Source organism: Trematomus bernacchii, unplaced genomic scaffold, assembly GCF_902827165.1.
Source record: "Trematomus bernacchii unplaced genomic scaffold, fTreBer1.1, whole genome shotgun sequence".
Lineage (NCBI taxonomy): Eukaryota > Metazoa > Chordata > Actinopteri > Perciformes > Nototheniidae > Trematomus > Trematomus bernacchii.
The window spans coordinates 15,675,476-15,789,195 of NW_022987720.1; the positions used below are offsets into that span (position 1 = coordinate 15,675,476).

Consider the following 113,720-nt stretch of genomic DNA (forward strand, 5'->3'; position numbering starts at 1 on the left):
TGAAAAAAAACATATTTTTAGAATAGTTTTATCAGAATAAAGGTAGAATTTCCATACCAAAGTGGAGAATAAGGCCTGCGTGTTCTCAGTGCTGTGTGGCCCAGTAGGTGTTGTTTGGGAACAGTCTACTCTGTGAGAATGATTAATTCATCGGTTTGCTGTCTTTAAAAATGAAGGTGCCTACCTCTACCGCGACAACATAACTCACAGTAGAAGGACTTTCTCTTCAAATAAAAAAGCTTTCTGTTTTACCATATAACTGACTAGGTTATGTGTATTTGCAGTGGCTTTGCAGAAATCTAGGGAATGCTTCCAATGATACAAAACAACAAGAATCAAGAAAATGCACACCCTGTTCACCATGTTCATTCACTATGGCAGCAGGCCTAAATGCAATGAACATCTTGAGGGGCAAAGGGATGACTTTAACTGATCAAGTTGGCGCTGTCACAGCAGAAAGCAGAGTAGAAAACCTAAGGCAAGGGATAGCTAATGTTTTCAACTCATCAATCTAAAGGATTAAACCCAGACCTTCTGCTCTTTTCACAAATATCCTTGTAAGTAACATTTGTTGTGTTTGTTTTTTGTTTTATTGTGTGTTGTTTTTTGTGCTCACTGCCCTGTAAGCATGGTCCTGAGCTAATTAGATAATAGATTTGAAGAAATGTTTGTTGATTTGATGCATAATTGGACATCTGGATGTCAAAACGACATTACATTCTCAGTTTAATTACAAAATGTATATCTTTTCAATTACAATTTCCAGATTTTTGTTTGGTGACTCCCCTCTGGGAATAAGTCAAGCACCCCAGAGGGCACCCTTTAAAAAACAGCTACTTACCTATTCCAGATCCACCGTGGAGTCCTCATTATCCTGCCAATGATGTTTTCATAAAACACAGAAAGTTTTTTATGTGTCCCTTCTCTGTTTATATGACGCCTGCCGGAATATCATAATCTAATCACGACTCCAATAAGGCTGTATCTCATTCTAACTAGATCATGGCCTCTGCATCGCTCATCTGCTCTTCTCGTTTTTTGCTGAGGTTTCCATGGTGCACACACACACACACACACACACACACACACACACACACACACACACACACACACACACACACACACACACAGTCACACACAGTCACACACAGTCACACACCTGCACATGTACATGTACAAACAGGCTATAGGAGCCATGTCCTTTTTTTGGCTCAGAGCCGAACATTGGCCCTCCCTTCCATCTCTGCTCTCCGCCGCTTCAAATCCCAGCAACACCTCCTCCTCACACTCCTCCACCCCTACCTCCACTCTCTCCTCTTCCATCCCCTCATCTCAGGGATGCTACCATAAAAATAAGTTGCATTTTATGGGCCCCCCGATCCACCCACCCACCCACCACCACCACCACCTCTCCAGGGGCATCTGCAGGGGTATTATCTAATCACAGCTATAATAAGACCAAACAAGATCCTAGGCTTTTTTTTTTACCCAGTAGCCATTACCCTCCAGGACTCCCCCCACCCCCACCCCCACCTCCACTAACACCATCTCTGCCTTTCTGGCTTTCTCTCTACACGCCCCACATACATCAGTATGTCGTTAGCACTGGCCGGGCTGTACAGGCAGTGAGAGGAGAGACAGAGTATTAGTATTCAGAGCACAGGGAGGGAAAAAAGGCGAGGGAGCGAGGAACCGAGTGAGAGAGAGTGAGAGGGAGGGGATAGTGAAACAGAGAGGAGGAAAAAACACAAGGAGGGGGTAAAATATAAGGGTAGAACACAGAAAACGGGAGGTAAGCGCGGGGAGGGAAGATATAACATACTGTTCATTTCTTTCTCTCAGTCTGCCATCCCAGTTGCGGGGCTTATTGCTCGGTGCGTCTTCGAGAGAAGAGAGGGAGTGAGCGAGAGGAGGGGGTGGACAGAGCAAAAGAGGGCGGAATGCCCCTTTACAAGCGTCGCATCTGACTGAAACAGCGGAGAAGCTAGTAAATTGGACAGAGGGATACAGTGGTTTCTGCAACGCCAAGGTAGGACATGTTCCCTTCGTTGATTCTGTTACCAGCTTGCATTCGGGTCTGAGATATTGCGATGTGTGCGTAATTTGCATCACATCTCCTTTGATCCTGCATCCCGCACTGGGCTCTGCTGAATATGCCCTAAATCTAGCAGCATGTGTCTGTTTTCCATAAATATTTAATGTATATTATTTGTGCATCACCCAGGCTCTTTCATATTGCATTCTTGCATTGGTAGGCTAGGTGTGTGTTTCGAGCATATAGTGGGATGCATGTTGTGTGGAGGCAGTCCATACAGGCTATATAGGCTGGAATAGCCTTAAAATAACAGGCTCATATCAAAACTGTATCAATGGCAGCTATCCCCACTGCTGCTGATGATTTAACTTTCTTCCGCGCAAACGCTTTAACATATAAGATGAACAGACAGTGGGATGCGCGCACGAGCACGCAGAAAACACACAGAAGACAGGTTAACGTGCGTAAGACGTGCGTAATTCCCCCTCCACCCCACCCACACCCCATTCCCCAAGCCATCAAAGACACAGTTGCTCTGGCTTCACACCACAGAGAACCATCTTTATGCAAAATAATTAAAAGAAACCTCAACCTGGGAGACACAGACTCTGACATACATAGCATTAGGATAAATAATGAAGTAAGGGCAGCCTTCTGTTCTGTGTGTGTCAGTGTGTGTCAGTGTGTGGGTGTGAGTGTGTATGAGTGTGTATGTGATTACACTCCCTGTCTGTAAATAGGTCCTGCTCTGCAGCTACACTGGCTGAGCAAGAGACAGGAAAGGTAGCACCATTTTCCGAAGGCTCCTGGCCGGCCACTTGCTCTCTATTAGCTCTCTCATGTTATAGACTATACAAACACTTGCAGCCCCAAGTTGTGGAAAAGCTTGGAGAGCCTGAACAGCAACCCCTTTGATATGTGTAAATATGGTATGGAAATAGGTAGAGATAAAAAGGAAAATGTGTATGCTTGGTTGTGAATGCGTGTTTCATTGCATGTTTATAGAGATGTATGGTCTTAAGCACACATTCATGACACTTTCCCCCACCTCATGTTATTTGTTTGCTGAAAGGGTGTTCAGGAACTACTGAAAGGGTGGGAGCTATTATAGGAACAACCTCGAGGCAGAGACTTGGCAAAGCTATTACCTCTAGTCAATAGACATTAATATCCCCACGCTCAATCTTGGCCTTATACGCCGCTGTCTCTGTCCCGACGCAAAACAGTAGCGCTCCACTGGAGTAACCAAAAAGATGTGTTGTAGTATCCCTATCTGTTTACCCCTGTGCATCAATCTATCACGGCCGAATGAGCAGAGAGGAGCGTTGAAAGCATTGTCTCGAGCAGTCATCGCTTTGGCCTCGAAAAGAAGTGATGCAAAACAAAAAAGAGGATATGCCAGTGTCGGTGGAGAGAGGTCATGACCTCTATGAATCAGTGATAGACCTGACGAATGGCGGATGATCTAAGGGTACATGAGTACATCGATTTGAGATGGTACACAACATGATACGGCCCAGCAGGCTGCAGCAGAGCAGACAGCATCAAAGTCTGGAACAGTGAGGGTCACAGGCCATGTCTGTAAAGTAAAACCGAATGTAAATGACAAATTATTAAAGGAAATATACTGTTAATGCAAAAAATGCTGCCAAGCTCAGACATTGGAAGTGTGAAATTAGCTTAAACACTTAAGCAATGTTACAGACTTTAAAATAAACAAAAGAATCTGCAAGAATGAGCATTCCAATAAAACATGACTTCCAGGTATACGGTTGAAAACAAAAGAAAGAGCGCAGCAGCAGATTGAAGGACTTGAAAGCAGGTTCGCTGAGATCCAAATAAATATCCTCTTAGGTATATCCAATGGATTAGTCTCCATTGTCTACAGAAGCATTATGTTCTCAAACAAAAAAGAGTCTGACTGTTCTCAGTTACATTTTCCAATTAGGAAGGTATTCAGTTTTTCCCATAACATTTGTAAATTTCAGCATTAAATGGTAATTTCAGTTAGAGAGAAAAGGTGAGACTGAAAAGAGACTTTTATTAAGTGAATAAGGGCAGTATCTTTAAACTGCCTGATTGCTATCTGAACTCTATAATTATATTCAGAACGACCTCAAGGTAATACTACCGCTGCCGCAACAAATGATATTGGTTAGTTGCCTCTGAACTGGAGAAGCTAAAATGGTAGCAGACTCATATTTAATGTATTGTATTCAATTCAAAGACTAACATATAATTTCACTAGAAAATGAATTTCAAACGAGGATATGGGGTTGCAATAGATCACAGGTTTGTGGTAAGCTTCCAAATGTCTGCTACTTCTTATTCAGCAGACAGCAGCGTTTCAAATGCCTTATCACTGTAATTCCCAAACCCTGCTGAGGTGTGTGATTCATCCCTCAGAGACAGATTGCACACGCAGATTTCAGATTTCAGTCGCACTCGCTAACATGATCCTTGTTACTGAAAACCCGCCCCATGGGTTTCATCATATTCACATTTGCCCTGCTTGAGGATTTGTGTTTGTTTGTAGCTTTTTCGGTGGAATTTCTGAGCAAAGGAGAAAACCCCTGAAATTCTTGTTTGACTAGCACGGAGCCAAAAAATAGAAATCCAATATATATAAAAAATGAGTGAGTGCATTCGATATTAAATAAATATGTATTGGTGTATGTCCCAGAAATAATGAATGTGTGCTTTTTTTATTTACATTTTGGATGATAATCCTCACTCCAATTCTTTTTACTCAGCTCTCTGGTCACCTGATGGCGACTTCACTCCTGCCAGTGCAAATACATGCATGATCCCTTCATTAGAAGGGGTTACAAATATAAATGCCTCATCTGCTTCGTTGCCTTTAAGCTATTGAGGATGTAACGGCTGGACTTAGCCATTAAAAAAAAAGAGACATTTAGCTGAGCTCTTATCCTTAGTGATTAACAGGATGGGCCATCAAGGGGCTCAGAGTCTTACTGAAGGACACGTATAGGTTTGAACTTGCAGCTTCTTACTGACTCATATATGAATGTTGGTCTATATCTATTGAGGCTATATGGCTGACTGGTCTTTCTTTCTGTTCTATGTTGCCCTTTTTCCAAGATGTAGCTCTTGATCTGACTGGCAACCCTCTCCCATGATTGGGCAATTACCTCCCCCAGTTCCCATTCTCCTTTCTCCGTAGTGTGATTAGACTGTGACCTTCATGCCGTCCTGCCTCCTCTTCCCATTCGGACGGTGACCTCACTGGTCATCTGGTCTACGTTGTGGTGTATTTGCTCCTTGATAGTATTGATCCCCATCACAACAGCAGTCAATGTAGTGTCTGTGGGAGGTTTAGTATTGGTCTGTACACTAAATAAGAAATGATGTGCATCTCTGGGCATGTTGCTATCTGAGTCGAATTGTTGGTCAACATGTTTCTGAATTGATGTTTATCTGTGAGCCTTTGTAAATATTTAGCTTGTTGTAAATTGCACCCCCTTACCCGTTGATTACGCTGTGTCACCCCTTGCCGCCAGCTTCCTGTTTTTTTTTTCTGACTTTCTCTGCCCCAGTTATTTTCCGACCCTCTTCATCTGTCTCGCCTCCAGTTTAATGACGTATATCCCTCGTTCTCCGTCTACCTCTTCCTCTGTCTTGCTACACAATCATTCTTTCTTTCTGTCTGTCCGTCTCCTCTATTACATCTTTGCCTCTCCCTCCCCCTGAATCTGTCATTGGCATTTGAAGCGGCCAGTTTTGTGCCAGACAGCCATTCTTCAGATTGAGATATCCTGGGTTTTAAAGTCACTCACACAGATTTACTATTTTAATGGGGAAAGTGGTTGGGGGGGGGGGGGGGGGGGGGGGGCACGAGGAGGGCTGATGTAGGATGTAAGGTCTGGATTACGTCTTGATTAGCTAATTTCTTCTCCAACTGCTATAGGCTGAGCTGCGGTGGACAGATAAATAGACTGCATTATCTGAGTCTCTTCTCAACTGACAGTTTACCCTAATGTGACAATCCGCTTCTCAAAAGAGACAGGAACAGAGGGCGAACAAGAAAAGAAAAGTGTGTTTCTGTTTTCAAGAGGAGCGAGAAAAACTCGAAAGAGATTGGAAGCATTCTTTGGATAGGGACTTGTTCAGAGTGAAGTATGTCTTTGCCTAATGCAGTGATTGATTGATGGGTCTGGGACATATGGACATATAAGGAGCGCATTGCTAGGGAGGTGCCACTCAATGTACAAAGACTGACACTGACATTTCACAGAACAACATACATCAACTGATCAATAGTCCTTGCCCTGTCCGACTATAGGCACCTTGCTTGAGAAATAGGGCAACTGCTTTACAAGGACAAAACAGATTGGTGAAAAAGTGAGCACACCATGAACATTGTTTTGCCAGTGATTTATTTTCCAACCAAACTCCAGCTTGTACAACATTTTTTGCAGGATATTTTCAATATCAGGGTTCCTGCAACGGCTATGTATTATTAGACACAACTTTGCATTCGTTCTCCACAGTCAGAGTCCCTTGAGACTCACAAACTGTGAGAAACTGGAGTTTAGGCATTGACCTGCTTTTATTAAGACATGTATTAGACAATATGCTAAAAAACTCTTGTTTTTCTTTGATGAAAAGACAAGGAGCATAACTACAGGGCAGTCAAACTTAATGAATCAGATTTTACCTCCATCTTATATTTAAGGAGATTAAAAAAATTCTCCAAATGTTAGTGTTTTTTGTTGTTATTCTTGTTGTGTCTCTTCACTTATTTGACAGATTGATTTTCATTGTTTTTCAGGTTATGCTGGAGAGCTTCAAAAGAGTCTCCGCAAATCCGACAGTGGGTGCAGATCAATGCTGGAGTGCTGGCAGGACCACTAAAACTGATGTGTTGCACTGACCCAGTTGGATCCAGATGACTAAGAACTACACTCTGTTCCTAATGGGAAGTTAAGAAAAAAGAGCCACTTGTCCGCAGGGCTCCCTTTCTGGTCTTGGAAACGTTAGGAAAATAACAAGATAAAGGTTATGCATGCACTGCGGGCATAATTCCTTATTCCTCTGCCAAATCTATTTGCAAAGACAATTGATGTAGAGTGTCTCTGTCCTGCAAATTCAACATGGCCCAGAACTTCAACCGTCAAGTTCAATAAAGGTAAACAAACCATGGTTTTCTGACATTATTTAAGTTGATAAAAATGCTTTCACTTGAATTGTTTCTTAGTTATTTGTGAAGCCTGAGGAAGGCAATAAATTGAGTATATTGAATGATAATTAAAAAAAAGGGAAACTAGTTCTCTTCTCTCTCACAGTGTTGGTATTTCCTTCAGCATATTTCTGTTTTATGGACTCCACAAAATAATATATAAAATACTCTGGTCACAATGAAGACCATTGGTCAGTTTTGGACACAAACATCATCACAGAATCCCCAGGAGATCATTAAGACTCCTAATGAAATATGAATCATGTTGAGAAAGTATGAAAGCATCTGGCTTTATTTAAAGTTATTAATCCATTTTGAGAATAAAATAGTTTGAATTTAGAACACTATAAGGTACAACATTTGAGCTATTGGAAGTCTCCAGCTCGAGGTAAATGTGAAAAGTACTACCTTTTAATTCAAAACTCCATGGGCTAATTTATTGATAGTATATTTTAACATACATTAGGTGAAACTTCTGATATTAACTTGGAATTAAATTAGATGTAATGAAAAAAGGTTGCTTGCAGTGCCGAACCCACTAAGAACCAACACCAACATCAGCAACAACTGCAATTCCACATAGCTTTCAGAGTATTTTTATTCATTTCAAAATACTTTGTTCACACCTCAAGGGTAGGTTAAGGCTCATTAACTAACTAGTACTTCTGGCCATACATAGACCATATGGTGATTTGTATTTGCCCGGGAGTCTTTTGCTGCCATCCCTTTCCAGTGGAGGATAGAAATAAAAAAATGTGTTTCCCTCAAAACAATTCAAAAGCAATGTGCCCTTGCATAAATGGCACCCTGGTGAGGACACCCTCAGACTTCCTTGTTTACTGTTTTTTACTTGTATTTTTTTTTACCATCAATGAGACATGTGGTTGATGGTAGCGGCATTTTGGCTTATAACCATATAAATGGTAAATGCTTAATTAAATGTGTTTTTGGTCAAATACGGAACCTGACCCTAATGTGATTTTAACGATATCAACACATTTGCTAGCCTTTAGCATTTAGCGGCACCTGAGAAAACACTTCTTTCATGATGCCAGTTATCTATTTTCACTCTTCATAGTGTATGCTAGTGTGATATTTTGTAGCACCAGAACCAATGATCCATCAGACACACACTGATGGTTCTGGCATCAGAGTTCTTGATTAATAGGAAAGGTGACTAATCTGCTAAAAGCTTGATTTGATGTACTTACACTCACATTGCCAATTTCTCTCCCTTTTTTCTCTTCCAGGGAAAGAGAGAGGGGTGGGTGACGCTGAGTCATACATGGGCACTCCGTGACCCAGACCAAGGCCACTGGCAGAACCCCTTGTTCCTTTCTTTATTGCCGGCAGCTTCCTCTGCCTCCTCTCACTCAGTTGACATATATTGCAGAAGGTGGACAGGCCAACATTCAATTTACCATAGCGCCGTCCGACAGGTGAGGGCGGCGAGGGCTGCGCTGTCATTGGCTGACTGCTGGTGAGAGTGCAATGCGGATTGGAGGATGTCGGGGGACTGGGATGAAGACCTGTGTAAGAAGGCGCTGGTGCTGGTGGAAGAACTGTGCTTCAACTCCCCAAGAGGCTACAGCCAAAGTGAACGCTGCCAGGAGTTCAGCTACCTGCTGAGAGGTAGCAACAGACAGGACACAGGTAACTCAACTCACACACCTGGAGACTCTCCTACATTTTTTTTTACAAAGTTTGCTCTCAGAGGATTCAACAGTTTGTAACAATAATACGTTTCTCCCCTGCGAGATCTTAGAGGATTTACTCTGAGGCAAAGCTTTGAGCTAGATGCTAACGTCATGCTAACATGCTCACAATGACAATGCTTCAATGCTAACATTTCGTTACTAGCAGTTCATTCAAACTACAGCTGGGGCTGATGGGGTTGTCATAAGCTCTGCATATATTTAATAATAAGCCATATCATTGCAAACATTTAGATTTTGACCTGCTGATGTTGCTAGATGGAAAGTCAGGGGAACGACCAAAGTGACTACAGTTTGTCCTGAGGAAGGCAATATTGTCTTTAAGAAATTCATGGGAATCCATTTAATAGAGAGACCAACATTGCCATACCTAGAACCATGCCACACAGTGAGATGTTCTTTGCCCAAAAGGTACTCTTGCTGTTTCAAAGGCTCACCCCTGTACATTTGAAAGTTGGCTTGTACAAGTTGGTAGTTTCCTTAACAGAACAGAGAGGCTATAGGCAGCTTGATTCATGTTGATTCAAGATTTTTCAGTGGAAAACATTCTGCCCATCTGCCCAGATCATCAATGTTTTCCACCATTCAAAAGAAGTACATTTAGCTTAGATGTTCAATCTAGTGTAGGTCATGACTTTTGAATAGTTTTTTAATTACAAAATGTAATTATACAAAAAGTTTGTGTGACTTACGTTAATACCACAGGTCGGTATCAGCACAGGTGTGTAGTGATTATTGAATAGTATTAAATATTGCTTGAAATGCCCATCCCTCATCCAAACAGACCACAGCTGCTGTACGCTGTGAAGGAGGAAACACTAATCTAAAAGAAAACTTCCAAACCTACAGGGGCCGAGTCTTTGATACTGAAAATATTTTGTGGATTGCTTTGAGGAACTTATCACCAACTCAAAATGAACTCTCCTAATATGAGCTCGACTGAAGATGATTAGTATCCCATTGTGGTCTGAAAGTGGCTTTTACATCTTGATAAAAATAAAACATAAACTTCTTGATACTTTAAATAATGGTATTGCCTGTTCTGTCATAAAAATGGTATGATTTACATAGTGTATGCAAATATCCTCTTTGACAGTCTTAAGCAGAAACATTCTAGTATTGTCTGAATAGTTGAAGTACAGCATGACATATGTTAAACTTTAAGGTATGATAAGGCAAATGTTAAGACAAGTGTTCATGTTTAGGGATTGTTCGAGGTAGTGCGCACTCAAAACAACAACCCATGAATTATTGATCTGCTAGATTGAAATGGCTTCAGTACAAGTCCATCGCATTTCTTTTATGAGCCCCAAAAGAGTCTCGGTAGAATTCTGTGATTGTTATCTTAAAACTGGATTACAATACATATATATTTATCTCTTCTTCTTCTTCAATGTTTCAATTTGACCGAACTGTGTGTAGAGTATTGTGTGTAGAGTATTGTGTGTAGAGTATTGTGTGTAGAGTATTGTGTGTAGAGTATTGTGTGTAGAGTATTGTGTGTAGAGTATTGTGTGTAGAGTATTGTGTGTAGAGTATTGTGTGAGGGTTCTAATTGAAGCATTTGGAAGTGCAATATGCTGTTATGCAGATTAGCATGGATATCTGTGGCTCAGTGTAGATTAGCCTGGATTGGCTGCATGTTGCCTCTGGAGATTTGGATGGCTCTGTGAAGAAATGTCACAGCATGGTTTAAGGCGTTGGCCCCCTCGCCTACCAGCTGTGATTTTTCGGTGTTTGCTGACGGAAGTCTCCGAACCCTCCGAGGACGGCAGCGCCGAAAGCTGTCAGCGAATGGCTTGTGTAAGCAGCAGAAATGTGTTTGATGTAGAGCAATGTACGACTCCCAGTGGGCTTGCATCAGTCACTGATTGACAGGGAATCTCAGTCCCTCTTCACAGTGCACTTCAGAGGCCTCTTAACCACCCACCTACCCGCCCGCTCACTCTCTTTTTATGCTTTGTGGATAAGCGATGGATCTTTGGCAAGATCAGGGCTTGTGAAGGTACAGCGACCGCCCTAAAGAGAGACAAATGGAGGAGCGCGGTTTGGCCCCCGATAGTCCCCTCGCACGTTTGATCACAGCCGTGTCTTATCAGCGCATCCCTGATCTGCCAACCACACACAACCTACTCCTCTGCCTCCTCTCTTTGTTTTTCCCCCTCCAGATCAATACATTAACCTTTCTTATCCTCAAACCCCTCCCCTTTTTAGGTTTTGCTCTAAATCTTTGTCAGGTTGTTTTCCTCTATCGCTCTTTTCCTGGACTCTCTCTCTTCTCTCTACCATTGCCTCTTTGGTTTCATCCCTTTCACGTGGTAGTTGCATCGACTTTATCAGCCCTCCTCCCTTCTTCACCCCCCTCCTCCTCCTCCTCCTCCTCCTCCTCCTCCTCCTCCTCGGAGGAAACAAAAAGGAGGGAATAAACCCAGTCAGCTTATATGTCCGTTTCAGCATGTGCAACAATCTGTTTTCACCCCCTCTCCCAGCCTCTACTGGCCCTGCCGGCCATTCTGTGGTTGCGATCATTTTTCACCCCATTCCCCTTAATCATTACTATCCTTTTGATATGTTCCTACCTCCTCCTACCTTCCTTTGCCCTCTTTTCCTCTCCTCCGCATCCTCCCTTTACCCGTCTCCTTATATCCATCCTCACATTCTCTCTTGCCCGGCTTTTATTTGTCCCTTTTTACCCCTTCTCTCAATCCCTTGCTCCTCACTTCCCAACCCGTCTTGTTCACCACCGCGACAGATCAATGTCCCCTCGCCCATCCCCCACCTTCGCAGCCCCCCAATCATATCTTTTGAACAAGTGCTGATTAATGACATACACAGACTGATGAATAATTCACCAAAGACTGAGCGAGGAAGGAGAGGCAAAGAGGAGGTATAGGAATGACGAACAAAGAGACAGCCGCTGAGTAGAGGAATAAAGTCGAGGCGTGCAGAAGCAGACGCCATGGGAAAAGGAATGACAGCGAGGAATAAGGGTTTTCTGAGGGGATTATAAAGAGGCGAGAGTGGAAGAGAAAGAGAGGCAGGGTTGGTGGAGACAGAAGGCGAACCAAAATTCCAGAAGATGTACCCCAGGGCTGGAGGATGGGCTGCTGTTGTCTTGTTTCCACTCAGTCTTGTCAGCCTGTTACAGATGTCATTTTCTTTTGTATGATGTAACACTTATTGTCTTTATTATGCCATTTAAGACATTCTGAATTGAATTACATTTAAGAAAAAGGGGTTAAAGAAAAGTATCTGGTCGGTGGTTCAGGAAAGATTTTCCTCTGCGGTCAGACAATATTGTTCAGCATGAGGTTATGATTCATCTGCCGGCAGACAGGAAGGATTGTTAGTGATCTTGATCCTGATCTTGACGGAGCCCAAGATGGCAAGAGGCAAATATTCTAGGTAAACTGCAAGGTGGGGAAGCTTACTGTTAGCGAAATCTGCACACTGTTTCGTAATGAGTCTCTTGGTCGACTTACAACCTATACATATTCATGTTAAGGGCTCTGGGCCTACAGTTCATTGTGGGCTCTGATTGGTCCTTTTATCAAGACAGTCATCAGACGCAAATCATGCTATTTATAAAAAGACTTCAAATGGCTCAGCATAATTATAAATATTCATTGTATATTTAGTCTATGTATTTATAAATATTGAAACCATATTTATAGGGTATTTACAAATGTATGAGTTTATGAATGTACGTATCATAGGCTCCGACATGTACAGTTGTGAACTTCAAAAGCATGAGCAGAACTAAGTTCCCGAGCTCTGGGGCTGATGTGGACTTTCATTTCTGCTCTCTTTAACAGAGGCTGTTGCTGGAACTGTCCGGCTGTCTTGTGCTGAAACTGCGGTTTTCTTTTTATTCTGTACACTTTTTCATTCGGATGAGTCATACTCCACCCTTCGCAACACACACATCTTCTACTGCCCCATATTCATCCTCCCCCCACACCCCCAACCCCGATCCTATTTACCCCTCCAACACAGTCCTTGAGCCGTCACAGATTAAAGAGCTCATCACCATGTGGAAATGCATGATGACATCGCAGAGAGATATCATTGTTGGTGTTGCTACTTTTTTTTGTAATTGTTTGCCCCCGTTCTCCCACATCCGTCTATTCTCCTCTCCTCCCCTAAGAATATCCACTCCGCCAACGTTTGCCCCCATTTAAAGCTCTGGATTCAAACGTTGGATATGAGCTTCAGGGGATGTTTGCATCAATTTACGCCTACAGCGGGTTCCTTCTCTGGCTTCGTGATTTGTGATTTTTGAGACCTTGTCATGATGCTGATGATGTGTGAAGGCAGCGTATGTGTTGTTGATCACGCCGTGGCTTACTGTGTATGTGTCATGCTAGCAGCATGAATCTATGGATGGTAATGTATGATTGTCTGCAAGTCCACCAATTTGGTCCAGAGTGAAACATTTATATAATTGTTGGATTGATTGTGATGAAGGTTTTTACAGACATTTATTAAACCTATTCCATGAATCCTACGGACTTAATTGATCCCCTGATTTTTCCTCAGCAGGACCATTAGGTTCACATTTGTGGTTTACATTTCTCAACAACTATTAAATGGGTTGACATTCATGCCCCTCTCAGGATGTAACTTTAGTGATCCCCTTGCTTTTCATTTAGCACCACTGGCTCCCAATTATCTTTTAAAATTGGGACACATACAGTACTTGGAAAAAGATTATAACTCAAAAAAACATTTCCTGTATTTGAACACCACCGTACCTCTACGCCACCTTTACCAGTGTAGATTAGTTCGATTATTGGTTCTGTTAAAACCAAAAAAATACTATTTATAAATATGCATGTAATAAGAGTTGACTGTTTGATTCAGTTCCTTCGTGAACGTTCCTTCTCCACAGCCAATTCCTGTCCAATCAGCTGGGCTGACTGGCAAAGGTAGCTAACATTGATTAGAAAATCTGTTCCGCAGTACAATCTTACTTTTAGTTCATTTTAAGTTTGGCTGGAGTCAGGGGGCCGAACCGATTGCAGATGCTGTATAATGACAAACACTGGATTAGCAATGCTATGACTATGACTTACAGCACTGCTGTGCCTAAGTAGCCTACAGTCTACAGTCGACTACATTTTTCCCACACTTTTTTGAAATGTTCTTTTTTCTTTTTGTGTAAATACACACTTTAATAATGAAGTTATGGCTTCCTTCTGTATCTCCCTTTGTTCCTCTAATGTCCCCTTATATCTTCCTCTGGTCCTCTGTAGAGATCTCTGTCAGCCTGCTGTCGGTCATCGTGACATTCTGTGGCATCGTCCTCCTCTCCGTCTCGCTCTTCGTCTCCTGGAAGCTCTGCTGGCTGCCATGGAGGGACAAGGAGGGCGGAGGCCTGAGCCTGACGTCGGGGCTGCTGCCCGGAAGTGCAGGTGTCGGGAGCCTTGGAGGCCCCGGGGGCTCCTCACTCTTACCCCCCCCTGCTGCAGAGGAAGGAGGGTCACTCCTCCTCCTCACTCTACCCCTCCCTGGGCCAGCAGGGTCAGCACCACCCCCATTTCTCTGACCTGGTGGGAGTGGAGAGGGGGGAGGTCGGTGGTGTGGTGGGGGGGCCACAGGAGACCCAGGAGCCGTCCTATCTGGACATGGATTCCTACCCCAACAATGCAGGTGAGAGGGAGAGACTCTTAATCCCAGTCAGACTGAGTAATGTAATTCCACGCTCAATAACTTTTTATTTTAATATACTCTCAGGTTACTGAATTTAATAAATGTACCTGCATACAGTGAAACTAATTTAACTGGGTGATGAACGGCCATTTTTGTATAAATAAATGGCTGTTCTCATAGTAGTGCTACATTTAAGGAATATTACTTTTTCATGTTACTTGCCTAGTCTGTTATTACAAATACTTGGTTATAAAAGAAACTCATTAAGAAAGAGGTAGACTGTGGCTTTAAGGAGAAGTTTCACTTATATGAAACACATTTTCATTAAAGGTTTTTTTTGTTTATTAAACAAAGAAATGTGCAGAGCGATCTAATCAGCTTTAAGGCTAACACGCCATTAGATTCGTGATGCTGGTGAACTCATTTATTCACTTTCCTTTAACTCTGTTTTGTTCTATTCAACCGCTGAGAACAAATCCCTCTTTAGCTGCTGTACTGTATGTTCAACTTTCTTTCCTAGCTAGTTTTATCAGAGCTTGTTGCAAAAAAACCGCTGCCTGACACCGCTGAACTCAAAGTTCATGTGTGCAGTGAAACTCGCTGGAGCTTACGAGTTGGCTAATAATGATGTGTTTTTCCTTTACTACCAGCAACCCTTTCACATCTCACATAGATTTTTGATGTGTTCTTCTGTTGAGCTGCAACAAGTAGTCTGTTAATCAATTACTTGATTGACAGATAATTATTTGATTACATTTTTTATAATCAAATTCATTATTTAATTTGCATGAACTGGTGTTGCTCACTTTCTCCTGATGTTTTGTAGACAAACGTTTGAAATTCAAATAAGCATTAGTTGCAGGCTTAACACGATTACACATAAAGATACTGATTAACGTAGCTTTAGGAGATCCTTCCCAAAAACGGTATAATGGCGGGGCAATTTTCACAGACTGATTCATCAGTATCATTAATCAGTAATCGTCAAATGTTTTCTGGATGCCAAAATGGTACTTAGATGTGCCTTCTTTCATATCTGTTTATTATGCCTTTTGATGCTGGATCATGTTCTGCTGTCGTTAACGTCTGTTAATTCTTTCTCTTCTGTCTGCCGTTAAAAAACTCTCAGTTAAATCAATGTAAGACAATCAATGCGATCGATGATGCCGACCCTGCATTCGAAAAAGAGACATTGCTCTAAGCCACTGTAATGACTAAGGCACTAATAAAAGAGACAAGTGAGTCATCGAGTCATGTTTGTCCATTTCTCACTCTGCAGGAACTCTGAAGCTGAGTCAGACGTCTCCAGACGTCCCTAACTCAGAGGTTGGAGCCCAGCCCCATAAAGACCTGCCGAACGCCCATTCCCAGCAGCAGGTCACCTCCCGGTCAGTACCGAGTGTTTGGGTTAAAAGGTGCAATGTGTCATCGTACAATCTCAATGTTTGTGAGGCATATAATGTATAGCATAGTTTGCCCAGTAGTAGCCATAGAGAGACCATACCACATCAAAAACAAACATCAATGTCTTTAGTAATGTTTATTCTGGTACGGTTTGGTTTGTCATTAGTTGCACAAAAGATATATTTATCTATGAGGCAACATTGGATGTTACTTACCAGTCTAAATGAAACACACCTCATCTCTTCACTTGCCAGGAGCTGTCCAACGTAGGAGAGCCATGCTAATGTTTACCCTTGTGTCGCTTCTTTTGATATCACTTATTATCTTGAACATAAATTGTGGTTTCTTGCCAAGAGCAGGTCGTTAGGATTGTGATAAAGGTCATTTGCCAAGAGTATGAGCCATCTTTGCGTAATTTAACCGGGGGCTTTACCTTCAACCTGATTGACTCAGCAGCTCTAATCGTTCTTTTCTCTCTTTTTGGACTGAGGACAGACTAGACTTTACCGTGACTCACTATTACCCCCTTAGGTACAAGTGGTATTCTAAGACAGGACGTCCAGGGCTAGCTGATAAGCATACTAATTGTGTTATCTCTGCAACACCTTACACAGTCTTGCAATTGTGTCAAAACTGTTAGTTCTTCACATTCTGTTAATATAAGCCTATTGTAAACTAAAAACTCTGTCTATCCCTCACACATTGCACCTTAAAAGAGTGTGTGCATATTGTGCATTTGTAACAGTAGTTGTTGCTCAAAGGAAACTCCTAAAATCAATTAAAAAACAAATTATTCAAAATCAAGAAAAGGAAAACAGTACCTGCTTAAAAGCTGATTTGTGAGCATACTGAAAAAGACTATATTGCTTCCTTCTAATGAAGGCTTTTAAAGGGCTTTCTAACATATACAGTTTCATCTTGAACAACATCTGTCTTTTTCTAAAAACTGATGGTGATATTAACAGTTATTTACTAAGCACAGTTACAGGTATAATTTCTACAAAAACAGAAAGGACTCTGGTAGAACATTCCCCATTTCTAACTGATACATGTGTTCTGGTTTGTACTCCAGAAGAACCATCATCACACAACTAGACTTGATTTTATAACACTTCTATGAATGTGTAAAAAAGGTGTGCCTATGCGGATAGTTGTTATACTCACTTTAGTTGGTTCAAATGCATCTCCTATCCAGTTACTGAATCATACTATTTGAAAGCATCGTTTTTAGTGTGTGTGTGTGTGTGTGTGTGTGTGTGTGTGTGTGTGTGTGTGTGTGTGTGTGTGTGTGTGTGTGTGTGTGTGTGTGTGTGTGTGTGTGTGTGTGTGTGTGTGTGTGTGTGTGTGTGTGTGTGTGTGTGTGTGTGTGTGTGTGTGTGTGTGTGTGTGTGTGTGTGTGTGGTGTGTGTGTGTGTGTGTGTGTGTGTGTGTGTGTGTGTGTGTGTGTGTGTGTGTGTGTGTGTGTGTGTGTGTGTGTGTGTGTGTGTGTGTGTGTGTGTGTGTGTGTTCTTCACTTAATATTCATCCTCTTATGTGTCTGTTTAGGCCTAAGCCCATGACTCACCAGCTCTCCAGCCCTGATTTCCATGGCGAGGAGAAGGAGCAGGTAACCAGCATTGGGCAGATCAAACCGGAGCTCTACAGGCCCAAGGGCGACCTGGGGGACGGCAAACCGGGGCGACAACTGCGGCAAAATCAGCTTCCTCCTGCGTTACGCCTTCAAGTAAGTCACCAAGCTTACATCAAAACAGGCTAAATGATCTTTCAATGTCCTCTTGTGTGAAACATGTAGGCTTTTAACATGGACAATTATATTCAAACCTAAACATCGAGGTTACATCACAACCAGGTTAGCCTGAAGATGCTGCACCAGTGTCCGTGGGGAGCCCAATCGACTTGCTGTCTGGAAAACAGGAAAACCTCCTGCTTTGATCGAAGCATTGCAAAACACAATTGTTTTCCATGTCTTATTATCACCTAACAAGGTACAACTTTATTCAAAGATTCCATGGCAAGCCAGTTATGTTTTTCTTTAGTTTAGGTCTGGACCAAAGAGGTAAAATGACTGAACAACATTCCTATGCATGGCGCTAATTCAATAGATAAATAAAGAAATAACAACATCAATTCTGCATTATTTGTATGCTTGTGATAGCCTGGCACAGTCTGGGAAATGTAGTCCTTAAAAATACGAACTGAATAATATTGTTTGATGAATCCAGCACTGTCTGAGTGCCACAGTGCCGGTTTTGCCTGTCTCCTGTCAATGTAGCTGCGTCTGTTTTTGCACCACTTTGATCATAGCAGTGGGTGTTCAGTTCTTCAAACACTAAGAAGGGTGCAAACAGACACTGGTTTGCTGAATTTCCTTCATGGCACAGAACAGAGAGAGGGTGCTTCTTTGGAAGACATATTTTGCTGTGTTTGTTCTCTTCAGTAGACACGTAAACAAAGCCTCCAACTCAAGGGGACATTAAGTTTGAGCAAATTAGTTTTTGTTTGGGAAGTAAGCACCTCCAGATTCATTCTGTGGTCTCCTTTGTTTTCACATTTTATTACATTTCATTTAGCTGAGGTTTTTATCCAAAGTGACTTACAATAAGTGCATTTAACACATGCAGAAAAGCCTCCTACAGGTAGATAAGCTATCAAGAAGCCAAACCAATGAAATGCTACTGCATTGGCTTTAAATATGCCAAACCCTTGTTTACAATAATCATACTAAAATAATAATATACAGTAAGTGACAAAGCAGCCTCAGTGTCTTTATGTGCTGTGCGGCACAGACTTTGCTTCTATTTATTTAGCTCCTTTGAGGATTCTTCCTTGAACCTTCTCTACTGCAGAATTTGGGTCTGAGTATGTAATTGGTGGATGCCATGCTGTGAGGACTGGGTAATGGGAGAGTGTGTACGAATGTGAGGCTGTACTGCAGTTCTAGGTGGCTGTGGGTTGTTGGGAGGAGTGTGTATCTCACTCGCTCGCTCTGTCTGCAGCCCAGCTGGCAGTTCCCCCATGTCTGCCTGCCCTGACATGTAGGAACATTACAACAAGCGAAAATGCTGATGGTCAGAAAAGAAAAGGAGCGTTCATGAATTATATATGGCAAGCCACTTTAAACAGCAGCCCCTGTCAACAAATAATAACACCAGACTGTGTTTTAACTTGAGTTACAGATATAGAGAATTAGCAAGGAAATTGGATGGACAGTGAGGTTAATGATGGAAGTTATTCATGTGTCCCTTTTTCCCCATTTATGTAGTCACAAGATAATGTATGTCTGGCTTTAGTTGCCTGTCATTACATAGCAGGCAAATTGTTATAGTTAGGGAAGCAGAAGAGAGGGAGTAAAGAAGAAAGGTTAGAGATTTAGTGTGTGTGCATGTCTGTATACACACACACTGGAACTGTGATAAGATCGGTCTGTTAATGTGTGAGACCCAGCTGTTTGGAGTGTAACAGTCAGAATAACAATGTCAATCTCTCTCAGATCCTCTGGGAAAGGCATTTCTATTGACAATCCCATTAAAAGCTGACACATTTCCACTGTGGGAATAACAGCTAGCCTTCGGGCATTGTCTGCCAGGAATAAGGTCGTGAATTTACCTCTGTGCTCGAGCAGTAATAGGTATATTCTCGACAGCACGCTTCATGGGTTGTGTAAAAACCTTCATTTGGGTTCCAAGCTCACATCTCGTTCTGTAAAAAGACATTTGAATTTGTGACCGCGTTTCTGTAGCAAACAACCAATGCAGGGGAAATGATGAGGTGTGTTCCTGTCGTTTCCAATTGTTGTTCATATGAGCATCACTGTGAACCGCGCTGGCTAATCACGGTGTGTCTGCCACCAACACGTATCCAAAAATAATACTGGAATAAACATCGTTAGAGGGGAGTATTACAGGTTTTTCCTCGTTAAAATATTTATCTGGCTGAGCTGTAAATGTAATTTCCTCCACTAACATCATCTCCCTGATTTGATGTGATAGCAGAGTGGGCATATTTATCCGATTGCCTTAATTGGATGTGATTCAGAGGTAAACACGTGTCCAGATGGGCCACGGTTGTATTGTCAACAAGCATGTCTTACTTGTGATTGGTACACACGGACATAAGACGTTATAACTGCCGGGGTCACTGCTGGCGTTTGGCCTGCTGATCATTCCTCAGCCTCAAAGTTCACGCTGCTCTCCTTAAGCAGCTAATGAAGTGCTGACACACTGGTTAACAAGGGGAGACACAGCCTAACGAGGTCTGATTAAAGGCCTCCGAGCTGTGCTCATCTTCATCTGGTAATTAAATACATAATAAACGGTGCACGAGACGCAGGATGGAGCAATCGAATGTAAAAACATGTGTATTGTGTGCGCTTACGACTGTGTGCGTTTATTCATATTTGTGTTTGTGACAAAGAAATACAGAAATAGTGAAACGTGTGCATTTGTGTGAGAGTTGTTCTATGAGAGTATCTGATTAGTGTTGATTAGAGAACCAATTATGCAATTGTTGGAGCAATTCTGCTGATTGTCTAAATGTGCTAACTTTCCACATGCAAAATGTCCCAGAAGATTTAGTACAAAGATCATTAAAATGTCATTTTCTCCCTCATTCAGAAAATATCACGTTATTAGTATCTACAAAGACGACATCATTACTGTAGAGCTGACAAAATGAATTGATTATTTGACTATTTAGTTGGCAAACAATAATGCAGCACATCTTGATAATTGATTCATTGTTTGAGTCATACATTAGGCGAAATGCAAAACAATCTGCTAATACCAGTTCCTGTTCTTTAAAAAATTAATATCATTATTATTTAACTAATTAACTAACTAATTGTAAGGGTTGACTATTGTTTACAGCTGGATTAACCGATGATCTTTCAAATAATTAAGGATAAAAACAAATAATTAATATCATTTTGACAGTATGTTCATGAAATCAATTTAAAATATAATATATGGATATATATCATTTAATAAACAGAGCCACTTCTACTTGTATCCTAATATAACAGGTTACATTTTAATTTGTATTTGACAAATATAAAACGTGTATAAAAATGTGTAGCAGTATTTTCTTTCTATCATTTTCCACCACAGTAATCATCTAGTGACCCCTAAGATTGACCCCCCCCCCCCCCCCCCCCCCCCCCCCCCCAGTGTAGGAAGGGCTTCTTTATACAACCACTGCAGTGCTGATTTAAAGTCTAGCAAGTTTATTTCCATGGCACATTTTTTTCCACAGGAGAAATTCAGTGTGCTATACATAAATAAAAGTGAGAAAGGAACACCCATGCATAAAATATGATAACAAAAATTACAAAGAACATAAGTAAAATAGAAAATACAAAGTGCATACAATAGAAAAAAACCTTATGTTTTTTAGTGAACGAAACATTGACTATGTTTTCATCCATTATGCAACCTGATAGAGAACAATAAAGCAAAAAGAATGGTAATACAGACAAATAATACTTTGATAGTGGAAGGCACTAGCATGGACCATAGTGAGGGTAGAGTAAAGGGAACTGTGTTAAGGTTTTTTAATGAGCTTCGCCTTGGCAAGCAGACTCTCTGTCACTCGTTGTACACTTTGCTTACTGTGCTTACTTTAATCGCTGCAACATAATACATCTGCAGGAATGACACACAAACGCACTTACATGCTATTTTATTTATTCCTAACTCCAAAGACACGAAAACCTCCCACACCGTTATGTGTGTATAAAGGTGTGTGTTTGTGTGTGTGTGTGGGTTGATCCTGTCTGGCTCTCATAGATTATTTGTGGAAATGTGAGCGACCCCTGCCTTTTTTTTTATGGGAATGTGAAAGTTTAATGGAGTTTTCTGTTTTTTGTCTCAGTACGGAGCAGTTGGTGGTGAAGATCCTGAAAGCTCTGGACCTGCCAGCAAAGGATGCCAACGGCTTCTCTGACCCATATGTAAAGATCTACCTACTGCCAGACAGGAAGAAGAAATACCAGACCAAGGTGAATCCCACTCCCACCACACTCACTCGTTTTGCTTAGTGTAAACAAACAAAGAGAAAATCTCCTCAACATTTAAACATCATCACGTCAGACTGGCTGTTTTCTCTCCGCCTGTTTCCTGCTGCTCTGATGACCTAGCCTCCTCATGGGGAATCATTACAGCTTCACTAATGTAATATAATCTAATCTGGAGCTAAATGTATTCAAGATAATGTGCCTCAGACTATTACAAGGCACTGCTACTCAACTCCTGTGTGTTATTCTGGGTATTGGGCTCCCTAGAGTCAATATCGAGTACATTTCGGGATGTTCTGTACCAGGGTATGTACCCGTTGCCCTTAAATATCATCCGCTCTTCTAATTTATTCTCTGTAGGGTAGATCAAAAGTCACTGGCTTTGAACCCTCACAAATGAGGAAAGTTTTAGTTCTCGATTTTATATCCATAAATATTATACCAGTGTTTTTGTACAGCGTATGGGTCAAACAGGGAAACGTTCTGAAGATAAAAATTCAAAAACCTTCACAATTGTCAGTAGATCCAGGAAAGAGTGAAAAGTAAGCTTTCAGTCACAATGAAGCTGTACCCGTTTGAAATGTCTCCCTTTTGGTTTCCCCCTTTGTGCGACTGTCTCCTGTATGTTACAAAAGCCGATTCAGCCGTTGAAAAGAGTGAATGCTTCTGTAATTTGCATAACAACGCTCTGCTTTTGTTTAGGGTGTAGATTATTGTTTAATTTCAATCATGTGGAATTTTCAGACCACTCATATTTTCCCTGCTTTTATCCCTCCAGCTCATTTCAAAAGAGAAACAGACCTCTTTTCTGTAGCTGTTAAAGCTTTGTGTTTCTGGTTTCTAAAGGCACTGCTTCTCCATCAGCTGCGTGTTTATTCCAAAGCTAACAAGTAATCATCAAGTGCTAATAAGCCGGAGTGACAGACCCAGTCATGCAGTGACAAAAGTTAGATTTGGAAAATCGAGTGTGTGTCATTTAAATGATCACCAGCTTTATTGCATGACAGCATCTACATCAAAGGCTTTCTTTGCAAATAACTAAATAAGACTAAATCAGCAAATAGTAAAGAAAAACCGTTGATTAAATGATTCAAGACACATTTGAATGTTTCTGCAATGTGTTTAAATATGACGAGCAGGAAATTACAGCAGCTCGCTTTCCATCCGACTTAGTCCTCCGGTTTAAACCATCTGTTTCTTTTTACTTGATATTGATGTGACGGATAGAAAAGAGAAGGAACACATTAAACCTTCAAAATAGAGGTGAACTTGGAATAAATACAGTTACCAATATAACATCTTTCGACACATCCAAGAGGAAGACATCTGGCTATGTTGTACGTGTTGGGAAACAGAATGTTGAGTTTTAAATTTGGTTTCAGGTCTTTTATATCATTTCAGTAGGTTTGATTTGATTCTCCATCCCACAAAAAAGGAACAAATTCACTTTCATCCCACTGGCTGAGCAACGAGGTCAGGCAGTGTGCTAGAGGTTAATTGTGTTGCTGGGGGTCATTTTATTATGGCAAACCAAACCCCTCTGGAATATTCTGTGCCCTGAAATGTCGTGTTTCTGTGGAAAGGCAGATTAATTTAAAATGACATTTGCGTGCCATAATGTCTGTTTTGCTGCTTTCAGCACACTATGATTCATCCTACAGACTGTTAATCAAAGCTTTTACATTCACAACAACTCTCCCATGTGAGGATAAGAACCCCTTTGATTCATAGAAATTGATGCCTTTTATGTTTTCTAAGGAAAAGATTCAGTACAATAAAACACCAATGCCAGTGCCAAAGATGTTATTAAACGAATATGAGGATTTTGTCCATTACTGCTTTCAGAGAAAATGTATTTACCATAAGTTCTGAGCCCCTAAAATAAGATTATTTTTCTAAATATAAGAGTTTTGCATTGATACTTATTCGAGTCACAGATAAAAGCCAGAAGGTGAACTCTGCTAAGTGCTAGACATCAAGTCCCAATGTGAAAGTGTACTTTACCAACCAGGAAATAAGATACTGTGTACTTATACAAGTATGTCCATTTAATCAAAGAAAACAGGAGGTCTGATGTAACAAGGAAATTAGGAAATCTGGGAAATGGTGTTGATATTTTAATACGCTTTGACTCACAAACCTTTAATTGGACAATATTTAGTGCAAGAATACTGAAATTGAATATTAATTATACATTTAACAAATGTATTTTATTTTATCCAAGTTTTTTATACATGACTAATTCAAGCAGAGGTAATGGCTATTCCTGGTAGCACTAAAACAAGCATTGACATTTTGTGTAAGAGCAACCCTTAGTACAGTGCAAGTCCAATGTTAACCGCCTTTCTGCTGTAATTGTAGTGTTGTTACCCCTTAGATGCATAAGTGGGTCTTTTTTGACCTGGTGAGGTGGTTTTCTTGAAGTATCTTTGTAATTACATTTTTTTATCATTTCATATTCCAGCTATTCCTCAAAAAACATGTTTTGGATATCGTGCCATTCGAATTTTTAATTTAGATTTTAAGAAATTGTAGTTTTTGTATTAATACCCCAAGCTTCCATAAGTGGGTCAAAAATGACCCGCATACATTTTCTATGGAATCCTATGGGAAAACGTTTTTTTTCAAAATGTAAAAGAAATATCTAAAATTATAAATAGTGAATAATTAAATATAAAATATTTCTAGTGTGAACCAAAATATAATACTAAATATTATCCAAGTGATTTTTCTAAACCAAAATGACAAAAATGGCATAAAAACACATATTATTCTAATACGGGTCCTTTTTGACCCACTTATGGAAGAGTGTAGGGTCCAGTCACTCGTGCATCTAAGGGTTAAAAAAACATGTTGCCCTATCATTCCTTGTACTCATTCCATGTTACCTACCCATTGGTGCACTATAGGTTCTAAATAATGAATGTTTCTAGTTTTAATGTACAGAGTTTCAATTCCCTCTCTCTGTCCTTGTCTGTCTCGCAGGTCCACAGAAAGACCTTGAACCCGGTGTTCAATGAGACCTTTCAGTTTGGCGTTCCGCTGAGTGAGCTACATTCCAGGAAGCTGCATTTCTCTGTGTACGACTTCGACCGCTTCTCCAGACACGACCTGATTGGCCAGGTAGTGGTGGACAACCTGCTGGACTTCAGCGAGGGCAGCGGGGACAAACCCGTCTGGAGGGACATTGTGGAGGGCACAGCGGTAAGAACAAAGCTCTGCATCAAACGCAAAACAATAACTTTCATTTTGGGAAGATTTTAGATAAGATTAGATTTGAATTCAAATGAGCCTTGTAGCGATATCCAGCCAATGAAAATGATGGGCCTAAACAGTGTTAGATAGAGAAATAATGGAGCATATCAAACGTGACTCTCTAGTTTCAGGACAAATACATGGATTCATGGTTGGAAATAAAATGTGAATACCTAAGAGGAAAGAGAAAGTGACTAATAAATAAGAAATACAATTGTCCAATGTATTTTAGTATAAAGCCAAATGGTTAATGGGAACACAATAAGATTTGTGAACATATGAGTACATTACAAAACGAATATGTGGATGTGCTGATGTTATAGTGTGCCTTACAGTATATTAACAGCTGAATATAGTATGTTATATTGAATGTACAGATATACTATACGGCATGCTTACAAGATGTCTGTTTTGCTATGTCTCATACTGTTTATTCACTTCATGATATCATAGCCATAGTGACTCTATGGAAGAAGAAAGGTCACAGTTTAATTCTGCATCAGCAGTCAATGAATAACTTTGAAATGCAACCACTAAATACTGTACTGTATGTTCAAATGAAAGCAACACATAATTGTAAGTATTGTCAGACTTTAATTTTAAAACCATCCTTCTTAATGTTTTTTTAAAATGGATAACACAGTTTAAAGTATTTGCTGCATTCACGTATTGCTGTATGCAAGCTTCTAAAATACAGCTGGTCTTCTTCAATACAGTCAAGTTTGAATTATCAGGTTGCCTCTGTCCTGAGGTTATGTTTTGTCAGTCACAAGAAACATTTATTCAGACGAGCAATTGAGAAACCTTGAGTGGAATTTTTTATTTTAAATAGCAGAACTTGAAATTACCTTCTGGAAATTCTGATAAAAGTTTTGAGAAATAAAACATTGCAGTGCCCATCAATTCAAGGGTATATAAATATTCAAGGTGTTTTTGGGTGAAAAGGTTTCCAGTATCTTATTGTTTCTATTGTGCATTATTGTCTGTTGTCTGATGTTTATGTACTCTATAGAGAGAATGCACAGGAATGGTGTAGACTGGAAATTGTCTGCAGTATATTCATTCGGAGTCTGGTAATGTAATAACACAGCTCAGGAGAGTCCAGATGGATTACTGGAAAGGCACCGCTGGCCATATCCAAACTTTTTATCACACAGTGCTGCGTCCAAGTAGATTTATATGAAATATTCATAGAAAGCTATTAGCAAATTAGAAGTCGTACAGTTTTTTGGCATGAAGGTTTCATTTATTAAATAAGTTTAAAGCATCAGCCTCTTAGCGCATTTCAGTGTTTCACCCGGGGAAGTATTGATTAGTGAGGCACAAAGCCACTAAGGAGTCATCATGCCACAGTGTGACCTGAATACCATTGGTGTCATTACTGTGGTGCCACTGAGACCACAGGCAGCGAGAACATCAGTAGTGAGGGGGGGGGGTTTATAAAAAGCCTGAGGAATCGCCATTTCTACTTACTTAACACTTTCCTCCACTCGGGGACATAGACAGATTGGCATATGATTCATTTACAGTGACGGCATTTCCCCTCTGCCTAAACACTCTGCCTCTCCGCATTAGGATGCCTGCCGTCAGCGCCATCCGTCACAGATGTAGCTCTTTTCTGGCAACAGACAATCATAGCACACCAAAGGATATCTGTGTGTTGATGTTCTTCCTATCTGACTCTGTCTCTGATGCCAAGTGTGTGTGTGTGTGTGTTTGCTCACTTTGTGCCAGCTCAGTTTCTGATCTCTATATGTGTATGTGTGTGTGGTGACCTACAGGAGAAGGCTGATCTCGGGGAGCTCAATTTCTCGCTGTGTTACCTGCCCACTGCAGGCAGGCTCACTGCTACAGTCATCAAGGCCACCAACCTCAAAGCCATGGACCTCACTGGCTTCTCAGGTAAAGGATTACAAATATATACACACACATACACACACTAACATGCAGTTGGGATACTTTTTTAAGATCACAAGCAAACATGGATCTAGTTTCTTTAAATTCCTTTTGATGCCGTTTTACACCAAATGAAGAAGCTGTGTTTTCCCCATCAGTAGCCTCAATTGACCAGAATGCAATACAGCTGCACAATACAGTTAGCATTTTAACTGATTTTAAACATTATATCAGTTTCCTCTCCCGGCAGATACAAATCAACACATCTGTGCAAAAAGGTTTTAACCAAATACATTTTTATTTACCACTTACTGAAGTACAAGAAGATGCAGAAAAGTACCTTTTTGATTAATTAACCCCTGTAAATAATTTCTGAAGTGCAGTTAAAATAATCTTAGGTTAGATTTTCTAAAGATAGATCTATACATTATCAATGCATTAGCTGAAGCCTTTAGTTTATTATCCACTAACACAATAACACAGTAAAACATTGTTTAAATGTATTTTGTTGCAAGCAGAATTAGCTGCAGGTGTTGCACTAACTATGTGTGGATAAAGAAGAGTTTCACCTGTGAAACTGATGTGATGATATGAGCTAATGCTAATATTGAATTAACAAGAGCAAATCCTTTAATTCTTTCGTTTTTCTTCACTTAAAGACCTTAATATTGCATATGCCCTCTTAGATTAAATAAAATCTGAAATGGTAATGACCGCATGCCGTAATTATTGGCACAGTGATCCCAGGGTAATTGCAGTGCCTTAAAGATACATCAAATGCAGTATAAAGATGGAGTCGTGTGTGTTTTCCCTAGCTGCTGTCTCCGCACATGTTGAATGGATAATGGAAGTGATTCAACCTGTACTGCTTTTCTCCCTTTGTGTTTTTAATCCAGCTTTGCCAAGGTGACTTGATTGTCATGCCTTTTATGTGTTAAAGCAGGATACCTGTGAGCATAATACCAACATTTGGAGGAGTCCCCACTTATTTATTCTATTCCTCACGGTCGTTTCTCATCCCCTTTCCTTCTCTTCATTACTTTTTCCCCCCTCACTACTTGCTTGCTATCTCTCCTTTTACTCCGTCCCTTTCATCTTTCTTGGCTTCCTCCCTCCTCTCTCTCGTTCAGATCCCTATGTGAAGGCCTCTTTGATCTGTGACGGGCGAAGGCTAAAAAAGAGGAAGACTTCCATTAAGAAGAACACACTGAACCCCACATACAACGAGGCGCTGGTGTTTGACATTCCCAATGAAAATATAGAAAGTGTTTCCATCATCATTGCGGTGATGGACTATGACTGGTGAGCAAGTGTTATTGCATTGCAGCGTGTTTGGGGTGCTTTGACATGAAACTGTGAAGTGTGCTGCTTATTGAATGTGTGTTTGCGCTGGCAGTGTGGTGTTTGCTGTTGCTTTTGGGTCGTAACATTTTGATGGTGTTGCGGCTGTGTTGAACATGATGAGAGCCCTCTCATGAATCAGCCTCCTGGTGGACGTTCCCTGTTTTACATAGTCGGGCACCTCATGAATAAGCATGATTTATGCTAATGGTGAAGGAAGAAGTGTAACCCTGCCAGCGTTTGTCTGTCTGACGCTTGCATCAACATTTGGCTGGTTGATGTGTTTGTGAATAGATACTTGCCTCTCTATTATGTATACTGCCCTCCATTTGGCATCTCCATAGGTGTATGCTTTTGTATGTTTGTACTTGTGCCTGCTTCCCCGCTCTCATCAAGCTTTTATGCAAGGCTGTATGTAATTGCGAGCTGCTGTTCAATATCCCTCCACAGCCACTGTATTCTTTTTCTAGTACTCAGGGTTGATAGATTAGACTCTGCCTGCCTGTTTCTTACAAGCCCTTTCTCTCCCTCTCTGCTTTATTATATCCATGCCATCACCCCCCCCCCCCCCCCTCTCTCTGTCTCTCTGTCTCTCTTGTCCTTGCTTCCATCCCTTACTTCATGTTAGTATTGGTCATAACGAGGTTATAGGGATGTGTCGTGTCGGCAGCGAGGCTGAAGGACCAGGAAGGGAGCACTGGACAGCCATGCTGGCCAATCCACGCAAACCAATAGAAAATTGGTATCAGCTTGTGGAGGTAATGACCATATGAGCATGTGTGTTCATGTGTGTGTGTGACAGTGACTATGTGTGTGCATTCATGTGTCATGATCTCATACCACATATGTTCAGTCCTTTGGTTGGTTCTGAAAAGCCACATTGATTTTATTATATGATGATTATTATGTTCATTACAAGTAGTGGTATCTGCAGTATGCTGCCTTTAGAATAGCAAAAGTTGTGATAATAGTATAGAAGTAATGGCACTTTAACATTAAAGCAGCAGTGATAACATAATTATTCAGGTGTTTTTTTCTTAAGAAAGTTCTAAAAGGTAAAATTATTCAGCAAGTAAAAGTCTCGCATACACAATAACATATTTAGCTATGTGACATTTCTAGATAAACTATTTGCAATAAGCAGAATTGCAAAATATTTTAATTACTTTACATCTTGTTGGGTAATTAATCTATATAAATTAATACAATTTTAACATGCTTTGAATGCCAAACATTAATCAAAAGAAAGAAATTACTAATAATAGTTAACTACAATTCTATCCTCTGAAACATTGTAGAGTAATTTGAAATACACACAACACACCATTAAGAAGTGCAAAATGAACCCAACATACAAAGAAGTGCTGGTGTTTGACATTCCTACGGAAATTATTGAAAGGATTTCTTTTTTTTACACTTTGATTGGGTGGATTAATCAACCGAGATATAAAATGTTAATGATATCACATTCAGAGGTGCTTCAGAGGAGAATTTAGTTATCTTTGAATGGAGCTGGGATATAGCTGTTTACCCTCGTTGTTATGCCTGTCTTTGTGCTAAGCTAAGCCAACTGGCTGCTGGCGGTAGCTTCATATTTACCATACAGTGGTATTAATCTTATAATCTTAATTTTGGCAAGAAGAAGAATAAGCACATTTCCTAAAAATGTCGAACTACTCCTTGAGGTACAGGAGTTGAGAAATTGTACTATACCCTTCTTTCCACCACTAAGTACAGTAGCAAAAATAGTAGTGGTACTCCACTACAAAGCATGACAGCAACATTACATTTATTATCATATTAACATTTTAATTACTTCAACTGAATGTATAAAAAGTGTTTCTATTTTCCATTAATAATTAACACAAGCAAAATCTCTATTTCCCTGCAGGAAAAAGCGATTGGTACATTTGTGTCGAAGACTGCTCCAGAATCCTCCGCTAAGCCGAACATCGTGGTGGACAGTCCTCACTCCGATTAAAGCTGTGAGCCTCTCTTGTTTTAGATCTGACATATTGATTTTTAAACGTCTTATCAGCATGCTGTCACGCAGTCTGGATTCTTATTTTCTAGGCTATTGGAATCTGCATCACTATTTTACATAAAATCCACTGCCTCCTTGATTTCTGCTTGTAAACTGGACAGAACTCACTGTGCTAACATCTTAAAGTACATCCACGTACTGTGCAGCAGATGCTCTCGAGACAGATTTACACAGGAAAAGTGGTTGAGTCTTTAAAGGCATGACTTAGCTGTGAGTGTGTGATAAAGTGGAGGCTGTGGTGCTGTCAGATGTAGAGGCTCCAAGGCAGAAGCATCTGTATAATCTAGATGTTATGGGTTATGTAATGCATCTCCCCCTCCTCCTTCCAAACGTACAGTACTGCATACTGTTTATATATTCTCTCGCCCCCTTCTGTCTCTCTCTAGCTTAATCGGTCTCTTCTCCCTTATCCCCTTTTTCCTCAGGTCTTTATCATCTCTCCAGCTCCAGACTTTCCTTTCTTTCCTCTCATCTGTGAATAATTCTGTCCATCAAAGAAAGAGAGACGCGGAGACACTGCTAGTGTCGTACTGCTAGTGCTGTTTTGCTCCTGCTAATGAATTCTTCAAGTCCTGTGCTGTCTTTACCAAGCCGGGAGAAGAAAAAAAACATCCATCCCAAGCTACACCTTGAGCATCAGACTTCAAATTAACAAACACATGCTAACACTAAATGGTACAGTAGGAGTGATTTCAGGTGTACATTTGGGATCTAGCAAGGGAACAAAAAACATATAACTCATACACACACATACACACACACACAGATACACACAGAGTTTGTAGTATGTGCATAGTTCATGTGTGATTCAAATTAGTGTAGTATTTCATCTAGGAAGAGTGTGATGTGACAAACTTTTCTTTTTTGAAAAGAAAAAAAAAAAGGAAGGCCATCCTAAAATGGATGTTTCAACCAGGACCAAAGGTTCATGCCCTTGTACAGACTATAAAAGAAGAAAATCACTATGTCGATATTTTTCTTTGCAATATTTGTGTACAGTATATGCCGTACTGTATGGGAAAAAAATCTCACGTAGTACTTAGCAGGACGAAACATTTGAGGTGGATTCTCCCAGCCCTTTTGGATGCCTTCTCCAGGCTCCACGTCCTATTGTTTAAGACTTAATTCGCTTATTTTCCCCAGAGGAAAGACGACAAAGCGTCCAGTGGTCTTTAATGATGTCAGAGGAGGGAAAAATGAGGACTGACTCATTGGTTTAAGCATGTTACGCAACCTTGAAATGTGTCCCTCTTCTTTGTGCTTTTTGTCACCATTATTATGGTGCTCATCAGTGTCAACATTTCTATCATTATTTTGCTCTGTTGTCTGTTTGATACGGTACACACATAACCATCAAAAAAGGAGTTTATTCATGCTATTTTTACAATCCGCTGAGGATGCCGTGGTGTGAGCTTCCAGTAGACATGGACTATTTGATCGTCCTCTGCATTTTGGCCAAACTGGCAGACTTTTCCGAATGTAGGACTACACAGGTGGAACGAAACCTGCGTTTAGGATCGGACCAGCATCTGTGTGGAGTGCACTCGCTAGAGGATGTATCCAACAGGGAAGGATATCACCACTCTATTTTATTTTTCTTTCATTCCAGGACTTTTTTCTTTTCTTTTCTCAAGAAGTCATCATCCAGCTTCAACTAAATAAATGACTATCTTCAAGTCCCCATCATGCCCCTTACAAGACTTTAGAAGGACACACACTTCCGTGTTGCTTTTATTAGTGTGTGTTTCCGTGTTTATGGGCGTGTTTGTTTTGTATTTGTGCGCGTCTGTGTGATTGTGTATGCCTGTGTGTCACTGTGACCTTGTGTGTGACACGTCTCTTTGCTCGCCCCCTCCCTCGTCTTTTTTCTGTCTTTGCCTCCCTCACTCCCCAAATCCCGGCATCCACAGACGTAAACGCTTGTCTTGGAGCCAAACGTGTCTTCTGTCCCGTGTCTTTACAAGGAGCCATTTTGTGTGTTTGTGTGCGTGGGTGTGTGTGGGTTTGTATGTGTGTGTATGTGTGTACTATATGTGCCTCATTGAAATAGGTGGGGATACACTGTCTTTCATAGACACTAGTTTGTATTGTCTATGTTGTCTCTGAAATCAGCTGCCAATCATTCAACCCCTCTCCTCTCTAACTCTTTGCCTGATGTAAGTAACTGTGTTGATCGTGTACTTCTTTCAGTAAATTGTGTACTGTATGTCCGAGGGAAAAAAACTAATTGCACACTGATTGAAAATTGAATTGTTGAGTGTGTTTTGATTACATTTACGAGAAGGAAAAAAAATGAAAGAAAAAAGAAACAAAGCATCCAAGGCTCATTTGTCACGGCCTACAGATCATGACAAATGTAGATCCCCTTAGAGAAAGACAACCGGGAGGAGGTGTTGTGAGAGAAAAAGCGCCAGGGACTTTGCACTTCCGATACAGACTTATAAAGCCATGTCTGTCACAGCTACTACGACTACTACTGTAACCTCAGCAAAACAACAGTGCAACACCTCACTACAGCTATTTGTATTGCTATCGTTGCCATTTCTCTCTCATTCTATCACACACACACACACACACACACACACACACACACACTTTTACGGAGGTGTTTGTGTGTGCTTCAGGGTAGGGACTTAGATTCTCTCTCTTTACCTTTGGGCCATGCAAGTGCTGTGAGACTCACCGTAGTGCTTGATCGGGTATACAGGAGATGACACACCCCGCATCAAACCTGCAAGTATTCTGCGTGGTATGTCAGCTGGGGGATTATCGACCAGCTTGTATAAGTAGATATGGTATTGATCCATTGGTCTCGAGGCCCCATAATTCTCTCTTTCCCAGCCTCTCTCTCTCTCTGTGCTTGTGTCTACCCTATTTAGCCCTTGTGTTACTGCCTGGTGATGGATTACAAAACCCATAGTGGAACAAGCACATTTCGTTATTCTCTTCCTCCCTCTGTTTGCCACCCCCCTCTCTTTCTGTTTCTGTCTGTCTGATTACTTTCTGATTACTCATTCTCTCCTCCAGCAATCCTTACCTTTCCTCCCGCTCCCACTTACTTGTCCTCTTCTCGCTCTAATTTCTCACCAGCCCAACCTTCCAGTTTCCTCCGCTATCTCTCATCCCTCCATCTTGCCCTCTTTCTTTCTTTCTGTGTATGACACCCTCCTTCCGTCCTCTCTATTCTCTTCCGCTGTCTTCTCGTGTTAGTGCAGTTCTGAATGGTAATGGGGAAACATGTTTGCATGCTTATATTAACATAAATGATGTCAACTTGATGCAATGAAAAATTATATAAGTAATGCTTTAAGCAAAATCTGACAATGAACTTGATACTAATACTACTAATGACGACTTAATGGAGACCTAGCAATTGTTTATCTCTGTGGTCAAAAACAACGATGATGAAATAACATTGTTTATGCTGTATTTATCTCGAATTGGTATTATTATTTTTCAATTGTTTTTTATATTTAATTTATTCAAGAAGTTTACTTTTTTATTGGTTAAAGCTGAGAATTTGAGTGAGGGGTTCAGTCAAGGTGATTGTTTCAGTCGGGACAGCTGTACCAGGTCGCAGGATATTGGTGAATGTGTAAGTAACAGTGTGGCTGAAGCAATGATAATGGAAATAAAGGATATGTATCATCCAGCTTTGTGTTTCTGAGTTCTTTTAATCCACTGGCTTGGGAGGCAGGAGAGGGGGTGAAGCTACTGTCACACATCCCAGGCAGTGAGCTATATATATATATATATATATATATATATATATATATATAACATGCTAGGCCCTGGGCATTTCCGATGTACAGTCTATATGTGACTCAGGCATGGGAGGTAAGACACTCTACCTGGACAGAAGCAGCCTGAACTCAATTTTTTTTTGTATCACTAAGCTCTCTGACTTTCTACTGTGCATTAAGTCGTGTGTAATTATTCAGCCACTTTGTCATGAATTCTTTATAATGGCCGTATTTTTGCCTAAATGCAAAATGGAGCACGGCTGCCTGCCCCGTGTGCTTAGCTCCATCTGGCCTCACTGCTCCTATTTGTCCCCCTTTTTATTTTTAAAACGTCATGTTATTTGTCATGTGGTTATTATCTCTTGTTAATGCGAAAAAGCACACCATGGAGCAATCTGCAACTCCAGCGCTTCAGCAGAGGAGGAAGACTGAGCAGGGGAATGGAAGAGAGGGAGGAGTAGGAGAGGATTAAACAGATGAAGGAGGATGAAGAGCGGGAGATGCTAGAGTGGAGGAGGAGGACGCAAATGGGAAAACCTGGACAAGAGAGTGGAAGCTGCATGCGGTGTGTGTGTGTGTGTGTGTGTGTGTGTATGAGTACAAGTGGAGACAGGATGTAGAGGAGGATAGTTCTGTATATAGACACACTCATCATGGGGCACCTGGCTGCAGCACACTGACAGTGTTGACGGTTCACAAAGAGTGAGACACACACACGTGCACATACACACGTGACAACGCACCAGTTAGCACATAATGCTGTAGACTGTTGAGAGAGAAAAGTGGAAGGAGGGATGGGGTGGGGTGGGGGGATGGGGGGGCTGCTGTCTCTATGGCAACGTTCCCACCGTGCAAAAAAAAAAATCATTTAGTCGGAAAGACATTTCACTCAGTTCAGTGAGCTGAAAGAGGCAGAGAGGGAGGGGGAGCAAGTTAGAGACTGGGGGAGGTGTGTGCAATATAGAGCTGTTTGTACTGGAGGGATTTATTTAAAGCTGACAGAAGGACATTAGCTCTTATTGCTAATTAGTGTATCTGATTATTATCCATAATGATAATGATTTCCACTGCATTATTAAAGACAAATACAATAGCTTTTGGTGATACTTTAGTATAACAATTATCTTCCGCATGTAGGCCTACAGTACATATTTATGTAACATTCACATTATACAATGACCCTACCTGCACTACCTGCATGCTGATACCTTTCGTGACTCTTGAGAAACTTTTGTTTTCCCATCATCATCATCTTGAAAGCGCTGCGCACAGACACGCCAACCTTTTTTTAAAACACTTACAATGCCACGTATACAGTTTTAAACTTTTTATTTCGAGACTATAAATAATAACCAAAACCTTTCAAAAATAATTAATTCAATGAATTCATGCAAGTGGAAACCTCAAGGAGTAGGATTATTAAAGTAGCTTGCCTCTGCAGGGGAGCGGAGTTTTAATACAGGAGCTGGGCCCCATCTGACCTTTGCTATAAATTGCTTTCATGAAAGGACTAAATGATATTCACTTCACAAACAGAAACTTTTGTGAAACATCATTTGACATTATATGCACTCATGGCCTGGAATGAGTACAGCTACAGGGGAATTTATGAATGTGGATTTATTTACAAAATACACAGCACCGGTGCCAGACTCGATAGAAAAGGCCCCAGAGACAGCCAGGGGAGGGGATACTATCACAGCGTCCCAAATGCTCTGGGTAGTTCTGGTAACCCATTTGTGAGGATGTCAGTGCATCAGCATGCTGGCTGTGATTACCTGTTGTGAGCGGACCATCTGGCCCTCAGCGTCCCAGCTGGGTGCCGCGGTCAGGAGACGAATTGTCATACCTCGCCACCTGGACCTCGCAGACATGGAGCTCAGAGACACCGACCATATTTCTCATTCATATTTTATTATGTCATTCTCTGACCAAACAAAAACAAAATGGGAAAAAAAAGTGAAAACATTGTTTGGTTTTCCAAAAGGTGCTCCCGCAGAGCAGGCTTTCTGTAATTGCTGGCTATGTGTGTGTTGAAGTTCAAAGCAGCGAGACACACAGTATATCCTTCAGAGAAGCAGAAAGCCTCAGAGTTGCAAAGTGAGAGGGTGCCTACGCATGCACTGTCACACACACACAAACACACATACATGTTCGCAAAACATTCTGTCTGTTTAATTTAGCCATGTAGATGTAGCTCAGTGAGAATAAAAAAAGCATTTTGCAACCGGGGGAAGCCTTGGGCATAAACCTTCCCTCAAAAGAAGTTCTCGGTCGTTGGAAGCGTTCCTGCTTAGTGATGCCCGAATGTAAAAGCTGCTTGAGCCCACAGCTTGTTGCCCTCCCCAGGATTTGGGTTTAATTGATATGGAGCGTTGTTACTGTGGGAGGTTTTGAGTTTGATGAGCTCTGAAGCCTTTTGTTGAGCGCTGTGCTGAGCTGAAGGGCCACAGGGGACTAGAGGCTGTTGTTGAACCCAGAAACAGTGCACCAATGTTACGACTACAGGTTAGACGTGGTGCATTGGGCTGATCTGACAGTAGGGCATGCTGGTTACCTCTGCTATGTTTCTATTTTGAGCTCTGAGGTTTTGCAAAGGATGAGCAAGTGTTGAGAAAGAAGGATTTAGGGAAATAACTAGGATAGGGAAACATGCTAACCAGCTAAACCTGACAACCAGGTCAGTGACTCAGTAATAAATCACAAAAATGGTATGTGATTTAAATATCATAAGACAATGGTTAGACGATATATTTAAAGTTAAGGAAAATATTATCTCATGGTTATTAGCTTCACTTAGTCTAAATATATACAACATATAAATACTCAGTAAACAATCTCAAAGCCCTTTGAGTAACAATCTGTTACCTTGTCTCTGTGATAAACAGGCATCTACTGTACTTGTAGATATTTGCTGACACCTTCTGGAGATAAGGTTATATAGCACTTTAAACTATCCAGTGTTACTGCAGAGCTATTTTTCAAACATAAAAGAGGAATTAACTATATTTTCTTTGTAATGTGATAGTTTGGCCTAAAATCCACCTAGTCTGGGGCGGAGCTGCCATAACATAAAGAGAATATAACATATCAAAAGCCTTACATGCTTAATTGTTCACAATATAATTGTTTGTTTGTCTTAAATAACCACGTCATGAAGTTTCAAACTCTGCCTTGACATATAGGTAATCTCTTAAGAAATGTAAAAATACCTTTATGGTTGACAAGCTACATCCCATCATGTTTCTCAGGAGTCCTTATTCTACTTGTGTGATTTTTCTTTTCTTTTTCTATGACTTTCTTATGGACACAAGGAAACGTATACTTAAACACTGCATGTTTCAGACATAAACTGAATGGCTGTATGTGATGTCAATATTCAGTGAATTCTAGGCATGACTATAGCATCCTTCCTGCTGCTGGCTACATAACGCAAGGATTATGTTTGTGTTTATGATTAAAATATCTCCCCTCCAGACTGGGCATCAGACCAGTCTTAGCTCCACAGTTAAAGCTGTAACCAAGTGTTGTTTTTTACAAGACAAATCTGAACATGATCTTTAATTTACAATAGAATGAAATGGATGATAATGTGTGTGGATTATGTGAAGTATCGTGTAGATTTACTCTTAAAGAAAGCACACAGCTCTGTATACTTCAGGATGGCCATTACATTACATGTCATTTGTTAGACGCTTTTATCCAGATCGACTTACATACATTCAGTACTGTGGACAATCCCCACAGGAGCAATTTGGGGTGAAGTGTCTTGCCCAGGGACACAACGACATGCTGACTGCAGTGGGACTCGAACTTGATTGATTCGAAGTCCAGCACACTATCCACTGAGCCACAGCCGCCTCCATTAGATGGATTTGAGGCCGATGTGATAACAGATGACATTTCTCATGACTAACTGGCAGAGCACTTTCAAAGAGTGAGGTTAAAAGGTTTAAGCCAAGATAACCTTCAGTGATAATCTCACGCCTCAAAGCTTCATTCCCTTTTAATGTGGGCATCTAATGCTGTAGGTGCCTTTGTAGTCAGCTAGCTAAGTGCAGCCACATGCGGGAATTAAACACATTGAATCTGAAATCTGAAGCTTATGCACAAGAACCAAAAGAAAGCTACCAGTTTAGCGAAATAATTTCAGGCTGTCATCTAAATTTAGTAAAATGGGGTTGCACATTTATATTTTGTATCTTAATTAATGAGTGCATGACTGCTAATGTTTTTTTTACGGATCTCAATAAAAACCTGATCAGTGGAACACACCATTTGAGTTCTCAGTTCTTAGCACTGACTTATTGGGTGTCAAAACATATTTACAATTTATTTTTAAAGCACTAAACCTCCCAAACATCAGGTAATCCTATGAGCTCTTATTTCTTTGCCCTTCACAGTCAATTCAGTTTTTTGAGTTGATTCATTCATTTCTTACACTGCACTGTAACTACTTTGAATGCCAATGATGTTCTATCTAGATTAATAGAATAATTAGTTTCTCAATTTCCACATTGACATCTTTAATTGTATATTCTTTTTTTGTTTTAAACCCTAAAATATTATGGTTATTATTTATTGTATTTATTTGTGCTTTACTGTGGCCTTGTTTATGCCCCTTTTCATTCAATTCAACTATCTTCATTTATATATCTCATGTAAAGCACTTGGAATTGCCTTGGTATGGAAAGGTGCTATACAAACTTACCGTACTTGCGACATGATCAAGAACAAAAGGACGAATGCTGATGGTCTGTCTACATCCATGGATGCTGCACATCTTATTTACACATAAAATAAGTAATCTGTTTTTTAATATTTTGAACTGTAGGAGGCAGCACTCGTCTGAAAAAAAGGACGAGCAAGACTTCGTGACGTCACATTTTGTGGGCGGGTGCTTTCTTTGTCACTTCCGTCAAAAATACAACAAATGGGTTAAATGTTAGCATGCCGTGATGTGAGAGCTAATTCAAACTTATCAAACGATATATGTGTGTTTAGCTAAGCAAAACTGCGATTCGACTGGTTTCAGTACAACACCAGGTCAGTCCGCTTCTACACCACATGCATGTATAGATACATCGCTGGCTAGTTAAGATTATTTTAACCATTGTGCTGATATCGCTCACTGACGTACCTAATGTTACACAGCTAACTCTGAGAATGAAGCTCTGTCCAGTTTGGCTGTGCAAAGTGATGTTGCTTTCGTTTACACTGAAAAAGGCCTATAATATAAATAAACGATCCTATGCTGTGAGTAAGGTTAGAATAATATTAACATGTTAGCAAGGCTAGCTTAGCCCCGGTGCTGTGTTTCTTCAGCTGCCTTTCTTTTTGGGGGTTCAGCAGAACTTGAGTTAACAAACATAATTTAATTGTAAAAAAATATCATAGGTTGATAAAACTTTACCCTTTTAAAAAAATAATGTATTGATATTGTACCGAATACAACCAAACAAGGAGCTCGACTCCTGCTAAGTTAAAAGGAACAGGAAAAAACTCAAAAATTAAACAACTTCAGCAGACAAGCATCCAGAGCTCTGTTCTTAAAGCAGCCTATACTTCTTAGATTCTAAGTAAAATACAATTTAATTTTCCACTGGTATGTTTGTGTGATGGAATTATATCAGAGTGTCAATGCTTCAGTTTAATCTATATTATCATACATACAGTAACCTCATGTATTATGTTAAACTATTGAGAATTACCAGCTGTCATGATCATGTTGTTATTAATAATCTTAGTTGAACCTGTATTGATCATGTATCATGTATTGATCGTCGTTGAGTTAAACGTGGATCTTTAGCTACCAAATGTTGTTAAACTCGTAAAATAATTAAAGTTTGCAGTTGAGGTTGAATGATAACATACTGTATGAATCTAGAGTCTACTGTGATTGTTGCGTGAAGTTCAAATTCTCTTTCAAAACTGTAAAGATTTGTATTTCTGAATGCATCCAGTTTTGCTCTGCAGACTAACTCCAGGTCTTTGTTATGATAATACTTGATAAATGTAATTATTGCGCTATTAAAAATGTAATTCTTGCAGAATAATATATGTTATCTTTGCACTCGTATGATTGCAATTATTGCACTAGACATTTTTTTAAATTATTCAATTAGAGCCAGAAGATTTTAAAGTCATCATATTGTACATTGGAGTTAAAAATGCTTATGGACCAGGGAAGCACACTTTTGAGGACAAACACTACCGTATAAATGGTTCGTTCTCATTTTTGCACTGCAGTAAATGTTGTATAATTAAGTTCTAAAATGAACAAAAAAATGTTTTTCCTTTCTCCCTTCCAGAAAATAGTCCTTCCTAATTTAGTTCCAGATTTCCCATGCAATTAATAGTAATGAATATCGGAAAGCATGAATGCTTGTTGAGTCGTGCTGCTTATCTCACTGCTGTCTCATTTTTGAGACAACCTAAACTTAGAATATAAATGATACCTTTTTCTTCTTTCATTGTACATGTTAAATCTGCCTCCTCCTCTTGCCCAGATCCATGGTCTCATGGAGCCATCCACAAAGCCTGGGACCAATCAGGTGGCTGATGTGGTGTTTGTTATAGAAGGGACGGCGAACCTCGGACCTTACTTTGAATCTCTACGGAAAAATTATATACTTCCAGCTATTGAGTAAGATTACGAAGATTTGCTAACTGATTCCTTTATTATTCAGGTTGTCATGTCTAAATGCTTTATTTTATTCCCTATAGATATTTCAATGGAGGGCCCCCAGCAGAAACAGATTTTGGTGGAGATGTGAGTGTTTCCCTCTTTTTATGATACATTGAAAATGGGTTGATTGGCAACCCTTGGGAGACAAAATGCTTGTTAATTGCATTGCTTGTTTTTCTTTTGTCCTTGTAGTATGGAGGGACACAGTACGGTCTTGTGGTGTTCAACACAGTAGACTGCGCTCCAGAGTCATATGTGCAGTGTCACGCACCAACCAGCTCTGCCTTTGAGTTTGTCTCATGGATCGACAGCATCCAGTAACTTTATCATGTTTACTTGATATCAAAAGTTGACATTGTTTATCGTCACAGAGATAAATGTGACAGCATTATCTTCCTAATCGTAAATATGATGCTGTTTGTCCACACAGGTTCATGGGAGGTGGAGCAGAAAGCTGCAGTCTGATAGCAGAGGGACTCTCTGTGGCCTTGCAGCTGTTTGATGACTTTAAGAAGATGAGGGAGCAAATGTAAAGCAGCCTTTTTTCACACTGCTCTCTAATTCCTTTGAACAGTTTACACATTTTTTAAAGTAGAATCATTTCCCACTAATGGAAGGATCATTACTAAACGATTGCTCCTTTAAAATGATTTAACACTTAGTGTATTACAGTTTGGGAGCGATCAAGGTTAAAGACTTCTTAAAGGACAATTGTATTATGTTTGACTTGATAATACTAAAGTACTGGCTCAGTGAGACAGTTAATTGAAAGGTCTCCCTGTTCAATACATATACATATTAATATTCTTTAATGGCAACAACCAAAAGCGAGTAATAAAGCCTCCCAAAATCACCTGTAAATCATCTGATGCCCTCTAGAGAGTGACTCACTATGGGATTTACTCCCACTAGAAATGCTAACTCTTTTTGCTTTCTCTTTTTCTTCTTTGCCAGAGGTCAAACCCACAAGGTGTGTGTTCTGCTGTGTAACTCTCCTCCATACCTGCTTCCTGCTGTGGAGAGTGTCAGCTACACCGGCTGCACGGCAGATAACTTGGTCAAAATCATCAGAGATGTGAGTTACCACCTAAACTGTCTGTAATTCCCTCGAAGCACAGGCAGACACAAGTGGCTTTATTCCTCTTCGAATCCACCGTGAAAACTACACATAAACAAACAGTATAAATGACAAACATAGTATCGTGTTACACACACAATAACATACACATCATGTGAGATGAGTTTAGCAAAGTAATAAACGTAAAATAAATACAAACACAACAACATACCTCGTTGGCTGCATGCTCTGAAAACTGAGGGAAGTATTCTTCAGTCCTTACAACTTTATAAGAATAAACTTAAACTAACGGAGCTGTAAAAGTGTCTGTGCATTTTACTCTCAGTTTTTTGTCTCGTTCTCGCTCTAACTCAAACGAGAACAGCATAACGAGACGTGAGCTTGGACTTCAAAATAAAAGACTCTAAATATTGAAATATTGCATCAAATAATTATCATTAGACTTAGAAAATACACATTACAGTTAAATTATGAACACGTAAAAGGCTACACTTACACTGTCTCAAAAAGGGACTTATATCAAACGTTATTATTTTAGTTTTTTATGAATAGGGTTATATCAGTGATGTTTACATTTGATAAACATAGCTAAACAAAATTGTGTGATTTTTATATTTCTCAGAGAGGAATCCACTTCTCTGTTGTGGCTCCACGGAAACTGCCTGCTCTCCGGTCTCTGTTTGAGCGGGCTTCTCCAGTAGGAGGCGCTGGTGACCCCCATCCAGACTACAGTCAGGACCCCTTCCACATGGTCTTAGTCAGAGGCATCTCCCTTCCTGGTGAGAAACCTGTTTGTGTATGGGCCTCTGCATTCAATTGAATGTGTTATTAAAAAGAATGACATTGTGAGGATATGTTGAACAATATTTGTTGTATGGTTGATGTAATGTTCTTTTGACCCTCCAATTTTAATCTGTGCATTTGAATAAGCAGAGTTTTTTTGTGATTCACAAGTAAAGCACTTCATTCCCATTAACACCATTATATGGTTAAAAACACAGAGACAAAACCCTACAGCTATAGCTTTCACACTTCTCATTTTTTACTGATCTCACCCCTGATAAAATAATTTTTAATGTAAACTACTTGCCAAGCATTTAACATAAGATGAACTTAGCGACTAGCAGAAACATGGAAATCTAGCAGCTAATATCGCAAATATTGAAAAATAACTAAATTACAAAGAAAAGGTGAAATTACATCACTATAGATATGGTTGTAATATACTTGTGTCCTATATCCATGTGTTATTTTATAAAATTCCACTGTAAGACGATTTGATTGGTCATGCTAAGCCATTCTTTAGTTGACGGTAGCTTCAGCATTCATAAAAGCTTTTTCTAAATGTTACTCCTACAACTTTCTGTGAGTAGGTGTGAAATCCTTGGTAAATATGTCTTATCCTTCACTCTCAGTGAAGCCTAATATTACTCCTACATTGAAGCATTCATATAATTCCATCTCATTGTAAAAATCCATCCCTCTCTCCAGTTTCCTCAGGTGGAGGCCCTGGGCCGCTCAAACCTGTCCTCCCTCCTCAGCCATTGGCTCCCAGTCAGCCTCTTGGAGGGGCTTCTCAGCCGCCTCCACCCATTAACCCGACCCACCCTTATCAGGTAACGGGCAAGCAGCCGCACAGCGCTAGGCTCCCTGGAGACTAATTTCTGTCGCCTGGTTTTGGCTTAGTTTCAAACAGTGGTGTTAATGTTCTTTTCCCTAAAACGTTTTACCAAGCATTGTCTTTTTTTAATCTGCTTGCTGACAGAATCCGACCCCCATGACTGCTGCTCAGGTGGCGGCACAGATGGCCGTGGAGGCAGCCAACAATCAGAAAAGTCGCTGTGAGTTACCGGTAGACTCTTTGAATGATTCATGTTTGCCAAGATTTTAGTGGCGGTTCTTTGTCTGCATATTGTATGTGTGACTGTGTAGGTTTCTACAGTACAGATTACTGTAACTCTTTCTGGAAAACAATTTTCTAAAGATTGTATTACTGTAAAATCTACTACTTATTCTCACATGGAGGGACCCATAATAAGATAAGATAAGATAGGACTTTATTTATCCCGAAGGAAATTGTTGTTCCAGAGATACAAAGATACAATAAACACAGCAGCATGATAATAAAACTGTGAACTAACAGTACAGTGAAAAGAGCTAATTAAATAACTACAAGAAACATAGAAGGTCAAATAATTAATATAAAAAAACTGTAAAATAATTGTACATTGAGTATTGAATAGTGCAGAAAACGTGGTGGCGGATACTTAATTGCACGTTATTATTGCACATTATTATTAATATTGCACACGTTATATAGCAGAGTGTTTTTGTAGTAATAATAATAATGATGATGATAATAATAATAACGGGCTCTTTAGATATGTAAAGATTAGAAGCCATCCGAAATCAGTGCAAGGGTTAGAATGTTCCTTTTTCAAGCTATTCATGCTTTACATGTGATATATCTGTTCTTACTTTTTCCCTCCAGTCCCAGGGATGGTCAATCAAGGTCCTCCGTTCGCCCAACAGCCAACCCTCCCATCAGTGGCTGGGGTGAAGCTCAATGTGCCCAGCATTGCAACCGTCACTACATCAACACAGCCCATGATGCCACAGCAACAAGTTCCTCCCAATCAGCAGCAGCCTGTCCCCCCCCCAGGACTGCCCCAGCAGCCACAGGCCCCGCCCCAGCAGCAGCCCCCCGTCAACCTTCCCATCGTGCCTTCTGCACAGCCCAACATGGTAGGTCATGATAATCAAGATGAACAAATAATACCCATAACTTCAGGTTTTTTTTTGTTTTTTTTAATACAAGCCAAGCCCTAGATTACGGGCTATTAAGTTCCTGCAGCACCCAGCTGAAGATTTTATTTGGTATCCTTTCTCTCTTGTAAACACTTTTTAATGTTTAAATAATATTAATATTTCTACATGTAAATGTCCCTGCTCAATATAGACATCATACAACCAAGTCTTTAGTTTGTGATGCTGTATCGTCAGCAGCCCCCAGCTCAGAACAACACACTGTCTGAAGTCTCGTATCAGAATGAATTTTAAATGTTAGTTCATATCAAACCCTGAAGATGTTTCATTCTCCCTAGAAAAGCATTCTGGGTACATTCAGTGTTGTTTTTTCCTCTGTTTTCCTAACTCATTGAGTCATTCTTCTTTCTAGTTACTGATATCATTTTGAATTGTATGTTGTTTGAAACTAAATTGCCTAATCTAATAACGTTCCAGTTTAATCATCAGAACAGCCATTATTCACTTTTTGAAAATGTGTTTTTTTTTTTTGTACTTTCAATCAACAATTGCCCCCCCCCCCCCCTTCTTATTTTTATCTTGACAGCCTGGTGTTTCTGTACCTCAAGGCAATGCAAACCCAAGCGGACAGCAGCAAAGTGTGGCCAATAAGATTGTAGCATGGACCGGTGTTCTGGAGTGGCAAGAGGTAATACCAAGAAAAAGCTGTGATTCCTGAATGCTTTGTGCCCTGAGGATTAAGCTCAATATATTATAAACCTTTAAAAGTTGTTCTCATCACTCCCTGCAATGTATTTAGAGTCATTCTTTGGGTAATTTTCAATAAACATTTGGTCTTCCTGCGCACTATCTGGGGAAGCGTCTGCAGGGGTTTCTTAGCCAGACATATTACCTTCTTAGAGTCTTCTCTGGCCTGGTAACCACATGGTGACGATGTGAATTACTCATCTAAATCTAACAAGAGAGAACGAGCATATTTCACAAAATACTGATGTTTTAGATAACTCTGCTGACCTTATAGCCCAGCTATAAACTGTTCGAACTGGATTGGGGAGCGGCTGTCCTGCCGACAAATCACCACTGTCTAGGAACTATCACTGTTGTGAGCTTTAATAACCTCCTGTCATTGATAATTGAACCGTACGATTAATTGCCCATTATTTTACTGTCCAATTACTATTGCCTTTGCTCAAGGTCAATCAATTTAGTTTGCAGTTGATGTGCTGAGCCAGGGAAATGGATGTTAATGGCTTTTATGCGAACCCCTTCAGGCCTTCAAGTGTTTGTGTTTGTGGAGCGACTCGGATCAATCGCCTCTATCGACTATAGTCTCATCCTCCCTCTTCTGTTTGTCAAAATTATCTAAGTCAGTTAAATGGACAGGAATAAGAGTAGAGGCTCAGGAAACTCTTGATCTTGCCTGTGAGCATGAACAGTTGCAAAGTGGAGTATGAAGCATTACCCTTAATCTGTTTGTATCTACCTCTATTAGACCTGCTCTGTAAGTGATTCTCCTATGGAGTGATCTGTAATGTGGAGAAATATTAATCACCACTATCACTCATTTTTGGTTGTTTAAAAACTCTCTCAGGGGAATGCCAGTACAATTGGCTGCAGCTTGCATTCAGTACTTTGTTATCAATATCGTTCATCCTGTTTGGCTGAATTTCAATCTGTTCATTCCTAAAAGCTTTCATTGTCTAAATTATAGGTTAACCTTACAAAATGGTTTGTTTCATCAGTCACTCATTTAAAGTAGATTCATACAATTGTTTTCTTAGTGTCCACATCTCAGGCTCCTTTTCATTTCTCGATTTAGCAATCCCTGAAGACATATAAGCCATTTGTCCTCAGAGAAAGCCAGGCACAATACATTATCAACAGGGACTACAGTAGGCCTGACTCATATGTGATGGATTCATCATTGATCCTTCATTGATGTCCTGAAGATGAAGTGGCTGGCTGTTTTCCCCCTGTGGGATTGCAGCATTGATGTGCTTATAAAGTGGTTATTTTTTCTTTCATTCTTGACACTTTACTAAGCACAGGTTATCTGCAGGTCTTTAACATCCATCCATTCATCCATTTTGTTTAATTGCTTGGCCTGATTGCGGTCACAGTGACAGAAGGGGTGAGCAGTGCAGCCCACATGTCCCCCTCCTCAGCACTATCCTCCGCCCGCTCCGAGGCCAGCTGGAAGATGTAATCCCCCCCCCCCCCCGCCTCCTGGGTCTTCCCTGGTGTCTTCAGCAGCTGCTCACTCCCAGAGCACCTCCAGAAAGAGACAGTTTGGAGGCATCCTCAGACCGCCTTCGGGCCTATGCAGTTATAAGCTTTTGGCCAAATAAAAACTTTTCATGGAGAAAAAAGAACATTCCAAAATCCGTTTGATTAGTTTTGATGTTGGCCACGATAACGTCTGAGTCTGAGGTTGGACAGTCATTTGGAGTCCAGCACTTTGGCGTAGGCTTTCTCAAGAACTGTCAGATTTTAATGCAACATCCAGTCCTCTAATAATTCTGGAGGTGTGAATCCAACTTTAATGTGTTATAAGATATATTTATTTTCTTCAGGCTAACTGACTAACTTTTTCTTCTCTTTTTGTGTCGTCTCACCACCCCTTTCCTGCAGAAGCCTAAAGCCGCTTCGATGGATTCAACCACCAAACTGACGCGTTCTCTGCCATGTCAGGTGCACGTTAACCAAGGGGAAAATCTGTGAGTAGCCAATCAAACCTTTAGGACTGTATCTCGTAAAGGGTGGTTTGTTTTAACAGATGCCATTCTGTCTCTTAACAGAAACACAGAGCAGTGGCCACAGAAACTCATCATGCAGCTGATTCCACAACAACTCCTGGTGAGAACACTTTTTAGCCTTTGTTTAGTACATATAACTTCAGTTTTGTTTATGAATGTTGCATTACTAATTACTCTCTTTCTGTAGACAACCTTAGGTCACCTGTTCAGAAACTCTCGAATGGTTCAGTTTCTCTTCACCAACAAAGACATGGAGTCGTTGAAAGGCCTGTACCGCATTATGGCCAACGGCTTTGTAAGTTGTCCAAAACTACATTTGTTGAGAATACTTGTTCTCTCCCTGTCCCAAATCTTATCCATCATTCAGTATTCCTCAATACATTTTCCATGAGTGGGAACTGAGTGCAGCTCCCACCTCTGTCCAGTAGTTGCTCTGAACATGAAGCTGTGATGCAGTGCTATGTGCAGGACTCTAGAGGGGGACCCAGGCCATACATCATTCACTTCTGCGCCAGATGTTAGGATTTTAAACATACTCTGCCATCAGATCAGACAAAAATATTTATTGTTCAGTTTTGAATTTCTTCCAGAAGGCTAACACAATGATTTGTTCAGTGTAGTGCATTGTAACCCAGTTAGTACCATTGACAAATAGCAGAGGCATTAATAGTATTCAGCTGAGCTCTGCCTTGTTGCCTGATCCTTATGAAGGATTGAAATCTTTTGCATTTAATTCATGAAACCGATATGTTTGATTGGGTAAAGGAGCTCAATAATAGGCTATGTCCCCAAACCTTAGCCTATCCGATAATTATCACAGGGTCGCTTGTTTTTCAAATTAAAAAAGATCAAAGGTTTTATTGTCATATGCACAAAGCTACAGTGTAGAAATGGCAATTAAATTATTCTGACCTGAGCTCCTCCAACAATGCAACAAAGTAGTGCAAAAAGTCTATATACAAAGTAGTTAAGTGTCAAGGTTTTAATCTGTCCTACCACCCTCCCTACAGGCGGGATGCGTTCACTTCCCTCACACCACTTCTCCCTGTGAAGTGAGGGTGCTGATGCTGCTCTACTCGTCCAAAAAGAGAATATTCATGGGACTCATTCCCAACGATCAGAGCGGCTTCGTCAATGGCATCCGGCAAGTCATCACCAATCACAAGCAGGTCCAGCAGCACAGAGCGGTGAGTAGTGATACGAGCAGGAGCTGGTGGAAAGAGAGGAAGCTTTCAGTGTGGAGTGGGGAGACCAAAAGGAGGTGATAATGAGAAGGCATTAAAGAGCAGCACCAGGGAATTGAGGTGCATTGTTTACAGCATTAAGGTGCATTGTTATTGACATTTCATTTAGCTTGCCCAGTATCTTTCACAGCAGCCACTCACGTCTCTCACTCTGGTGGAGGCTAATGAGGCTAGCATTAGCCAAATTCCTACTGCAACATTAGATGACCATTTCACTCCCACCTCATTATCACTCCAAGGGAAATATAGGTGCAATTCATCTGCAGTCTTTATGTTGAATTGATTGCATTCTTAACTAAATTGTCTCTGTAACACTGTATATGGTGTACTGTGTTAGGTTATTGCTTTTTGTAAATATACTGTGTTAACATGCATAGATCTTCACAACATTTAAGCTCTTCTTGATACATAGGGCAGTGTCTTTAGTGTTTATACCATGGATGTAAAAAGATAACTGGATACAGCTTCCGGTCAGTCCAAAAGTACATTAATGTTAACGTGTGTGTTAAAAAACTCCTAAAAACTGAATCTGCACTGTAGTTTCAATGTCATCTTTTGATAATGTATAAGGTTGTAAGATTTGGTTTAAAGGTCCCATGTCATGGCAATTTCTACTGATCATAATTCCATTGTTGAGGTATACTAGAATAGATTTACATTGTTCAATGTTCCAAACTCACATTGGTTTCTCATACAGCATCTCTGTATAGTATGTGTATTCACTCTCTGTCCCAAACGGCTTGTTGGAGCTCCTGCCCCCCCCTCCCTATGAGCCCACTGTGCTCTGATTGGTCAGCTCCGCTGAGAAAAGATAAGTGTGAGTGTGTGTGTGTGCGGAGCTCCGCGGATTGGTCCATTTGGACCAATTGGTGCATTTGGTCTAGAGTGACGTCAACCTTTCCCGGAAGAAAAAAATGGAAAAATAAAAATCTCCAACGAGGCGTTCTGGGGCAGCATTGACAGGTATTTTCTGTGTTAGAGTTTTACTCGCTACAGGGTGTACTTTGAGGGTTTGTGACTCTGCAGACCGTTTGCATGCAGAAAAAGCTACATAACACACAAGGGGACGGGTAATAACCAGAAAAGCATATGATGGGACCTTTTAAAACTAAGCTCAACTCGGACAGATATTATAATTTTTTTGTTTAGGGTGTTGAGATCTTAACATTTCATGAGACTCACTGTAGGAGAAGGAATGGAGAGGCAGAAGTGTCTGCCAATCTTTCAGGGCAGGAAAATCTAGAGGAAGGGTCCCTCCTTTCAACCTCCCTCTAAAGGTAGACCAATTGTCGTCACTGAGTTCATTACAGGTTACAAATGCTGCTGCCTTGTCCACATTACATAGAAATGTCACTTTCCCTCTCTGCTCATCCTCATCCCTGCAGACAGGGTGATTTAAAATGTGTCTTTTGGATTAGCGGGCTTTTCCATCACAGGGCTCCACTCCAACTTATTGCATCCGTTGAGGAGGGATGCTGCATCGCTCTGAAACAATGCAGCATCCAGTCGCAGGGACTCAGCATGTCTCCATTTAAAAATGAATCTTGTTATCTGTTTTACATGAGATAAATTAAATGTCTCTTTGCAGCCTGCTCTCATCAGCAGTGATAGCGCTTGTTTACTCACCCTACTAATTTTATGTCTTTGCAAAAGCGCGTCAGCTCTATATGTAACTTGAAGCTGTGTCTGTGTGTGTATGTGTGTGTGTGAGAGAGCATCGGTGCATTTAGAGAAAAGCAGAAGACATGAAATTGTAATGAAGGTTTTTTTTTTCCTGGCTCTTGAGTAACATATTCAGTGCTGCATTGCTAATAGGGAAGCGCTACAGCAATCTTAACGTAATTAAAATTTCAATTTGGACCAGTAGTTAAGGTTTTTCTGTGCAAAGCCCTGGAGTTGCATTCTTTGGAAACCAGATTGTTGTTTGTTCTGTTTACACAAGAAAACATTTCATATTTCTCTCTGGAAAGGGATGCAAGCCCTAATCTGGGATTTTACAGGTTTGTGGGTTAAAGACTGAAGATAAATCCTAGACGGGAGAAAAAACCGCAGCTGTTCTGTACGTTCCCTCAAAATACCTACATGTATGTGTTGCACTATCATTGGTTGAAAAACACTGTACATTAGCACACTCTCAGGGTAAATCTGATTATGCAAGATGAAGATATCTCTCCAATACATTTCTGAGTCTGTAGTTAATAATTTGTGCTCATCCCTCTAGTCTCTCCCTCAGTGTGCTAACCAAAGCCACCGCAGCAACACAAACCCCGGAGCACTGAGTCGGTTTCAAATGTTGAGCATTTAAGTACTGTACTGAGGTACAAATTCGAGGAACATTGACTTTAATAGAGTATTTTCTCCTTATGTTACCTTTTACTTTTACTCAACTAGCTTCCAGAAAAAAGTATGGTACTTTTTTTCTCCTCTGCATTTATCTGACAGCTTTAGTATCTTTTCAGGTTAAAGTAACCCATCCCCTTTTTTTATTTAACCTTTATTTAACCAGATAAAAAACATTGAGATAAAATCTCATTTTCAATGCTGACCTGGCCAAGAAGGCAGCAACGTTACACATAACACAAACATATAAAATACAGAGAACATAACTAAGAAAACAAAAGACGAGAAAGCAGTCACTACATTGTGCACATTAGGACAGTAGGAAGTATAGTAGAGATAGTAGAAAGGTACACTACTTGTTACTGCAAGAGCAGCTGGAGGTAAGGACTTCAGACAACTTCAATTTAAAACATGCTATAGAGACAAGTGCCGTCAGTTTGAGGCGTGATTGAAGGTCATTCCAAGACCAAGGACCATAATAAAAAAGACTCCTTTTTCCAGCCTCAGTCTGCACAGCAGGTACCTGGAACCGTATCCAGGCACTGGATCTGAGGTTGTAAGAGTCGCAAACTGGGGCAAATCTGACACATATGTAGAGTGGAAGCTTACCTAAAATGGCTTTATACATTAATAAAAACCAGTGCTGCATCCTATACATACCTTTAGGTACATTGGGTGTCAAATTGCTGTTTTAAGTACAGAAGTGTGATGAAATGTGCTCAGTGTATCTTCAGTTAAAGCTGTTATGTTTCTGAGTGATCAGAACCTACCTTGCAGCTGTGTAGGCAGAAAATGGCGCTGTAACAGGTTGCTTCCTGTCTTTCTCTTCAGAGTTCACTCTGACTGGATACTTTATCTGACATTATCCCGCTCCCGACTGTCCTAACCACTTTATTCATCAAGATTGAGTTTGTTTAAAATGAGAACTCCAAACACCTCAGCGGGTGGTGTTTAAAGATTAGTATCCATGGTGCATCATCGATCGTATCCAAACTATGTTTGTTTTTACTTCCATCTGCACACTCATGAACAACATGAATATGTGTGTTGAATACGTTTGGTAACACCCTTTGCATGGCATAACAATGTTGACGAAAAAAGACAGATTGTGATTGATTATGACAATACAAGAATATCCGGATATCAGACTTTATGACGTAAGTCGGTCCAACATATATATGTTTAGATCAGAGGGTTGATAAGAGGGTTGTTGGTTATACACTTCATAAAGGACAGGTTAACATTCTTTGCTAGTTGGTTTAAAAAAATAATAATCCGGACAAGCCATCATGAAAGAGTTATGTGTAAGTGATGTTGGACAAAATACACTGTTTTCTGCAAGAATTCACAGCAACGTTTGTACTGAAAAGACTTTAACCTCAGAAGATACCCACTTGATTTGTCCAACTCAGGCAGCTCAAGCCTCATATTAGCTTCTGCTGAACAACAGAATTCAATTTTGCACAAAACAAGGATTTAGTCCCCCATCACTCACATTGAACCTGATTAAAGAAGGGATCTCTCTGCGGCTAGTATGAGAACATGTGTATCTAGCTGTAAAGTATTTAATGTATACGGATTATGAGTATTTATGTATTTATTTATTGCTTATGAATGTGTGAAATTACCTTATTGCTCTCCCCTACTCAAGAAGTTGTGTAGTCACATTAAGCTCTTAACATAAACAAGAGAAAAAACAATGCATTTGTTCTGGACAACTTTAAGATCAAATAAGATTAAAGGTGACTGGCTGTGAGAGTGAAGGGCATGCAAACTGAGACGATAAATAAAGGTTATGAAATGTTTCTTATGCTTGCTGCTGTTTCACTTTCTTACAATGCATTTACATTTAATTTAGATAATGCTTTAATCCAGAGCGACCTACATACCTTTCTCTCCATTTCTATGCAGCAGTTGGGCGGTGCAGGTCCGATGCAGCCTGGTCAGGTCGCCCCCAACCAGAACTTCCTCAACAGACCTCCTGGCCCAATTCCAGTCTCCCACGGCAACGTTCAGCAGCAGGTAAATTAACGCATTCTGTGCTGGCATGTCTGCCCAGGTTTCGCACTAGTTTTCTTTTCACGCTGCCTGTTGTTGAAACCTTTACTGCCCAGGTGCCCGCTGATTTCTGCATGCCTTACTGGTAACCCTTTCCTCTACTGTCCTCCTTTTTTATTCACACTTCCACCACCCCTTCCTCCACTCTGATCTGTGCTGGGTCCAGTCTGTGGTGGTGGGCATGCCCCCTGTTAGTCAGGTCTCTATGATGGAGGAGCAGCAGAGGCAAAACAACATGGTGAGACCCCCAACATATAAACACCATGTTTTTTAGGGTTTCCCTACGCAATACATTGAAATGGTAAGGGTTTTAAAGTATTATATACTTATTAGTTATAATTAATCTTCCGTCATTGAAGGTTAGTCTGTAACACATGTACCAGCACATTGCCCATTTCTCCATGTCCTTTATCTGTCCTTGTTTTTATTTGGCTGATAAAAGGTATATAAACATGACCAGTCAGTAGGCTGCTTTTTAAAATGTATTTTAATTATGTTAAACAGAATGTAGGTCTTGTGTGCATCCTGTTTCCTCATCAGAACCTGGTGTTGTACATACAAACAGAAATACTGTCCCTTTACTCCCAATGCTCAGCATCTGGCGTGTGGACAGCATGTGTTGACTTTACCTGCTCCTGTCCAATTAATGCACGACTGTGGGAAGCACACATTTTATTGATAACATGCATGCACATGTTTTTATATTTTAATTTATCATAACTCTTTGCAGTGTGCATGAGGTGAAGAGCACAAAACCAGCAGCCCATGATGGTTTATTCATATTCATAATACATGTGAGGAATACAACATTTTAAAATGTCCTTCAGATGGCCATGAGAGCAACCGGACCAACCAACCAACAGCCGTCAGTCGGAGGTGCTCCACCCAACCAGGTGGCACAAGGCGGACAGGCCCAAGCCCAGGGTCCCATCCTCCGCCTCTCAAACCCAGGAGCCAACCCGCAGCTCCGCAGCCTCCTCCTCAGCCAACAGCAGCCAGTAAGAGTGCACAGCAGCCACAGGATGTCTCATACAGTAACTTCTCTCCTGGAAGTCTAGCGTTTTTTGGAGGTTAATGTCACTTTTCTGTCTCTGTGTCCTTGCAGCAGGGTGGGGTGTCTCACATGCAAGGCATGATGTCTCACCAGGGCTTAGGGCAGCAGTTGGTCCATCCGACACCAGGAGGGGGGGCTCAAATGCAGAGCCAGTGGAGGCAGCCCTTGCCAGGTTAGCAAGCACCCCCACAGAGGTGGAAAGAGTTCAGACATAAGGGACTCAAGTGAAAATCTAAGTTTAAAATATAAGCCTGAAAATGTATTCTTTAAAGGGTAATGAGGTTCATAGCCAAACATTCTAAAATTGACAAAGTCTTAGTAGTTTCGTTTTTTTAGGTTCAAAACCACTTGATGCCATTTCAATACTTTTAGTATTCTCTTCACAAATTATAATTTTTGAAAAAGTTTAGAGAATCCCTAATTTAAACATCTGTTCCTCTTCCCCCCCCTACACCCCCAAACACCCCAACCTGTGTGCAGGTCAGATGCTGATGTCTGGAGGTCAGAGAGGCGCGGCCCCCCCAGCCCCCAGTGCAATGGACGATGAAATCCTCATGGACCTTATCTGATTGAGCATTGTGGAGTCAGGAACTGACATTTTTGTTGAAACTCTGCATCCAATTTTCCAATTTGGACACATGCATCCGCTCTGTTATTTGTATTGCTACAAATGTTCAACAAAGTTAAGGGACACATCATGAATAGTTTTAAGTTTTTTTCTTTTACAGGACTGAAAAGCTGAAGTTAATTAGGGGCAGATAATGAACGTTTTTCATGGAAATGGTCAAACCAACAGCATGCTAATCCTCCATGCTTCTCACTTAAAGACGCCAAACCATCTGAAACAGTAAATGATGTGATGCTTCTGGAAACTCTGCTTTTCTATACGTGTTTTTTTTAGAATATTATCATTACAATATGAAATAGTGTTATTTTTTTTTCTTTGAGATTTTACTTTTTTTCTTATTTTTGATAAAGTTGTCTCATGAGAATAAAATGATGAAGTATAGCTCTTTGAAGAAGTTGCATCATTGTGAAGAGTTCTTTCCTGTTGATGCACATAAGGATGTTTCCTTGTGATGTTCAGCCAGTCCAGCCTCCTCCCCCCTGTGGGAATGCTGCTGGGACCCTTAAGGTAAGAGAGAGACTGAAATAGTCACAGTAATAGATAGTTCAGTATCTTTTTCTGCCAAATAGTGTCACAGTGTTAATTTTAACTACTCCAATATGTCGTGGAACCATAGAGAGTCCCCTCGTGCCAAGTAGTCCTACCAGATGGCATCAGTTGGCCATGTTTCTCTTGGCATAACGTACAATCAGGCTGATCGCATGCGCACATGGCTCAGACTCTTAAGTATATGCCCACAGTCTGCCTTTGAAAGGTGCTTTCACATTCACACACGATCCATGCTAGTTCAAATTAACAAACTCTATCCTTGTACCTGATGGTGACTGATGGGTGCTGCTGAAGAGACGGAGCCGAGATGTCCGTGCACGAGGAGAGAAACAAGGGAACTTTGCTCAACCTCACACTAACGTTCATGACACATTTACTTATAGGTTTGTGGGTCTTTTTTTTTTTTACTTGGACACTGTGTATTCACACACATGCACACACATTCACCAACAGGAAGTGATGTCAGTCCCTGTCACCTGGGAGACAGAGACGGTTGCTAAGATACCGTGACAGTGGGTTCTTGTTTCTGAGCTTTTTCCTCAACCCCGCTTTCACATGGACTCAAACAGATAGACACTAGTCCCTCAGTGGCTGGTGTTCATCCCTCCCATCCCTTAATCACTGGCTGGCCCTCGGAGCCCGGCTTAGCTTCACTTTATCTTCCTCTCACTCACTCTCTCCCTCTCTCCATCTATCTGCCTCTATCTCACTATCCAGCTATTAGCGCCTGTCTGAGCTCATAAGTTTTGCAGTATCTCTTTTATTAACAGAAAACAATGTTCACAGGTCCATGTGATGAACTGTTGTAAATAAATTGAGGTCTAAACTGACCTCCATTCAAGACGGTCTTTCAGCAAATATATTTCATGATATGTTTTTCTTAAATCAATATTTAATGAATTAGATTTCAACTTTTTTTTTAATTACACCCTAGCATCGTAGGCTATACTAATTTAATTATTTTTATGAGGCTCTATAAGTAAAATTCTGGTTCCAGTTGGATCCATTATACTGTATTTACCTGGCCCATGGTATTAGTCTTCATGGTGAAACTGTTGTGTAGGTTCACATTTTATTTATACATCTCAAAAACTCAATGAATTAACCTGTGGTCCGATCAAAAAACTGATCCATTAGGTTATAACATTTTTACAAGTAGAAATCCTTAATGTTCTGAAATACATTAATATAACTTTGACAGGATAGAAATAAACGACAGAGGACTTAATGTTTGTCCAAAGTGTCAACCTTTGACCCATTTTTGAATCCCCGGCACTGGACTCTCATAGCGCTGCCACTATAACTGGATGAGATACTAATGTCTACTCCAACATAGGCTAGAAATATTAACGTGTGAGCGATTTAATGAAGACAACTTGGGGCTTTTACTTCAAAGCTGTGACTTTAAATCTTAAAATGATGGCTTAGCAAAAATGTATGAATACTAAGAAAAACATGATTGTGAGATAATGTTCTTGAAATTGAAATCAGGAATGACAGACAGACCTGTGAAGTGTAGTGAGGGGGAACTGGGAATGTCTGGCTGGTCCCAGTTCAGGTGGGCTTCAACGCGTGTTTTCAGACAAGAATTTTCATTCCTTTCTGGGTAGGCTGAAGAAATTGTAACTGAGTGGGCGATGTTCTAAGCCTCCATTGTGGAGGCAGCTGTCTACATGTGCTTTGTGGACTTGTGGAGATGGTGTCCCCTAGGGTGTCATGTGGGGGTTGCTGTGAGAGTATGGGGATGCCAGGCTGTTGATATGAGCCATCAAAGCCATCAGGGTATATACACTCAGAGAGCTGAAGATTGTTGGCTGTGAGTAGCGACTTTATCAAAATGTAATAATATTTGACACATTTTAAGGGTTTGTGTTATGTCATAAACATCTCCAAGTTTCCTGATCCTACTGTATACATTTCTCATAATTGTGTGAAGATCAAGGCACGCTTTATTTTTCTTCAGGAGGAAATTGATGTGGTCATGCAATTCAAATTTGAACTCAAGCCGCTTGTGATACCATTAACTCTGATCTGACCATTATTAGCTGCATGGGATTGGTGGAACTCTATTGATATTTGCCAGGCACGAGACAGTCAAAAGTCACAAAAAAAAGTTGAACCATTCTGCCTTTTACACCAAAGCTTATTCTCTCCCCCCTGCATCTGCATTGCAAGGTTGACATTTCTATGACAAATGTAGGACAACATTTTTTTATTGGTGACCAATTTTACCCCAATGTTTTCTCCTCTGTACCAAATGCAATACAGCAAAACTGTTGCTGTAACTTAAATATTTACACCCGTAGCACATAATTCAACAACATTGAGGTATTCTTTAAAATAGTAGTGGAAAAATGCAGCACAGAGATGGAAATCACTAAATGAAATGGCTGTAAAATAAGAAAGTTGAACAAAATACCTCCTGTCATGCATTAAGCATCCCAACATACAGCTTAAGAGTGTGTCCTTACGTATGAATAGTATAGATTTATGACATTTGCATAAAAAATGTGCCCTTAACCTTTCCCATTACATCCCTGAACACACCCTCACATTTGACCAAAGACTGAGCTGTTTGGCTGCTCTTTACTGTGGAATGGTTTAGGTCAGAGCAACAGTGGCCTGAAATTAAAATGCTCCTGCGTGTTGGTTGTATGGCATTTTGTTTGTTGTTCCTCGCATGAGGACAGAGGCAGTGGACCAGTTAGAGGGCCAGTTAGGGGAGACTATAGGCAAGAAATTAAGATTATACAGCCTGGTGGCAGAAGTGCTGCTCAGCATAATGGGGTTTATAGGCCTGGGGGCAGAGTTTGTTTTACGCCCTGCCGGAGGAGGTGTTGACAGGAGCGAGCGATGGAGTAGCAGGAGAGACACTCTTATTATTAAGCCTCACCACAAAGAGACTATGGCCCCGTCCACACGGAGACGAAAAACGAACCGAGGTCGATATCAAAAAAGTATTCTGTCCACACGGAATCGGCACCGGAAACGTGTCCGTCCACACGAGACCGCTCGACCCGCTGGAGACGCTGTAGTACATATGCCGGGCCTGTAAGTGGCGCTGTACTTCCGCCACAAAATACACCAAAAGCAGCGAATAAGACCCCCGAGCATGGTTGCCATGGTTGCTTGGTTGCCCTTCTGTTTATTTATGTAGTTCATGTAGTTCTCCATGTCCACTTGTTGCTGATGGTTGTGGTAGAGGAGCTGTAGATTTTTGCACTAACATCTGTATCATGGTCAGTAGCGTCTGGAGCACGAAAGCAACCCTGTGATCCGCCATTGTTGTTGTTGTTGGCGAAACACATCAGCAATGGCGCGGGGGTGAGCAGCAGAGGTGGGGAGAGGCGGGGCTATGCGTCATCGTTATCAGGAAATTATCGTATAGGGTGTACACGGAGCCGTTTGGCCCCCCAGAGCTTTTTGTCAGCAGATCTACCCACCTTGGGAGCCGTTATCGTTATCGTTATCGTTATCCGCGTTTCCGTGTCGGCCTCGTGTGGACGAACCGTCTATATGAAATGGCGCGTTTCCACTACAGCGCGGAGCACGGTTTAAGAGGGCTGTGACGTCAGCGGCCCGTCTTTGGTTGCGTTTCCACTTGGCCTAGTACCAGCCGGCGGGTCCTAATTCACAGTTTTTCTGGCCTCATAAAATCGTGGGTCTAGGGCCAGAGACAACGAGGCTGAGTCGGGCTGAGTATGCTAAACTAGAGAGAGCATCGCTGGCAAGGGGGCTACAACTACAACAAGATGGACATATTTGACCGTGATTTAATTGTAATACACGTTTCAAAATGATGCCGAAGTAACAACATACTGATACCGGTTAGTAAAAACCATGAATTAATGCTTTGTCAAGTCTGCAGACAGACGGCAGGCGAAAAACCTTTTAAAATGCGTGTTTTCTAAATGGAGATTGGCTAAGCTAACGCAGTATATGCTCCGACCGTCCACACTCACAACAACGGCCTATACAGACATAAATAAAGCAGCGACTGTATTCGCCATGACACAGGCAGTCTGTGGTTTGTACTTGTTTAACTTTTGTCTAGTTTCTGAACATATATGAGGAGCTGTGAGCTCTGAGTGCTAACAGCTAATGGCTGTGTTGTTTTTCTGGGGTTCTCATTGAAGATGATGTCACGGCTCCGCCTACACTGCGTTACTATAGATACTACCCCAGCTCCTAAACTGTAATGGAAATGCGCCATTAAGTGAGCCAGTCCTAACGAGGCCTAGCCATACCGAGCGAGGCCGAGCGAGGCCGTGTAGTGGAAACGCGCCAATAGAGAACTGTAGCGGATACAACCTGTTTCATCTCCGTGTGGACGGGGCCTATATGTGTTGTGATGGTTGTGGAGGTAGAAGAGTTTAGTCTGCCCATGGAAAGATTAAGGGTTCAGAGGAGCATTTAACACCTCAAATTGGATTTGTCTTCCGCATCCGGTTGAGGTCCACTTGGCTTTGGTTGAGGAGGATCAATGGTGCTATCAGGCCTAATGGATGCAGTTGCCAGATAAGGTTGTTTCTGATAAGGGAGGAGTATTGGCTTTAGTGGTGGAGATACAAGCTTGGTTTACTCTTTGTTTAGAAGAGCTTCTCTCTCTGTTGAGGAAAACACAGCGTTTTAGGGTGTATACAAGCGTTGGAGCGTTCAACCCTTGCTTGCTAGTCACGAAAGCCGAGTGTTCAATTTGGTATCACACAGGTTGGAATCTCTGCAGCCGGTGGCATGCTGTTTCACCATCAGATACGGATCAGGGCTCAGTCAGGGCCTCGGAGGCTGTGGAGAGTTCAGACTTGAGATAGCGCGTGAGCAAGGAGGGGGGAGATGCTGAAACGGCAGGAGGAGAAAGGCAGACGGCATGTTCTCAACAGCACAACGTATTTGCCCCACTTCCTCTCACCACGGCGTTCGAGCACAGCATGGCGATGGCAGAGGTTTCACCCACCGAGGCCCCGGGACCTGAACATAACCCAGGGCAAAGAGAGCGCCTGAACGTCTCTCAACCAATATGCCAGCACAGCATAACACACAGCAACACAAGGCAGAGCACAGGCGGAGAGAGCAGCCTCATCCACAGGGCAGAGGCAGAAATACTAGACGGCAAGCTTTCTGTCTTCATGTGAGACGCATTAATCCTCACAGTGGCTCCCATCTTTATTCATTCATAGGCCTGTGGTGTCCACTCAATCAGTCAGTTAAAGGCTGGCCTGGCGGTGCGAGACCTGCACACCCACCACAGTTAAGGAGGAGAGAGGAGGGGAGGTAATTCTCCACACCATATAGCCTGAGCAGCACTGCAGTACACAGATACAAACAGAGTGGGTTGGGGAGGAAGAGGAGGAAATGTGAGGGGGCTCTTTTAAATAATGAGGCAAAGGGGGTAGGAGGGATGAGACAACTAGAGGTGAAAAGGGAGCAGCCTTGTATCAAGCGTGAGCGAGATTGAGAGGTTCAAAGTAAAGGAGGCAGAGAACTGTCAATATCAAGACCGAGCGATAGGGAGAGATCCGGGACGACGACAACAACTCCACAGACTACAGAGGGAGGGAGAGAAGGAGGCAGGGATGTGGTGGTTGAGAGTGTGTGAGAGTTAGAGAGAGGGAGGGATATCCACTGCACTGTTGTGTGACTGGAAATTTAATAGAGAGAGAGAGGGAGGGAGGCAGGAAGGCAGCAAGGGAGGGGAGGGGAGAGAGAGAGAGAGAGAGAGAGAGAGAGAGAGGAAGACGCAATGCAAAAGCACTGAGCGAGAGCCGTTGTTAGAATTACAGAAGACTGGGACAGGCTGTGGACACTGCTAGACACTCACTGCAGAGTGGGGGGCTTTGGGGGGGTCAAGTTAGTGAAAACATATTGAGCATAAAGTGGAAAAGGGCATCCAAGGGCGTGCAGAGTGTGCATTTTGCATCGTATAATAAAGAGATACAGGTTGGCCACCCTGTTGCTGCATCGAGGCTGAATATGTACGGGTCAGTTATTACCGTGTTTCCCATTGTGTGAGTGTGTTTGTGAGTGTGTGTGTGATTGTGAGTGTGAGAAAGGAAGACACGTGTGTGAGGAGTATGTGTGTGAGAACACGTGCCTGTGATGGAGAGCTGGCGTTGAGGTACAAGGATGTAAGAAAGAGCGATCCTTTGAGTCTCGATATAGAACGTTATCAATCCAGCACTAATCACCCGTCTGAAAAAGCCCCACACCCCCCTACACCCCCAACACACACATTTTTTCTTTCCTCCCTCCTCTTTCCATCTGCTATCTGACCGACAGTCGACCACTCTCTCACTTCCTCATGTTAATATCCTGCTGAGGTGAACGACAACTATACCCTGATCACACCTGTAACCTTAACCTGACCTTAAACCTTACCTCACTCCCCCTTTAATTATGTAACCCCCTCCTGTTATCTCATGGGGAGTCAGCCAAGATGCTTTTAAGATCACATATTTTCTCTTTTGGTTTGGTCTCTGTAAAATCCAGTCTCTGTCCTCTCCTCTGCAGTCACTACCTCCATCTCTGCATATCAATCATACTTGTATGTCCTGTATACATACCGTATATATGATGGGAGCTGCAATGGCAGGCAGGACTCCAATCCAATGAGGCAGTGCTGTACAGGTGGGGCTCAGCACTGTGTGTGCTTGAACGTTGCCAAGGGAACCAGCCAAGCAGCAAATGTTCCTGTAACAAGCTGTAAACACCACCATCATCATATTATAGAGATGATATGACCATATGGACACAGGTGTGTGTGTGCCTCTGGATTGAAGTCTACAAAAGAAAAACGAGAGAAAGGAAGAACATATGACATTTTGAGCATTGAAATGCAATAATGCACTGTAGAAAAACATCTCAACTAATTTGAGTTAAAATAATTAAAAAAGATCACTCGTATGATTATTAGATGCATTTGTTTGTCATCTTATTTGAGGTGATGAATAATCAAGCCTTTGCCAAGTGCTGTCTGGATCTAGTGTGCAACGTGCATGGTGATATGTCTGCAGATTGCAACAGAAATCATTGCATTATCTTTGCAAGTATTAAAGTACAAATATATATAACAATATCAATACAAAAAAGTTCCATTGATGCAGCAGCAGCAGCAGCAGCAGCAGCAGCAGTGTGACGTCCCCTTGCCGTCGGCCAGTGGTTCCATCCACCTGAAGATTTCTGAGACAATTCTCATTACCAGCGGTGGCAGCGCAGCACTTGGAAGGGGTGAATCAATCTGAGAGAGAGAAAGAGAGAGATAGGTGAAACAGTGAGGGAGACAGAGGAGGGAGAAGAGGGAGAGGGAGGGAGAGCAGAGAAGAAGACAGCGTCGGCGGCGGCTCTGCAGTGGAATAGCTGTTATTTGAGGGAAGGTGAGAGCTCTCGGAGTACCCGGCCGGCGCGTGCTGAGCGAGATGTGTTTCAGGACTTGATTGCTGCATCCTAAAATAAAGGTGAGTCCCTCCTCACTCACTGTTGCTTTCGATGACATACAGACAGACAGTGAAGATGCAAATTCACGAGCTCTGATTTTGTTGTTTGTCTGGCTTGTGTTTGTGCGCGCGCATGCGGACAGTTTGTGCATTTTGCTCCACGCGCAACAAACTACTAAATGCGTTGTAATGGAAATACGCATTCATGACCTCATATGATGTGTGAACTATCCTCGTGTGTATTCTGGAACAGGCCTCTTCACTGACTGCATGGCTCATATCCACGAATTACATGTATGACGAGACAGACCCCCAAAAATTGGGGAAATAAATTGATTTGGATTATCCGATTTTGCCCATATGCACAGTTAAAACTTTTCTTTTATCGACTGTTTGTTATTCTTTTTGTTTATCTCATATTTGTTTGGCAATACAAGTTAATCTAACCTTGGCGATAAGAGGAGCATCAACTGTAGCACAAGCTGTTGACAGGGCTACTTGATCCGGTTAACGTGCCGCTTTCACTTAAATATACTCAATTAAACCGGTCTAATCGGACCCCATTGCAGTGTTAATTTGTGTGTTGGGGTTCATTTCCCCCCGCTGGCCCCTGCTGATGACCCCAGATTTGGAAGAAAATGCGCAGGCACCTTGCGGCTTATTCGCGGTGGGTTAAGCTCTGAGTCAGAGCCTGGGGCCCCTTTCGGCTGAGAACAAGGAGCAGATAGATTAGGACTGATGAATGAAGATCTACTGCCTCTATCTGCAACACAATGATACGGTTATGAGAGGATTTGAATGCTAATGTGCAGTGTTTCAGAGCAATCCGAGCGGCTGGGACTGGCGGGGGGAGATTGCTGGCAGTGTGTGTGCTGTGGACCAGCTGGATGATCTCCTGAGTTTATGAGAGAGAGAATAAGTTATTAATGGGGTGTTGGAAGGTGAAATGGGGCACTGGGGCAGGATTAGACAAGAAAAATGTAGGGGGTAATGTTGAGCTGCTGTGTGTATGGGGTCTAACAAGGAGGGATTGGGGGGGCAAAGCACTGAGAGACCCCTCCAACACTTCAAGTTTCGGTAGATTTGCATGAGAGGAAGGGAGAATATCAAGGATCATTTATATATAGGACATTTTGGAGGAGTGATGTAAGACATTTTTGTTTAACACATAGGCCTATAGCTGTCAGATGGCCTGTGTCATTATACATATTTCCTGATCCCCACAGGCCAATTAATCACTGCTATTTGGCTGCTTGCATTTTATGTTCTGTGATTTTTATTCACACACCGATATTACATTTAACGCTTACCTGTAAACTTCCCCACCATCGTAGCTCAATGACCATGACACATACCGTTTATGAGCCCTTGCGTCTGAGAATATTCTTTCCAATAGATCCAAAAAAGGGCTACAGAAGTACAACTTTAAGAGGATGGTAAGCTTTTATGTTTCCTGTAAAGATTTGTATGTTATCCTTTATATTCTTGGTTTTATGCTAAATAGTGAGGAAGTGAGGTGTCTCTACCAGCTGATCATATACTGAATGCAACAGCACCAGTCACTGCAAGGCCCTGGCTTCATGAGAGGCTTGTCACATGATATCACATTTAAAAGCAAGGTCCTCGAGCTCAGGGCAGCTCTTCCAAATATCAAGACATCTCACTGCTGCAAAAGCGAGGCAAAAATGTCAGTGAAATTTGTTCGTCTTGAACTTTGTGGCTGTCATCCTCCCACTCCCCAACCAAGGAGTTACCCAAGTTGAAATGTAAAGTCGGGCTGTTTCCTTAAAGAGAGACATTTCCTGAGAATCTGGTCATTCAAAGGAAATCCAGAGAATTGCGCACTTGTTTGTTGTGTTTTTTCTTTTCTTTCATGGGAATTTGGTTGCAAAGACATTTTGGCACAAGCTGTACTAAATGAGTAAACTCATGAGGAAAACATGCTCAACTCAGGTCAAATCTCCTTTGAAGTCTTGAAGGACCAAAGGCATGACACCTCTTGACCTTAAAAACATTTAAATAAAAATGGTTCAATGATTCAAATGGAAAGTCAACACAGATTAGTCAATGGGTGCTGGAATGTTTTATTCAGGTTATTCCCCCTTCAAGTCTGCCCCTGTAACAGGCTCCCTGTTTAGGCTGTTTCACTGATGGCTTCAAGCTCTTCTTTGTGGTCGGCCAGAGGAAAGTCCTTTACTTAAATCCAACTTTTTCCCTGTAAGAAAGTTAAAATCATCCAGCCTCCTTTTCCCAATTAAGCATGTCCCATCAATTACTTTGCAACCTGTCTGCAGAATAAATAAATGAAGGATATCTGATATTTTTCACGAATCTGAGGATAATAAGCAAGGAAAGCTTCTGATCACAGTTAACACATTTTAACTGTCAACCATTACTTTGAACACATAGTCACATGTATCCCACAAAACTGGGTGCTGACTCCTTACTGTGTTGCAAATTAAGCACCGGCTGAGCGATTCAAGTCATTTGAGGAATCAGGCCAGGCTGCTCTTTAATTTCCGAGGCACACCACTTATGCATGGCCGATGAGCTTGATGAAAACAAGCAAGCAGGTTAACAGGGACATGGTAAATTACACCTGCACACCTGGCCTAGAGGGAAGGTGTGACTTTGAGATAATGCTCAGCCCCCCACCGCTCCAGCGCAGTTGGAATCATGAAGCCATTGCAGATTATATCCAGAGGAGATGTGGAAAAGTAACAACAAATCCTCTCAAAACAAACACACGGGGTGGGAAAGGGCACGACAGGAGTCCAGCATACGATTACCCCCTAAAATATTTCTCAATGTCACTGATTTGTGAATCAAATGAAGCCAGGATGCTTGCGATCTGGTTAAAGTGCTTGCCTTTCCTTGTCCCCTTACTGTACTTTAAAGGACAAAAGACTGCATTAATTCTGAGGGACGTCTCTGCTGCTACATTAGAATGCAAAGAGAGTAACAGTTGCCCTAAATGTGGTGTCTGTAAGATGAGTGTGCATTTGTGCATGCTTGAGTTCATGCACAAACACTCATTTCTGTTAATGGAAGAGCCGGAGAGAAACGGAGATTATAGATGACACTAAAACTGCTCTAATCAGGGCAAGCTGGTCGCTGATCTCTTCACAGGGCAAGGGTGTCAATGATTGATGGCGGCAAGACTTGCTGATGTACACAGGTTGAAGGGTGAAGAGAGAGTCACTGATCAACAATGAGAGGCTCAAAATTGTGGGAAAACCCTCCAGCAGTCCCTTTTAATAATGCAGCATGACAAGCTCCCTTTTGAGACACTGGGATCCTATCCCTGTCCCTGCCGGTCGCCACGTGCTCACGCCATGCCTGACCCGCGGGGACACAGATCTGAGTTTCTGTTTTTGCGCATGATATGGCACAATTTGAATCTCAGTTACCGGGGGGGCTGGCGATGCATGAGCACTGACCCATCCACAGCAGAAATGCTAAGCTGCCTATGACGGCGCGGTGGATATAATTAGCAGTGATTGGTTTGATTGAGTCTCCCGCCCAGGCCTGGGTGTTGGCCCTTTGGGGATCATGATGACTGTCCGGGCATTAATTATTAAATAATAGTTTGAGGAATGGCAATGGTTAATGACACAAAATGAATGCAATAATCCATTGAATTGACATAATTAGAAATGGTGAGATTTCCCTTGAGGAATTTATTCTCATCATGACCTACAGTGGAGCGGGATGCCGGAAAGATTGACTGAGGCGAGTCCTTTCCACTCCCTCCTCATGAGCTCCTGAATGCGCCGTGGGAGAGCTGTCTGGCGGAGTTTGGCGAAAAATATCTGATCATGCGTTTGTGAAGAAGGTCGAAAGAAAGCTGCCTGCTCGCGAGTCATCAGTAACGAGAGAGACTGAAACAGTCGGGGTGCTTTATGCCGTTTGAAATGAGCTGACCAGAGAGAGCGGTCAGCCCTGCGTGTCTGATATTGAGTTTGGCAAAGAGTAGCGATATTATCTTCCCCTGGTTAGATTAAGTATTAGTAAATGTGATTGGGTAATGAAAGCGGTCAAGCCTCAGTGACCATGCTTTGCTGCCACTGTTGGCTTGGCTGCATCTAGGCACAGAGTCTTGAGGGAGTTTGTTTCGGGTCAGTGATAGCATATGAGCTCAATACAGCATTGCAGAGTCTGGCTCCTCTGTCTGCCTCACTGACTGACTGCGCTGGCTGGAGGCACAACAGTAGTAGCATACTGATGCTGATGATGATGACAGTATAAATATTGATGATGTACATAGCAAGAAACATATAGCAGTAAACATGAAATTACAACCTTAATGACCAAAGTGTGATGCTTAACAGTTTTTTTTTTTTATTTCCTTGTTGATTTTTCCACTTGTGATTCAAGCCTGACACAGACAGGTTTGGTTGCCACGGCGCTCTGAGAGATCACGATGAGACGCCTGGAGAGTCGTGTGGGCGCACTGTCGCACAAGATGATACGTAATCAAATGTCCTTTTTTTTTCTGGTTCGAGTTAGTCATATTTTTTAGGGGCAGCAGTGGTGATGTCATGGTAAGTCGGTGGTTTCAGAGGAGGGTGACGATACATGCAAGCAGTCCCCGGAGACACAGTGGAGGAAGTTAGTGAAGCTAGGCGCCATAGCTACATCACAGATTTAGCTGTATGGTTAGAACGATTACTCTCAGTGCCATCATGTGAACCTGCACATGCCTCCACTGTTTGTTTTCCCATTCCCTGGACTCTCCGCGGTATATGTAGAGTGTTGACTCAGTTGTACTAGTTTATTTATATATTTTGCCCCTCTTGCACTTTTCTCTTGTGGCAGCTTTGAATTGGGCGGTGCAGCGGTGAGGCGACCAGGCTCAAATTTCCCTGTGTAAACTATTGAAATAAAGGCTTTTAACTGGTTCAGTATGGTGTACTATTTGCCTGTACCCCAAGTGAGTCATGATCTGATCTATTCTTTTTTTAATTGAGAAAGTTAGAAATTATAAAAACTTATTTTGAGCCTTCAGAGACACTTTCCCTCTCAGCTGTGTGACTGTGGTGACCTATGTCTAATAATACATCAAACTGACCTGCGGTTAACAATTGTTCTGTCAGGAATCAGTCATTGAATCCCTCAGAGAAGTTGTCATTTGTAGGTTCGGTGAGGCACGCACAGATTAGATCCAGGAACTTTCCCGTTACATTAGTTTTGGGAGCTTCGGAGCAGGGCCAAGGATGCCACGAACCCCCGCCGACGTGACGGAGACACGCAAGATGGTGAGTGGTTACTATGGCAGGTTACTATGGCAACCTCAGGTCTCTGTGAGAGCTTCCATTTCGCACAGCGTGGGAGAGAGGGAGAGAGAGAGAGAAAAAGAGAGAGGGGAGGAGAGAAGAACCCGCAGAGAGGAGAAATCAGCAGAGGAGGTGAGATGTGGAAATAAACAAGGTATAGGAACGAAAAGGGGGAAAAGAGAGGAACAGATGCAGAGGAGAAAGAAAAGGAGAGGAGTGTCAAGAAGAAAAAAGTGATGGAGAGGTGTGAGTGATGGGGTGCGACTGAGGTGTGAGAGAAGCAGATCGAGGGGCAGGGGAGACGATCACGTGGCCCTTTAGACCAGATCTTCTGGAATATTTCAGCGCTGCTTTGTAATCACTCTGCTGCCGCACAGTGTGTTTCCACTCTGTATCTCTCCTTTGCTCTCCTTCTCTTTTTCTTTTCTCTCCCTCACCTCTCTGATTTAGTTGGTACGGCGCTCGGAATGCGAGAGACATTGTGTCAGTCTTGGTGACTGGTCTCCATGGAGACGTCCATCAGTCAGTCCATGTCAGTGTTCCGTGGTCAAAGCCTTATCGTGTTTGTCAGTGTGAGTGTTTATCTGTCTGTGTATTAGTCAGTGTGTCACTCATAGAGAAGGCTGGGGCGAGGCAGGAATGGATTGGGCCAAGAGAGTGTTGCTTATCACGCATGCATGCACACGCCATTTGTTTGTTTGTGAAAAGACAGCCATTTAAACATAAAAGCATCAAGTGCTGCGTACAGTCATGGAGCTGGATATGCACAGACAGTTGGAAACATCATTTAAGCGTATCCCCCTCTATTCCACATGTTTCACTACACTCTAGGGCTGTGCAATTAATCGTATTTTAATCTCGATTACGATTTTGGCTTGCAACGATTACGAAAACAATATAATCGAAATAAAACGATTATTATTTTTATTAAAAAAAAAATATATATGTTATTTATTTATTTTTTTTTATTGGTTTTTCAGTTGAATTATACTTAAAGTTCAGGGTAATCAACTGTTAAAAACATACTGTTCACATTTTTTTTTCAATATATGGATGTTTTCAAAGTAAATGGATAATCGTTTTTAATAATCGTGATATCAATTATTGACCAAAATAATCGAGATTATGATTTTTGCCATAATCACACAGCCCTACTACACTCTAAATGTTTATTCCCCCTTTTTCAATTCTGAAATCCTAATTAAAAGCTAAGCTCTGTTACAGTGTAAGATCAGTTACTGTTCGCTGCAGAGTACTGCTGATGTTGCTCTACTTTTGCTTCTGCATATCTTTAATGTTATCTGGTCCATTCAATGCAATATGCCGTCATGTACGGCAATATGACTGTCACATCAATATGTTACTACATCATTACAATGTCATTGATATTATCATTCTTCTTTGAAATGCCTCTCTTTTAAACACTTATGATTTACAGATGTGTAACTGTGTTATTTATACACAAGGGTTTCCATTACTTTTTTCAGTACGTTGAAACTACTAATTTCTCTAAAATGAGTAGTGTGAGGGAGGGCCATAGCTCCATTTGTGCTATCCTAAATTGATGACCTTGACCTTGAGTTGTAAACTTATGATTGCAATGTCTTTACTCATTCTGACCAAAAACAAAGTGTGTATGCACTTTGCCCAGGTAGAGCAGTTTGTTCCTGATGAAAGTTAGAGAGAATTGACTTGTTAACTTTAAAAATGCCACCTGTAACTCTGAAGAGTTGTTGAAGCAGAGTTTCTTTAAATTCTTCTCAAGATAGTCTGAAAACATTTGAACTGAAGTCTAAAATAGTGCTGAATATTTAAAATGAGCATTGCACAAATCATTTGTTTTAGTTAAATATTTGTATTTTAAGGCTCCTGTAGGAGTAGTTGCCATGGCTGTAATGACCCAAAGCCCCATGATCTTTGTGTGGCTGCAAAACATTCTCTGTTCAATAGTTTACATTGATTTCAGTATGATATATACACAGATTCCCCTCATGTACTGAAACTTTCTGAAAGTAATCCATTTAATTTTTAGTAAGTAAGTAAACCTGACATATATACATATAAAATATGCATCTACTGGTTCTAAGGGAAAACATTTTAAAACAAGGTATGTAGACTTAAACACCAACTTTTATAATGAGACACACACTGACTGCAGCTCAGTCTGACCCCATCACAGAAATGTCACCAGATGCACACACAAACAATCACATGGAGTCAGAGTTGACACGTTACAGTTTGACCTCCCCCACAGAAACACACACACACGCACACACACACACACGCACACACACGCACACACACACACACACACACACACACACACACACACACACACACACACACACACACACACACACACACACACACACACGCACACGCACACGCACACTCACATTCACACGCACACATATACACTCTCTCTGTCTTTCTCCCTAGCACGAAAAAAGGAAAGCGAGGGCAGCATGAAACGAAAAAATGCTGAACCAAGTCCTCCTCTCCAAAACAGCTGGGAGCAACAAACGCTCAGCTCAGAAACACTGGTAAAAGGTTTTAGAGCAACCCAAAAATTGTGCAGTTTACATTGCTTTGTAAATGGCTGAGAGACATTTTGATTAGCTGCTGGCTTCCCCCTCAGCTCACAGGAATTGAGTGTATCAACACACTTAACAACATTAAATACGGATTAATTGTTCACAAAATCGGCGTCACAACCAGGCAATGCCCACTGAACGGACAGTAATAAGTGGATTTCATTTGAAGTTGAGAGCAGGCGTAGTGAATGGGAAGATGTTAACATTAAAAATACTTTTATCCCAGCATAATGACAAGCAGTATGAAGCCCCCAGTTAGGGTTTTGAACATGTGGGGTAGGTAATGTAATGTCTGTTAATGAGAGTGCTTTAGCAGGGTGATGAACACAGTGACTTTTAATCTGCAGCTCTTGGCCCCCTCTAAAAGGGAGGAGGTCCCCGCTCCTGTAGGAGCAATTCTGAATAGATCATGGCTTGTCTCCGCATCCTGCATCCTAATGAGAGCAACGGTGCATCTTTGGACACTTTGAGTGGGAGGACGAGGTAGGAGACAGAAACAGTGCAGAGGGGGCTGCAGTATATCCTATTTGACAAGGATGAGTGGTGATTAAAATGTGGAACACTGAATGCTCCAGTTTAAGAAACCTCATCAGGCTGTTGTGCTGTTTTCTAAAAATAAGCGCGTATTGTAATAATGTTCCAATAATAAGACTGAACAGTTTGTTGAAGCCAAAAAAGCGTGGTAGTGTAAAGGCATCTAAGGCTGGATGTCCTGTTATGAGATGACATTAAGAGGCTTAATAAGTAAACAGGGTGGAAATGAGGAGGAGTTTCTGTCTAACTAATTGTTTATCACAATATCATAAGCTCAATTGACCTTCTGTTCTGAGGAGCACAACATAAGAGATTAGCTCAACTGGTAACAAGGCGTTATAAGACATCAACATTGCATTTAAAGTACTACATTATAGATTTATATTTACAGGGCCATTACTGAATCCAGTTTCAGGAAAAATAACTTGCAAAGTTATATATGGAAATCATACAGTAGTATTTGTATTCAGTAATATTCAGTAGCTTTGATTTATTTTGTCCAAAATCTGAAAAATATATTCCCCAAAATATAACGGTTCCTGTTCTTGAACAGTTAGGATCCTGATCCTGCAGTATATTATAAAAGAAAACACTTTGTTTTTGTATTTATTTCCCTAATTTTTAACTAACTGCAGCTGGGGTTAAATTGAAGTACAGTTTTATTATTTAGCAAAGTGAACAATTATTTAATTGTGAACTTAATCTGTTCCATATACTTCTTAAAGGACTCAGGCCTTATAATAAAACAGTAAAACATATATCAGCATGCAGAAAGGAAATGCCATGTTTGTCCGTGTGACATATTTGCAGATACTTATCTCTGCTTCAAAGTGATTCAGGTCCTTAAACTGCAGGTTTATTACCTTAACAATACTGAGGAACCTTGTTTGACCCTAAACCCCCCAACCCAACTCCCTTGTTTGTCTCATTGCAACATACCAGCCACTAAATGATATCGGCTATCAGACGCAATGGGTACATAAACGTATACTTGCTGGGAAATCACTGTGTACACTAGAAGAAAAAAATCAATATCAAGTACAATAGTGATGTTTTCACCTGCATTTGTTAGCATGCTGGTATTACACACCCCTGTCCTTAAATCCCTGTCGAGGGGGGAGTTATTGACTGGCATCATTGATTCACCTGTACTAACATCTAACGTCTGAATATTTCAATAACCTGGGGGGATCCTTCCCCTGGGAGCCAGACATGAATCAGGTATAACTGAGGCAACACAAAGGACGTTAATATGCTATTAGTCACACTGCTTAGAGTGTGTGTGTGTGTGTGTGTGTGTGTGTGTGTGTGTGTGCGTGTGTGTGTGTGTGTGTGGTGTGTGTGTGTGTGTGTGTGTGTGTGTGTGTGTGTGTTGTGTGTGTGTGTGGGTGTGTGTGGTGTGTGTGTGTGGTGTGTGTGTGTGTGTGTGTGTGTGTGTGTGTGTGTGTGTGTGTGTGTGTGTGTGTGTGTGTGTGTGTGTGTGTGCGTGCGTGTGTGTGTGTGTGTGGGCAAGTGACGTCAGAGATTCATTCACCAGCAAGGCCAGTGCCCATCAAGTGTTCTTTCAGTGCCATAGGGTGGGAGGGTAAACAGTGTGGAGGAGGCACAGGTAGAAGGAAGGAAGTGAGGGCCTTCCTCTCTCCCATCCTCCACAATACGACACAGTGGACTCCCCTCCAACGCCCATTTGAAAACTATTCACATGCACCTTCTATCATAAACCCCGTAGTCCCCCCCCAACCCCCCAAAAGATCATTAAAAAGAGAAAACCCTCTGCGTGACTCGGCTACCTCTGCAGAATAAAAATGCTTTCTTTTAGGTTTTCCATTAAATTAGGGCTTCTGTTTCTCGATGAAGAGTTTCCCTTTTCCTTTTTTAAAAGCCCCCATGTCTTTCATCCCAAAGTCAATTTTGTCTGGCGGTTAGTCAAATGCTTTAAATGTTTATAAGTGCCTGTGAAGAGTGTAAGCTTTAAGTGTGATAGACTACCATGGGACCAGGACAGGGCTGAGTGTGAAGGAAAAATGAGGCTATGAGCAGAATGGGATAAACATTAATGCTGGTTTGTGGCAGATTGGAGAAGGTCTGGATGGGATTATCATGGGCTGATTAAGGGGAAACTGTATCTATGGCTGGATGACTGTAAAATGATGCTGAAACAAATAAAATGCTATTATTTGAATTATTAAAACATGTTTGCTTAGGTGGCACAGCTTCATATTTAGTTTGGGTTAGTCTACTATATTATTCTGCATGAGCTGCTCTTTTGCTCAGGTTGGGCTAAACCAGATATTGCAGGCTAAGTGAGGAACCCCTGCCAAATAAAACATTTGAAGTTATTTTAACTAGCAGACACTGAGGGTATTAGCACTGATTTATCATATCCGAAATGTGTCTGTTCCATAAGAGCTGTGCGATAGGGGAGATCACACTTGTGATAGAGCAGCTCCTCTTCGACCCTGAAAGGCCTGGAGAAATGAACGTCTGGGAAAGTGAAAGACCTCACTGCAGCATCGTACTTGATTGTATTGTGGTCCATCATATTCCCTTCTAATAAGAAGCAGTGAGATGAGACTGATTTGGTTTGACGCCTTGTGTTCAAATGCAGTTCACTGCTGGGGCCGGCCTCTTTGGAAATCTGAATCACTTTAATAAATGATGATTGAGCTGATGTGGTATTTAGAGGACGTTTGTCTGCTGGTCAAATGACTTTTGAATTATGAGAAATCTGAAAACGTCCACGTCTCCTGGTAAACTGTTGGATATTGCATGCCAACACTTTAACATTTACCACATAGGGAAAGTCAACTTTTAGCACTACGAAAAGTGACTGAGTTTTGATTGTCTTTCAGTGGCATTTGACAGATGTTGAAACTGAAAGCGGCAATCATCAATATTTTATTGGCTTTATTAACATTGGATCACATGACGTAATGATGAACCCACCGTGAATTTTAATTCGACTCCGAGGTTCACCTTAGCTCTATGGAGTTTCAAAGTGACACTATGCGACTTTTCACAAAAGAAATGACAAATTGTAGAAATAAAAAGTTGAATTCAATGCTCCATTGGTGAATTAAATTCCCTCGAGGGAATAACGATACAGCCTCACTTGGTCTGGTATGACCAGTAACTTATCGTATATCATAGCTAAACCTAGTTTAATATTCCTGTATAAATAGTGTGAATATTGACTGCTTTTTTTTTGTCTTGTGTCAAATGTTCTTGTTATTTCATCATCATATTTATAATATTAAGCCTTAGTTTTTAGTTGACTGAAATTCTGACCTTTTTATTTTCATCTTTGTCAAAGAAAAGTGTTACTATTTTAGTATAGCTTAATTTAAAGAAAACTGTTCATATTTTATCCTTTTTATTCACCATCAAATGTAATTTAACATTTCAGTCAATCTAGTCTTGCCAACATATCACCTTATTTATTTCTCCCAAACCCTCTTGTTGTTGTTGTTGTTGTTCACTTAACCCTAACTTCCATACTCCGAGCCCCTTTAATGTGCATGTATTGGCTAAAGAGGGAGATATATTCTTCCAAGAGTTCATGCAGACACAACCAGAGCTTTAGTTGACTTGCACTTACTTGTGAGAGAAGGGGAACTTTTCGCACTATGCAATACCAGATGACTGAGATCCAGTATTTTCAGTGCTTATACACATGACTGGGATAATTAAAGACGTGTATTTTAACATTGCTGAATGCATTTGAAATCAATGACTATTTCAAGTTGTTATACCTTTTATCACTTACATAGTGTTTCAAACTGAACACATTGGATACAGTGGGATGACCAATAATATAACCCCCCAAATGTGTTGCAGTCCTACGAATAGAGTTCAAAAGAGTCTTCCCAAAGAGGGGGATGATCCTCTGTTCGAAACAAGGAATTCACTTTCCCCCCGAGACTTCGCCCCCTAGCGATGCCTCGAGGTGCCAAGCCTGTGTCAGTTTTTTTAGAGACACCCTCTCTTTGCTATTGGCATTCATACTAAAGTGTGAGAGGGTTGGAATGAACAGGAGGTGGATCTGTGTTCTTACCCTTGCCCTCTTCATGACACCCACTTCAATGCTGTTTAGACCAAAAGAGCCAATTTCCCTCAGAGTTCCTTTTTTTATAGTGGTAAAATCTCTGGAACAGCAGCTACAGTACTAAAACTCACTGCAACACAAGATAATAACACATATCTAACAGCTTTCTGTGGAGTTTGATCATTTAATTGAGCCAAGATTAAGAGCTTAAGCTTTTGTTGTTGATCAATATTGATATGGTCCATCATGGATCAGTGCGCTGATTTTCAAAAGTGATTTGATTTCATTGATTCAGTAAATTGACTGAATATCAGCTGCCAGAAATCACCATGTTTGGCACATTTTTACATTTACATTTCATTTAGCTGACGCTTTTATCCAAAGCGACTTACAATTAGCGATTACAGGGACATTCTCCCTGGAGTAACTGAGGGCTAAGCGCCTTACTAAAGGGCACACTAGTGGTAGTGTTCCTGGCGGGATTTGAACTCACAACCTTCCGATCTTCTGCCCACCTCACTATCCATTAGACCACCACATATAACAGAAGTATCAGCAGCTGTGATACAGTAAACTTTCTCTCTGCCGGGGGTATAGAATCTGTCTTTGGTTATTATTTTTAAATGACTTACATGTCTCAGAAATTGGGGTGTGAGAGAGCAGATATTCCCCTGTCTTAAAGCCTCACAGCCACAACCCTGATTTCTGAGATGTCACCGCGATCAGGAAAGGTCATGGCTCTATTCCCAACGCACACATCGACATGATGAGCATTTCTCTACGTTGGCTACATGAGCTGCCATCTTGCCGTGTGCTGTGTCATTATTGATGTGCCTCCATGCTGATGTGCAGACAGGACACCGGAGAGAAAGAGCGTAGTCTTGTCTGTTCGACTTGACGCTTGTTCGACTGTCAGCACATCTTTCTCTCTCGCCTTTCTCTCATTCTTTGTATGTGTTTGAGAAGTTTACATCCAACCATCTGCTGCGCAGTAACTCTGCTTCTTTTCCCCACTCTGACATTATGGTTCTGTGGTCGCAGATAGAGATGTACTGGAGGATAACATTATCCAAACTTAATTACCCTACCTTTAAAGGCTGACATAAATCTTTATGAAATAAAACTCCCAGGATACATCATAGCAGCTAGGATCAAAAACATAAAGATGGGGTCTTTTACCTTCTTCAACCCTGAAGAGCCTTTGGCAAGTTAAGCATACAGGGCAACCAAGCATCGCACAGACGCACGCAAGTTGATTTTAAATTCTAGTCAAGACCCTAAAGATATCAAATATGTCAGACTGAATTACGGTGAAGTACTGTATGTGTAAAAGTATTCATGGGGCGTCTAGAATTTTTTATTTGATGGAATCATACAGCTTTAAAAAATTGGTCTTGAATTTAATATCTTATAGAACAGAGAATATACTGTATATGTAATGCTGTCCAACAGTGTGGGAAAATGTTTTATTCAACTTCGAAGCTACTCGGGAACATTTTACAGGAACACTGGGAACATTCTTGGTCTACAATTAAAGGGGAGAAAACCATGAATATGTATAATTAAATATTAAAATATTATTTAAACTATTATAACATGATTATATATATATATATATATATGACTCTGTGGTAATGCAGTGGAGACCATTTGAAAACAATCTGAGCTCAAAAGAAATCAAGGCCGTGATAGTTAACTGTTTAAAAGTAAATGCATACTTATGAGGTCTATGATGGAATATAATACAACCATTTATTTTTTACCTCTTTATTGGAAACATAGGAAACATGGTTTAGTTAATAGTTTGTATAACAGCCATTTTTGTGACAAAATAAGCTACATTCAAAGTTAAACTCTGTTCTAACATGTATTAAGAAATACATTAGAAAAAACACTTTCATTAAGTTTTTCCACACACAAAAATAAAACAACGACTTATTTAATTTCACACAAATATGCAAATATGATCAGTTATATTAAAGTGTAACCCCAGCAGGAAGTTGTCACCTTCTTTACTTAAAAAGTTCATTCTCAGTGTATTTCCACATCAGTAGCTTACTTATTGATATTTAACTAAAATGTCTCTCCACACTATAATGTCAATATGTCAAATTCCTAAACTGAGATTTAAGCTGAGCAAGATTAATATGAAAACAGGCTTTTTGAATCTAACTCTGCTCATACATCATTGTGCACAGTGGAGCTCAAACACTCAAGAGAAATAAAGTCATTTCAACCCAAGCCCCCAATGTTTCCCTAACATTACCTTAACCTTACCAAATGGTTCTTGTGCATAAACCTAACCGAGTACTTACTGTAGCGTTATTTATTTTTAAAGAATAATTTCCATCTATATCCTTTGTCCTGCCAATAGTAAAGTCTGTGTTTGTGTAATTATATATTTTTGGAGAACTTGTTGCTTAGTTCAAGGCGTTTAAGGAGCCGACTCTTACAAACACATTTGTTTAGCTCTTTAATTATATTTATTCTTTTAAATTACTGAAATTGATTTTTTTACTAGCCACAATCTCAGTGTACTTACCTTTTATTTTGGCCCTTAATCATCACTGAGGAGAGATGACCTTGACCTTTGCACTGGTGATTTGTGGGTACTTGTCATTTGTGGCGACACACAGGACAAATTAAAGTGCGGGTCACGGCATCATCATCGTCAGCGCTAAAAACAGTAAAAGCCTGCTGTAATCAAGCCTCAAGGTTTTTGGGATAGTTGATGTCATTCACACTCATGTTTGGTCCGTATACGAGTGTGTATAGGGTGCTAATGACGGGGGAGGAAGCGGTGGAGAGGGGTGGATGTGGAATTGGTATACAGCTGGACAGAGTGGGACACTGTGGTGAATAGGTAACCATGGTAACTCAGTTGGCTAAGATTTGAATGCAGAGAGAGAGAGAGCAAAAGGGGGAAAGGAAGCTTGTGTGTGTGTGTGTGTGTGTGTGTGTGTGTGTGTGTGTGTGTGTGTGTGTGTGTGTGTGTGTGTGTGTGTGTGTGTGTGTGTGTGTGTGTGTGTGTGTGTGTGTGTGTGTGTGTGTGTGTGTGTGTGTGTGTGTGTGTGTGTGTGTGTGTGTGTGTGTGTGTGTGTGTGTGTGTGTAGTTGAAAAGAGAACGAAGGGGGGGGGGGGGCTAAAGGTTAATATGCATCATGGACATAAACTTTCATCAAACTGCGAGGTCATTGCTGCATTTACCCCCTCGATTCAACCCTACAGTGTGTTGTGTAGGGGAGGGGGAGGGGGGGTCAATGGAGGTCCAGGAAACAAGTGTTAGTAAGGAGGAAAAAGGTGTAAGGCAGCTGGGAGGGGAGGAGAGTCGGGGGTGCACAAAGTGTTTGGAGAGATGAGTGTTCCTCCATTCATAGAAGGAGATATATCAAGGGAAACAGAGAGAGGAAGTTGAGAAGGAGGAGAAGGAGGAACAGTTACAGGTGAGACTTGTGTACATGTGGAAAGTGACAGCAGTGAGGCCGAACACAATCAACCCGCCTCTAACCAGCTGTCACATCCAACTAGTCTCCGTCTCCTCTGTGGACCCTCGCTCGTCACCTCCCCTCAGCATCTGAGCACCATCCTACCCTCAGCCTCTGCTTCCACCTGCTCACTTTTTCTTTTTTCTTCTTTCACCTTTCCACTCTGCTCAGATGCTGTCTACCTCAAATAGCTCTAGCACTTAGTTCTCGCTGGTAGATACAAAAAGAAAAGAAAGGTGGGTAGAAATTAAAAAACATTAAAAGGTGAGAGTCGATCCAAAAATAACACTTGACTGACTCTTAATCCGTCGGTGCCGCCATCTGTGTCGGGATCCAGATGAGGAGCATGTTGCAAGCTGCTGGTCCTGATGACAGTTGCATTGTTGACTGTGTGGGGGGGGGCAGTTGGTCCGTTGCCTGCTGCATGGGGCAGTGTTCTGTCCCACTATGCTGTCCTGTTCGGTCTGATCCAAGATGCTGCTGCCGATATGATTCATCACAGTGTCCTTGTGTGTGTTTTAATGTCATTGAACTACTGCGTACGCATTATTGATCAATCTTGCCCCCACCCACCCCGCCCCAGCTCTCCCCCCCTCCCTCTCTGTCTATATCTCCACCTGTTTCATATTCCTCCTGCTGTATTGTCTCTTACCTCCATCTCTCTGTCGCTTTCTGTTTTATATGTGTTGTCATTCCCCTCCCTCCATCTCTGTCTGTTTTATATTCATCTCTCTATTGAGCCTTCCTCCCCTCTTCCTCTCTTACTCTCTCACTGAGCAAGAGATTATTAATATTAATGTGTCTCTTCTTCTCCCCTCCGTATTTTACCTTTTTTTATCTTTCTTTTACTACTGATCTCTTTTCTGCTCTTCCCACTATTTATACCTCTCTCTGGCTCTTGATCCCTCATCATCCCTTTCACTCAACCTACCCTCCATCTGTCTCAATATCTCTCTCTCTCTCTCTCTCTCTCTCTCTCTCTCTCTCTCTCTCTCTCTCTCTCTCTCTCTTTCTCCGGTCCGCTCTCTGCAGCTGTTCAGTATTCATCTATTACTGTAGTGTTGATAATTCCCTTCTCTGCCTGCAGCCATACAGTCATCTATCAGATTAATAATCCTTCTCCTCTTCTCATTCTCTGTCTCTCTCTTTACCCCTTCCCCGCTTTCTTACTGTGCCAAGTGAGGATGCAAAGCGTGTCAAATGAGTTTGCGTGTCAAAGTCCTATCATTACAACCATCATCATTAATAACCGTATCTAGATTGCTGGATGCCCTTATTAAGGTTACTCAGGTCTAAATAACCTGCAGAGGGAGAGAGCGGCTGGTGGAGCCTGACTTGAGTCGGCCATCTATAAGTGTTAATGCAGACTGCACCATTCGCTACCATTCTCCAGCCCCCAGAGCATGCAAGGCTGTGCTCGCGCAGGAATGAAATTAGCATTTTAGTCCAACCACCGCGTCTATGCTACTGCAAAAAAAAAAAAAGTGGAACTGCTTACCGATTCAGCCTCTTGTTGTCTTCAATGTTTGGGACTTGCTTTTATGAGTTTGATTCAACCAAAAGTTGAAAGCATGTTCAAACATCAATATCGTGGCTGTATAAATAGTCATATCTGGTATAATTAGCGTTAAAAGATCAAGCCATTTCTGAGATGAGTGCAAGCCTCTATCTCACACTGGGAGTGTTATAAATGCTTGTCAAAATCAAGACCACACGTCCCATAAACCCTGTTGCTTCTTGTCACTGACTAGCTTGTTTTCACTGAACAGAAGGTTCTTTTTTTCTTCTGTTCTTCCATTATTGGCCATTGCAAGAAACCAATTGTTTGCACTGAAAGAATGCAAGTCTCTCAGTAATATCTATGTTGTTTCAGACTTTGTAAGCAGGGAATTCTCGTTTTAAACCCAGAAATATTTGATCCATGGGTTTCCTCACATATTTGATCTTTTCAAACCTAATTAGTGCTGAAGTGATAAGACAATTATTTAAGAGAACATTTATCTAAGACTATTTTGATAATAAATGAATCATTAAAGTCATTTATGTGGAAGTATTTAACATGTGTTAGTCAGAAATTCACAAATGTATTGTTTATTTATTTCATATCATATCATTAAACTAAGTAACTGTCATTAGACCCATTACTGAATTCAGGTAACAATTATCAGCTCCTTCTTATAATACTTTTATATAATTGTCCTTACGCATCTGTCTGAATAAAGGACTGCAATGACCATTTTGTTGTCTGTATAATTAATCAGTTAATTAGAAGTTTTCTAAATAAATAATTCCAATATTTTTACTCCTAACCCTAAACCTAACCTCAAAAAAATCAAATCTGCCCTGGAAACCAGAGTGGAACCTGAATGCAGCCATTCATTGCTTGACTGTGTGTGATAGTACTCAATTGATCATAACAATTACACCAATGTTTCAAAATGAATGTCTCTCATTTATTAATGTTTGCATGCTAAGAAAAAAACACGATGTCATAATTTCCCTATTTCCCTATTTCCATTCATTACAGGAATCGGCTCACCTGCCCTGGGTGAGGGTTTTATTTCTGACAAAACGTCTGCTCAGGGATTATGTGGGATTTGATATGAGCAGTGACACAGAAGTCCTAATGATTTGACATCCCTCCCATGATAAACCACTGTAGATGTCTACCTATTATTTGTTCTATTCATTTGTTAGAACAAATGATAGCCATGCGCATTTGTTTGTGGAAACGTAGCACAGTCTGTGTTCTGCCTCTAATATCTGCTCTCTCCCCCTCCCCCCCTCTCCCCCTCTCTTTTGTTCTTCCACAGTAACTCCTGGGTTCTTCTCACTTCACAAAAATCCTCACTCAAATCTCCAGACAACGCAGGAAAAAAGGGAGAAACTTCTGTGTATCTGCATGTTTCTATGTTCAAAAAACACAAGGAAAAAACACAGGGATTGGCAGAGGACACATAACATCTCAGAGGATGATGAATTAGAAAGAACCACTTGCCACTGGAGGACCAAAGGGTAAATAAAACATTTTCTCGCAGATCCACAAGCGTGGAGTCACCTCACCTGTACCTTCGGATTAAAGAGCAGGGTCATGTCCCAGTTGCCATGCGCATCGCCACGCTGACCTGCCTTCCCGGCCATTCCCCCCTCCTCTTTCTATTGGCCCAGCTGCTACTGCGGCTCCTCCACGCTGGGCCGGAGCTGGTGCGAGCCGCCTCCGCCTGCCCCTCCCTCTGCACCTGCTCCAACCAGGCCAGCCGAGTCATCTGCACCAGGCAGAACCTGGATGAGGTACCCGAAAGCATATCAGTCAACACACGATACCTCAACCTGCAGGAAAACTCCATACAGGTACAAAGTGGCTCATTGTCATTGTTGATTTGTGTTGTGCACAGTACACATGATACTTGGCATGACAATACATAAGGAAAGAGTTGTATGTAATTACACAAGGGCACATAATATACAGAGGTTTCTATCACAACAAACCCAGCTTTTAATTCAGAGAAAGTACATATATTTGTAGTATCATCACTGTAAATCTAAATTGTGGTTTTTTTGTATTTACCCATCCCTCCACCAATGTATAATTACGAATTACATCACAGCAGAAATGACACAAACTAAAACATGCAAATGTCGACAGATCATTTTATATATTTTCCTCTGTTATCATTATTGCTATTCATAAAGTTAGAGATCCTAGATAGTGGATTCAAACAGCACACATGCATAAATAAGTTCACACGGAGACATATGATAAATGTGTCTTTAACCCTTGTGTATGCATTTAGTTGTTGCCATATATACAGAGGTAATGTGTGCTCTTGCAGCCAGTTGTGGACATTAGGATTAACTTGTTAGTTTTCTCTTCAAAACTTTAATTCTGGTAGATAATGGTAGAAAAAAAAACTCAAGCCCCAGCTGAACTGAGGGAATATTTTATGAATTGAAAGCAAGGCTTTTTTTCATGACACCATTTCCCCTTTTGTATGCATTACCAATTTATCTAGTGTCCCTAGACAACGCTGGAGAGAGCATTTACCCACAGACCACAAATGCAATGAAAATCTCTACATTTATGAACAGAGTTGGTCGATTTTACTCTTTGCAGCAGCATTTGAAGTAATTGGATCGCTCCTTATATTGCAATGTCTTGTTCTTTTAAATAAATGCCCACCATTTTTTTTCTTCTGTAATGACAAGTGACAAGTATGGTAAACGTTGTTAAAATTGTCCAGTGCATCTTTCATCACAATCGTTGGACAGAGCAGTCTTAGTTATGTCCCTTTATTCCTCGTAAAAAACACCTTATTAAACATTATGTGATGTTAACAGAGCATAAAAGGGACATTATGCCACATGATTTGGTTTGTGAGTTTTTGAGGGATACTGTTCACATGAAAGACACATTTAAGAAATTGTGAGGATATTCGTTGGGTTTCGTTTTGAGCCTACAATTTCCGATTTGGTTTGTTGTATCCTGCAGCAGCTCTTGAAATGATTAAAAATCTAAAAATGTTTTAACACCTAAAGGCATCCTAGATTCTCTGGCTTATTTTTTCCTTCACTGAGTACCCTGAGAGTAAAGCCTTGACAGCTCCCACCCCCTCTTAACATCTCCACCCCTCCCTCTCTCTCTCCCCTCTTCGCTCCTGCTCTACATACAGAAGAGGCAGTGGCCTGTATCCGTGTGTCTTACGGAGGGCTTTCGCCAAACAATTCTCAAACATAGACTGTATGATCTTAAACAGTTTGAGATTTAAGGGGTTTTATAGTCTTGCTTTCTTGCATGGTGTCTTTGCCAACTGAGCTCCAGTTTGGTCGCATTATTGCTAGTGTGTGCTGTCCAGGGCCTGTAGCACCATTTTTCTTTTCATAATCATGTCTCCCTGCAGAATAACATATTTATTGGTCAACACTGACAATCAGCTAATTATCAAGGGATTATTTGTGGCTGTAGAAAGTCCCCTGAGTCACAGTGTGAAAAGCATTTGGAGCCTGGAGCATGCAGGCAATGAATTAAGGTCAATAAAAGGACAGGGTTTACAGTAGTTTAACACAGTTCTTAAAGTTGAAGTCTAGTGTTTAACATGCGCTTTTGTTTTTTTAATAAAAGCATTAAACTACAAATAAAGTGAGAGAATTGTTCACCATCTGTATGCCCCAAAAGATTAGCAGTGCCACAATCTTGAGGTCTCAGAAGTTATTATCATGTTGAAACTCACCCAGAGCTAAGGGACAAGACAAGGGACACGGTTAGGGATTTGGGTTTTACCGTACAGACTTCTTTCAGTAAGTAACGTCTTTTTAAGTTTATACAATATCACAATGTTCTTTACAAGAATAAAAAGATACAAAATAAAGACCATACAAACAGTAAAATAAATAAAAAATAAAACACAATCAACCTTAAGTATATACATCACGCTCTTATGATGGAAGAAAGTACAACTCTCAGTCCAGCATCTGATACATATTATTGTGTCCATAACATGAGATCTCCAATATGGAGTCCAGGGTGACCCTTAGTGTCAAAACCCAGGCCGTAAGATGCATATGTTCAACTGGCTGGTGTCGCTGTCAGCAGGCAGTGGCAGTCTGAAACGACCACCTTCCCCTGCAGACAGCAGCAATAATCAGTGGGGTGGAAAGGTCAACTGTAACCGATATGAGCAGAGACATTAATAATTTATATTTGCACAGTTAATTTATTTAACATAGATTTTGTCTATTTTGCCTGTAAATCTTTAATTGACAATGTTTTTTTCTTCTTCACATGGTTTTCTGGTGTTTTCAATGTCTTTACCTAGTTTACTAAATAATCTATCACTATAAGAGCTTCATTTCTGTCAATGTTTATATGCTAATATAAGGCTATTCAAAAATAAAATAAAAACATGTTTTTCTTTTAGGCAAGCTTACATATAGTTGATTCCACAGAGTGAAAGTTAAGTTATGCTGAGTGTGTCACAAAAACAATTGATAGTGCACTTTTTTACTTCCAAAACCTTCCTATGTCAAATGTCACCACATAGTTGTCTTAGTAACAAACACTTAGTTGTATGTTTGTGATCTACATAAATCATTCTACTTGTATAGTAACTTAAGGATTTTCTGTCCCTTCAGGTTATCAAGTCAGACACTTTCAAGCACTTGAGGCACCTTGAGATTCTCCAGCTCTCAAAGAATCAGATCCGTCAGATTGAAGTCGGAGCATTCAATGGCCTCCCCAACCTCAACACACTGGAGCTCTTCGACAACCGCCTCACATTGGTGCCATCACACGCCTTTGAGTACCTCAGCAAGTTGCGGGAGCTGTGGCTGCGCAACAACCCCATTGAGACTCTACCAGGCTATGCCTTCCACCGAGTGCCCTCACTTAGGCGCCTGGACCTCGGTGAGCTCAAGAAGTTGGATTTCATCTCTGATGCAGCCTTTGTTGGCCTCATCAATCTACGCTACCTTAACCTGGGCATGTGCGGGCTGAAGGACATTCCCAAACTGACAGCCCTTGTGCGTTTGGAGGAGCTGGAGCTGTCAGGAAACCGACTGGAGATCATCCGACCCGGTTCCTTCCAGGGCCTTGTGTCTCTCCGCAAGCTGTGGCTTATGCACTCACAGGTGTCAGTCATTGAGCGCAACGCCTTCGATGACCTAAAAAGTCTGGAAGAGCTTAACCTGTCCCATAACTCCCTGCACTCCTTGCCTCATGACCTCTTCACACCCCTTCACCAGCTGGAGAGGGTACACCTTAACCATAACCCCTGGATCTGCAACTGTGACGTCCTTTGGCTAAGTTGGTGGTTGAAAGAGACGGTGCCGAGCAACACCACCTGCTGTGCCCGCTGCCACGCTCCCCCATTCCTAAAGGGCAAGTACATTGGAGAGCTTGACCAGAGCCACTTCACCTGCTATGCACCGGTCATTGTGGAGCCACCTACAGACCTCAATGTTACCGAGGGTATGGCCGCTGAGCTCAAGTGTCGCACAAGCACCTCCACAACATCTGTCAACTGGATCACCCCTAATGGCACTCTAATGACCCATGGCTCTTACAAGGTGCGGATATCTGTCCTGCATGATGGCACACTTAACTTCACAAATGTGACCCTGCGTGACACGGGCCAGTACACCTGCATGGTAACCAATGCTGCTGGCAATACCACGGCAACTGCTGTCCTTAATGTCACTGCTGCTGATGCCAGTGTCAACTACACCTACTTTACAACAGTCACAGTGGAAACAGTGGAGACCCCAGTAGATGGAGATTATCCTACAGAAATCAATCATACAATAATCCATGTCCCCACGCCCCCGAGCTACCTGTGGACTGATGTTTCTACCACAGCCTCCTCCCTATCCGCAGGCTGGTCTTCCTCCTCTCCTCGTTCCACCCGACCCACGTTCACTGTGCCCATCACTGAGCCAGGCTTCTCAGGCCTGGATGATGTGATGAAGACCACAAAGATCATCATTGGCTGCTTTGTAGCCATCACATTCATGGCAGCGGTGATGTTGGTGGTGTTCTACAAGCTGAGGAAGCAGCACCAGCTGCATAAACACCATGGCCCTGCTCGTGCCATCGAGATCATCAATGTGGAGGATGAGCTTGGGGCCGGAGCCAGTGGTAGGGGCAGCGGTATCTCAGGAGGCTCCACAGTGACGCAGAGTGGAAGCAGTGGAATAGGAGGGGGACAGAGCCTCAGGCTGCACCATCCAGAGATGGTCAACTTGCCCAACCTGGCACGATCGGAGCACCTCAACCACTACTACAAAACTCATCACTTCAACAACAACATGATGAGCCTTGGCATGGGCACGGGCATGGGACTCAACAACAACAACAACCCCTCGCCTTGCTCCCAGTCTCAGAACACCTCCATGTCTTGTTCCCAGGTTCCAACCAGTGGAGGAGCACCCATGGGTGGCACCCTGACATCCCCTGTGTCCCAGTTGGGTCTCCACAGTTCTCTGAAAGGAATTATGGGAAAATGCCAGAATGAGCCACTGCTTTTTAAGAGCAGCTCAAAGGAAAATGTGCAAGAGACTCAAATTTGATTAAAGTGAGAGTGAAAGTAAGAGGTCAGGAGATGCTGGTAGAGACAGTGAGACAGAAAGAGTCTGTGAGACCAAGTATATGAGACTAATTGTAGCCTATACTGTCCTCATGGACAGATTCCAGAGAAGATTATATTACACATAGTCACTGCTTTGTCTTGTCAATCTGTTGACAGAGAGAAGCAAACAGGAGGACTGAAGGAGACAGAGTACGATGGCAGATCAGCACTAGTCCCTGCAAAAGCATCCACACATATTTTTCAAATAAATTAGACAAAAAAACGATATAATGTTAACCACAAACATCAGAATCATTCTGTGTTCTGTGCAGCCTGCTATAGTCTTTGCCAAAGTCCAAGATCAAGCAAATGTTTCGTTTGCATCCACAACCACAGTGGAAAGCTTTGAATAATACACAGGCAATGAGCCTCTCTAGGTTTTTGACCGATTGCTTCATATATTTCCAGGCACATACAGTGTATATATTTGGAAGGAGACACAATATTGGCCATTGAACATGTTGTCAGATTAGTGCTTGGCAGAGCCACTGAATAACAAACAATGGTTTGGGTGCGCGGTACAGTCCCAGCATTTAGTGCTTCCCAGGAAGCAATTCTGTGCAAAACGCATGTATCAGACTCGTTTTTTAAAGGGAGACAGATCAAAAACTATTGTTTTTTCGGGATGGTTTCACTCTCACTTTCTCACTCTTTTCCCTTTTACACCTTACTGGCTAATGTCTTCTTTGAAAGATAAGCAAAACAGAGTGGGTTATAATGGGACAATGTCGAATCTCATGGCAAAAAGGACTTTGAGAGATAAAAAAGGACTGAAAGTACATATTATATATACCGTAAATATATTTTCATTCAAAGAAATAAATTATAAAGAATCTTTATTAATCTTCTGACTGAAAACTACAATGTCTGAAGAATATATTAAAAAAATAAGTACACACAGCTGTTGTAGTAGCGCTTCGTAACAACTTTTCCAAAATTGGAACAAGATGGCCGCTCCTACTGTGCTGCATAAGGACACGTATAGGAGAGTGGCATCTGCTCAGAGGGAGCTAAAACAAAATCCTGGCAAAGTGAATTTATTTTGGTTTCGACTTTTTTGTAGCCACACAAAGTATTCCTCTCTTGTTGCATTTACATAAACAGGGTCATTGGAGAAGAGAGGTATTTACGTCTTCTGTTTAAGATATAAAAACTACAGCTCTTCATAATTTCGTATACAATGTAGCTAGAGCAATAATAATAATGATCAGTATGGTAATAATGATAACAAGCTTTAGCTTTATTTGTCATATCATTGATTATTTAATGATGAACACATTTCATTATCAACAATATTTGACTGTATCTGCTAAAGTTTTGCACATGCTAATTTAGGATCCTCTCCAAAAATGTACTCAAGATTGGCTAAAAATTCGGTTTTAACAAATAATGTATCGTAGTTATGATATGACACATTATTGTTATTATGTTATCATTATTATCATTCATATGGATATTATTATTACTACTTGTGCCTACAAATAGCTGAAAATTATAATTTTTTTCATTTGTATATGACACTGTTTTGTGACTGATCCTGTTGGACTTTGTCTAATGCACGGCCGTGGGATGGACGCAGCGTGCCACTAAATGAACTCCACATGCAACAGCAGGAAATAACCTGGACCTCAAAATGGCTTCCTCAGTCCAGCCCATACTGACTCGTCTGCTCTGATTTCTCAAGCAGTCAGGACCCCTAATGTTATCACCCATTAAAGACAGGACACGAACCTTTGATCAAGACTGCTCCTTTGCAGGGGATTATTTCACAACTGTATCTCAGTGTTATCGTGTATGAGTGGATTTCATGGCAGCAGGGAGCTAAATGGACGACAGGCATTGCCAAGCATTTTTAAAGGTAAGCTAAGCTCGTTCAGTTAGAAGGTGGAGGTGACATACAGTACAGTATACATTGGTGGGATACATTTTTCTAAAGAAAAAGGACAATTCAATGAAAAAATATAGAACCTTATAGATCTCTTTTAAAAAAAACAAAATTATTATGATAAGTGTTTTTCATTTTGGGTTTTTATCTAGTTTGATTATTTTCTGTTTTTCAAGTGATATCTTTATTGTAATATTGTTATTGTTATTATAATTAGCTAATTACACTGGTTATAATTATGAGAGATGTTCTGTTAGCAGAGGTCACTTTGAAAATTAAAAAAACCTGGCACATACAATGGCAGTTGAAGTCTGTGAAATTTGGTGGCTATTTTTTTCCCCTTTTGTTAAAATCAACTTTAATGTACTTTCACTGTTTGTATCCCTTTGGCACAGCTTGAGATGAGACGTAGCGAATGTGAAATGATCAGCACTGGTTCCTTTTTCTTTATTTTTGCACAGGGGGACAGGAAAGGCCCTGCTCTGGTTTACAGGCTCACTCACACTTGTCTGTGCTTTCCTGAATGTCATCGCCATCACAGTGTTCAGAGTGCGATTGCGCTGTGTAAACACCTCGTTGCCATGACTACACACTCAGACAAATGCGCCAATGGCGTCAGCATCAGCGCCTCATAAGGCACCCCATTGCCCCTTGTCAGTCATGTTCTTTTTAGGTGCAGTATCTCGAAGAGCAGGGCAGTGTTCCTTCAATGGTAGCAAATCAACCTGAGCATTGTACCCCATGTCCTCACATAAAACACCCCCCCTCCCTCCAACCTCCCCAAGCCTCAGCATCCTGCCATCAGGTTTCCCTGGCAACTGTTGCTGCTGCGACAGCCCTTATCACAGTGTCTTGATTTTGGTTTCGAATGCTAAACAGACGGGATCAGACAGTATAGAATTAATCCATGTGTGCACGTTAATCCATCTCAAAGATCTTTTCCTTGTTTCCTCTAAATGTATTTGATTTGTTTACACCAGCAGCTATATTTCTTACTCCACTGACTTTCTGTCAGTGAATTGCGCGATTTACATGCCACTATACCCTATGCATTTAATTTGCATAGGCCCCACACCATTGCTAAACACATTTATGCACCCTACACTTGTGATTAACACTCATACCCTGCATCAGTCATTAACATATTCCTTTTCCAGCACAAGGGATCCATATTCCCCTCACAAGTGATTTACATATTCATCTGCCTCTGTGTGTGCAAATAATGAAGAAATTATCATATGGGCATACTGGTGTGTGTGTCAGTTTTATGTACATCAGTGGCTGAAAGCAAGGACTGTTAAAAAAACGATTTACTCATAATTCCTCAGTTACTGTGTGCCCTGAATATCGCCTGTAGTAGCTCATCACTTTAGAAAGCATTGTGTAGCCCCTATAGCTCCTGTGAAGTGGCACAAACCAGAGGCCATGTTATTGAGGCTCGATGGTAGAGAGAGCAGCGGTTGAGACACACAGTCACAGTGCTGCAGTGTCTGAGTCACAGAGCACTGAACACACTCCCAACACTCTAATGGAAATGCTGTGTTTACGGTGTAGGAAGGGACCCGCTCGTTCACCCATTCAGGGAATAGGTGAAAAACACTGGAATATAAGTGTGTGTGTGTGTGTGTGTGTGTGTGTGTGTGTGTGTGTGTGTGTGTGTGTGTGTGTGTGTGTATGCTTGTGAATATGTATGCTTGTGTACCTCTGGATTAATAAATGCCTGTTGTATAAGGCAAGGAAATCAGGACATTTGAAGCAGTACGCTGTTTATGGCAAAAGGTGTTACACTATTGTCGATGCAATATTGCTCAGTTTGTGTGTGTGTGTGTGTGTGTGTGTGCCTGTGTATGTGCGTGTCTGTGTCTGTGTATGTGCGTGTCTGTGTCTGTGTACGTGCGTGTGCGTGCACTGTGTGTGCACTGTGTGTGCATGTTCAGGTGTGTTTATGCTAGCCAGGTTGTGTAAGGAGGGAAAGAGGGAGGAGGGATGGTCAGACCTCCATTTTAAATCCCCAGTTTAAACCAGATCTGTCTGTCTCCTGCTTCAGGCTACTTTTATGATCCTCTCACTGGCACTTAAAGTAAAAACTGGATTTTATTTCCTTTGCTTAAGCAGCTCCCCATTTTCTCTCTCTATATATCTCTCTTTTTTCTCTCTGTGCATATTGGGATAAACCCAACGGATAAAAGGTCGGTTCATTCAGGGCAGCCAACGTCTTATTTAAAGAGAACGCCCCCAGCCTCTTTTAGGTCTTTGTCAATCTGCCACAACAAATTGAGGTTCAAGGGTCGCGTCTAGTGGCAGCTTCTATTTACTGTACCTACTAAGCTAGCTTATCAAGGTGAGCATTCCCATTTTGATTATTGCCATTTGTTTTGTATTGTTTAGCCCCGGCTCAGCGATATTCAAGAGTAACACCTGTTGGTGAAGCTTAAGTGATTTTTAATGTGCATTTTCAGAGGCTGTATTTATTGTTAATTGCCTTGACAGTGATGTTACTTTTAGTCATAATCATAACGATGCACATGAAAGGATTGGCTGCTGCTCTCCTATGGTGTTCTTTATAGAGTTTTTTGTGAGCATGGATATGAAGGCCATTCAGGTTCAGTGTCTCATTGTGGCCACACTTGCACCATTCCCTGAGGGCTGTGTCTCACACATGTTAACCTCAGCGCTACAAGCTCTGTGTGAGCTTGACACTGCTTAATTTATTTTCTGCCACCACCCCCCCTTTTAAAAATAGCAGTGAAGCGACAGCAGAGCTCGATGCATTATTGATACATATGGTGTCAATGATGCATGTGCTTAGGCTCCAGTGCTAATTTCCTCTCTCCGCTGCAGAGGCCAAGAGCATCAAACCGATGTAATTTATATGCATCGTTATTGCTATTATTTTTCACACAGCCATCAAGATAGAGCGTGAGAGCGAAGCCAAACGTAGCAGCTTGTCTCCTCACATGATGGCCGTGATTCTGTTAAGTGCAGCAGTGTTTTGTGTGCCACTGTGTCACCAAGGCCCCCCCACCCAGAAGCAGTGCTGTCTCACTATTCTCTGTGTCTCTGTTGTGGGATGTTTGGAAGAGACGGGCTGGTTTTTACCATCATGCTGGTCTAAGGTCGATTTGATGGCACCAGTTTTTAGATACCTTGGTCATTCTGTAATAATATAAATAATTTTCCCACTGCAATGTTGCATGGTGGGGCTTGAGATGAGAGGAGAAATGTTTCTGTGTCATCACTGTAAAAACCCTGCCCGGAAGACACTTGTCAAACATTACCACACAAACAAGCATGTTCGCAACAACAACCCTCCCCCCTCACCTCCCCTCCCACCCCCCCCCCCCCCCCCCACACACACACACACACAATTCCCAACACTGACTGACTGAGTGATTTATAGATTGAGGTTCTTAAACAAGTTGCAGCTCAGTGCAGTGGAGGTTAACACAAACCTCTCAACCGCTGCCATTGTGCTTCAGTTCACACATGTGGGCTTTATGTCCTGTGTAGGTGTCCTTCATTTGAGAATGGCCAGACAGTTAGCACATGGCTTCTCTCCTTGTTGCCTTGGTAACTGTGTCGCTGGTCACAAGATGTCCGTTTTGGCCGTCTTGCGAGCTTTGAGCTATGTGCCGTCTGAGGGGCCTTGTCAGTGTGTGTGGGCTGTGACGTGAGAATGATGAGTGGTGTCTCATCCCAGATGACTATCTCCTCTGTGTCACTCAGCTGTGGGTCAGCGGGCCTGGAAGCTGCTGCTCAGAAGAAAACTGAGGAAAATCCACAGAGTCATTGAAATAGTAAAATGGGACACGCTCACAGCCCATGTAATTGTAAAGTACCGATTAATGGGAATAGTAAAGATGGAGCACTGCTCAACACAGAGCTTCTCGTGAATGCTTTATAGAGGATATCAGTGTAGTCATGTAAAAACCTTGTAACTTTTATTCTGAACATCAGGGGAGAGATTACATTTTTATATTTGCACTCAGAAATCTCTACTGCCCTTTGTGCTGGTGAAACCTTTTTTTGGTAAACTGAACAAAAAGGTGCAACACCTTTAAGAAGGCTGTTTTCCTATGGTTGTGAAAAACTGGCATTTTGAGCAATGCGAGGTTTTCACCCGACAGCGACCATATTGTGCTTTCAAACATCTGTGTTTTGAGAACAATTTGGGATGTTGCGGCTCCTGTTGAGATTTGGAAACATTCTTCTGGAGCAACTTCATGCCCTGAAGCGCTATGGAAAACTCCCCTTCACTTCTGTGATGTGCATAGACTCTGGGACTTGTATAGAAATGTCCTGAACCATCTGTAACTATTAAAGGATATGCTGACCCAGCATCTGTGCTCCTCTCAGAGGACAGGCTCACAGTTAAGTTTCCATCAACATACCCACAAAAGCCCAGGCTCTCAGATTTACTGTTTATGGGCACCTTGGCTCGGCATCATAATCACACTCTGCTGTGTCTGATGTTTGTTTGAAGCTGGGCGGGGGCCATAGAGTACATTTCAGTGCTTTGAAGTGTAAATTCAGGTCTGGTTGGAGCATCGATAGAGGGCATCGATGAGATAGAGAAAGCCATATGGATATAAGGTAGAGGCTTGATAATAGAGCTGTCTAACCCTTATCTGTTTGCTGAGGTGGCAGAGGCCCGAGAGGACATGAGGTCGAACCCGAACCGGACATCAACAGGGTCAGGAGATGTCTGGGCTCAGAGAGGTGCAGCCAGAGCAGAGACCGGCCCTGACCTAGATAAGCCTCCCCAGCTGGGCTCTGAATCAGACCTGCAACTTCCTCCCTGGTGAAAGAAGTTTCTTAAAAATAGCAGGAAAAATGTGTAAACAGTCATCAATATGAAATAAACTTTTACTGGACATATTGATTTTTCCTTACCCTTTTTTGTCTCCAACCCCACTTGTCAGCCAGTGAGGCATGCTGCTTTCCTCATTGGTGCTGACTTATTTATCTGTTCTGGCCCTTAGTTCCCTAATTTCATGTCTGTTCTAATTTTTGCTCCCAGTCTATGTGACCCCGACCTTACAAGTTATATTTTTACCCCTAGTGTTTATGAACAGCTAGAAGCGATATACAGCAGGCATGACAGCGGCCTTGCTTGTGCTCAAGCTGCAGTCTATCTGTGCGTCCCGTCATGGCTGGGCCACATTCTGGGTTGGTAGAGCTTACCACGCAACAGCTTCAGTCGCCTCAGGCCTCCCCACCCTCTGAGTCCGAGGGAAATACAGTGACAAGGGAGGACAGGGCAGACAGAAATAGAGAAAGAGAAAGGAGAGCTAGATTGAGTCAAGGATGACAGGAGGAATGAAAGATGACACATCCTGTCACTCCATATCTATGTAGGTTTTAGTCTACATGTGTGAGTTTGTTTGCATGTGTGCGCATGAATTTAATATGTCACATACTTGCAGAGGCCCCAGCACTCACAATGAGTGGTATAAGTATGCATATTTATGCGTACGTCCGAGTGGGTTGCATGCTTACTTGTGTGCACTTGAGTGCGCACGGTATTCGTGTTTGTGTATCTGTGTGCGGCAGAGATAAAGACATGAAGGAGGAAGGGCCGACGTGGTGCTTATATGTCACACAGCGCTGGAGGGGAAATGACTCCTCTCTGTCCCCGACCCAGGGGAGGCAGAGGAGGAGCACAGCTGACTTTTCCTGCATCCCTGCCTTTTTCTCACTCTCTCTTCTTCAGAAATGTAGCGAAAGCCTCAGTCTCTGCCTCTCCCTCCCTCCCTCTCACACACACACACACACACACACACACTCGTATGCTCGCTCACTCAAAAGAGCATGTGTTGCAATATTCCCCTTTCCTCCTCTTGTGCTTCTCATCCCCTTAACCCTCCTGTTCCCCTCCTCCGCTCTTCTCTATCTACCTCATGCTTCCTGTTTCACCCCTCCCACCTTCTTCTACCATTGTTCACCCCCTGCAGCTAGTTGTCAACTTGTGAATCTGTATTAACCCCTTGATCCACACAAACACACACACGCTCTCCCACACACCCGTTAGCCCCCTGCACAACTCCGATCCCCTCTCAGGAAAATGGAAAACAAACCCAACAACAAACCAAGGCGTCTGATATTTCCTTCCCTCTGTTCAATTAAACATGACATCCATCTGCTGTTTGTTTCGCTTCAGCTTTTCTTCTGCAATATTGACTATGGTTGTTCTTGTGATTGTTTCTTAAGACTGTGTTTTAACCTGTTATAACCACACATGTACGTATTAACACCGGAGGGACAAGTCGTGGGTGTGTGTGTGTGTGTGTGTGTGTGTGTGTGTGTGTGTGTGTGTGTGTGTGTGTGTGTGTGTGTGTGTGTGTGTGTGTGTGTGTGTGTGTGTGTGTGTGTAGGGCGGATTTGTTCTGCTTCAAGGTTCTGTGCCAAATCTTTTTCAGAACATTCAATCTCTGTTCATGTGCCATACTGAGAATTGTATGAAATAAAAATAACGTTTTTTCACAAAATTCAAATTGAGATTGGGGTGCTTATTTTTGACTGTATTGGTCCATCAATCCAAAAAAAAAAAAGCATGCCAAATCACTGGAGAAACTACAGCAGAAAACCATTTTGCCTGCATGTGTGTTTGAATGAAATTATGGGAATTATGAATATGTGTGTTCTTCCACGTTGTTGCTATTATTTTCCCAAAGAGCTACTCTTTCTTCAGTCAGCATCAGTTTTTCTCAATATGCCGCAGCAGTGTTGCAGAGTGTGTGCGAGTGTTTTCGAAGGCATTGTGTCAGTGTGTTAAAGCTGATTTGACACTGAGGCTGTGGAGCGGCTGGCTGCAGGGTGTGTATCGTGACCCAGGCGGCTGACCTACGCCTGCGCCCCACGTGTGTGTGTGTGTGTGTGTGTGTGTGTGTGTGTGTGTGTGTGTGTGTGTGTGTGTGTGTGTGTGTGTGTGTGTGTGTGTGTGTGTGTGTGTGTGTGTGTGTGTGTGTGTGTGTGTGTGTGTGGTTTGTGGGATGTTGTTAAGCCTGCGGTGAACACTTAGCTCGTGCTGGCTGAGGGTTTGCCAAGAGGTCAGCTTCTGAATGATTCTGACTCAGGGTTACAATTATTGGTTTAAAGTGTGTGTGTGTGTGTGTGTGTGTGTGTGTGTGTGTGTGTGTGTGTGTGTGTGTGTGTGTGTGTGTGTGTGTGTGTGTGTGTGTGTGTGTGTGTGTGTGTGTGTGTGTGTGTGTGTGTGTGTGTGTGTGTGTGTGTGTGTGTCGGTTAAGGGATAGGGGTTGTCGGGGTGGGTTGATTCACTTTGTCTTAACAGTGATTCTCCTGTAATGTTTGAGGAATAAATAGTTTCGTTCAACTATTTCAACAACACAGCTCTGGCAGTTGACTGCCTGTCAATCTGCAACAAAGTGTAAGATGTTATTTCAGTGAAGTGCCTTTCCAAACCTATCCCAGAACTTTCTGCTAACCTGCTGACAGCTGAGCACAACTAATGACAGAAAGATACACTCAATGTCTTTATCGTGACATGTACAATATAAAAAAATGCCCGGGTTGAAGCTGTTCAATAACATTATCTGCAATAAAAGACAATCAATGACTCTAGCTGCAGATATTAGATTTGATTTGGCCTTGAATTATTAGGTATTTGACTTACTTAAGAATTGACTGACTGGAATTGAAAAGCATTCAAGTTGTGAATTAAGGAATCATGACTATTAAATTGTTAGGCACACAGTAAATGCAAGAGATCTCAGTGTGTAAGACTAAGATTTAAAGGATCCAAAGCAAATTGGTTGCTCTAGGCCTGAGTGACTTGACTTGGACTATCCTTGACACCTGAAAGTTAAAGTTATATACTGTAGTACTGGAAAATAAAAACTGATCTGGTCCAACATTACATTTTTGTTACTTTGCCAGTGTTAAAAATCAAGTCACAAAACTCTAAAACTCACACACAAAAAAAGATTCAAGGCATCACGTTCCATCGTTATAGTTCATGTAGGAGTTGCCCTAAATACATAAATTGTATTACCTGCAACAATTTTAAACATGCATACAATTGTTGAAGTCCACTGCATACAATCTCTTGGTTCCCTTCTTTTACTCACAGCGTTTACATGTAAACCAGGAAGCATTTATTCTTTATTTCCAAAGCTGGTAATGTAGCGATTTAGCTTTTCTTTTTTTTTTCTCCAAAAACTCAGTAAATTCTGTAATCAGATTATTGTAATCCAGTTACACATGATGTATTACTCCTCCAGCCTTTGTGTGGGTGTGCGCATGAGAAGCAGCAGCAAAAAAAAATGAAATGCAAACAAGCACTGTACTGTTTTGCATGATGTCTGCGCAAAATCCATCTTAAAACATACAGGTTTGAATTGCATGAGCGTCATGATATTAGCATTACCATATTTTAAGTGTGACATGTTCTCTGCATGGGTGCATGAGCTTCAGTGTATGGTGGAAGGTTGTCAGTGAATGGAAAAAACAAAGGCTCTGTCTTTCGTAGTCGTGTGTTGGAACTTCAAAATGCTGATGCGACACCACCTCCGTTCGCATACTTGCGATACAGGGTGCAGTTTACGGTCGCGCTGAATAGATTATGTAAAACCACTTAACAATTCAAATGTTCACCTCACCAACACTACTATTCACATGACTCAAGGGTAGAGCAGCCAGTACATACTTTGGATAAGACGTGAAAATCCAGGGCAATTTATATGTGACAAAACAGTGAGGCTAACGTATGCAACACAATCACAAGGCTTTCTTTCTCTCTCAGCTCTAGTTAGGTTAAAATAGTTGTGATATGAGGTGGGGGGCGGCAGGGGGAAATTAGCTGGTGGAAGGACAGCGATGGGGATTTAAAGATTAGAAAGAAGAGGAGAGGGGGATGGGAGTCCTAATGACGATCGGCAAACAAGTTCCCGTTTTCTGCCTCCCCTTCTCATGAAAAGGCCAATTCTTACAGTTGGCTGAAATCTAAATGATTTCTCCCCCTACTTCTCCCCTTCTGGGGCCTGTCGCATGTCACTCTCCTCCTCGCTGCCATTTGTCTGTGGTTTTCTGCTCTGATGATCATGCTGCATTGGCGTTGTGGTTACCATGGTAGGTGAGTTTCGTCTGGAGGTCAAGGCTGGCGTTAGTCCTGCATGTGAAGGTCAGAGCCAGAAAAAGGTGTCTCTGTCTTCTTTAATTCAGTCTTGTGTGATGAACGGTCCATGTCACCCTTCAACAGCCTCCACCATCTCACCACTCTCCCGTTCTGCAGTGATACAGTTGTAAAGTGTAACCTTGGAGACAGGGGCTAATCATCCATCCCATAGCTACCCTTTCAATCCTTCTCCCTCCACCTCTCTACACCTCTCCTCCTCGCTCTCGCCTCCCACCTCCTCTCCACCTTTTCCCTCCTCCTCACTGCAACAGGCTATTTAGGTTTTTCATTGGGTTTACTGTATTTTCTCAATGATCTGCCTTCCTCGTTACCTCTCCTCCCTCCTTCTTCTCCCTTATCCTCCCCTCTCTTTGTTTGTCCTGTGAAAGGACGTTTGTTTTCCTGTGGGGGTAGAGGGGAATCGACATCGAGAGATGAGTTATTGATTAGAAAGCAGGTTGCAGGGGAGAGGTAATGCAACTCAGAGAGAGAGAGAGAAGACAGGATGACACGTACAACCTATGACACATCCTGCATACTGTATCAAGGCAGCATACCCGTGCATGACAATGTAACATAGTGCAATGTAAAGTGTATATACGCTGTTACATGCGCACGTGAGTAAAGGTGACACAAAATGTTGTGTTGTAATCTTTGCAATCCATTACTTTTAACAGATTAGGGGATACATGGGTGGGAAAATCCATCAAAAACAGATTTTGCTTCTCTTAAAATGTTCATGAATCCTTAGCGTATTTATGGAGTGGCGATCAGTTGGAGGACACCAAAATGACTTTGCAGGTGATTGGATCACCCTTTAAACTAGCCCAAAAGATGATTGACATATATTCAGATCTCCAATGTAACCCTTTCAAGATGACGTGATGTTACATCACCTATTGGCTCATTCTTGAGTTATTCTTTTTTAAACAGTACAGGTTCTGCAATGTGGAAAATATGAAAGCTTGTCAGGAAATGTTGGCAACTTTCCTTCTAAATCACTTTCTGAGTGGCTTGTGTTGAATAACAGGAAGCACAGTTGGTTAATCCTGCTTTACTTTAGATCTGCAATGCCTAGTTTAAAAAGCGTGTTCATGTGCTCAGGAGTTGAGATGCAGTGACTTGGCGCTCTGTCATTCAGTGCTGCTGGTTGTTGTCATCACATAAACCACTTTCCATTATTTGCTGGGACTTCTTAGCTGCCATAAATCGATTTTCAGTGGATATTTTCCGGACTCAAATCTTTTTGCTGAAGATAGCATTGCAAGGCGCTGCATGTTGGTCAAGCTTAAAACAAGGCCGTTTATTTCAATTCCTGGTAGGCAGCACACAGGGGATATCTTGTTCCACCTGACTGTGACACATTTTAACTGCCTCGTTGAGTGCACCTTAGTATAATGAAAAACCTAAACACTTTGGGCCACATGTGTCTTATATACAGCAGTGTATGACTCCAGCAGTGTGTAGTTAGTCTGAGCAGAGGATGTCATCATCAGAAGGTCAAACAAAACAGCAAACAGCACAAGATGTAATTTATAAAAATAATGTATCCAGGGACACTATTTCATGCACAGCTATCCATGAAAATATACCCCTTTTCTTTCCCTGAGAGCAAGCATATTGTTCTGTCAGACACAGGTGGAGGCATCAACGTAACACTACTACCAGCCAATGTATGTGAGCGTGTGTGCAGTAAAAACGGCTATTAAAGGACGTGTCTGCAGCATGTTGACTTGTGATATGACGCTATCACAGGCTCCCGTCTGGACCCAGCGATGGGCTCACATCCAAGCATCCGTTTCCATAGAGCTCCTCAAAACCTGACACCCGATAGGACTCTGACAAAAGAGATGAGGGCGTTTCAGCCTGCCGGATTGCAGCTTGTTATCTCAGATAATTATTTCTGATATTCAGCATTCCAGAATTGAGAAGAACAACCGGGAAACAATCTGTACAAACAAACAGAATGCGATTATGAATGCATTACCATCCAGCAGACAGGTAATCAATACGCAATGTCTTGTCGCGCAGCCCTGCAGAATCCTGAGTCCTCTCAGGTTTCGAACACATTGCTGATGATTGAAATGCAAACAGAAGCTGCTTGTTTGGAACAGAGTCAGCTCATCTCTCCCCTCCCAATCTTGCCCGCAACTTGCTTTTACCCTTAGCTTTTGTACATAGCACCTTTCCCCAAGGTTAATTGACTGGCTTGATGGTGCACACAGAGATGTGATTGTGCACTTGTAGTACATTTTAAGATCGGGGTACTATGCGGCGTGCAACCTTCGCTCGTGCACATGGTCACTGCTGCCACCACTCCCTTTCATCCGTATGCTGCAGCGCTAAACGATTCAAGTAGTTGTGGTAATGACTTGAGGCTAGGGGGCAATGGTTGAGGTGAATCTCTCTCTCTCTCCCCCCCCCCCCCCCTCTCTCTCTCTCTCTCGTAGTCTCATCAGAGTCTTCAATCCATCGATTAGCTTTAGAAGACTACTGACAGGCAGCAGCCACTGCGGTCCTGCAGGGTGCCTGTGTGTGTGTGTGTGTGTGTGTGTGTGTGTGTGTGTGTGTGTGTGTGTGTGTGTGCCTGTGTGTGCCTGTGTGTGTGTGTGTGTGTGTATGTGTGTGTGTGTGTGTGTGACGTGTTGACTGCGAGTGTGAACAACAGATACAGACAGCAGACACGGGGGAAGAGCCTGCAGTCGTGCACCTCTATGCGAGGGAGGGCACGAGCCTTATTTACTCCACTACCTGGTTTATTGAGTCAGCCCCCTCAGTCAGGCTCTGATGCAGCTGCCTGCCTCCGTCGCCACTTCCTGCTAAGTCACCAGGCTTTAGCAGTGTTCGTGCCAACCTGCAGTTAAGTGCAACCCCAAAAGTACTTTATTGTGCACATGCAAGCATCGTTGGCCATGCAGGGGCACGCCACCCTGCGCCCGCAGCCCGCACTCTGGGCCGGTGGCGACAGCATCGGTGCCTAATGAGATGACATTATTTATAGTCCGCCATGACAGCGGCGGCCTCACCATTAGACTGATAATGAGTCACTGGGATATTGATGGATGCTTGTCTATATTGGTATTCACCAAGGAACCGGTGCCACTTCTCCGGGTTGCCGTGGATACCAACGTTGCCTGCTAAATGACCCAATAATAATAATGATAACAATGACAGCACTATGTGGAGATTGAGTTTTAAAACCACAGGGAAAAGGACGCCGGCTGGAGCCAAGAGTAATGAGGATGGAAAGAAAGCGATACAAATGAAAAGAGGGAAATAAAAGTGGGAGGGAGTAATGTGGGTGGGGGGGGGAGTTGTGTCAGGGGTTTGGGTTCTATGTTGGGGGGGGGGTGAACAGAGAGGGAGGGAAACACAATCGATGATCAGTGAAGTAGCATTAGCATTGTTCACACATCCCCAGCCTCGTCCCCCCCTGCACCTAACCAGCCCCAGCTCCTCACCCCCCCCCCCCTTCCTCTTGCGGCCTCTCTTCCTTTCTTGCTGCAGCGTTGCCATGGCGACCTAGAAATGTGGGAATACCTCTGTCCTTCAGAGAGAGAGAGAGAGAGAGAGAGAGAGCGCAAGAGGGATAGAGAGATGGAATGAGACCAAAGGGTTCGAGGAAGGGAGTAAGGAAGGAAGGAAGTGTGCTGGGTGACAGAAGATACATGGGAGCTCAGGGCCAGGGTGGGGGGGGGCAAACATCGTTCACCGACTGAGCGCACCGAAAGTGTTTTGAGCGAAGTGCCCAAACACACACACACACACACACACACACACACACACACACACACACACACACACACACACACACACACACACACACACACACACACACACACACACACACACACACACACACACACTCGTATTCCCGCTCACTCTATCTAACACACACAGACGTGATTGTGATCGCACACATGTTAATCAGTGGCCAGCCACACACACGTCTTTACCTGTTCTCTGTGTTGTGAAGCCATGGTTACCATGACAACCCATTCAGACAGAAATAGTCTCAGTGCCTTTTGCCTTACATTGTGTGGCATGTTTCCCATCACCCTGTTTACCCTAAATGTCCCGCCCCCCCCCCCTCCTACCTCCGATGTGTCCTCCCTCCATGTCAGTGACTGGTGCAAGTGAGGTGTCCTCCCCCCTTCCCTCCCCCTTAACTCTGTTGCTGCTGTTGTTGTCCCCTTCGCCCGCATCGCTCTCACCTTCCTGCCAACCTGCTGCAAAGATCCTCCTCAAATTCATTTTATTGGCAGCTAGCATTTCCATGGAAACATCTCGAAACCATGGCAACTATTTCAACGGAGCCAAACGCTTTCAAAACTGCATCACTCATCCCCTCACTCTACCTCTTTTCTCCCTCTCTGCCTCATACTATCTTTACCTTCTCCTTTTTCTCCTCTTCAGTGTGGACAGTATTGTTGTCGCAGTCAACCTGCACAAGTGTGTGTGTGTGTGTGCGTGTGCGTGTGCGTGTGCGTGTGCGTGTGCGTGTGTGTGTGTGTGTGTGTGATATGGTGCATAGTCAACTTTTTATGCAACCCAGCGTGCCATTACTGCATGTGTGTGCACTTCGTCGTCCACATGCACGGATTTGATCTTTGATTGGTTTTGGCAGCGTGGCTTCGTTAGCTGATTTTAACACACCGATGTGAGCGTGTCCTTGCATGTTGCATCCTCTCCTTCTGCACATTCTGCAGGAACCAAACATGATTATGGCCTAGTGCCTAATGTCTAAGCCTCCTTTCCTCTTCTTCTACTTACCTTGAGCTTGTCCTTTCAAGTGTTTCAGCAGCATGTCTGTCTGTCAAACTTCTGACTCCTCCCCCGGGATGCAGCCTGATGATGTGAACCGGAGTAAGACTGAACTGACTGGCTGCCTGGGAGTCAAGTTGCAGCAGCGTATGGCAAGCCATTTGAGTATTTATTCCATATCCTTGATATCAGACGGCAGCTGCCTACACTAGTTGGCTCTTTGATTGCACTTGTTAGATATATGGTCACACTAGTTTGGCACGCTTTACTAGTTCAATAAAACATTATACTAGTCACTCTTTTACAGCAACTAGTGGCATGCTACTAGTTGACATTAGTGATGGATATATCCATCACTAATGTCCCTCTGTTATCACAGTGCTATTCTAATCCAAGCACCTTTCATATTGCAGGTTAATAAAATGTTTTAAAGAGGATCTATATTCCTGTCTGCAGTCCTAAGGCAACTTTCTAATTTTAACAAAGTCTTCAATGTTCTTACCTAATTTGATAAACAGTCATATGATCATAATTACAACAATACTTTTGTTTAATATTTTTGTAAATATGGTCATATGACTGTATTTTAAAACACAGTGTATGTACGCTCTTAAAGAAACTATTTGGGCTGGGTGGTGCTCTATAGCTTAGGGCCAATAGGAGACCTCGATGCATTCTTTCCCCTCCTCCTCATTAGCATTCTGTGCAACTAGTGTGACTAGTGCGCATTTGGGACCCACTAGTACTACTAGTAAACATTTTAAGCCTCACTAGTTCACTAGTGGAATTTAAATGTATCTCACTAGTTAACTAGTAAAGGGCAAAGGGTTCACTAGTTAACGTGTAGACATTTTGAGCCCCACTAGTTAACTAGTAAGGTCAAAAGAGGCGTCAACTAGTTAACTAGTGAAACTTTGCCTTTACTAGTTAACTAGTGAGTGATTCTGGGTGCTACTAGTTAACTAGTGCAGACAAATGTATGCCACTAGTTAACTACTGTCAGGGCCGTCCCTCCCTACAGGAAGATCACGCAGACTGCGTGGGGCCTCACCTCGTGGAGGGGGCCTCATCTTGCGGAGGGAGCCTCAACTGAGCTGCAAATGCGACGCACCTATGCGTTTATGCGGCGCAATTAGTGTGGCGCGGCATGGTGTTGCCGCTGCGAGGCTCCACTAGCACCCCCGTCCCCCGTCGACGCTCGCGAAACAGAGGGCCTCATCATCTAACTTTGCGTGGGGCCTCAAGTTGGCCAGGGACGGCCCAGCCTACTGTAGTTCTGCTTCTTTTTTGTAACTAGTTAACATGTCAGAGCTTTTGCAGTGCACTAGTTAACTTGTAAGACTTTTAGTGTCACTAGTACGGTCAGAGGGCCACTAGTTCATCAAAAAGCCTACATGTTGTTCAGTGGCGTAACAAGGTTGTGATTAGCCCCGGTGCAAATATTGTTTTGGGCCACCCCCCATCGCCCCAAACATAAGCGCACGCTGATGCACTCACACACGCACGGACATACACTCTCTCTTGTCCTTTCTCTTTTGAACACCGCTCTTGTGCTTTGAAGTTTGCTGTACATTATAAATGCAAGCTATTACATTTTTTATAATGCTGCCGAACTTGCTGCTGCTAGCTACAGTACAGTACAGGTTGATTAAACGGTTCGCTCACCACGCAAGGTATCACATGACATGAAAGCAGGGCCGGCTCTAGCCAATTTGATGCCCTAGGCGAGATTTTTGCTGGCTAGATCTAGGGGGTACAACTCTAAAACACCCATATGAAAAAGATCGGTTTACATTTTAATAATCAAATAAGTATGTGAACATAACCAATAACCTACCATAGCCATTAACAAATAAATGTAACTTGTTTATTTTTTTGTTCATTCATATCTTATTTTACCTAGTTAAAGGTGGGGTAGGTAATTTTGGAGAAACCAGCTCGAGTGCGCTAGAATTTGAAAATACACAGCCAGAAAAAATCTGCCACTTCCTTACAGAGCCCCTCCTCCAACACACACAAACGCGCACATGACCAATGAGGGCACGAGATAAGTTAAAATGATTGGTCGTGCTCTTTACAGTACTACGGCTTCCACAGATGACACTTTTTTATGGATTTTTTGTCAAAGCACTTAAAGGTAGGGTAGGTAAGTTTGAGAAACCGGCTCGAGATTGCTAGAATTTGAAAATACACAACCGGAGAAAATCTGCCACTTCCTTACAGAGGCCCTCCTCCAACACACACGAACGCTCACATGACCAATGAGAGCACGAGATAAGTTTGTGCACAGATGGAAGGCTGACAGGCAGGTAGGCCATCCAGTTATTTTAGCCGGGCCGGCTAAAATGATTGGTCGTACTTTTTACAGTATTACGGCTTCCACAGATGACATTTTTTTATGGATTTTTTGTCAAAGCACTTAAAATATTCATTGCTATCGGGATGTTAAGAGCATTCCATGGAATATAACAAAAAGTGTATCTCGAGCCGGTTTCTTAAACTTACCTACCCTACAGTACCTTTAAGATATTCATTGCTATCGGGATGTTAAGAGCATTCCATGGAATATAACAAAAAGTGTATCTCGAGCCGGTTTCTCAAAATTACCTACCCCACCTTTAACATTTATTTAGTAATGCACATTTTTATTTCTCCAGTTTTAAACGATATTTTTGGTTTACTGTCCTATAGTATACATTGAAATGATTTCAAACCTGTTTATCCCAATAATTATAAAGGAGTGCCTTGGAAATATGTGTTTAACTTTACATAAATTGTGATCAAAACGTTTGAGACCCACTGAGATAACTTAGAAAGTCTAATCTAAACACTGAGAGAGTCCTTTACCTCACTGAGATGTAGTTATCAGCCTCTCAGTCTGTCAGGAGAGAGCTCCCCTCCACCTTTGTTGTAGAAACATCTTCTTCTTATGGCGCATTTCCACTACACGGTCGGCCTCGGCCACACTCGGTACGGCTCGGTACGGCTTGGCCGCGTTGGGCCTTAACAGGGTCGACTCACTTCATGCTGCGCTTCCATTACAGTTTAGGAACTGGGGTAGTTACTATAGTAACGCAGTGTAGGCGGAGCCGTGACGTCATCTTCATTGAGAACTCCAGAAACACAACACAGCCGTTAGCTGTTAGCACTCAGAGCTCACAGCTCCTTATATATGTTCAGAAACTCGACAAAAGTTAAACAAGTACAAACCACAGACTGCCTGTGTCATGGTGAATACAGTCGCTGCTTTATTTATGTCTGTATAGGCCGTTGTTGTGAGTGTGGACGGTCGGGGCATATACTGCGTTAGCTTAGCCAATCTCCATCTAGAAAAACACGAATTTTAAAAGGTTTTTCGCCTGCCGTCTGTCTGCAGACTTGACAAAGCATTAATTCATGGTTTTTACTAACCGGTATCAGTATGTTGTTACTTCGGCATCATTTTGAAACGTGTATTACAATTAAATCACGGTCAAATATGTCCATCTTGTTGTAGTTCTAGCCCTCTTGCCAGCGCTCCTCTCTCTAGTTTAGCATACTCAGCCCGACTCAGCCCTGTTTGTTGGCCCCGATAGAACCACAATTTTCTAGGGCCAGAAAAGAGGTGAAAAAGTGGCCCCGCGCTGTGCCGCGCCGGAACTAGGCCTAGTGGAAGCACAACCAAAAAAGGGGACGGCACGACACGGCACGCTTAAAGCCAGCTCCGCGCTGCAGTGGAACTGCGCCATTATATCCGTTAGCGCAGCTAGCACCAGGTGCTAATAACAACAGCGCCGGTACCTCGCTCCCACGCTCACTCGCACTTTGGCTGTGAGCTGCGGGCGCCAGATAAGCCAACATCCCCCACTTTCATCACTTACGGCCCGTCCACACAGTGGCGTTGGAAGCATTGGAAGCTTCTTCCAACGCTTCTGCCCATTCACTTTGAATGGGGTGACGTCACTTTTCGCCGAACTGCATTGTGGGAAGCAGAGCGGACCAGAGCGGAGCTTTGCTGGCGTTTCAGGCTGCAAAAGTTGAGCAATGTTCAACTTTTGAAGCTTCTGAAGCTTCGGTGGAACCGTCAGCCAATCAAATCCCGTTTATGCAGCCAATCAAACCGCGTGTATGCTGGGAGAGACACACCGCAGGTCATTTCCTCATATTCCAAAAAATGGAGCAAGCTTCAACGCACGCCGCTGTGTGGACGGGCCGTTACAGCGCCCATCGTACAGGGCAAATGAAAAGTGTAACCGGGGTGAAAAGGGTGTTACATTTACTTAATTATGAATGTTGTTACATCAAGGCCGAAAATTAGGATGGGCACCAACGATCAAAGATATTTTTCCCCCTCCCAGAGCTGCCAGCGCAGCGCCCCATCCCCAGATCTGGCGCCCTAGGCGAACATCTATAACGCCAATGCTAAGGACCGGCCCTGCATGAAAGGGAGCAAGGTCATTGGACAGACAAATTACAAATTAATTTAGGTTGCTTGGTTACTTTGAAGACTGCGTGAACCGTTTTTCTTTTTTCTTTTTGCATGGGCCCCTGGCCGGCTCTGGGCCCCGGTGCGTTGCACCGGCTGCACCGTCGATAGTTACGCCACTGATGTTGGTACTTTGGTGCTGCCACTAGTTGCTGAAAAAGAGTGACTAGTATAATGTTTTATTGAACTAGTAAAGCAGAGTGCCAAACTAGTGTGACCATATATCTAACAAGTGCAATCAAAGAGCCAACTAGTGTAGGCAGCTGCCGTCTGATATCAAGGATATGGAATAAATACTCAAATGGCTTGCCATACTGTAGCAGCGCTCTTGTGACTTGGCTTGGCACACAACTTCAGCTACTCCACAAACATCCAGCCAGAAAGAGACTCCAGCAAAAATACAATCTGGTTTGATTTTAAAGCTGCAGTAGTTCAGGTTAGTGCCTAAATCAAGTGAGACACTATATATTTTCCCTATTTGTGCAAGAGATATTTTTCTCTCAAAGCTGTGTACTGTGTTTTAAAATGGAACACAGAAAACGAGTGAGACAATACAAAATATACATTTATGTGGGAAGTTGAAATGGACCAAAACCTACTGTACCTCTTGTTTCGATATACATGTAAAAAAACGCCAAATTATTTTTAAACATGCACCAATTAGAGCCTGACTATGTTTTGAGGGGATGCTCACTTTCAGAACATAAAGCAGATAAATGTTGGTTGAAATTGCTTTCACTACTGACTGGCTAGTCAAACATGGAGTATTTACTGCCTCATTTACCAACTCTGATATATATCCTAAGATGAGTCGGGTAGGATGGCCAAGAATATAGAGACCATTGAGCTTTCTTTAGCTTGAGGTTAAGTGCGTGTGATAATGCACTGGATCTTTTCCAACAGTAAATATTTGACCAAAAGAAGCCCAAGCTTGACTGAAGTCAATGATTTAAGAGAGCTGGATCTGACTTGTCATCTAAACATTTCAAAAGTTGTTTATATTTATTTTTTGCGTTACATATCAGAGTTGTTTCTTTAACTCGGGGGACATTGAATGTGACAATGCTGAGAGATGTTCGGAAAACACATACACAGAAATGCAACAAAAAGGCTTTCTGTGTCTCTGCTTGTGTGCCAAAACGGGAAGGGAAAAAAGTGCCACAACTGTAGAAATGAATCTGTCCTATTTTAGATCTGTCTGTAATAATTGATATCTTTCCACAGCTCCGATGGGACAACATGCTTTGATATTATCTGAAATATTAAATGATAGGGTTGTGGTCATACAAGCAGAGCGAAACTAATAACATCACTCTCAACATGAGACCAGACGGATAAAGTCATTTACTTCCTCAATTATAATAAAGGAGGACGCAAAGATATGTGGAGAGAAATCTTTGCAACCCTTTAATGTTGAACTGCCCTTATTGTCTGAAACATACAGTAACGCATTACCTACTATTCTGCTTGAATCATGACAATCTTAAAGTGGTGTTCAGGTTGTCTTCTTTCTTCTTTCTCACCTCCCTCTTTTTTCTCTGCTTGCATTTTTTTCAACCCCCGGTTCCTTAAAATAAAACATTTCCATTTTTTTCCGTAAGCAAGTAAAGTGAAATTAGCGTAATTGTTTTAATGAAAAGACCTCAAGGCCTTTTTCTCTCTCCATCCTGTGATAGCAGATGAATCCCCCACACCTAAAGCACAAGACTGTCCCCAAAACCAGAGAGGTAGCAGAAAAACAGAAACCACAGGAACAGCAGAAAAATATAACTAATAGTACAAGTACCAAAAACAATAACCTAAAATAATAATACTTTTACTAAACATAATGCAGATGAAAGCACAGCCGTATACAGAAGTCTATTCCCCAAAGACCCGCTCAGGATTTGCTCAGTGGGTGAAAAAAAACAATTATAGTGGCATGAAATGAATAAAAGGTATATTCAGTTATCTAAGTCCTTTGAAGATGGTTGAGGACGAGTAAGCAAATCTAATTCAACAGCGAAGGTTTTCTGTTGCATGAGAAAAAACCCTTCTAAAACGCAGACATTAGCTGGTAGTGTGTGTTTCTTTTGCTCTGGGGAGTCTTGTGTGAGTGTGTGTTCGTACGGGGGAGTGGGATCATAACGTAGACCGATCTGTATGCTACACCGAGAAGCCAAACTTCTACAGTTGCAGCATTCCTGGGAAATAATGATGAGGAGCAAACAGAGGTGAGAACATTATGATCAAACACATGCAGAGAAAACAAAATGAACACGTTTTGGGGGGGTTGACAAAATAACCGAGGCCCCCTAACAACATGTGATAATCAAGCAGCTAATAAGGTGTACAACCACCCTCCATGCCTTCTGTGAGAGTAGTTCTCACTGTGAAGCTTTCATGTGGTTTCTCGGTCTGCGTGCCTTCGGTCAGATGTTGGAGCTTACTTCAAGCGTAAGGGAGGAGGGAAGGAGAAATCTTGTGATAAAAAATTAAATTATGTTTCTGGTGGAGACAATGCTGCAGTTTTTCTTCAAAACTTGCTGTTTTCCAAAAAAAAATTCCAAGGCTCTCTAGAAGAAAAATATGAATTTTTGTTCTGTTTGGCCTCCAACAGGGAATCAGGACTTCCAGGTTTTTACTAGACAAAGTACCATGAACTCTTTCTCACCTTTTGTAGTGAAATTGGTGCACAGTGGTTCTCAACCTTTTTTTACCTGACCTCCACTGACCCGTCAAACGATCATGTTGCCTACCGCTCTAACGACACCACCAATAATGTTCCAAATGTGTTCATTAAAATGAATTTCAACACTGGATGTCATTAATACAGATATATTATTAAGTTAGTAAAGGGCCCCATAAAACATAAACTCAAAATGATGATGGAAAAAAAAGATTGTACTGTTAATGTTGCTGGAAATAGGACTTACAGTGCTGTTACATTGCTGCCAACTGGCCTGTTTATACAATTTTTGACGCAGTAAAAAAAATGTTTTAAAGCTTAACCCTACAAAATAACGCTTGATGAAGAATATTTCAATATTATATATTAATATAGAGTTATTGAAAATGTCTGGATTATTAATTTAGCCTAATCTTAATCGGAAACTGTGCAGAAATAACAAGTTTAAGTGAATCAGTACTTAGCCAAAACAAAGGTGGACGTTATGGATGGAGCTTTAAACTATGCTGTACAGCCCTAGAAATGTCTCATATTGATGAGTTAGATTTTCTGTTCACAAATTAGGAGGGGCACTCTGTTTACTATTTGTCACTGTCCATTGAATGCAAGTGCTCAATTACTGTTGCATATTGTGAAGGGCCTAAAGTAATATCAAGGTGACTTCGGTCGATTTAATTGTTTTTAGGTGACTTCAGTATTTTCACCCTTCATCCGATACTTAAAGCCAACCATTACAACTGTTCAGCAATTACTTTTAGAGATTTGTTTTGACTTTGTGCCCTTTCATATAGTAGTTTGTACACTCTCAAACACATCAAAGATCCACTGTTAAAGCTGACTAAAAAATATATGATTTTTTTTACGATATCTATACATTTCCCAAAAAGATGAGCCACTGTACTTCACAGTCTCTCCACATAACCCCTGCATCTGTAGTCGTATCCTTGTTTGGATTCACTGATGAAAAGCTTCTGTCTTCGTCTAGCCTTTGCTAACTGCAGTCTTACCCACATTTTCACAATTCAAAGACTCAATCATATATGATCACAGATTTGATCAACGTATGTGATCATATATTGTGACAGTTTGGTTCAGAGTATATTTACAAAGTCTCAGTACGCATTTACCTCATGTAGCTGTGTGTATGGATGCAGTAGTGTCTTGTCGAGTGTGGAGACATCATGATGGAGCAGTGTTTGTACCCGAGGCTGCTTCTGCCATTTGAAATGGCCTCATAGTCCTTGTCTATTACATGACCATGCAGATCAATCATTAGACATAATGCCAGTGCATAGTTGCTGTTACAGATCCACCATCATGTCTCACAGATGACAACCCACACTGGGCTGAAGGCATTCTTTGGCTTTCTCAAATGTTAGGAGAAAGGGAAGTGACAGGCAAACCAACATCTTTTTCTTAGATTTTTTTTTAACATTCTGTAAGCCATCTTTCTTTTCTGTTTTTCAGATTTGTGAAGCTCAGTGCATAATTTCACTGAAACTTTGCTGTCCTTCAAGAATTAAAAATGTAGTTATTTGTAGGTGTAGTTTTACCCAGTAGCAGCCAGCATTTGAAGTGTCGGTCTTGACCACTTTATCAGTGCAGTTTGTCAGTATTTTGCATATGTTTTTATGATTTGCCAGACTGTTTCCTTTCACACTATGTAGATGGATTTACATACACAATATGTGGCTCATTTTTGTGTGCCAACACATTTAACACCTACACACATATGCGTGTATGTGCGCACCCACACACGTTAATTATGAGACGCTTCAGTTGGCTATTTTTATTCCCTAAACCCGCATTCCCACAGATATGTAGCAACCTTAAACTACAAATGGTTAAACTCACTTTAGTTTCTAAATCCAGCTCTAACTCTCAGAGTCTTCTCCACCCTTTTCATATTAATCTGTTCTGAACAAAGTTTCAGTGGAGATTACAATGAGAGCAATCAATATACTGGCTATACTATACATGGCTTTGAGAGCAGTATATTAAGACTGGGAAGCAGTGAGGAATGAAAAGCTGTATCTCAAATCTATGGTTGAGATTTTGGTAGTTGGTAACATGTTTTGAATACTCTAAATATTGTGAATTATTAACTGTCTTTTTTAACATGCATGATCCAGTTTGGGGTCCTCAGCATTGCACCTCTACATTTCCCAAATTGGGATCAATAAAGTACTATCTTATCTTGTCTTATCTTAACCGAAAAACTGCAGATTCCATCTTTATCTGACACAGACTGCATTATCTTTGGCTGAATTTTGGAATTCATTTTTGTTTAAAGGTGGGGTAGGTAAGTTTGAGAAACCGGCTCGAGATACACTTTTTGTTATATTCCATGGAATGCTCTTAACATCCCGATAGCAATGAATATCTTAAGTGTTTTGACAAAAAATCCATAAAAAAATTCATCTGTGGAAGCCGTAATACTGTAAAAAGCACGACCAATCATTTTAGCCGGCCCGGCTAAATTAACTGGATGGCCTACCTGCCTGTCAGCCTTCCATCTGTGCACAAACTTATCTCGTGCCCTCATTGGTCATGTGCGCGTTTGTGTGTGTTGGAGGAGGGGCTCTGTAAGGAAGTGGGAGATTTTCTCCAGTTGTGTATTTTCAAATTCTAGCGATCTCGAGCCGGTTTCTCAAACTTACCTACCCCACCTTTAAGCAAGCGGACTATTACAGGGCCCATGTCATGCTTTTCCGGTTATTATCCGTCCCCTTGTGTGTTATGAAGGTTTTTATGCATGTAAACGGTCTGCAGAGTCAAAACCCCTCAAAGTACACCCTGTAGCGAGTAAAACTCTAACACAGTCTATGCTGCCCCAAAACGCCTCGTTGGAGATTACTCATTTTCCATTGTTTACTTCCTGGGTACTGTGACTGTGAACACCCAGAGGCCACACCCTCTGCCAGCCTTTCACGAAACAAAGCTTCCCAAACCTTTCAGCGATTCATGCCGGATATGTACAGCGTAGGGCACTGAAGAACGATGCTGTTCCTACTTTGTTTGGACCAGCGGGAGATTCGGGTACACAACCTGTAAGTATTCATTGTTGTTTGTGTATTTATGATGTTTAAAACAAACAAGTTATCTACCACGACTGTTTAAATGGGTAAACGTTTTTCGGGCTGCTAAGTTGGGATCACGGAGAAATGCTCTCCGCAGACCCATTCTCACCGTGTTATAAACCTTTTTCTTACTCAATATCAAGCCACACTTATTGTTTTTTCTTCGGCTGTGAGTGTTTGTGTGTGCTCAGGATGAGTTTCGCTTGTTCTCGCTGTATCGCCGACCCGGAAGCCTGTCCGCTCCTCACAGCAGATCGCAGCAACGAGCCTCGCAACTTCCTGACCAATCAGAGCACACTGGGCTCACAGGGAGGGGGGGGGGGCAGGAGCTCCAACAAGCCGTTTAGGACAGAGAGTGAATACCGGTGAATACACATACTTTACAGAGATGCTGTATGAGAAACCAATGTGAGTTTGGGAAATTGCACAATATAAATCTATTTTAGTAGACCTCAACAATGGAATTATGATCAGTAGAAATGGCCATGACATGGGCCCTTTAACTTTGTCCCTCATCACTTACATACAAATTACTCTAGTAGATATTTCTATCAATCTAAAATCATGGGACATCATAAGCTTTGAGAACCTCCGCTATTAGTAAAGGAGTCGACTGTGTTCACGTCTCTGACCTGAATGCCTCACTGTGGAAGGTTTCCTGGACATTATGAATGGAGACTTTAGAAGAATATACAGGACACACTAAAGGGATTATGTGTCCCATCTGGCCTGAGAATGCCTCGGGAACACAAGGGACTGGAGGACGTGGCTGGGGAGAAGGACTA

General features: G+C 41.8%; 3 protein-coding genes across 7 annotated transcripts; all 3 read left to right on the plus strand.

Moving 5' to 3' along the window:
* Positions 1-1,657: 1,657 nt before the first annotated feature.
* On the plus strand, positions 1,658-34,204 carry syt3 (synaptotagmin III). Its single transcript, XM_034144174.1, is given in 15 exon segments — positions 1,658-2,029; positions 6,828-7,184; positions 8,486-8,888; positions 14,206-14,402; positions 14,404-14,602; positions 15,882-15,990; positions 17,552-17,678; positions 17,680-17,729; positions 21,875-22,001; positions 25,002-25,220; positions 27,053-27,173; positions 28,298-28,469; positions 29,137-29,266; positions 30,400-30,493; positions 30,978-34,204. Coding segments are annotated over 12 exon segments (1,689 nt in total). The 5' UTR covers positions 1,658-2,029; positions 6,828-7,184; positions 8,486-8,740; the 3' UTR covers positions 30,490-30,493; positions 30,978-34,204.
* Positions 34,205-39,202: 4,998 nt separating this feature from the next.
* On the plus strand, positions 39,203-55,288 carry med25 (mediator complex subunit 25). Of its 5 annotated transcripts, none has more exons than XM_034143841.1 (20): positions 39,203-39,341; positions 40,805-40,941; positions 41,022-41,067; positions 41,176-41,300; positions 41,414-41,512; positions 41,938-42,058; positions 42,684-42,840; positions 43,553-43,677; positions 43,827-43,902; positions 44,553-44,806; positions 45,414-45,515; positions 47,459-47,544; positions 47,626-47,683; positions 47,771-47,878; positions 48,594-48,770; positions 53,079-53,189; positions 53,392-53,463; positions 54,053-54,223; positions 54,331-54,451; positions 54,760-55,288. In XM_034143841.1, exons 2-20 carry the CDS (start codon positions 40,817-40,819, stop codon positions 54,846-54,848), a joined length of 2,223 nt encoding a protein of 740 aa, XP_033999732.1. In that variant the 5' UTR covers positions 39,203-39,341; positions 40,805-40,816; the 3' UTR covers positions 54,849-55,288. The 5 variants fall into 5 exon arrangements, with proteins under 5 accessions (XP_033999732.1, XP_033999734.1, XP_033999733.1 ...); XM_034143843.1 differs by having other exon boundaries at positions 47,462-47,544; XM_034143842.1 differs by lacking the exon at positions 39,203-39,341 and having other exon boundaries at positions 40,817-40,941; positions 53,082-53,189.
* Positions 55,289-62,722: 7,434 nt separating this feature from the next.
* On the plus strand, positions 62,723-87,732 carry lrrc4ba (leucine rich repeat containing 4Ba). Its single transcript, XM_034142400.1, has 3 exons — positions 62,723-62,907; positions 81,634-82,171; positions 84,950-87,732. Exons 2-3 carry the CDS (start codon positions 81,926-81,928, stop codon positions 86,879-86,881), a joined length of 2,178 nt encoding a protein of 725 aa, XP_033998291.1. The 5' UTR covers positions 62,723-62,907; positions 81,634-81,925; the 3' UTR covers positions 86,882-87,732.
* The last annotated feature ends 25,988 nt before the right edge of the window (positions 87,733-113,720 follow it).

What these genes read in the sequence shown, in the direction of transcription:
- med25 (XM_034143841.1), top strand. Translation starts at nt 40,817, where the DNA reads ATGGAGCCATCCACAAAGCCTGGGACCAATCAGGTGGCTGATGTGGTG. An exon ending in TGGTCAAAATCATCAGAGAT is followed by an intron (nt 42,059 to 42,683) that starts GTGAGTTACCAC and finishes TATATTTCTCAG; the next exon opens with AGAGGAATCCACTTCTCTGT. An exon ending in ACGGCAACGTTCAGCAGCAG is followed by an intron (nt 53,190 to 53,391) that starts GTAAATTAACGC and finishes TGCTGGGTCCAG; the next exon opens with TCTGTGGTGGTGGGCATGCC.
- lrrc4ba (XM_034142400.1), top strand. Translation starts at nt 81,926, where the DNA reads ATGCGCATCGCCACGCTGACCTGCCTTCCCGGCCATTCCCCCCTCCTC. An exon ending in TGCAGGAAAACTCCATACAG is followed by an intron (nt 82,172 to 84,949) that starts GTACAAAGTGGC and finishes CTGTCCCTTCAG; the next exon opens with GTTATCAAGTCAGACACTTT.